Here is a 142,569-nt window from a genome sequence, read left to right on the forward strand (position 1 = left end):
ATGAGGATAGTGGAAGTAATAACGAGGGAAGTGTGAGAGCGGATAAGTGTGATGGAGAGACGGGGAGAGGGCGTCCAGACACATAGACAAGGAGATGTGCACCAGATGATTGTCGAGAAGAGGAGATACAAGATAAACGAGAAGCAGAGAGAAGGAGAGCAGAAGATATGGAGGAAGAGGAGGAAGGAGGACACAACACAGAAGGGGATGGGAGACCAGGGGCAAGGATTTAAAGGGGAACAGATATCGGTGAAGTAACGGGGTACAAGGAGTCAAGTGGCAGAAGAATGAAGAGAAGAAGAAGTTGGGGAAATAAAGGACAGGGAAAAAGAGAAAGAAGAGCAAAAAAGGCACAGACAGCTGGATTGCCATGCAGAAGACACCCACACATTACACACATTAAAGAGGAACTGTTTCTATCACAGCTTTGCCAAGTTCACTTATTGGGGCTCCCCATAGCTTTTTCGTTTGTGAATCAGTGTAAGTGTTCTGGGGATGCTTAAACGTTAAAACGTTCACCCCATGGAAGCTGAAATCAGTGGCAGGCTCTGGCAAAGCCTGCATTATCTGGCCAATTTTCTGTCGGGAACTCCTCTCCCCTCCCTTACAAAGGCTGCCTGAACCAATCAGCAGCAACTTCACAACAGAGGTGAGAAAACATAAGAGGGAGAATAATAATCCAGATCTGGAGAACTATTAATCATTCACACTTCTACCAGTCTGGTTTTTCTTAATGTATCATTAAGACGAGTAAAGAAGACAGCTTCCTTGGATCAGTACAGCTTTCTTCACTCCTTGTCTCCCTGGTTATGCCAATATGAAGTTATACTTTTATGTTACCCTACATTACATATAGAGTAAAATGGGATCTTTTCTTAAAAAGTTAATATGAGAAATGTATATTTTATGTCTTAGTGTTAGTTTAGACGTAAAGTCTTATAGCAACTAAGTATCATCTTACAGCCTTTCGCTTATGCAGGCACCTACTTCCACATATTGGGGACATGTTCTGGGGTAACAGCCACTGCCCAGGCCTTGGTGTCTTGGCCAACAGGTCCTCAGGATGGTCCTTATGTGAGGCCTTCAATGAACTTTAGCTTCTGTTCTCCATCTTTTCTCCTCTAGCTCTCTCTTGTTTCTCCCCAATGCCCTTTTATCATCTCGGATCCTAGTGCCTAGCAGTCTTTCAGTTGCTCCACATTTTCTCATCTGAGCATCCTTCTCGGATGCACTCATTAGAGGCCGGCTGTCTCTTTCTCTCGGCTGAAGCCTCTCTGATGCTATTATGTGATTGGCAGGTAATGGCCATGTGTGGGCGAGGGGTTAATTGAGGTCTGAGCAAGCCCCTAATACTGCGGCTGTTACTGCCTCTCCTCCTCCTCTTTCCATTTAATAAAATTCTTCCATCTGCTTCCCCCTTATTGTGTTACCTCTCTCGGCCAATATTTTCCATTCAGGTTTTGCATAGCAGACTCTGTCATTCTCGCTCCTTCTAATTCCTATCTATCTTCTCTCCTCAAATCTCTGTCTTTTTCTTATATTGTTCATTATTTTCTCTCCGACTCCCACCGTCTTACTCTTCCCTTCTCTCTCTCTTTCTGCTCTCCAGCCTCATTTTCTCTCTTTAAGCCACACTGCGCGGCATGCATAATTTTGACGAAAAAGGTGGAGGACCTTTCCTATATTGGAGTTTGAAATGGCTTAGGGCCAATAAATTCCACAAAACCCATCATCTCTTTCATTCATTTTATTTTTTGCCTTCCAATTCCCCTTTTTTTCCCTTTCTGTCGCTCTTCTTTCCTTTTCATTCCCTGCTCATCTTCTTTCTCAACCTTCTAATGTCCTTCTTTCCAGTATACCGCATTTCCCCCCTCTTCTTGTCTCTCATTACCCCTCCACTGCTATTTAACCCTCCTTTAGGTTAATTTCTAACTATCCACAGATTCTATATGTTTAGGTTCTATACATCAAATGAACCCAAACGTTGGTCTTTACACATTAAAATAAGCAATACGTGCTTTAAAAAGTGAATTTATGTGTAAACCATGGAGGCAGCCATCTTAACTTCCTGAACTCAAGATCTGCATTCTGCTTAATTACTTTCCATTTGTTAAGTTGCTGATTGGTTGGAGCAGAAGGGGGTGGATAAGATAATTGAAGCACAGTAAGCTAGCCTGACCGCCTGGATACTAAATATCCTCAAAACCACTAAAAAGCACCAGCATTATGGCTTTAATAAATTGAAGCTGCACGGTGATGGTTCCCCTTGTTTTACACTCTCTAAAATAACTGTGTTAGTCGGCGACCACCTGTCTCGTGTCCATTTTTCTAATTCCTGTCCTCTGTCCTCTTCACATTCCCTCACAGCCATGATGATTCATCCACTCACTCTCGTCTTTATATCTCCTTTACTCGGGGCCACTCGCTCTATATGACAGCTGCCTGTCTCTCTTCCATCCCATTTCAGCTTGCAAATGGAATTCATGGACTAGGCCCAGAAGCTGACACTCAGTCAGCAGCACCCTCTGCATGGTATTGTACAGAGCCCGGTGGGCACAGCAGGGTTAAGTCAGCATAGTTGCGGCTGTCGGGAGGAATTTACTTCCCTGTGTTTAAACCGAGTGGGACATTTATCACTTCCCGCTCCAAATGGGCTTGTGTCACCGACTGGCAGCTGTAATCTGTCACCAGCCCTGCTCTGCTTGCACAGCCCATCTGTCACTGTCACATATGGACCAGGAGGGACCGCAGCCCAGCGCCCGCCGCTGTCAGGGCATCACCGGGGCTGTGCTACACGTGAACCGCCTGTGCCGCTCTCGTGTCTTCTGTCACCCGGGAGCCGGTGTGTGTCATTTGCCGCTACCTCCGTCTCATTCAACTGGAGTTCTCTCTTCTCGCCCCTTCTGCTTTTCTGCTTCTTGCCCTCCTATCGCTCATCTCATTTGCATTTTTCTAATTTCTCTCCTCGTCGTACGGCTGTCCCTCTAACTTATTCCAGACAGAATGCTTTGCAATTTACCATCTCCCTCCCGCACCTCTGGCTTTGCTCTCTCCATCGCCCTCTGCTCTCACATTTTAATATCCCTTTATTGGCATAACTAATAGGTACAGGGGTTGGCAGACCTGGGCTGGACAGCGTAATCCACTCTCTCCGCCGATATTCTCGGGCACGGATCGGTTATTCTTTTATTATCACAGGTGTGTCACTCGCCTTTCCTTTCTGTGAGTAGAGCTGTGATGTGACATCATGCTCCGTCTATGTTACATCACGATGCCTCACTCCGCCCACGGTTCCTCCACAAAATCGACATTGTTCATACAGGACTAGCGATAAACCAGACCGGCAAGACATGGTTTGGACTTCTGCCACCAGGACTGTCCTCAACTAAATCAGACAATTGGTTAGAATGTATACAAAATGTATACATTGAAGTTGGTGGGAATTCAACTTGAGTATTAGGTGGCACTCAATTACACTCGGATGTCTCGTGGGTTGGTGGTCACCCTTTGAGTGTTAAAGGAAAACCACAATTCTCTCATTATTTCCATCTCTTCTCTCTTATTCAGCTTCTCGGCCCGCTCCCTCTCTTCTTCCTCCTGTGTTTCACCCCATTAATCTCTTCGTGCGCTGCCTCTTCTCAGTAATAAATCTCTTTCTTTTGAAGGCACTATCTCGGAATAACAGGTGATCAGTGACATGACAAGGGCATGGGGGTAAATAGATAAGTTCCCCTTGAATGGTGCAGAGCAAAGATGGGAAGCCCGGCATTCTCCTTCCCTTTGTTGGGACGGAACTCTAATCACCCTCAGCCAGCGGCCTGGCCTTATCAGGTAGCTGGTCTCCTGCTATTCAGAAAGGCATTTTAAAAAGTGAGGTTTAAGAAAAGATTAACAGTGATGAAGAAGTAGTGGAGTGCCAGGCGGGTATTAGGGGCGAAAGAAGGGGTAAGAACCGGGGCATCCACATGTGGCCTCCTCCAATGTATTTATACAGCTGGCTTTTAATGTTATTCGCGTTGGAAAGCGCGTATTGTTTCCGTTTTGGGACAAAATGTGCCTTTTGTGGCAATAGCGCATAATAGCGTTATAAACCAAGGACGGGGTGTTATATTTCCCGACATGTCCAGATAAACTCGTCCTGGAAAAAGTTTGACTTTGTTTAACAAACCTGGAGAGTTTGGCTGAATCCTGAACGTTTCCAGAAGACTGTATAGGAAACACTAACCTAGAAACATGCCAAGGATGATAGGATTTACAGTCCAATCTAAAAAAAAAAAAGGAGGGTGAGTCCCTTTTTAGTACCAAAATCCCTTTTTTTCTCCTCTGATTCTGTTCTCCGATTTCCAGGAGCTCAGAGTGTTTGCGGGGTATGAGGGTATTACAGGGTTCTACAGCCCTAAAAGCCCCCAATAATCACACATGGGAACTCTCTGGGTTTGGCCTGGAGATCTCTGGGAAAAGCGGCGCTCCGGGTCCCGGAAGCGGGGTCCTGACTTGCCCCACTCCCCACCTATTTCTCCAGATTCCTCTTATTGCCAATAGTATGCCAATAATGTGTATAGAAAAAAAGCAGGAAATGGGTTTATAAATTAAATTCTGTTATATTGCATAATACAGTATGTGTAATGCATAACCATCATTTTTTTTGGGGGGGGGCGGTGGCAAGACCTTTTGGTCACCATCTTCCATTGGAGACTTCAGTGGTTTCCTTCGTTGGGAAATGTGCGATATTAGCTCACGAGCCAGGCTGCGTTTCCCTCTCTGTATCAAACATGCCAACCTTGTCTTAAATGTAACGCGAATGACTACTTAATAGTGAAATATCATTGTGCGCAGTATTCCGACGTTCTGTATATGCACATTCACTGTTCTTCCCTCCAATAGTCTGCACTGACATTGAGACGCAAAGGGTTACTGCTATTCTGAATGTGATTTAATTTGAATCCACCCTTTCCATACTTGACCGCTTTCAGCATACTGACTGTGATAGGGTAAAGCTGCCCTCTGCAGCCAATGTGTGGAACTGATGCCTTAAGGTAGTGGGTATTATATATCTATATATCTATGTATACAATATATATATATATATATATATATATATATATATATATATATATATATATATATTGAGCAGAAGTGGACAAAGAAAGAAGATAGAAGAAGAAGAGGCAAGAGAAGAAGCTGAGCTGTGGGAAAAGAGACAGGAACACGGAAGCAGGAGGCGGAGAAGGCAGGGAGACATTGAGAGAATGAGAGCGTGTCAGAGAGGGTGAAAGAGTGAGAGTGAAAAAGCAATGAAATGCAAAGGAAATGATGGGAAATGGGAGTAATTCTGTGTCACTGTCAATGTACGACTCAGTATAAAGTGATGGGAGTTATGCTATACCACTATTTGTGTCTGGCTTGCTACATAATAATAGGAGTCATGCTATCCCACCATCTGTGTCTGGATCACAGTATAATGATAGGAGTTATACTGTACCAACCTCAGTGTCTGGATCACGGTATGATAATAGGAGCCATGCTGTTCCACCAGCTGTGTCTTTATAATGATGGGAGTTGCGGTATATGTCAGCGAGTACCTGTACTGAGGATGTGACATACCAGCACTCACAGTTATTATTTAAATAAATTTTTTGCCTGTTTCCATGCTTTCAAATGAAAAAAAAACAAACATTGTGGGAGTATATCAAACGGGAATCTTAATTAAACCCACATATTGTTAAAATGGCAAAATAGCGGCATGACCTGAGGTATGCAAAACCTCTAGTACTAAAGGGGTAAATATTACGTTAGGCGGGTGACCATTGGAAGAAGCCTATCACGTGTCCAACGTAGAAGAACCTGCCGTGTCTGGATTCACCGGCAGGTGGCTATAAAATGATATAAACACTAGAGTGACATCAGCTGACATCTAATAGTTCTACAATTTATCCCGTTGCGTGGTCGAGACAGAGGAAAACCATTGAAACATAGAATGTGACGGCAGGCAACAACCTTTCACCCCATCTAGACTGCCTCTAATCCTCTTAGAAACCAGCTTCCACAAACATATATGACCCAGACCCGGAAGGGAATATGGGTTGTAGCTCCGATGTTTAGAACTCTATGATGCAGAAGACAGCTAAATGAGGTCTGGATGTGACGTCAGGCGCAGGGGAGGCTCTATACGTGGTATTGGATTTCCCTGGAAGCTGCTTGAGAGGGAGTTGCGGCCTGGAGAGAGGTAATGCCGGCAAGACAGGGGTGTAATATAGAGAGACAGCGCGAGAGAGACTGGAGGGTGTAATACAGAGAGACAGCGCGAGAGAGACTGGAGGGTGTAATACAGAGAGACAGCGCGAGAGAGACTGGAGGGTGTAATACAGAGAGACAGCGCGAGAGAGACTGGAGGGTGTAATACAGAGAGACAGCGCGAGGGAGACTGGCAGAGGTAATGCAGAGAGACAGCGCGAGAGAGACTCTGTGAGGTGTGTATAATACACACACACACACACAGGTGTGTGTAATAGAGAGAGAGAGAGAGAGAGAGAGAGAGAGAGAGAGAGAGAGAGAGAGAGACTGACTGGGAGGTGTGTGTAATAGATAGACAGACAGACAGAGACCGACCACAAGGGAGAAACTAGGAGAAATAATTTAGAGAGACTGGGAGGTGTAATGTAGAGAGTCTGTATAGGAGACACTTGTGTGTGTAATACAGGGATATGACAGGCTGGAGAGCCACAGCATGGGAGAGACTGTTAGGTGTAATAGAGAGAGTTTATGAGAGAGAGGCATGGAGGGGTATGACAGACTGGGGGTGTAATACAGGGATTATATGGGGATTATGCAGAGGGTGAACCATGGGGGTATATTGAGTTTTATACAGAGGCAATGGTGTTGGTTTATTCACCAAAGTGAGCGTTTGCAGGAGAGACGGGGTTCTTCGTATTAACCCCCCCCCCGGTGGGATTCTTCGTATTAACCCCCCCCCCCGGTGGGATTCTTCGTATTAACTCCCCCCGATGTATGTTATACAGGGACGGCTGAGACGTTTGTCTGCGGGTGACAGTTTTTGCCCCTGAGGCTCTGAGAATCTCATGCCTGTGAGACGGCACACGTGTTACATGTATGTGTCCCTTTTAAATGTACTAACTGTTTACATGATGTATCTTTAGGCTGCACTGAGGACCCGGATAGCTGACTGGAAGGGGGTTCTTTCCCCACCCGCGGCGCCATGTACTGCTTACAATGGCTTCTCCCCGTGCTGCTGATCCCCAAGCCCCTGAACCCGGCGCTCTGGTTCAGCCACTCGGTTTTCATGGGCTTCTATCTGCTGAGCTTCTTGCTGGAGAGGAAGCCGTGCACCATCTGCGCCCTGGTCTTCCTCGGCGCCCTCTTCCTCATCTGCTACAGCTGCTGGGGTAACTGCTTCTTGTACCACTGTGGTGCCAACCAGTTGCCCGACTCTGCTCATGACCCCGCCGTCGTGGGCACGTAGACGGACTGAAGAACCACCTGAGGACTGCTTACTGCTGAGTCCCGCGGAATGCTGCTTTCTTTCAGGGAACCGTGCGCCTCCAAGACAAAATGGGGTCAACAAGGACTTTATCTCCAGCTCAGAAGAGAAGACGGTTCTACGGGTTGGCAGCGCATCGGATCCCTGCGGCCACCTTACGTTCCCTGCTTCTCGACAGACTTTGGCACTACCTGGACACAACGGCACCAGTCCGTGGCATGGGGGCTTTTAAATGTCTATCTTGGAGTCGTCTTCTGCCCTTCTTGTTGGTATGTTTATTCTTCTTCGCTTCTCTGCCCCCTCCCATGCAGACGTATAACGGGAGACCCATCGTGACATATTTGTGGGAGCTTCATGCACCTAAGAAGCCCTCCCGCCGCCCGTATTGCTGTCCTCATCTATTACAGAAAGAAAGAGACGCTCCTGGGAAGCGGAGGGTTAAGACTCGGCTGAATGGCCAGTCCCATGGTCTCACGGTAGACGCCAGACCCGGTGATAATCCCAACTTGATTCTTTTATCCTCTGTGTGTTGGAAATAAATCTGAATAAAGCTGTTTGTTATACCAACTAAATTAAGTGCAGTTATTCGTATGATCGTTTGCGTTGATAGGAACCCTGCAGCCTTATGCCAGATTCAGAGCTGGGGTCGGCACCAACGTTACTCATGGTGGACACTTTAATGACGCTCTATGGACTTTCACAAACCTTGTCCAGGACGCTTCACCTCTTCCTCATTCAGTCGTCGCTTTAATTAATGCTGCGCTTAATATCACTTTTTATGACCAGCTCAGAGTTCATAAGTAAGAAGTCAGATGTTTCCCTTCCTCGACAGATAAGACTCCCTGAGGGTGAGATCTCCACACCTTGGTCTCACAGGGTGGAGGAGCTGCACCCCCTGCCCTGTATAACCCCGCAGGTAACAAGGCTACTCTACTGGCGGCCTTTCCCTGTCTGCGAGAAAGTGTGTCAGGAGTCTAATCCCAGTTAAAAGTTCTGAGGTCATCAACCTCTGCAGAATGTGAACCGAACCCACGGAGAGGTTGGGATAAAGTCAGGTAAAGCTTTACAGAGTAGGTGGTACGTTTTCACCTGTTTGGGAATACACTTACACATCGGAAGATAGGTCTATATGCCAAAATACTTAAATATTATTGTATGCACTTTAAACACAATTTATTTTGGTCTGCAGGCTCCTTATTCTAGAGCACTTTGTTACCCTGTGTGCAATACAGTTGTTGGCCACCTGGTGGTGCTACATGACACAAGAATTAGTCAAACACAAGAATTAGTCAAAGAAAAGACAAAAGTCTACCTCTTCTCTTTATTCACCGTACCATTATCTCATTAATATTATTGCTACAGGGATGTAAAGCAGTGGTGCCAGTGTTTTAAGTTTCCATGAACCCCTCCGCCTCTTTACAATTAACCATTTCAGAGGCCAACCTCTGCGTTACCTCTTACTAACGTACATGTACAGACTCCAACGTACAGTGTATCTGGGTCAGCAGTCACAAGCTAAAACTCTGCCCACGCACCCAAGTGGTATGTAACAGTTAAAAAAAAAAATGTACATACATATATTTACACACACACATGTCTATACCCTGGCGTATAGTGTTTAAGACTGGCACAGTGGAGGCATAAATTCAGTACCAATACATACCCGATAACTGAAATAGCAGTGGGTGTCTACAGGCACTGTAAGAGTTAAAACAAAATGGGTTTCGCAATTAACCCGCTGGGTGCAAGGGAAGGTGTGAAAAATACAGTTACGTTACCTTCTCTTCTGCCCCAAATTGGCAATTAAGAGACTCACAATTCCCATCCCTGAGAAAATTTAGGATTAACCTATTTATACTGGCGGGAACCACATGGGGGGGGTGTTCTTTCTTTTTGAGCGTGAGACGATAATCCCAGTTATTCAGATGCATCAAAAAGTAATTTGCCTAAAACAATTTATATTTACAAAAAGTAAATTGAGAAACAAAAATCCCCCCCCCATCATCCATAGTTTAATACACTTGCAAAGGGCCGGCTCTATAAAGGGTTAAGTCACCTACTTATATGAAGATAATGTCATGTCTAGAGATTCTGTGCTTGGGGGAATATTTTGGCAATCGAGAAGGAAATACCTTGATAAGTGAAATCTCGTGCGAATATAATAAAAAATGAAGGGGGGAAATAATCTGAAATCTCTGGTACTTCGCGTGAAATCGTTACGAGAGATAGAAGCGTCATTTCCCCAAACCCTCTCTTCTTTCCTATTGCAAAAAATGTAGGCAGCGAACAAGCCCCCCTCGCTGAGTGGAGGTTAATTGGGTTTGGAAGACAGGAGCAGGGCCCGTGCCCTCATCAAGATGTCTAGTGTTTTGGAAGCCCCACCACCGCTGCTGCTACTAAAGTATAGAAAAGAGGTCATCTGTAAAAATCTGAGAGCGAAAATATTAGTCCTCCCCTAAAAAGGTACAGCTCTCAGAAGATTAGGTCAGGACAGCGAGGACAGGTCTCCTGAGCACTTTATTTACATGTCACTCGGATAGAGAAGTCTCTGGTACAGGGTCTCAAAAGGTGGGCTTCTGCAAGACGTCTGTGTCTGAAGATCAGGGTTACTCGGCTCCTCCGGCGAGAGGGAGCGGATGGCCGGCGGCAGCAGCATCCTCAGTACCAGAATGCAGTAGGCCACATACCTACCCCCATCGTAAAAGGGAAGCCAAAAGAAGACGGTCTACGGAACACAGGAAGCGCACCTCAGAACCCTGAAGGAACGGGCTTGTACCAATAAGTCCAATTAATCATCCTGTGGCAGTTGGGAAGGTGGTCAAAGAAGCGCCTTGCAGCTTAACCGGTTGTCTCCAGATTCCATGCTCTCGTCTACAGGTTGTCTCCAGGTTGGTATTGGGGCTCGGTTGCAGTGAAATAGTCCTCTAAGAAGGCCTGCAAGTATTCAAATGTTGGTCTCTCCTCTGGATCTTTTCTCCAGCACTGGCACATTAGGTCATGCAGGGACTCGGGGCAATCTGGCGGACATGGCATGCGGTACCCACGCTCTACTTGGTCCAGGACTTCACGGTTTACCATTCCTGACAATCATAAAGGAGAGAGAGAAGAACAGGAGACAATTCAGAAAGAATACAGTGGAGACAACCAGGTAACCAGTACAACTATTGAATGGTTATCAGATGCATCCCAGTGCATCATGGGGGTTGTAGTTCATCAATAACCGAAGAGCTACAGGTTGGCCAGCCCCGACCATCATCGTGACGAAGCAGAGAGGTCCGTGACGCGCACTTACCAGGATACGGCACTCTGCCTTTGGTGGTGAGCTCTGTCAGGAGAATCCCAAAGGACCAGACATCTGACTTAATAGTGAATCTCCCATACAGAGCTGCCTCGGGGGCCGTCCATTTTATTGGGAACTTAGCACCTGCAGCAGAAGACAATGACAGTTGGGTATTATATCCTTCAGTAATGATAAACATTGTGCAGATATATAAAGTATGCAAGGTCTCTCCAGAAAGGCATAAAACAAACATGGCAGCTTCTTCCAGGTGAATGGGCTTCTCTGGTTTTCATACCAGGTCTTATGAGCCTCATAGTGAGTTGTAGTCCACCCTTCAAGCAGTGAGTCACGTTACACGTGTGGGCACCTACCTTGCCGGGCCGTGTACTCGTTGTCCTCAATCAGTCGAGCAAGCCCAAAGTCCGCAACTTTACACACCAGGTTCTCTCCAACCAAAATATTTGCTGCCCTGAGATCCCGGTGCACATAATTCATCCTTTCTACGTAAGCCATGCCAGATGCAATCTACAGAGACGGGAAAAGAAGATGTAGGTGACCATGCGCCAAAACCTTTCCAGCCGCTACCTTAAACCGACTCTTCCCTTACTCACCTGGGCGGACATGTCGACCAGTTGCGGAAGCCGAAGGTAACGGCCCATGTCGCCCTTTAGAAAGTCTAGTAGACTGCCTGCATCGGAGAGAGAAATAAGCTTTTGGTCAAGCAGGGAGCTAAGGGAGCTGTCAAGCTGCGATGCGCATGCAGGTGGCGTCTCCTCACCTTTGCTCATATACTCAGTCACAATGTAGATCGGCTCCTCCGATACGACTGCGTACAGCTGAACTAGCTTCTCATGCCGTAATTTCTTCATGACTTGTGCCTCTTGCAGGAAAGCCTCGGGGGACATGGTGCCCGGCTTAAGCGTCTTAATAGCAACCCGAGTGGTCCCATTCCATGTACCTTGAATAAGAGAATATTGGGTTTGGGGACGAGCATCACATAACGAACCTTGTTTTGCATGCATTAAGATGATCAGCGCTGATCCCGGGAGTGAAGGCTCTTACCCATCCACACCTCTCCAAAGCAACCCTGTCCCAGCTTGAGCTCAAGTCGCAGGGAATCTCGTGGAATCTCCCAGGCATCTTTGGACAGTCCCTGAGTCTGAGGCTTCGAGGTGGGACATACGTTGGTCAGGCGGTGGCACAAGCCATCTGCATGCTCTTGAAACAGGAGAAATGGGTTAATCAGGAGAACGCAAACATTCTGCTGTCTCCCTCCTCAGGACTCCAAAAGAAGAACAAGTGGTTTAAACAACAAATCAGCCTCCAAAATCACGAGAATACCAACCTCGTCTCTGGCTTTCTAAAGGACACTCGCTAGTCAGTGGAAGGTCACATTTATCACCAGATAATTCAGGAACATTTAAGGTGACTCTGAAGCATAGGGAATGATATATGGCGCATATATAACCAGGCGAAAGGGGTATTTAATTAGTTCGCTCTATTCCTCATTTATGTAAATGTTCATTCATGTCCCGGGATCCAACTTTCAGCCCAACCAGACTCTAAGAAGCCCGTGATTAGATAACCACCGCCGTCACCCAGAACAATCTACCCAAGTGCCGATCTTCATAACATCAGCTAACAGAGGCGTTGGTAAATTGTCAGATCGCTCCAGCTCATCCAATTTTACAACTCTTAAAATGAGCTATAGAGGAAGTATTAAATAATTGAATTAGAATTTAGAGGCTCTATGACGCAAGCTTCTTATGAAAAAAGACAGTGATGGGGAACGGACAGATGCAAGAGACCGCCTGCCGATCGGACCAGCTACGGCTAATAGGAGCAAGACTCAACCGATCGGAACCACAATTGATCCTAAAAGTATCTGATACTGTAGGGCAGGAGAACTTTAATATGGACTTCCAGCTGATACACAAATACACTTTCCACATCCATCTGCTAACCATAACTGGTGGCAGGCCATCGTTTGTGGGAACTGTAAAAGGGCAGAGGTCCCTGCAGACTGCGCTGGGTCAGAAGTTGGTATGAATGACTAAAGTAGGATCTCCACCTGAATTATCCATTATTCTACTACCTTTGTGCTACAATGGTCGCCCAACATGAGGAGGCATCTACGAGGTCCTGCGAGGTACACCTTACTCTATGGACATCTTACTCGATGGACTCTGTTAGTGGCTCGAGCATTTTGGAGCAGAAGAGCCTTAAAGTCCCACGGGCCGGGGAGCCGTCTCCTTCCCTCGGAGCCGGTTTTCCACGGGTGATGTCACCACAGACCCTGGGCACAAACCCAAAAAAGGAGAGCTCTTCTTCCAGGGAAAAAAGCGTAAGCGTTGACAGATCTGGCAACACTTCTAGATCTGAGACATCATTAAATCACCCGTAGAAGAGTGAATTATAAAACCAATTACAACTCATTTGCACCTTTGGATGCCTCAAAAATGATTTGATATGTACAGATATAGATAGTCAACCTCCCACTCCCTTCTGTCCAATCATCATGCAAGAATTAGGCCTCCAGCTAAAACAATATTCGGTACACGAAGCTCCTCACCGTGACTCACAGCGGCTTACCTTCTAAAGAACGCCGATAGAGGAAGGGAGAGGGGAAAGGAATCTCACGCGTTGTAGGTCTACAGCCTAGGAGAGCCAACGGGTACCTCGGACTCTTCCGAAGCTCAGAGAGGCTTCCGACGGGAAAACATCGAAGGAAGTTAAGAGAAGAACCTCTCAACAGACCTGGAGTCAACCTTATGGAGCCCACCTTACTATGGAACCAGTGGGCTTTCGTAACCTTAGTGTTTTGGTATCCTCGAACCACTTACAGATGTTCTAAATCCTAAAGCCGGTAGAACCTTCCACGTTCCACCCAGAGAGAGATCCCCGGAACTAAAGAGACAGACGACAGACCGACCTCAACATACATCATGAAACCCAAAGAGCCGAGCTGGCCCTGCAGAGGGGAGTCAGAAGGGTCAAAATAGTCAAAAAGCATTCCAGAAATCTCATGAGCTTCCTCAATCGCAGAGAGTAAGCCCCGCTTTCTTAACCAGGGCTTTCCGATTGTGGAACGGAGTCTGTCCGTGATCTGCATTCTGGGAGAATCGCAGTAAATTTCTTTCCTGGCTGCGAAAATCTCCCATCTGGAATTCTGACACACAAAGCAGCTGCAGAGGGAACAAACTAAGCTTTTTGTCTCTCCCTCCCCTCCACCAAGAGAGAACCTTTATGTTTATAGAAAGAGACGCGGCAGAGAAAGAAAGACAGAAACAAACACAGAACAGGACAAAAATAATCAGAGAAGGCTCGATACAGACAGCGCTAAACCGGCCCTGTATCATGTATACTTTATGTAACAAGATTCCCTAAAGGACATTGTTGATTTAAATGAATAATGCCGGGCCGGCTTATCCCTTCAGGCAGGAAAAACTCAATGGGGACTAAAATTCATATTAAAGTCCGAGAGTGAGCTGAGAGGGCGGTGGATAAGTGGAACAGCCTCCCAGTAGAAGTGGCAGAGGTTAATATAGACAGCGAGGGAATATAAACATGCATGGGATAGGCATATGGCTCCTGATGAGACCAATGACTGAATGAGGGGGAACGGCCTCTAGACTGTAAGCTCAGAATTCCCGGCGGCCAGTGGTGGTCTTACTTGGTCCCAACCGACAGACAGACGCGCCAGAGAACAATGGGAAAACCCTTCCTTTGTTCCCTTCAAAAACAACTACCTGGCCCAGAGCACAGGGCACAAGGAGTTTAATTACTGAGCAGCCGCGTACCTTTATGCAAATTACGTCTGGGATTCTAAAGTGGGAGGAGTCACAGGTGCTAGGGGCAGACGATATGGCTCAAATGGGGGGGGAGCTTGTGATCATACAGGCTTGGGGCAGCCAATAGGAAGCTCTCCAGTTGCACTAGAAGAATAACTCCTAAAACACCCAGCCAAATATCGTTTCAGAGTAGTTGCTGAATTCTCCAGTAGCCAGACTAGAAATGTGCCTTATTTTTAAAAACACCACCGGGGGATGTAGTTTAGCAGTAGCCCCACCCCTCCAGCCTATCGACCAATCACACCTGTCCGCATGCCCCACCCATTCCACACCTTTGCCCTCCTACTATTTTGTAACTTGTCACTCAGGGAGCGTTAACCCGTAACCAGGTGATCCCCCCCCAATACAGGGAAAATAACTCATGTGATCCGTTACGGATCCCCTCCACCCCCCCGTGTAACCCCCATGTCACCCCGTGTTACCCCTCCCCCGATCTTACTGCTGTAGTAGGCCACCAGTTGCTGCAGGTTGTTGAACTGCGTGCGGGACGTGATGTAAAAGCCGCCGCTGTCCAGCTTCCGGATCTTGTAATGTTTGACGTTCAAACCGCGGTTCGGATCGTAGTCGGAGACGGACAGGCAGTACGCACCTTAAGGGGACCAGAAAGACTGCATTAGACAGACAGGGATGATTGTGGAAAATGATGGGGTGGAAAAACAGTGCATGAGACGGGTAAAAGGGACATCGCAGTATACATTATAGAGCGCACTGTGTATTAATGTAGTATTAATGCGTTAGAGAGAAGGTTAGGGTGAGCAGAGAGTTCCTTCTTGACATCATACAGGGCAGCAGGTCTTTTGATGCGGCCCCGAAATATGCATTTTCTATAAGCATCCCTAGCCAAAAAAATATATTAAACATGAGACAGGCAGTAAGCATCCCAGAGAGACAGCAACAAGGTGCATTAGACAGAACGAGAGACTGCCGGGGGAAACAAACCAAATCGGGAAAAACGGAAAGACGGAGGCACAATATTAACGATGAGAGAGCTGTAGGCAGAGAGCGCGGGTCTGTCCGCAGGGGCCTGTTTCTGTGGTTAAGTTATTCAGACCGCTGCACTATATACCATCTGCCCCTCCACTGATACAAACGACGCACCGGGGGACAGGGGGTAGAGAAGGCCGCAGGCCGCGAGCAAACACACTGCTTCCAGTTGCTACGGGTAACGGGGAGATTCATCTCACTGACCCACATACTGCGACTCCCCCCTTCCTCATACAAACGGCCCCCTCCTCATGCTGCTAGAAGCGGGCCGGAGAGAAGGAGAGAAAGAGACACTGTTAGGGGGGAGAGGAGGAGGAAAAACGGCCAGGAAGGGAACGTTTCCCGAACGTCTAAATTATTCCTTCCAAAATACCCCCCCCATCTCTCTACATCACACCCCACGATCCACAACCCCGCACCTTCCACGACGCGCTCTCCATCTTCACAGACGGAGGACCATCAGCTCGGCCAGCTACTGAGGCGTTATCTTTCTCACCTTTGGTGGTCTCGCTCTCTCGCACCAGGAACGTCCCCCGGGGGTTCTCTTGGTTCAGCAGCAGCCGCTCCGACTCCCTGCGCGTTATTTTTCCCAAATACCATCTGCAAGCACAGCAACATTTATCTCGTAAAATAAAAAAAACCTGGTCCGAGGGGGGTTACGGGGCGGAGGGAGCCACCGGCTGAATAAGCCAGTATCCGGGATGATGGGGGGGATTGGGGTCTTCACCCCGTTTGTGTGCACTTACTCTTCGGCCTGAATGGAGTCGGAAGGGGCCACGTAGTTGCTTGGGATGTAGCCGGTGTGTCCGGAGCTCAGAGAACGCGCCAGCCACCAGTCCCCTTCCCTGCAGGTCCAAGAGGAGAAGACACTTAACCTCAACATGATCAAACATCAAGGTGATGGGGGCCACAGGTTATGATGCATTTGTCTACCACCGCACGAGCAGGACGGAGGTTTCTACGAGACATACCTGATGTCAGGCCTCCTACGGCACGGCGTGTAAGAAAAAGAGAGGCAGTTTAGAGACGGCAGCAGAACAAAGGGAGACAGGAAGAGCGGAAGCCCCAAAAACCGACAATCTTTACTCGCTTCAGACCAAAGAGATAAACCGTGCGACTCACTAAAGCAACAGAACTCTTTAGGGTAAAATGAGATGTCGCCCCTTAAAGAAGCCCCGCGTTCACTCACGTATTGTTGACGATCTGCAGACGGTCGCCCTTTTTAAAGGACAAGTCTGTTTCCGTGCGAGACTCGTAATCATAAAGGGCCACAAACGTGGTGACTCCACCTGCAAAGAAAGAGACGTGCAAGGGCCGTAAATTTAAATACCCCAGGCGGGGAAACCATGACTTATCTATACAGTCCTTGGTCCTCACCTGACAACGGCCCGGTCCTCTGAGGGGAGGTGATAGTGTCATTATAATTCACCCCTCCAAATGGTGTAAGGTCGCAGTTACCCCCAAATGGCTGCGCAGGGGGGCGGTGGGAATCCAAACTCTTGCTGGGGGTCTGAGAAGCAGAGAGGGAGGTAAACGGGTTGTTGGGGTTCCCCTCGGCTATATCCAGACTTCGGCTCCTGGGTCCCCCCTCTCGCGGCTTGCTCTTGGTGCTGCCCATCTGTCTGACACATAAAAAAACAAGAATTCTTACAATGTCCTACAAATAAAAAAGGGGAACAGTCACCAAACCTGGCAAGCAAGGGGTTAACTGTTTTGTAAACCCCATTTCTGTTCTAGGACTTGACTGGACAGAGTACCCCCTCAACTGAAAACTCCTAAATCTGAAAACCTCCCCACCTTCACACACACACACACACACACACCAGGTGGGGGAGAGTTAATTAAATGTCTTGGAATGTGCAGAGCAGGCAAAGGCATCAGAGGGAGGGAGAGAAAGATGATTACAGACAGGGAGAAAGAGGAGAGAATGATGGGTGAGGGGGACCTGACATTGATTGGGCAGATACCCAGCTGGGAAGGGGCAAGAATGAGGAGAGCGCAAGCAGCGAATAGATCCAGCGAAACGAGGGGAGGTAGAGAGAATGAACGATCCGAGGCAAGAGAATGAGCGATCTGGGGCAAGAGAATGAGCGATCCGGGGCAAGAGAATGAGCGATCCGCACTCCGATTCTATAGCACTCTATTTCTATATTATATACAGTATGTTAGGAGCATAGAAAACATTAACCTTATAGATTTATGAATAACCTATGCCGAGACCAGGGCCCAAGAACACACAATTAGCCTCTTTGTGTCACCGAAAAGACTCTGTGTGACCCAGCGTGTTAAATGTGCCCCTCCAGGCAGCTCAGACCCCCCCGTCCGCTCTCACCCACACAATTCCCTGCCCTCTCCGTCTCTCCCATCCCATTAACACAACGCATGGATGCCACAAAAGCCACAAAAAACAGGAAACGCACAAGGAAATAGTCAATTAGTGGCACCCCAAGGAAAAGGGGGGCATGAATGGAGGGTATGGAGCGAGGCGGCATACGGGTGGAGAGCCCCAGGCAAGGGTCTCAAGAAGGGCGGATGGAAACATCGCAGAGACCGACGAGGGGTATTTAAATACACGACATCACAGAGAGTCCACCAATTACAGAAGGGGGAACATTCCTGACACGTCCGATCTCGCATCTCCTGCTTAACCTCAGGGCCAGGCTGCGGCATCTCCTGCTTAACCTCAGGGTCAGGCTGCGGCATCTCCATACATTCACGGGCGAGAATGAGCGGACGGGTACCCGCAGTCACTGTACATTAAACACATGCATATAACGCACTATTCTACACATCCATAGTCACCGAAGATATGGTCTGAGCTCGCCGGGGGACAAGCGCCGGGGGCAAGAGGAAGGCTGGCATGTGTGATAAGTGCAACAAGGAAGTGGCTGCCGCATAATACACATCCATACTGCTTCAGACGCGCTAGGACTTTAAATCGAGAACTCGTGACACATGGGAACTACGCCGTGTACAAACATGAGTATCCGGATGTGTCAGTTGTTACGCCGGCACTCTGTATCGCAGGGCTTGATTAACTCAGACATGCCACGCGACAGAAAATACCCACCATCCTCAGCCGGTGTGTCTAAGAGTCATGGGAGTTGGCGTTAAATGGCTATATGGTGTACAGCGGCTTCATACGCCGCGAGGACCAGGTGTGATTCATTGGCGCGTTCTATATTTCGGTACTCGGCACCTTTATACAGGTGTCACGCTTGGCATCAGAAGCGGAAGTACACATCACAATGCGGCGGGGCGGAAGCTCTAAGTGTAAGCGTGAGTCAGAGGGTTACGCGCTGCCCCTCCGCCCCGCTGTGTCACCGTACACGTGGGGGCAGCACAGGCATGTTAACCCATTGATTGGCACAGTTTTTCAATGGCATCACACATTGGATAGAATGAAATATATTTATACATATACACACCCACCCATATATACAGTATATACAGTATAGATACGCACACCTATACATACATAAATAGAAGTTTCACACACACACACACCCATAGTGCTTATATTTAACCAAGCAAATAGTACGGCCCTGTTGGTAACTATAATGTATTTTATATAAACAATTGAATTTATAAACACTTCATAAAAGTAACAATAATGCGTTTATAAACACGACTGAAGAACCCTCCGATACCCTCCTACCCAGCAAACACTCCGAGCTCATAGAAAAGAGGGGCAAATAGGGGAAGTCATCTGTCTTTCAGCATAACCAACCCAGCACTCTACACAGCAACCCCCCCTCCAGCGCCGTATACCATAACAACCCCCCCTCCAGCGCCGTATACCATAACAACCCCCCCTCCAGCGCCGTATACCATAACAACCCCCCCTCCAGCGCCGTATACCGCAACAACCCCCCCTCCAGCGCCGTATACCGCAACAACCCCCCCTCCAGCGCCGTATACCGCAACAACCCCCACTCCAGCGCCGTATACTGCAAAACAACCCCCCCTCCAGCGCCGTATACCGCAACAACCCCCCCTCCAGTGACATATATCGCAACAACACCCCCTCCAGCGACGTATATCGCAACACCCCCTCCAGCGACGTATACCGCAACAACCCCCCCTCCAGCGCCGTATACTGCAAAACAACCCCCCCTCCAGCGCCGTATACCGCAACAACACCCCTCCAGTGACATATATCGCAACAACACCCCCTCCAGCGACGTATACCGCAACAACCCCCCCAGCGACGTATACCCCAACAACCCCCCCAGCGACGTATACCGCAACAACCCCCCCAGCGGCGTATACCGCAACAACCCCCCCAGCGACGTATACCGCAACAACCCCCCCAGCGACGTATACCCCAACAACCCCCCCAGCGACGTATACCGCAACAACCCCCCCAGCGACGTATACCGCAACAACCCCCCCAGCGACGTATACCGCAACAACCCCCCCAGCGACGTATACCGCAACAACCCCCCCAGCGACGTATACCGCAACAAACCCCCTCCAGCGCCGTAAACAGCAAGCTAGGTCGGCATAGTTAAAAAAAAAAAACGTGGTTTCATTTCTTTTTGTTCCAAACTGCCCGTCATGTGATATTTTACGTGACTTTACGCTGATCAAACACAACATCAAGCTGCTTCTTTGTGGCAATGGTAAAAAATTCCTCCATAGACTTTCATTAGTCAGAGAGTGATTAAGACTGAGCCATTCTATTGTTTGCCATGCAGCATTATGATAAAGGAGCCAAGGAATTTGTCTAGTAGTTCGGGCTCAGATAACAGAGCGATAACTCACGCAGATAGCTAACACGCGGCTGCCGGAAAACGTGATACACAAACTCGAACAGAAAAAAAAAAAAGCTTCCAATAATCCTATTTATACAGTCCATAACCCAATGAGGGTTTAAGGCGAGTCTATGGGTGACGCTAGAGCCACATAGATGGAGGTCTCCAAGAGCAAAGACCCCCGATGATTTTACAGCTCCCTGGGCCAGCCAAGGAAAGCTAACCGACAATCAGGACTGTCCCACAAGAATCGTAACTGTTGGGAGGTATGCGTATTGTTAGACATGGCTACAACTACAATAGAGTCACTGATCGAGACTGAAACAAGCCCAAGGGGGCAATGACCTCAGTACAACCCCCCCTTCCACACGCAAATACCCCCAAGGAGGCTGCTGTCATAAGGGCACTTTCCATACACCCACTGGCCCTGGCAACCAAAGGCTCGCTCCTAAAAATGCAGCCTAACAGGGGTACCATAACCTCCTTAACTGCTCATGGCTTATAAACCCCAAACGCCATCACACCTAATGCCATCACACCTACACGGACCAACACGGAACCATCACTACCCGCACGCGGATCACAAAATACCCCTTCTCACTGAGATTCACAACAATACTACGGAGAAATTATCCTTTATTACACATGAAAAGACCATGGGGTATATTTACCCAAAGAGGTCTGCTATGACATCATAACGTCACTTTCCAGCTGTCACAGTTTACTAATACGTTGATGAGATAATGGAATATTTATTAATGTCGGGGGGCAAACATGTAGGTGCCCTAACGAAGTACCCCGGTTTCAGTGGTATTGATCTCCAAACACATCCAATCACAGGGGTAGGAAATGCCTGGTAACGGGGGCCGGAGGGCATCCATACACTCAACGTGATCCAACACATGGGGCAAAACAACTCCATTCTCCTGCTCTGGAACCAAACGCATCCTCTGCTATGATGTCACATCTATGGAGTTGACAATCCTGGCCCATTTCTCTTTACTAGACCCATCAGTCACGGCTGAGTGTATGGAGAGCTTGTTTTTACAGGGTGTGATGTCATAGTCACCCCAAAATACAAGGGAGGTTCTACCAGGCCAGATATATTCAGACCCCTTAAATCCAGAGGGACAAAAACAATCCACCTGCCCCAACACCGCCGACGTCCTGAGAAAAGGGGGTCCCAAAACCCACCAGAAGGTCTCGGGTCAGAGAATGGCTGCCAGAAGGTCCAATCGAGTCATCGCCCTAATACAGAACCGGTTAACCTTCACGAATAAAGCTGCCGACCCGGCTCCCCTCCCCCTCCGATCCCCGTCATCTCTCACCCATCGCACCGTTTAGCAGACGTAACCCACCATTAAACGCTTCAGTCTCCGACATCACATATTCACCGTAAAAAGGGGCTTTCGGCCCAAAGTATAGAACGTACAGAACGGGGGTTTTCACAATAACCTCCCTTCAGGGCTCAAAATTCTCCACGTATGTCAGGAATGTATGTAAAAAACACACACGCCGACAGCTGTGCTCACAACGACAATCAATGTCAATATTCCAAAGTATGCACGGAACACACCTTACCCCCAAACCGCGAGCCACGCACTTACCCTCCGCCAACACCAAGGAACAGAACCTGACCCATTCCGCCCCAAGACTCAGATTCTGGAATCACATGCGTGTTTAAATTCCGTCACTGCGTTAACCTCTACCACTTCGGCTGGGCGGCTGTTTCACTTATCTACTACTCTTGGTAAAGTTTAAAAACAAAACAAAGACTAAGGGGTACGTTACACCATTTAATAAATAGTACGGCCCTTTACCTATGTTGTAAACATGAAGCACAGGACAGGCCGAGTGTTTTGGAACGGTCATACGTGTGCGCTAAACACGCTAGGAACACGTAAAGATACGTGTAGGTTTCATCGGGACAGACCTTCCGACTTAAAAGGATTAAAGCTTTAAAATTACAAGCGACGTGACTTCTTCCCGACTTGAAGCGCTCGAGAACGCAGATGCGTAGAACGCGGCGGCTGCAAGAAATCTAGAACCGGGAATTCTAGAGCGTTTTGGCCCCCCCATTCAGTTCTATTTCGTCCCCGACGCGTTCCTGTTTCACGCTCTCTCATCACCAACGCGCTCACCAGGATTAATACTCAGAGGCTAGAATGGAGCGTGTTAACCCATTGTTGTCTGCTTCTAGTAATGATTTACAGCTCGGGACGGACGACGCGTTAGCGGGAGAGACGTGAAGTTTGGAGAGAGGCAGGCAGGCAGGCCAGAACACGCCTGGAACAGAGATAGGAAGAGGTGTGGGGGGGGGGGTTAAATATTTTGGCCTACATAATATGGACAAAGTTTACAAAACTGGAACAAGAGACGCAGGAGCTGACATTTTAGCAGCGGTTAACTCTTCGCTGGCAGATAAAGAGAGTCCACAATAATTTGGATTTACAGTTGTGGTGACAGAAAGTTTGCTCTCAAAAGGTGCAAGTGTGTGTGTGTGTGTGTGTGTGTGTGTGTGTGTGTGTGTGTATATTAGAGAGAGTGAGAGGGCGAGAGAGAGAGATGCACAGAGAGGGCTAGCGAGATACATACACACAGAAGGGGGGGCACACACACACACACAGAAGGGGGGGCACACACACACACACAGAAGGGGGGGCACACACACACACACAGAAGGGGGGGCACACACACACACACAGAAGGGGGGGCACACACACACACACAGAAGGGGGGCACACACACACACAGAAGGGGGGCACACACACACACACACAGAAGGGGGGCACACACACACACACACAGAAGGGGGGCACACACACACACACAGAAGGGGGGCACACACACACACACAGAAGGGGGGGCACACACACACACAAGGGGGGGCACACACACACACAAGGGGGGGCACACACACACACAAGGGGGGGCGCACACACACAAGGGGGGGCACACACACACACAAGGGGGGGCGCACACACACACAAGGGGGGGCGCACACACACACAAGGGGGGGCGCACACACACACAAGGGGGGGCGCACACACAGTAATCCCTTAATCTGTAAAATGGGGTGATGCCCAGATCCACCATACAAAGTAACCCCTCCCATCACACTCAGACCACGGGCAGTAATGGGGGCCTACATTCCACTACCTCGCTAAAATACCCCCCCGCATGCCCCGATTCACGGAGACTGCCCTGGTACCAGCACTCACCTTGTTCTAACCCCCAAGGGGATACTTCTAGGCTTCCGTCTCTCTTGGGACCCCCCTCACATAGAGGGGGGGTTCTAGGCGTATTTGGGGTTTCAGCCTGTGAGCAGGACCTGCTTCTCACCATGCGAGGTACCCCTAACGCCCCCCAGGCCGGGAAGTTTGTGCTCTCCTTGGATTGAGGTTCACGCCCGGCCGGCACAGCTCCCTCCTCCCCTCCGCCTGCGTGCAGCCATCCCCGGGGGCGGGCACTGTCTGTACACCACAGTGTGTCACTCAACCGACTTGCCCCTCCCACTCCCCTTCACTCAAACTATATCTCCTCCCATATTGTCTACCAGTCGGCTAGGTTTCCAGCTACCCGCCGCTCAAAATGTGCGCCACGCCCCGTCAATGGTGACTCCGATGGCCTCACACTCCTTGTCACTCATCTAGTTGAGCCCGCCTACTCTATAATAAAACCTGTCAATCCAGCTGTGTGCCCCTCCCACAGTCCCTCAGTGTGTCTGTATCTCCCCGTCACTCACATTCTCTGCCCTACCCCTCCTGTATCTATTTGCAGCCCACCCTGCCCGACCCTTAAGCCAAATATTACCCTGGAATGTAACTGCCCCTGGGCCTTCCTATTGCCCTTATTTGCCAACTATCTGTCAATCTGTTCATTCCACACGCCACTCATTCAAAATCCCTCCTCCACGGGCGTTACTCACCCTACTCCCCCTCCCCTAAGTCATTCAGTTATGTTGCCCCCTCTCCTACTTGCCCCTCTAGTATAGTGTATTTACCCATTATATGCCCCTCATTGTGCCCCAGAGCTGCACTCTCTCCCCCTTTCCCACCCCCAGAACCAGTCAGTAACTCCCCTCCCTTGTCTCCATCCCCTCCTCCCATAGACCCCCCTATCTCTTCTTTATGTTGTACTGCCCCTCCCTCACATGCACCCCCCATCACTCTCCTCCCTTTCTTCCCCTCCCCCCTTTCCCTATCTGAGCCTCGCTTTCCTTTTCTCTCCTTCTTTCATTCTTCCCCAGTGAATAGGAGTCTTGATTCAGTGAAGGAATGAGCCATCCTTCCGTGCGCAAAGAATGACACACAAAGACACATTCATCTATACACGTATATGATATCCAAGAACCTCTACGCCACATGAGTCTCTTTATAACATGCATTCAAATAAATGGCATAGATTTTTATACTAAAATTCTGATTTTTGCATTTGTTCATTATGTACCACTATGTAGCCCTCTTTTCTCTCCTCGAAGCGGTACATATTGAGATCCCCAACTCTCATCATACTCAGCCTATGCCTGTGCCAGTGCGTCTGCCTGTTCCTTGATGTCACGAGAGGACATGAGAAGGATTGAGTCAGACCTCTCTACTTCACAGACTAGTAAACCACAGACGATGCTGTCACGCTGTACATCCCCTAAAGCTGCAGCCGACTGCCAGCCGACGACTACCTGGTGTGACTCTCCGATTCCTGAATTAAAGGGCACCTGCCATAAAAAGATGCCTTCTGCTCTGTACCGGGGGGGGGGGCTTTCCGTCCTCACGACGGGGTGGCGATGGTGTGCGTAGATGAAATGTGGTTTGCTGAGGCTTTCGGATGCCAGCTGTAGAATACCCAGAATGCACCATGCATGATGTATAGGTAAGGTCAGGTAACACGTCGAGCTATTCCGTGCGTGGTAACTGCTCAGGAAGTGGCATCGTTCTGGATGCATAACCCGCCCCGTGTGGTTTTTAGAGGCAGAATGTTCCCAAATTCTGGAGAACACTGGAGAAACATGGATATACAAGAAGAATCCTCTGTTACCAGGGCCGTCACTTTGATGGGGCAAGAGGGACAGCTGCCCCAGGCTGAGGGGCACCCACCTTCCATCTCCTTCTGCCTCCAGAAGCAGATATGATGTCAGCGCAGAGTGGTCCCCCCCAAGAACCCTAGTTATAGCTCTAGAACCTTACATTGGTTGCATAAGATCTAGAGCACCTGGGGGTGGACAGGACGCTTACAAATGTAGACAATGAATTGAACGGTCACAAAAATAGTGGTTCCGGTCTTTACATCATCAAAGACATGTCAGCTGCTGCACCTCATGATCAGACAAAGGAACCATAAAGGCCGAGGACCTTTTAGAACAAGTTATAGAGACAAAGAGCGGGTGGTGGGGAAACTTCAAAAGGAGCTCACATTTTCCTCGTATATACGTAATTAGGTAGATGAAGGTGAAACCCACACCTAGACGTAGGTATACGGGGTCACCATCATCAACAGAGCCTCCCAGGCCCCAGCCAACACACAATAACCTGGACATCTGCAAACGCCGAGGAGGTGGTCAGCGTCCACACATCACCGTATCAGCAAACGATTCACCCTGGGGGTCCACCAATTGCCAAAGTTGGGTACTTTATCTAAGACGTTGTGGGGTCAGTTTGCTGACAGATATCTGGAGGCCGCTGTGTGTCCATCACACGGTGCTCGGGAAGAATGACGAGACCTGCGTTTCGTTTCTCTGTTCTTGGAAATCTATTTTGCGATTGTTGCATTCACATTTTCCCTGCCTGCTAAGTGCTTGTCTGAACACGCAGAGTCCTCCGCGTTATTTTCCAGTGCATTGCCTGAAACTGGAGACCGGCAGACAGCCCTGCATCGTAATTCTACTTTCCGCTCTTCAAGGTCTTCTTCTAACCCCATAGAACAGTTCCTTGGTGTTAGGGAACGTGCGTAGACCTCCTCTAATAGGCACTTCGATATATTATGAAGACCGGCCATGGACAACAGTTTAAGAATCTCTAAATGTTGGCCCTTTCTGCGGAAAAAACATGAGACCAGCAGTAACACGAGACATATCTTCACTCATAGATGCCTGTCACTGGTTTTCCATTCCAGGGTTGAGTGGTGCGAAACAGGGGAGGGCCGGCACCTTTTGGCCTGTGGGACAGCTAAAGCCGAGTGGCCCCATCGGCCTCTTGTCCCCCTATTGTAACTCACATACGCATTGGTGCAGATATTTACACACAAGCTCACATTTACACATACTTACACTAAAACACTTACACATACACATTCATGCTAACACACAAACACTCATCCACACACCCTAACTCTAAAAACATACAATCACCCGTACAGGCATACTCCCTCGTCCCTTAGCCTCTCACTGACCCTCTTGCCCCATTTGCAGCTTTTCTACCTGGCTGCACTCACGATACGTCCAAACAATAGGAGGTTGAGTGGGTGCGGGAATGTATTTATTAACGGTGTTTCTCCCACCGCCTGGCGACCACTATACAACGTATTTACATGGTTTTACATGTGTCATCTCTGGACCATTTTAACAACATTTAGACCACTCGGTTACCTCTCGGTAAGCATACAGCTGATTACCGTACAGTCAAGTGGAAAGCTTTTAGGGTAGTTAGACGGTACGAAACCTGAATTTTACCACTTCTGCGTCTCAGACACACGCAAACCATGATTAACCTTTTCAGCGCCATTAACCCTCTGCCTGGAAAACCGCAGTAATTAACCTGTTCCCTAGTAATCAGCCTATCAACTCATACATGGATAGTCCTGGACAGTGGATATTATTTATACATCCTTAATAATTACAGGGCAGACCCTTTCCTGCAAGGAATACATCAGGGGCGTCCAACGTGCGGCCCTCCAGCTGCTGCAGGACTACATCTCCCATAATGCTCTTTCAGCTAAGGGGCTGGCTGAGGAGTATGGGAGATGTAGTCCTGCAGCAACTGGAGGGCCGCACGTTGGACGCCCCTGGAATACATAAACTAAGGACCTCAATGCTTACAGCTTCTCGTATTAAAACATGATGTTCCGTTACACATAGTGCCTCTCACTCACACATACACATTCATGCTTACACACAAACACTTATCCACACATCCAATTTTGCCATTTTTTTATGTTATACTTTGGGAGCCTTAGTAGATTACGATTGAGGTCTGGTGAAGATTAGTGGGATTTCGTACAGTCACATGGTCCTTCTTAATGCGCCCCATGCTTGACCTTTCGGTGTTTTACCCATACAATGAATCATATTTGTTGTGGATTAAAAAAAAAATCCCCAAAACATGGGATTCCACCGCAGCGGCCAACCTCAAACATACATTACAGAATACCCCGATTGTATATTTTACAATAATGAGGTTCCTAAAATACATTTAATAAACGATCAATGGACTGACCTGGAACTCTTTATAATAAGGAATAAAATTAATTTCCTTCTCTATAACGAGAGATAAAGGTTATAAGATCATATTTACGCGCATGACATATACAACAATATCAGCACCCGTAGTGATAAATGTAAATAATAAATCAAAGACAGAGATGCGACAGCTACATTTGAAATTAAATCACAACAACTGAGGTCGATGGCAGAGAATAGGGGGCCGAGTCACATACACTTTATTTGGGAGACAATCTGATTGTGAATTAATTTGTAAATTAAATTGTATCATTGATGAAGAATATATATATTTATATATAATTTTTATATTTACACTGATTTACCTATATATATTTATCATTATATTTATACTGATTTAGATATATATATATATTTATACTGATTTAGATATATATATATATTTATACTGATTTAGATATTTATTATATTTATACTGATTTATAGATATAAAACAGCACAAAATAAATGTGATATTTAAATTAACTGTCTATATAAACTCTATGTATTACACACATGAGGCATTCAATGCACTGAATAAAAAGATACAAACACATTTTATTACAGTTTAATAATTTTATATAATGTACAAATTGTAAAATAATAATTAAAAAAAAAAAACAAAGCAAAGAAAACCAAAACAATTTGGTGTGTTGTGTAGTATATGTGCACACAGATAAAATTGAGTGTTGAGTCTGCAGGAAGGGGCTTGGGATAAGTACCCAGCCCTTGTGAGGCGGCGGGGGGCTTCTGTCGATCCCCTATATCACCGCTTCTTCTTTGTCTCTTTCTTTTGTTTCTTCCCAGGCGCTGCTGCTGGTATTTTGGGTTTCCTTGACACCTCTGAGCTTTTCGGTTCTGGCTCATGTTCCTGGAAGAAGGAAATACAGAACGGTTCAGTTCCAAAGTCTATTTTTGGAGGAATGACACATCCCTTCCCAATAAGGTAGCTGAGATACCGGCACACGATCGGCTGAATAAACACACTTATTCCATAGAAAAGCAGATCCCCGACCTACGGAACGATATTTCTCACCGTGTCGTGTCCTTTGCTTCCGGGGAAAATAATGGCCAGCACGCAGATCAGCTGGAAGATGGCACCACAGAAGAGTCCATAGCGAAGGAGGGTCTCAAAGAGACCTGCTTCTGGGATCTCTGGAGGTGAAAGGTCAAGCGGTTCTGGCATGGCGCAGGAGGGACCGGACCTGGGAGAAGGTGCGCAAATCACCACACGTAAGCGGTTAATAAAGAAAAACAATTCTTCGGTACAAACGACTTGAGTAATTGCTTGTTAATGATGCTGAACACAAAAGTCAACACAGACAGAAAGCGCTCAGGAAAAAGCAGTAATTATAGAAACACAAAAACATGTCTGACGGCAGATCAGACCCATTCAGCCCCGTCGAGTCTGTCTGATCTCCTGCTGCAAAGACCTTAATCAGTCTTAGATTCCGGAGCCGTACGCCTGTCCCATGCATGTTTAAATCCCGTGTTAGCGTCTACTACTTATGCTGGGAGGCTGCTCCATTTATCTACTACCCTCTCGGTAAAGTAAAACTTTACCGACATTGCTTATCCTGCAAACCATTCACTATATATATATATAGCAGCCGTCAGCCCCTGATATATCCCGATCTTTTAGTGTATGTTTGTTATGTAACTGCCTATTGAAATTGTACAGCGCTGCGCTTAATTAATAAATAAATATATATATATATATATATATATATATACATACACACATACATAGGTATATAGACATTCCCTAATTACTTTGATACAGGCCTTATGCCCCCTTAGTTAATAAGAGCCCCTCCATGTCAGGGGTAGTTGGTTTGGGTATATAAGTAGGAAGGGATTCGTGGATGCTGGGGCTATAGTAGGGGTTAATAAAACGGGTGTTGGGAAGCCAGGCAGTGGGTAACCATGGAGACCGCAATCAATATGAAGTGATACAGTGTATGGGGTGCAGGCTGGTACTCACGGGGTCAAACCGGTTGGCAATAAAAATATACTGTTATCATAAACTTACAGACAATGGGCATCCAGAGTTCCAAACCGGAAGGCGTTCTATCTACAGACCGGACGTGACGCACCCCTGCTGTCACAGACGTAGCAACCACTCACGCTTACACGGTTGTTATGGAGCGTCTGAGCGCTAGTAACGAGACTAAACTCTGCAGAAATGTCTCTGTTGATAATCAGGGTCCTGTCCAAATGGCTACGTCTGCCCGAAAACAAATATTGATTAAGGTTCCGCCATAATGGTTCCTGTAATAAATACGTGGCCATGCCGTTGTGTTGTGTCTCTTGTGTATAACGCTCGATGCAGTTCGCTTCCAATTCTATGAATTACATACTTTGGACGGTATGGAAAAAAGTAACCCTTTCACTTCCTGACACTAACATTGGAATATCTGCTAAATGGTGAAAAATCATCAAGTTTCACATCAGTAGACATAGGTTGGAATTGAAAATGTTTGTATAGTAAGATATGAATAATAACTGATTCAGTTGTTTTCTAAATAACCAAGATATCATTAAAAACATAGAGTAACACAGAATATTGTGCATAATATTATTATATAAAATATATCTGAATTATTCTTATTTTTTGGTCACCATTGGCATCAAAGTCAGTCTGTGCTGAGCCAGACCACAAAGATCACAGTGGATTCATTTATATCCCCGGATGATATTTATCTATATTTTCTATATATTTTCTGTTATATTAAACAAATCATTCTAATTGGATAATCAAGTTTGGGATCAGGCCAGGGCTGGCTACCTGGCACACCAGGAAAATGCCCCGCGGACTGCTACCCGCCTCACCCCATACGCACCCGATCGGATGCTGCGCGGCCACCGGCTGGATATACCTGGCCACGAGCCATGTGAGCATAAAACCATACCCAATGCTACCCATGTTATACAGCGCTGCGGAATATGATGGCGCTATATAGCTCAATACATAATAGTAACTCCTGCTCTTTATGATGCCCGCTCCCCCTACCAGCCTAACCCCCAATTCTAAGCACATCCGCATCTCAAGTAGGTGAGTCAAGAGTTAACATGCAATTTAATGAATTGGTTGTTGTCGTTGTACAGCGCCGCAGAACATGATGGCGCTATATAAAACAATTAATAATAATAAAAATAATAATAATAAATAATTCTCAGAGCTTAATGTTGTTTTTTTACCCATTTGGGCGGTATTGTGAGGCGCCGGCCAGCAGAGGGGGCTGTAGAGCTGCTCACAGCATGCTGGTGTTTATTGAATGGGGTTCATGCCCCTCTTCTAATATCATATAATACTGCAGCGCCCCTCACCCCCATCAGACACAAACTAAATGTATCCCTGCGAGCCAACCCCAAAATGCCAGCTTAATCTCATTTTATCTCGTTTTACGTTTAAACTTCTCGAATAATAGTTTTGGTTGATTTATTTTGAGAGAGGAGAACAAGTCCTTTCCAAGGGGTCATAGTAACTAGTGGGTCAGACGCTTAGATGTAATGTAAAGGAAGTTATACTTCACTGAGAGGGTGGTAGATAACCGGAACAGTCTCCCAGCAGAAGTGGTAGAGGTTAATACAGTGAGGGAATGTAAACATGCATGGGGTAGGCGTATGGGAATCTAAGATGAGGCTGACGGCCGATTAAGGTTTGAGTCTTTACAGCAGGAGAAACGGGCCGAATGGGGCCGATCTGCCATCAGATTCTATGTTTCTGCATATGTGGTTGGAGAGGCTGTCACTGATTTAACCCTCTCCAGCGCTGCTGGTTTTTTTATACCCAGATATTCCTCTCCTTGCCAGATATATATCTCTGCGAGAGACACCGAGTGCATCCATCCTCGCCTTCTGGCCGCCAGTCCTGCATTCTTCCAATACTTTCACGTTCTGGAAACTTTATATTCGATTAGAACAATGGCGCAATACACCACCTCTGCCCGGCTCCCAAACAAGCTGGGGCATCGCAGGACTCTTTAATCCTCCCGTGAGAGGCCATGGAGGGTATGGAGAGCTTGTACATGTTTAATCCAGCCAGTGTAGCTGCCAACAGCCCTGAATACGCCAGAACAGTCCTGATAATGTGAGCACAATATCCAGTGTTATCCCACGTCATATATTATTATTATTATTACAACTTTGTGTTTGGGTGCAGGATAGTTGGTAGGTATGAAGGAATGCGTTCTTCATACTGCTGTGCAATACTTGACTATTGCAACGCCTCTAACCAAACACAATATTGGCCGAGGGTGATGGGGTTTATGGTGGGAGGTTGATGATATCCAGCTTGCAACACTCTAATCTTAACCCCAAAATACTCGAACATTGCTCGTACAATGACACTTATACAAAATATATGCATATACACTGATAATATATGTGTCACACAGCTTTTCAGTGTCTCTCTGTCCCTTTTTCCTCCCCTGATGCCCCTCTTTTCTTGGAGCTCAGAGTGTTTGCTGGGTATAAGGGGATCAGAGGGTTCTACGGCCATAAAAGTAACAATAATGTGTATAGAGACAGCAGGGAATGTTTATAAATTAACAGCGTAAACAGATACACCGATACAAATAAACAAATACAAAGAAGACGACAAATTCAGTGACATAAATCTTTATTAATAGGTCACACAGTCACATATTAAGCCCTGCCCTTGGCCACGCCTCTAACCACACCCCTGATCGGCCTGTCTAGTCCACCTCTTTATTCTGCTGTAAAGACTCAGACCCCTATCAGTCGTCGGTCTCGTCTTAGATTCAGGAGCCGTATGCCTGCCCCATGCGTGTTTACAGTTCCTCGCTATATTAGCCTCTATCGTTTCTGCTGGGAGGCTGTTCCACCTATCTACCACCCTCTCAGCAAAGTAAAACTTCTTGGCATGAAACCTAAAATAAGCGTCAATCATCTAAACGCGCTCTCGTTGAAAGGGTTGACCCTACTTTAGCGATATTCTAAATAACATTACTGTACGAGCTCGCAGGCGGATAATGCATCGTAACGCGGATTGTTTTATATACATCCGGTCTTAACGCAATATTTTATTCATTAAATATACTCGGCGCTGTACAAGGATGTGGGGTGCGGCTACACAACGAGCGATGGACTACCCTGTATAACAGTGCTGAGTATCTGCGCAGGCTGAACGTACTGTGCTGTAATCCCGATCCCTCGCCGTCACTTACAGATCTGTCCGAGATGTGTGTGCAAGTGGATAATTACCCCCCATATACGTCACCCCCTCCCTTTCTCCCGTCTCCAGTCCCCCAGCACCGGGGGTATATAAGGATGGGAGTTTTTATCTAAGAAAATCTAAAACATATATCTCCCGCTGGCTGCCGCTGCACGTACCCAAGGAGAGGAGGCGACCGTGACCCCCAAAATCCTCATCCTAGAGGAGAGCAGAGGACGAGGAGGGACAAGAGGATCCGTTAACCCCGACACTGTAAGTAACTCTGACCGGGGTCACATATTCTAGAGACGAATCTTTCATACCCCGCTTTGATTTAATGACATCTGAGCATCCCAGCGGCTGCCCTTCTCGCTGCTTTATCACAGATCAAACCTCCTGCTTGAATACAGGTGACTTCATTCGGAAAACCATTACCTTCTGAGATGTTAAGGTTTTCAATAGAATCTTAGTGACGGCCTAATGAAGGGTTAATATTTAAAGGGTCTTAGGCTAGCGCATTTCGAAATGCAGCCCACCGCCCGTCTCATGAATGTGCCCCAGAGCTGGTCCTCCAGCTGCTTTTGAACCACAATATAGTCCCATCCCGACCAACCCAAGGACGAGCGCTAACAACTGGAACTGCAACCCAAAAACAGCCGGCGGGGTGAATGGAAGGTGGGTTGAACTTGGGGTATGTTTTATTCATTGCATTATTACTGTAGAGGGGTGTACGACGAGGCTTAAGAAGTAAGAGATGACCTAACGAGGTCCTCTCCTCCGCTGAGATGGTCGGACGCTGACACAAATGTCTTCCGTTACAGGACGATGCACCTGTTCCTTTACCTGGTGCTGTTTCAGGTCGGATGGGGTGTTCGGTGCAACGTGCTGTACCCGGATTTCAACAGGTATGTTTTCTACCCCTCCCCCGGGGCGCAGCGGAGCTCCCCCCGCACTCGGCCAGATACGTGGTGGCTTTAGAAAGATGGAAAGGTGGCGGAAGAGAATGTTCTTTTGTGAAAGGAGGTTCATCGATGACAAATAATAAAAAGTTAGCACAGGTATATATATATATATATATGGGTTAGTGAATAGATGTAGGAGTTATGGAGAACAGGGTGCATCGGGTCAAATGCAGGCCATCGGTCACCGGTGACATGGAAGCCCGAGCCAGAAGATAGACTTGTGTCTGAGGAACAGCCAGGATGGTCTAACGCTCCTGCGCTGCACGTGTTAATACATTGTATTTTCTCGGCGTAGTTACAATGTAACCCGTCTCTTCGGCGAGATGCTATGCGTGCGCCGTCTCGAGTGGGGTCGCCGTGACCCTGCTTTGAAGATCCGCACCTCTTCCTCCTTCTTCAGAGCTCCATCTTCCCAACCAAACCCCCGAAAGCCTTTCATCTTTGTAGCGAGTAATACGAGAAATGACAGCAATCATTTAAAGAAAAAGGGGGGGGGTTGTACGGAGCAACGGGAGAAGTTAAATCGAGAGGTTTTATGGAGTCATTGGAAGCTCTGCTTCCAGATGCAACGTGAAAAAAAAATGGAGAAGTCAAGAGGGCCTATAGAGCGGTCAAAAAACATGAGAGAGGGGGTTATACGGGCACGGCCGGGGGCAGGGCTGGCAACAATCCACGTCGGGGCAAGTGGTCCTACAAGAAGCAACCCCAAATACACTTCATGGATAAGAGACACAGATAAGGGACGGTATATGAGAAAGAGCCCAGTGTGAGATGCTCCTCACACTCCACGTTATCATCAGGAACTAAAACTCACAAGAGGTTCAGGTAGTGGCCCAAAAGCCGACAGGGGGCAGTTTATTCCCTATACCCTTTACCTGGATCGCGCAATAAGACAGTTATTGCCCTGCACAGCTCTCTTGGCACCTTCTATGTGTAAGAAGAACATGTCCTTCTGAGATGCTTTCTAGGTCTGACAGATCTTCTCCCGCAGGCTTAAGGCATGAAAGAGATAGGGTTTCCCTAAATCCTCTGATCCCCTTTACAGGGGTATGGAAAGCTAGCGAGTTTTAAGGGGGTCCCAGCTGATCGCGGGGATCAAGATGTTGCATAGTCTTGGTTTTTGGGAACGGAGAAAGGTTAGATATCAAGTTTACGAGGCTAGATGAAAGAAGCACTTCCCCGTTCCTCATAGAACACAACAAAGTAATAAAACGAGCTGTCGCATGAAGCTTTTACTTTATCGTTGGATCTAGATTGTTACTTCTAGGGCGTGCGTCACCATTCCGTGTGTTTTGTTTACTTGCAGTTATAAGCAAAACCCTAAACCCATCAGAGAGCTCCGTTTCCAGACCGTGGCCGGGGGTCCCGTGCAGAGTAATGACTGGTCAATGGACGAGCAGGAAGGCGACTTTGTGAGAGGGCTTTCTGAAAACAGGTGGGTTTCACAGCCGCAATCGCTAATTTCCGACGTTCTCACGCTACGCCGGGGCATGCCGACGCGCATGAGGACAGAGCGCCACACAATAATCACCCGCCATGGCTATACGATACAGTGAAATCTACCCCTTGTCTAGGATGGAGAGACACGTGGATGCCATATTTACCAACACGTACAGAAAGTTCCTGGGACAGATCTCGGCAAGGCGCTACTTACAAAACATGATGGGAAAACGGTTGGGGTGAGTAGGAGTCGGCGGGGACCCTAGAAAGTGCATCTATTGGGGGGAAACATTGTGACCCCAAACATGCGGATGATCTTCAGTCATACACGGGGTTTATGGCTCATCCCGCATGCAGCTGCACACATGAGCTCTAACTATTGGGGTATTTACAACACATGCATGAAAAGTGACGCGGGCCATACGTTCGGGGAGGAAAGTTCTTGGCCGTCGGCTCTAAATATACATTTTCTCTGCTCCCAGGCAAGAAGGTCTGGATGGGAAAGGACAAGAACCAGGCGACAACGACAGGACACTCAGGGACGCCTTACTGGCAGCCCTGAGGGACAGGTGAGCTTTTGTTCAGTCATTTTTAGGGTTCCCTACCATGTTTTTGTGCCTGGTATTTCCCATCGATAAGCCTAAGAGGTAATCTACGCGGCTGAACCAGAACTACAGGCGAACACAAAACCATTCATTTAACAACGGAGGGCGAGACGGACGATCCCTACCTCTAGGGAGTAATAAGCGTATAGAGTAATGGAGTCAGGCATTCTGATGGGAGTTCTGAGTTTTATTCCTCTGAGCTCAGGCTGGGCGGGTAAATCAATAAAAGAATACCCATCGGTACTCTGATACCCGTGTACCCGGTTACAATACTTTGTGTCTTTGCAGTGACGTTCCAGAAAGGAGAGAAGAGCAGCCTCAGTATTACCGGCTGTGACTGCGTCTCCCCTGTCTGAAGCGATAAAAGGGGAGCCGTACATTCTAGAAGAACCATTACGACCGCGCCGCTTGATTCTCCTGGCACCAGAAGCTGCTGCAAGAACGAACGCTGGTGGGGAAAGTAATGCCCCCCCCCCCCGATTGCTTGGCGCTGATAACTTATTCAGGAAGGCAAACCAGGGGCTTTAAGATACTTTCTGCTGTGTTTGGAAATTCCATTTATGCATTCTATTCAACGTCCATCCGTGTGCCATCAAATGGTTAATGTGTATATATATATATATATATACACACGAGATCTGCATTTGAAATAAAACATTTTACTGAACTCAGTGGGGTTCGGAACTTTTCCTTGTACGGAGTAGCTTAGCGTTCATAGCCTAGGAACAGGCAATACGGCACAAGCTATTAACCCATTGTATGGCTTAAAAAACGCAGCTCACCAATTGCTTTACATTAGCCCCTTACGGCAACGTCTGTCATGTCACCTAAACCCCCTCACGTACCCGTCAGTACTGCCCATTCGTATCAGATGAGCAGCGACCAATTGGACATCCATAACATATGAAAAAAAGAATCATCTAGTAAAATTTCTATTTTTTAAGTAATTTCCAAGCCCATTTTAAGTCGTTGATGCATTTAAAATAATAAATAAAAAAAACACGATTCCCTCTCACCTTCCACTTTATTGTCAGCGGTAAAAACATACCAATTCACAGATTCCGTGTCCAAAAATCCCCCCCCCCTGCCAGCCCACAATGAAAATGAGTCCTACATCCCCCCCCACCCCCCCCCGGCAATGTTCAAGGTTTCTTTGGAGATCTGCTCTCCGGTCATCGAGTGGCTCGCCACCTCCCCGAGCTCGATAGAATACGTCCGTGTAAATTGGCCATGATTAATTTCATAATGGCTTTGCCCGAGAGATGCAGTCACTGGTCGATCAGTGCGGGGAAAAATAAAATCGGGGGATGAAAAAAAAAAATATAGAAAATAAAAAAAAAATTAACAAAAACAGACTGCAGTTTGAACTTGTACAAATGTTTGAGTGAATGCTTCTTCATAATTCCTCTCCATCTTGGTCTAGACTCATTTTTCCGACCTGGCAATGAGAAGAGACGCTTAGCTTCATATAACAAGGAAACGGTTAAATGGCCAGCCCCAGGCTTATCACACGCGTTCACACTTATAAATCCCGCTTTTTACAGAAAGCCACAGAACTGACACTCATTTGGGGTTACGACGACACAATGTTATTAGTGAGATGCGTGAAAAAAAAGTTTCTGTGATAAAACAGGCATGTTGAGAAAAAAACAATCTTTCTAAAAAAAATAATAAAAAATAAGGTTTGGGTTCTATTATCCCAAGCTACCCTGCAGATTGAAATGAATTGCGTGAGGAATAAGGGATTTAAACTGTACGACGTACAGATTCGTCATGCCCGTCTGCAACTTGATACGCATTTGCAGTTAATTCCTAGTGGTGCCCAGGAGAGGATACATTGAATGGGTTACTGGAAGGGTTAATGCGTGCGACTGCCCAACTCAGACCACTGACAGGGTTATCGCGTTCAGCCGCAACCAGCACAGGAAGCAAGACAAGGACATCTATTAGTGATGGAACCCTGCGTCGCATCGTGTAATACGCTCCTCTCACTCGCCGGCTGGTTAACGCAACGTAACCTTCAAGATCGTTGTGTCTTGTCTCCTGTGATGTTTACGGATAAAGACTTAAATGGTGGATGAGGAACACGGCAGGCATGTGGACGGTGGAGCAAAGCATGCATGTTTTGGACGCTGGGGATGGTGATGGCAAGAGGCAGGTTTGAAAAGGCAGCCTTACTTTACACCACACGCTCCAAGATTACCGAAGCGTTCTATACTTTGCCAACCTACTGCTCTGCTCAGCCGCAGTCCTGAGTGGGAGAGGTGAGAGAGAGAGAGAGAGAGAGAGAGAGAGAGAGAGAAGCGAGGGGCAGAAGGTGAGAAGAAGGCATAGAAGATCGGAGGGAGAAAGAGGTCAGTACACGCACACGCCACCGGAAAATAATTGCATAGAAACCCGAGCGTTGTAAGAGAAGTAGCTGACAAACACTTGTTTTGCCATAATAATAATCCAGGAACAGAGGAAAGGTCCTAAAACATCACACTATAGAAGCAGGAACCGGCGTATACAGCTTAATCAACATAATTACTCGAGCAAAAGCCAAAGTACGATAACCGAGGGCAAACTGCCTGTGAGAAATTCTTCCCAAACCCCTTTAACGCCAATGAAGTTCTGCAAACCGACTGCAGGATAAAGGATTTCTCTCTGGATGGCAAGGAGCTGTTGGGCAGCGAGACATAAGCGGCTAGAGAATGCCATTTATCCCACGCGGCAAAGTTACTTGTTTTACCTTTTGACTGCTTTGTGAGCGAGCATTCGGTTCCCCGCCAGGAAGGTGATGGAGCCCAAAATAGCCAAGTACTTCAAAGTCTGAAACATGTCCAACTGCGTCCAATACACATACATCAGGCCTAGCATGGCTGCGGAAAACAGGGAATGGAAAATGTGAGACTTTGCAACAAATCCCGCTTCTCGTTACGTGCCAGGATCGGAAAAGTCATCGAAATTATGACAACCTGGGCCAAAACAGTAACAAGGAAAATAATGACATTCTGCAAAATTGCACTGGAAGCCTATTAAATATCTTATTTTATATCACGCTGCATGCAATCGCAGGTCTGGATTAAGATTAGTGACTCTCGAAGGTCAAGCAGGTCAATGTGTGTCATTTTGCTGCAGCTACAATGGGGTAAATTCGGAGGTTTGTGCCGTTCTAGGCTGCGCGCTGGTGCAGAAGGAGAGCACGGGGCGTACCTGCATGTCCCAAGTGGAAAATGATGGTGCTGGGAGAGAAGCTGATGTTTGAGATGTTCACGCCAACCTTTATCCACTGCAGACAGAAAGAGCAAATAAAATAACGGAAATATATAACTTGCGTCCAGCGTACGTGCCTTTGGTGCAAGGATCTCATAAAGCAGGGTAATTAAACAGACGTTTGCTATTTGTGTTGGAAGGGTTGCCGTCTCCAACACACAGTAACCAATGACTGATTTAGAGCAAACATACAATTGCATTCCCTCTACTTCTAGTCAGATGCTGGTGGGTTAAATGTTTTGGTGAATGATAAGGTTTGACAGGGGGCCGGTGCGGAGGCAAAATTAGTGATACCCTTTACTATATTACTCACAATGATGAAGAGCAGCAGCAGAGGGGCCACGACCAATGCAGTGAAGGTGTTCGACACGACAGTGGGGGGTCTCTTTTCAGGCTCCCTAAATAAGTGCTGGGGAAAAAACAAAAGAGCGTTATTATAAATTCATCTGGATTGTTGTAAGGGCTTCAGCTCCTTGGCACTAGTATCAGTGGTGTATTCTGACCGAGGCATATGGAGACAGGGTCCCGGGTGGCGGCAACCCCGCTGCCGAATAAGAGGGAGCCAGTTTGCCTTCTTGAGGGGTTAAACCTCCTTGAACCGCGACCAATCAATGGGCTCAAGGGGAGATGACTGAACTCCCCTATCGACCTATTAACACTATGGAAGACTGTGTTGTATTGAGCAGGTATAATGATGATGTGAGTTGTAATGTGCCTGCGTATGATCTGTTACTAAGCTGGGACCTGATGAGCCAGGCATGAACAGGACTTTTGTTTTCATTAATAGGGGAATCCCCTTGAATTTGGGTGGTGTTTAGAAATCATCTATAAGCACTTGTGTTGTTATACCCCATGTTGTTACCTGTATGTCTGGTTTGGGGGTAAACAGGTTCTTGGACTGGACTGGACTTGGTGAGTCCTCCTCAGGGAATTTAATAACCACATCAGCCTGGAAAAGAACATAATAAGGGATTAGCAACAAGGCTCCATTCTATAAGAATCCATGACAACTCCAACAAACATAAATGCATGCAGTCATTTAGAAGTACATACAACATTCCACAGGATGGGGTTCTCCAGGGTGGCATCTCCTACAATCAGGTAGAGCGTGTACGTTCCAGATGCAGAGTCAAACTCTGACTTTCTTTCAGACGGGTCAAGTTCAAACCTGTAGGTGTTCTTGGAGTCCGGCTCAGCCACAAAGACAACTTCCTGGCCGGTCTTCTGGTTGTGGAGTCGGACAAAGGTCTAAAAGAACGGTGGGGACGGAAATCAGTAAAGCCGACGTAACAGAACCAAACAAAACATGCACTTAATAAAGCCGTGCATGTTATCCAGAAGCTGCCGCTGGGCACTTCTGATGCTGTAGCCAGCTAAAGGTTAAAATACAGAGGCACGATTTAGGTGTATTTAGTACCTGGTGTGGTGTGAGGGAAGCCCCAGTGTTCACATCTGTGAGCTGGAAGGACAGGGCAAAGTTCTGGTGGCTATCAGCAGTGAAGGAGCCTTTGGATTTGGATGGAAACACGACTCTGCGGAAAGAAATGTCTCTCAATCTCTAGCACCTGTTGAAGGCTCGCTTAATCTCCCGCATGGGGCTTGTGTTCTTACCTAACAGTCTTCGGAGACATGCTCTGGTCTTTGTCTACAACGGAGAGGTCAACGTTTCCGATTCCAACTTCTGTAGACACTTTAACCTTGAGCTGTGACATGAAAACGTGGAGTGAAGAGAACAGTTCCAGTAACCACCCTCAGACTACTCAGACGCAGGCCAATATTATTGTAAACCAAAGCCGTAAGACTACATAGGATGTAGAATTATAGAAGAAATAAAACAAATATTTGTTGTGCACTGTGTTCACACATTATCACAAAACCCCACAAAAAACTAGGGTCCACTTTCAGAGAATATTTCCTGCAGCAGAGACCCCCTACGGGTTTACATGATTTCACTCAACTCGTCCATGTGCTAACTCATTCCTACAGCTGTCATCTCAAGAGGCTGCAAAATAGGAGACACAAGGGGCCGCTGCATCCTCTCTGCACCCCTCCAATTACATAGTGACAACCCAAGTGGATCATTAGGAGAATTAGGCCCGCACACTTCAAACACTGTGAGGTTTGGAAAGCTCTCTAGATGGTATTCGGAAGGACAATCACAATGACTGACTAGACTGATTAAAATACACTTTTGCAGAGACATAATAATCTCTACCTATTATTAGACTACAACTCCCAGCATGCTAAGTGTTACATAAGGTATACGGCCAACACTGGCAAGCCCAGGGTAAAACGCCACTCACATCCACTTGGCTTGCCATGTAGCGGCTGTCTCCCTCCACACTGATTGAGAAGTCGTAATAGCCGCTGGCTGGCTTGGCATCCATAAAGTTCAGCTCAAAAGAATCCCTGTGGAGGAGGAATAATAATAATAATAATTATAAGAAAGGTTTACTGAAGAGAGCCCCAAAAATGCATACAGGTAGTTGGGATGAGTCAGGAAAACGAGCGCCGACGTGACATCATGGTTTAAGCCTCTAGTATTACATTTAATGAGGTGGGCTGTTATATCGTCCCCATGCAAACCTGAAACTGATTGACAGAGGTGGCTTAGTGGTCAGAGACAGACTAGACAAAGGTAATGTAGGCCGGCGGGTCTCAGAGTTCGTTGTACAATAAATAGCAGAGAATGAGACTCACAGCCATTGTTCCTCTGCAAGCTAAGGCACAGGGTGTAGTGACAGCGCACAGCCTAAGTCACTCCATTAATACAATACACAAACCCTTGAGATATCCATATGCAGTCTTACCCAGATGAAGAGAATGGCGCTTGTTGAAGGACTGTGGCTTTGGTGCTGGAAGATTTGGCATGAATGACCTTAACTTTGGCTTCGGTCAGGGGCTGAGAGAGGACATTGGTGACCAGCAACTGCAGATAAACGCAAGGGTTAGAGCAAAGTCTTGATGATAAGCAACAACCTTATGTTACACCAAACGGTAACCAAGGGTATTCCGTAAAAATAATTTAAAAGATCATAAGGAAATGGTCTACACACAAGAGATATGCATATCTCCAAGTTATGAGAGGTATTACATCTCACGTGTTCACCAAAACACCTCCCATCCTCGATAGTCTGCCCCATTCAATAAGAAAATGAACTGAAAACAACCTTAACTGGCTAAAGATTGGAGACATTTGTCAAAGACATCACTGTAGGGAGTGTAAAGTGGGCCCCAAATAAATCGCGTCGTATTTGCTGTCCATTGGCCTGATCATTTCTGCCAAAAAGAGTTTGGACGCTTACCCGCAGGAGAGGCTGTTTATGGGACACAGAGGCTGGGCCATCGGGCACCACAATAAGTGGGATATGGTAACGGTTGTGGGAAAGTGCGGAGGCTGCCAGAGCCACGCTGAAGGCTTCTGAGAGGGAGTCAAAGTTCTTCCTGCTGAAGATGGCATTCATCAGCTGGACGATCTGGTCCTAAAAAGGTGGAAAGAATCAATGTGAAGAGCGAGAAGAGAAAGAGTCTGATGGATACAGCTTGAAGATAAATGCAAAAAAAACTATTGTCCCAGGCTGCGCAAGCAATGGACAGAAGATAAGGAAATACGACCCAAAAGCCAGCCTCAAAGAGAGCACATTTTGCCTGGCCATACCTGTCCAATTTCAGTTTAGCAAACAGACCTAGAGATTAACCAGCTCTACTCACCTCTTTTAGGGCTGGCTCCACACCAACGTGGTCAGAGAGTTGGTATGTAGCAGCCACAAACAAAGCGGTTGCTTCCAGACCTTCCTCGAACTGCAGGTACTGACCGCCCAAGTCATCGAGACGTGCTACCAGATCCTGCGAGAGAAATCAGAGAGTTCATTCTCCATGCAAGAAAATGGACGCTTACAATCGACTGTCGGTGTTGGCAGGGTAAGGATGTAGAGGGAGGCGATTCCATGAATGGGGTTAAACTGCTTTCAGATGCTTTGAGGGTGGTAAAGCCTCCCAGCAGAAGTGGCAGAGGCCAATAAAGTGAGGGTATTTAAACAGACATGTGATGTTTAGAATGTGAGCACATATAATTTAATAGTCAGATTTAAGGTGTACGTACCAAAAAAGCCAATATACCGAGGGGTTCAAGATAACCAGACAGAAGGACCAAAACACTATAACTAGGCCCTAAAGACTACAGTGAGAAACGTATAGCAGAGGTTGAAGACAAAGCGATATGCATGTGTTTTGTTTAATGAAATCTATATACCTCTATCTCCTCGACGATGCCACGGAGGTCTGCTTGCTGGGACAGAAATGAAGCGGTAAGGAGGGCTTCGATGGTTCTGTAGAGAGAAGGTACAAGATGGTGAGTTCCTGGCAGCGGAGGGGTTATCGTGCGATTCGGAGAACGTGGTAAGTGGGACGGGCACAGCACACGCCGATTATTGTCACTTTATAGCGCCATTATCCTGCATTGTCATGCATATGAGAGCCCTCATCTTTACAGGCGCCCCCTGAAAGGGCAGTACGCACCTTTTTACGTGGGAAGGATCTCACCTTGAGAGGTAAATCATCCTATGTTCAGCTGACAGTGTGATTTCCATAATAATGCAAAAGGCTCTCCTGGGGGTGGCGGTGGGGGACACCTCAAGCTGAGACAGAATGACAGACCTGTCCACATCTGAGTAACGCAAGTAAAAGATTTCTGGGCATGACGGTTTTCCGCTGTCACTTGGGATACCGCCATTATCACTACAATGAGCGTTTTAAAGCGCATCTTGTAAATTGCATCTGCATTCCTACTTGGAACTAAACACGTTGTTTAGCTGCCCTATTTATATGGAGATTAGTGGTATTCATTACACGCACAAAGCAACCTCACGCAGAAAGAGATGGAGATTAACTTTTTATTGCCTCCAGCCCCGTAGGACGATACACAGAGCCACATCGTGGAAATATTCTTACGCCGGTCCTGGGGGAGGCTTGTGACACTTCTTGGGAAGAACAGAACTCTCTATTCCTACCCTACAAGTCGTTTGCTTGCCGAGCACAAGCAGCTCAATTAAATTGGTTAAGTGTATTAATTGACTTGAGTTCAACCGAGGACATGGAGAATTACTGCCGGCGAGTCCGACACCTGTATATGTTCATATATTTCTAATCTTCCTGATATCGGGCTTTTCAAAGGGCCAAAGAATGGCTGAGAATTCTGGGGATTTGGCAACTTTACGCAGGTAGTCTGTCCGCTTTCTTTGCTCGTAACGCACGCGTCCGTCTCAGCGCCAGGTTATCTGAATAATATAAGTGAGCGAGCAATCAAGGAGGAAATTACTATAAGTGGCTGCGCTACACGGGTCACGCGTTTGACAGGCTTCTCGCTGACTACTAAATTGTCAACTTAAAAGGCGCATTATCGCAGATTATTTCATGGGCGCCCTAAGGAAGAACCATTTCGTTTGTCTAGAACAGGGACAGGAAAAAAACAGCCATCATCGCTTAGGACTGTCACGTCACCTGCGGGTCCAGGTAAACGCACAGCCATGAAACGTTTTATTTAAAGCAATAAGCTGCATTTTAATTAGACGGCGCACCCAGCGTACGTTGGACCAAGCACCGCTAATAAATAAAACCCATGGGGGAAGCCAGCAAATAATTTACATCTGTTATAAGGGGTATTTTAAGAAATAAACAAGGTATGACCCCAACCAAAGGGATTTACCAAATCATTTTATATTACCTTTTGTTTCGAGTGTTAACCAATAGCCTGCATTTTCTCCCCACATTTTGTGCTTACTGTACTCGTGGCTTTCATTGCAATCCATACATTATAAGCACAGCATTCAGTACCGCAACTATTCTGCACACTCATAAGATCCAAAACCCTCCTGATATTAACTTTATGCATTTTTACACGTAACGCCTCAAAACCTCTATGTTAGTCTGACGTCCGGGCATCCAAAGAGCCAGGACACCTCCTACCATAATAAAAGTTGGCATTTCGGGTTACCATTAGCAAAGTCCAGGCATTCTGTACAAAAAAAGTATATATAAAAAACATTGCTATGTTTTCCAGTCATTTCTGAGGCCGGGTGACCATCATCCCACTCAACAGGAACATATGAAACATCTGCCCCATTGACTGACATGCATCTGTCCAGAGTGATATAAGATCACTGAAAGAATACTCAGACTTACGCCAGGACATTCTCCTCCTTGCTGAGTCTGGTGGTGAGGGCACTGACGACTTCTTGCGAGGCCAGGGGAAGGCCAAAGCCAGCGAGGGCTCCCACGGCATGGTATATTTGTGTGACCGACGAGTCCTCGCTCACAGCTCCAAGCAGCAAGTCCCTGGTTTCATTGGAGATTACCACCTGTAGGAACAGATATGTTAGATTAACAAGCCTCCCCCACCATTTTTACAATGAACTAAATGTGCTGGGAATAAATACTCTTAGTGGGACACAAATGAGATCAGTAACATACTAATGACATCATCTAACACCAGTCTCGTCAGTCTCGCTTACCTCACACTTGGATAAGGCCTGTCTAGATTGAGCAGCATAGAAGAGGGAATCCACGCTACTATAATCCACGTTGGAGCGGACAAAGTCACACGCAGCCTGCATAGAAAGGAAAGTAATCAGTTACTGAAAATCTTAGCCCAAAGAGGCAGCAGGAGGGAAGACAAAAGTTACAGATTTTCAAGCAATAAATGGCTTGATGGCGATTAATTGTAATATAGAGAACTGGTTACCACCAGAACTAAACTAAAAAACATACAAGTAAACAAGAGACCATATATGATGTGACAGCTCTCAGCCTGAGGTCACCACCTTCTCTGGGCGCGTGGGAATCTGTCCTTAATTTGGTGTATTAGAGGCACTTTAATTCACAGGGGATTTGGATTTCCGAGTCCCCTCTCTGTCCTGTTTTTTTTTCTGTTCGCTTCCTAGATGAGAATTGTTATTTATCGGAATTGGCTCAATTTGCCATCTCAAACTTAAGAGGTTCACCAGCAAGTGGAACTCGATGGACTTCAATGGTAAGCCTGTCCATCGCAGCCAGATACAAGAGGAGCTCCCAGTCTCAGCTGCCATGAGCTCCTTCTTAAACTCAGCTGCTGGGTCCGGCCACCACAAAAGAACACGTAAATTAAGATTAATCCCACAAGAGTTTAGGATCTTCCCAAGTTTTATTGTATTTTAGCACTTCCCATTAAATAGGTTTAATGTATATACAGCCCTGCCAATGAAAACACAAAGCACCGCTCCATCTAGTGGAAAGTCTTGCAGTAGGAAACGATAGAGCGGTCTGCAAGCAAGGAGAACGTTTGCATGGGAAATAAGCCTTTTATTTTTAAACTAGCTTTGCGAACCCACCTGTTCATCCGGCAAATTGGCACCAAGCTGCTGAAACCCTACGATGTAGTAGTACGCAGACTGCAGGTCGGATACAGGCTTCCCCAGGGCTTCTTTCAGTCTCTCCACGTCGTCTCGGCTCAGGTAATGGCTGGGGGACAGGGCTTGGGTGCTTGCCAATAGCGCGAGGGCCCAGATGAAAACGAAACGTGGAACTAAAACAAAATAAATAGGATTAGGGAAAGAATAGGACCAAGGAGAACCTATCTCATTCTTCTAATAGGTTCGCAGAGTTATATCTACAGGCTGAACAGAAGTGATGGGTTGCAGGCATTAGATCTATTAAGCACAAGGCTTTATTCTATGATTGGAGGTTATATATATATATATATATATATTTTTTTTTTGTCTGTACGCTCAATAAAGTTACACTGCCCTGTGGATGCACGAAAAGCACTCCTATTGATTTCAATGGGAGCATTTTCCTGCCACCGATTGGCTGCTTCAAACCACGGATGGCCAGTAGGTCTGCGGCTACTACACCAGTTAAGTGGTTTATTCATGTTTTTCCCCTTATTGTAAAGAATGGAGCTTAAAGTATTCATAAAGTACTTTAATATGCATTTGGTTTACTGGGGCTGTCCCTTTAAACGGCCAATACCGCCAGCATGCACTTTAATGCATATGACGGCTTAACCTCCCTTTACGTTAATGGTTATTAATGGCATTCGGCCAGGAATCACAAAACACCATAAGATGCGTTCTTTGTGAGGCTGCACGGAGCATTACTCCAGAAACAGAAGTTTCATCTTTATTGGAGATGGAAAGCATTCAGTCTCGTTTTCCTTCTCACCTTCCTGCTTCTCCTGTAGCACATGTGCAGCGGCATACACGGGAGCTGCGACCGTCATGCATGTCAGGAACTACCGTGTGCGTGTGTAAGTATCTAGCTGACCGCTACAGGGGAAAAATGTTGGGGGATGACCAGAAGATCCTAACGTAGCGCATGCGGCGCCCTTTGCTGCACACATCATGAACGGTTACTAAAAATATTTTTGGGACTGGGATAGACGTTTCGTTTCTGTCGCTGCTTTAGGATCAGCCTCTTCTGCTGAGAGTCCGCCACCCCCTTGGTGATTCGTCATTTTCTACTTTTACACCCCGAAAGATTCCATTGTAGTTCTGCATTGTTTTAAATACACTTCTCTTCTGCATGGCATCAATCAACTTTATTTAAACATCTTGCTGGTGTCAGTAGCGGCTGATCATATACGATACATAGAATTTGCCGGCAAATCGGACGCGTCCGGCCCATCTAGTTGCCCGGTTTCCTGCTGTTAAGACTCAGACCTTAATCAGTCGTTGGTCTCGTCTTAGATTCAGCAGCCATACACCATCCCATGGATGTTTATATTCCTTCACAGTAACCTCTACCACTTCTGTAAAGTAAATCTTCCCGGTAATATCATATTTGGAAGGAAGCATACAATGGCACATAGGTCTATAGGGATGGCAGAAAGTGGCATACCCTGGGATACAGTAGATTATGACTAACTCCATGTTGCAGGGCCAGGCCTGCTGGAAGAGTCAGAATACATTAATATGGAAGGAGGGAGTGACAACCCTTGAAGGACAGGGTCACTATACTGTGACAGGGCTCCTGGGGCAGTAGACACCGCCGGGCCCCACTGGCTCTGAGGGGGTAACACTGTCATACCCTGACAGGAGGTGCTGAAAGGCCTTAAGAGCAGATGCAGACAATGACAGGCGGCAAGCTTTATTAACACACAGCAGGTACCCCCAGCCTGTCCACGGCTCTCAGCAGGCCCAAGGACCCCACGGCTCCATTCATTACCCCCCGAAAAACCCCAATCAATACTCACCCGCCGCCATGTTGCTATATCCCACCCCTTGCAACGTCACTGACACACACCGGCTAACACTTCCGGCGCGACCAAGACGGACACGCGGAGTAGGCGGGATTAGGGTACAACCAAATACAAATTTGGGGGCACGCAGGATTTAAGCAACTCGGAAACACATTGCCTCGCTAAATATCACCATTTCAGGCTTTAGGTGGATATCGCGAACTCCAGCGACAAAAGGAAAGGAAGCAACGCGCACAGAGGACCGTGCTCTGATGTTTCCTCCCCACAGTATGCTACACATGGATCAGTCCAAGTAAGGGCGGGAACGTGGCGAGCATGTGTCCGTGTCTGATTGGACTGATCAGCTGCCTTTCAAAGCAAGAGGCAGAGCTAAGTCAGAACGAAGGGGATCGTCAGAGAGGAAGTAACCATTCACGTGCCGGACAGGATTGAGGGCGGGTCTGTATGAGTTGTGAAGTCACTCTGTACAACTAATGATGTCATGCAATTAATACAGGATTTATGACGTGCTGTTAACCCATAGCTCTCTGTGTATTTCAGGATCATTTACTAACCCAGTAGAGGTATAGAGAGGTTGACTACATTCTAACGTCAGAAGCCTAGTAGGCAGTGCATGCAAACCAGGTAATTAAGTACTTTGCAGTAATATGGAAAGTCGGCAGGACCAGGAATTCTTTCAGAACCTGTATCTGATTAAAAAAATACACTGAAATGAATAGGTATAGCGCCATCATATTCCGCAGCGCTGTCAAATACAAGTGTAACATCAATAACATTCTGGGTTGCGCCAGAACTCGCTGATGATGTCATTCTCTTACATCATTACTTTCTTTTCATTGCTGCTATTATTATTATTATATAAAACGGCATCATGTTCTGTAGCGTTGTACAATGGGTAGACAGGAGATAGCAAGTAGTATATGGATTATGAAGACCGATCCCTAATAAGGGGCAGGAAGCACCACGCTGGCCCTGTATACTGTATAGTTAAATCAGTAAGATCTCTTCAAAGTCTCTTAAGTCACCCAAGTCTTTTCTTCTGTAGGCTTTGACATGGCGGCGTCTCACACGGAGGTAGAAGGAGCCATCGTGACCGTAGTAAGATGCTTCTTTGAACACGCTAAAGCAGAGGGCAGACGGGAAACGCTGAGCTTTGCAGAGTTCACCACGCTGGTCACCAAAGAACTCCCGCACCTGATGAAGGACGCGTGTCTGGAGGAAAAGATGAAGGAGCTCGATATCGACAAGGACAACGAGCTGAAGTTTAATGAGTACTGGCGGCTGCTGGGAGAACTGGCTAAAGGGGTTAAGGAAGATGTCAAGGGCAAAAAGTAACGAGACGATCCATAACACCCACTTTTTACTAGCATCGGGGAAAAGCAGCCACCGGGAATTTGCATTAAAAAACTAAAAATCCTTGGGAGATGAATAAAAACTGCATTTCAATCAGAATAATATATTTATATTGTCTATATATTTATTTTCTTTGCATGATTTCTGTTGTACGTAACCCTCCAGCCTAAAGCTCTACATCTATCCGTATTCTCTATCTAAAAGGGTCCACGATACCTGCATTGTGGATCCCCCCCTGGTGCGACCACCGTCCCTGTCATTTATAGACCACACAGAGGTCCCAATCCAAATGAAATGGTTCTCTGAGATATGTTCATAGTTTTGCATATGTTATGTTACGTGGCAGAAACAAGCAGTTCAAGTGTTAATGAAATACTGCAACATGGCTGAGGCTCTTGAGAGTTGTGGTCCATGGATAGTTGGGGAGCCGTACTCCGGCATTTCAACAATATCATACGAAGGTGCAACAGAATAAAGCATGTAAGCAATTCCTCAAAGCTTGCACTTTTAGTCTAGCAAATAATAAATAATAATAATAATAATATAATTAGTGTAAGAGAATAAAACTGTCGAGATGTGTTTTAGAAATAGTAGCACCCATCTTAAATGTCTGTTCCCGGGATTTCTTTGGTTATTCCTCCCACTAAGTCCTCTGCCGTTCTGAATGATACCTCTTTTGGCTCAAGCAGTCTTTGTAAAGTTCAGGTGAGGGCATGTGAGGTGAGTTAAGGACAGGAAACCAATTGTTAAAATTGTTTTACCATTTCACGAACCTCTTGGTTTTAAAACAAAATTTCAAGCGATTACGCAGATGAACCAACACAGCGCAAGCAATAGGTAGATTTAACAAACGCTGTGTTGTGTTGAGGGAGATAGTTAGATGTCCAGCAGAGGGCGCCCTCTGCTATGGGATCCAACCACACGTCACTATGGATGGTGTTCCATGTGCTCTGATGATTGCATTTGCTTTATGAATTTCATGCACCGTGAGTGTTACTAAAACCCAAGGTGCTGCCTGTATTACCCCTCATACCAACATCATACCCCTGCCTGCGCATTAGGAAAGTATATTGTAGCGCAGTAGCCAAAAGCAACAGGCAATTAGCCAAAGACTGAAGATGACCTGCTTGATTTACTGCCCCCCCAGACTGAGTTACGTGTCCCATGCCTTGTAATTACCCCCCCTCCCTCTGCATACAGTTCCCCCAAGGGGGCTCATGTACCTTAAGTGGCATTTATTACACTTGTAAGGCTATGGTATCCGTTTTTACAGTTATTTCGCCTACAATATTCAGATACGTACTCAACAGCAACAAAAATATTTCGACGTAGACTGATGTTTCAACGCCATTGGGGGGGCATTTAAGACCAATGTTACTTTGTTTTTATTTCAAGTAAACACGTGGATTGCGCAACTACCCAAAATGCTAATTTTGTTTAAAAAACTATATATATTAAAAAATAAAGTTTACATTTTTTAAAATTTGTTTTCTTTACATGAAGCTACATTATTCATATTTTCTTAATTATCTATAGTGGCCGTTTGAGAACGTTTTTCAAACTTTGTACATCTGTGTCTCTTTTTTTTTTTCTACTTTCCTGTTCCGTACACTCCTTTTTCCTTTCTCACTTATTCCTCCCCCTCTTTTTTCTTTCATTTTTTTTCCTCCAAATTATTTTTTTTCCTTCTCTCTTTCTACCCTATCCCCCCCCCCCTTACTGCGGGGTAGTTTTGTCCCTCCCCTTAGAAATGAATGTTACCTTTCTATGTGAACATGTGTTGCGCATGTGTTCTATATGCAGTAATGTAGATTATGCTCCGGCCAAGCACTCTGCATTTACGCGCTCTGTATGAGTTTGAGCATCTGTCCATTTTGTTTCCATTTTCAATCTCAGGTTTCATGAAATTCCTCCCCATTTTCATTAGTGACCCCCCCAATAATCACCCAGTATCTGTATTCGCCTCTTCTCTTCCAATATTTTCTTCCCTCCCCTTGTCTCCCTCTCCCTTCTCTCCAATTATTATTCCCCCCACCTTCTCTCGCTGTCTCCGCAGGACACACAGGAATTTCATCTCCCCCTGCGCAGATGCAATCTCTTGATAGCCTCAAATTTTCATTCCCCAGAGCCTCAAATTAACCAAAAAAACATAAACCAGAGTCCCTCACCCCCCCATTACCCTTACCTCCCTCTTCCCCTATATACATGGATACTTCACCTCCCCCCGACTCCCTTTTCACGCTAACGCTGCATTCTTGTGACCGACAGCTGAAAAATGTTAAAATGTAAAATACAGAGCTGGAGCCCCCCCTTATTCTCCACGAAACCCATCAGCCCCCTTAGTATCTCCCCCACAACCTAACCTCAGCTCTATAGAAATGTGCACGTATACGTCTGAAATTCATACACACGTGTGCTCTCGTGTACAGATGGATATATGTATGTGTATATATGCATGTTGCGTTTCGCATGTCCTCTTCCTGCACATTGCTAATTCCGTATGTTGCATGTGCTGCACCTCAGTTATATATATATATCAAGCTGCTGCGCAGGTACGCCGGTCACGCGAGCAGAGGCCGTCGCAGACCACGGCACACCTGCACACATGGAGCAGCTCTCCGCATCCCGTGACACACGCTCTGATGCGCAGCCAACACTTTAATGGAAACCAGCGAAGCCAGGAGAAATTTACAGCTCCCAGGACGGAGCTCACCTCCATTCTCACTCTGACTTCCTGTTCTCCACATCCCCCCTCGTCCCTCCCTCACTCCCTCTCCCCATCCCCTCTAAATCCATGGCTAACCCAACATTTAAATCTATTTCTCTCATTTTTTTTGCCCTGTCCTTTCTCAGATCCACTTTTTCTTTCTCTGTAAATCCCTCTTCTCTTCTCTCTATCTGACCCTCCGTTCCTCTTTTATTTCTGTCATTGTCTGCTTTCTGTCTTTCTGTCTCTCGCTTCAATGACTTTTCTTGTAATGGTTTCTTGGGGGGGGGGTGTGTACTAATCTGTAATAAACTGGACACTTCTTACTCAACAGTAAAAGCATCTCAGTTCCCTGAGTGGAATTGTAGTAAAAGCCCATAACCTAGCCACTCTTGAGCGTTTCTTCCCAGAATCTTACTGTATAACTTCTAAGCTCTCCATGCTCCTAGTGCATGAGTTTGAGTAGAAGGCACCTCCTGCTTCTCCTGATAATGATGACAATGGCTATAGCGTGTTGATCATCTGCGATCTTAGTGGCCATTACCAAACCCTCCACTACATAACACGTCTCCTCCACAAGTAGTCATCGTTAACTTCCCACCCTTCAATGTTATTGTCCAGACACCAAGTAATTATCCAGGCTCTTGGAATGTTTCATTGATGTTTCCACGAGCTAATGATGACGTTATCAGTAGATGATACATTTCACCTGATGGATACGCTGAATATATGGGGGACCTGGTCACTTCTCCAAGATGTTTGGTATCTGATCTGAAAGGAACCCACCGTTTCCTATACCTGGACCGCAGGCTGACAACGCTACATACTCACCCAATCTGGCGCTATCGTGTCAGATCCCAGTGGCTGGATATTCCTGGTGCGATGCTTTTGTTGCCTTTCTACCTCTTGTTGATGATCGGATGATATAGTGCACCATGCATCCTCGCTAACAAAGAACGCATATCAAACACCATGTAATATACATTCATTAAACATGTAGGGAAAAAGGGAGAAAGATCTGAGAAGGTAACAGTTTTCTGTTGAGCTCAATGTCAAGAGGTGCCTGGCGAAGCCATCATTTTATGCTGTAAAAATAACAAAGTGCCAATAAGATGATCTCATTTAATACCCAAATCCAATTAAATCCAATATCATTTTGCTCTTAAAGGGATGTTTCATTATACAGACCAAACCAGAAGAGGACATGAGTCAAGATGAGAGGAAAGGAGGTTTTAGATGAAGCAAGTAGACGGGGACCTTTCCATATAGAGAGGTGAAGTTATGGAATGTATAATCAAGGGAAGCCGCGATGAAAGATACAGTGGAGAATGTTAAGAAAGAATTGAACTTTTTGTTGTTTGGCAAAAGGGGCACGTATCCTGTTATACGAATGTAATTTGATTAAAGCTTTTGATCCAGGGAGTAATTTTACTGCCATTGTCGGGTCAGGAAGGCATTTGGCTCCTTCAATGAGCTTTTTGTTTTGCGTTTTTTTTGGATCAACATGCGGAGGAAATGGAAGTGGCTGAATATGATGAATTTGGTTCTTTTGTTTTCCTTTCCAACATCGCCAAGTAGGCAGTTGAGCCTGGTGATATATATATAACTTCCATACAATTCTGTAAACTATCTGTGTAGGGATTCTGAAGATGACCCTAAACATAGCATATTTATTGTTCTCGTGCATTGGTGAACATGTGGTCCGGTTGTTATCTTCAGCTTGGCTCATTTGATTTGAAGAATATAAAAAAAAAAATGTTCTTCCTCCTTAATCAAATCCCTCTGTCCCAGATCAACCAGCAACTTTTCCGTCAGCCTCCACATACCCCCTTCTCTCTGATCCCGCTCCAAGAAGAATCTCATAATAAACCATGCTACGGTCTGTCCGGCCTAGACCTGAGGCATGATCTCCAACGCTCAGCTGTCTTAGCATCAGCAGTTCATCCAGACAGCTTATGCGTACAAGAGTACTCCCTTGATCAAGGATGATCCAGTTCCCTAGACTACAATATCCCCTGCAAACTCTTCCTGTCTGTCCTAGAACCAGAGATGTTAGATTTAAGAACAGGTTGCCAAAGTCTTTACTGGGGATAGACAAAAAACCCTATATGACCTTCAGAAACTGGATTACGAAGTTTGAGTGTTCTGGAATTCAAAACTTCCACCTTGTCCTCTTACATCGTTACCAGGATATTTCGGTCATAACTATGTACTAAAGTGGTTGTACTTCTACACTTATCATCTCAGACCTTTTCTGGCCTCTTCTTTGGACTACCTCCGAAGCATGGCGGAAGCCATCAATGTTTGGAGTACAAAGCAAAGCCTCCATATTTCTTTCCATCAGTAGATGTCGGATGACTACCATACACTTATGACCTATGAAGGTCTTCTGAACAAAGTCTGTCCGGTCACCTTGGATCTTCTCTATTACCAGCATATTGAGAATCACTTCTGACTACCGTTCTTCCTCAATGCTGCATACGTGGCTAGTTCTGTTGATGGACCCATGTTCCCAGGAACCACTGAGGACCTTTGACACCTTCCAACACAAACAAAAAATGTACCAGGTTCCTACATGAATTTCGCATATAGAGTTCCAAATAACCTTTATTTTTATACTTTTCACACATTTAAGAACGTTTTTAAAAAAACTGAAGCACTCTACGTGAAACACAGTTTTATTTCATTGCCTAATGGAGTTCCTCCAACCCAAAAAATTCCACTTCCACCAAAAGATTATGGTCTTCTCTGTGGGTGATCTCTCGTATGCCGCCGGCTAACACCAATTATTTCTCTAAAAACAAAAATCTATATTATCACCAGCTTACATGGCCTCCTGGAAACCAGTCCCCTCTCTTCGGTATGGTATACCACCCATTATAAGTGTTATAAAACACAGACTGACTTTGGCATTTGTGAGTCATCTGGCCATATAGCGTATTCTAACATCTTCATCACCACGATCCTCTCGTATTCAGACCATAGTCTGATCCACCCGTCCTACCGCAGAAAGGAAGGCCAGGTTTCAAAGGCAATATCGGTCCCTGCCTATATTTACACATTTAGTAAGTATTTAGTAGAGTGTAAGCTCTATGGGATGCAGCCACATACACTAAAACACGTAACCCACTCATTGAGTACAGTAGCATATCATAGCGGATAATCAGTACCCCTCTGTGCCTCAAGCTCCCATTAGCGGAGTCATGCTAATTACACCGTACACATGCCTGTAATGTTGATTTTAAAACGGAAATACCATTAATTACGAAAAACAATGTTTTCCTGTAGTTTAAAATATATATACTCCCACAGCCGGGGCAGGGGGGGGGGTGCCTGATTGAAATGCTATGTAAATATTTTTTAAAGATATTTTGGGTAAGTATTTCACAACCTACCCATTTTAGCAATTAGAGCCACCGCATAATGGAAAATGTCAAAGCGCGCAGCATTTAGTGTACCGATCCCTTTTTTTTTTTGGTATCACTCAACATTGGGAGCGCCCTTGGGTTTTATCTGCCGGGGAGAGATTTCCATGATAAATAATTAGTGGTATTTTAAGAGAATTCATATTATTTCAGCTCCCTTCAAATAAAAAAGACATATTCTCAGTAACTTCTTCTAGGGCATGATCTGGACATGCCCGTGAAAGTCTAAGTAAATTCGGTGCTCGTCTGGAAACCTGCTCTGTTTTCTTTATTCTGTATGTTTAATTTATCCTCGCTCCTTTAACGACTCTTTGAAATCTGGTGGGTAATTGTGAGAAGGGGGTACACTGTACTCTTTTGAGGCTGCCAGACCTCCCTTTAATCTCAAGCATGAAGACCACGTGAACGAGACCCACACAACCCTCTCTCTGTTCTTTGACCGACTTATGACATCACACACAAACACAAACATGAAATTTGAATCTGAATTTAATACATTCCTTATGCACAACTAGAAAAGTTACTTAAATCATGCAAACTCGTTGTGTCTATGTGACATCAACACTGAGTGTGTTAGTACACAGAGACCCCCCATCACCACCTCTTCTAAAAAGATAGTATGGAACTTCAGTATCCACAACGGGATATCTATGAAGTTTTAGATGGGCTTATTTCTAAACGTTAGCCAGTAAAACAAAATCTAAGCACTATTGCTCCTTTATCCATGGAAACATTCAGAGAACCCGTGGCCCGGCCAAGCTACACATCCTAACAGGACCTTTGCCCAAATTCCTCACTCCTAACCAATTTTCAGCTACCCGTGCTAACCCCTTAGAGAAAGCTTGTTCTATAAATAAACGTTGAGCCAAATAAGTACACTCAATATTTACCGTGGGGCAGATGTGCGAAAATGTCAACACTTTGGATAGCTGTGAAGTTGGCTTTTTGAGGCAGCCGGATAAATTCAGCCAAATTATGGTTGAACTTTGCAGAATCTCAAATAAATTCCACAGTCCTCCCATGGCTTACACGGGAACCTTTAACTATTCATTAACAAGTGACAAGCTGTCTTGGCCCCAATTGACTCAATGGCCATGGAGATGGTCTACAGTGGCTTAACTATAAAGGGTGAAGGACCCTTGACCACAAATGGTCTAGGAGATCATGCAGTTTAAGTTCATACTTCAGTAAAGTTAGGCAAGGAAGCAAAAAAGGAACATCCTGTAGTATTTGAGACATAGAACTTCTTGCTCCTCCAGCTAGGCCACCAGTGAACTTTTGTTTGGATCATACCACCTTAGAGGGGAGGGGGGGGGGGGTTGCAATTTTGTTTTGTGACACGACATGCCCTGTTGCATACTTCTGCCCTTGATAATGTAAGTAATCAATCCAGTATGCATTGCATTGGTGGGATTGCATAATAAAAATCATCATTTCCAAGAAATGCCATCCTAAAACTATTAGGTTTGGCTCCCGGTGGTAGATATGTAGGCCCGTGGTTATTATGGTTTCAATTATTTCATGATGGGGAAAAAAATGCATTCTAATGAAAAATAGGATAATTCACTTGAGACAAAAGTTGCTTCCAAATATCCCAAATGTAAACGTTTAAAAAAAATCGGAAATGCAAAGTATTTTCACATTTGTTGCAAATGGCAAATCGTCGGATGTTTCTGAACCGTAAAAAATTTCTTTAGAGTATTTTGACTGTGGTTTAAAAAAAAAGCCATGACGTCTTTCTTTCATTAAACCCTGGGATTTAAATTATGGACATTACAATTTAGGACAGCAGACGTGCATTTTGATTTTATATGGCAGGGGTGGTGGCTGGTTGTGGCAGAGGGCCAGACAGACGTAAGGCCTAGCGGTGCGGATACCTGTGGTCCGGGAGGAGGAGGTAAGGGGCAAGTGTGCCAAGCCAAGGGAGGCAGCAAACCATCCCTAACGAGGAGCGCTACCACTAAACAAAGGAGGCAGCTGAAGGAACGTGGGAATCCTTCAAGTTCTAGACCTTCGTTGAAGTGTGATACATTCACATATGGCCACATAAAAAAAATTCAAGTCACAAAAGCTTTTAGGACCTCGGAGGTCCATTCCTCAGATTGAATACCTGAGTAGAGGCTTCTTCCTCGAGTGGAATGCCATTACGTTTTGAGGAGGTGACTTCTGATGACATATGTTTTATATCTTTGCCAATAAAAGGTATCGACTTGGACCAAAGACTCCATCTTCTCATGGGCCGATACGCCTGATCTTGTTCTTGATGACATACATATTAAAGTGCCTCTGCCCTCCTATAATAAATGTTCCACTGGGACATTTGGTAAAGATGATATCTTAATTGGCTAACTGACGTATAATGGATTGCAAGGTTTAGAGACTACCTAGGTCTCTTCTTCAGGCCTAAAGAAGAGACCTAGATAGGTTGGAGAGCTTCAAATCCATTATACATCAGTAAGCCAATAAAGGTATCATCTTTACCAAGTTGACTTTCTCTCTTGCCATGGCTGACCTGCTCCAACTCCGGCTCTGCAGTAACCTTGGGTTGGCATTGATCTCCTGCATCAAACCTTTTCCAACCAAGTGACCATGACATTTCTTTAGCACGTACCCGCTAATAACCGTTTCCTACATTAATCACATCAAACAAGTTCTCCTCAAAAAAGCCCCCAACGATACACCTGTCCCAACGTTTTCCTACGCCAAAGAACCTCTTTTCTGGTTATGAAGAAAAAAATTATAACGACCCGTGACACATTAAATGAAGAGTTTTTGGAGCAATCGCCTTTGAAACCATGGAATGTTCTTACCAGATTTACCGCTTCGCACCAGAATTGATTTTTTTTAAATAAATATGTTATATTGTTTAATCTGAAAGGCTCTCTCAATAGCGGCTGGCATAAGTTAATTGCTATATATCTTAAATTCTCTAACGTCGTCTTTCTGGCTCCTACATTTTATGAACGTCTTTCAGCCCCTAGATGTCTCAATTATTCTCCATATTTATCGTTTTTCATCACCTCGTCTCTTAACATCCCCGATATCTATATATTAAACTCCGTGAAAGGAAAACATTCCGCCTGCTGCATTCTAACCATCTTACCTTCGGGCCAAAATTATAAATAAACACTGTCTTAAGTTCATGTGTTAACTGCCAAGTAGCAGAGAAAATATGCGTTCATGGGAATCCTGGAAAGAATGCTGGCCATAAATATGAAAAGGGATGAATAAATCAATTAATACAGACCACTTTAGGAAATCGTGTATCTGCACATCTCCTTCCAGGCTAACAGGAACTCATTTTATCATTTAACTTAATTAAATAATGACAAACCTTCTCTCAACCTTCTCACACGGAATCTTGGAGGACACAGTGGTCATCCCACCAGCCTTCGTGTCATCACACGCCGGCAGGATGAGCATGTTGCACCACTTGTGGTGCCACAAAAACAACGTTAGGGCTAAAAAAAAAGTGGTTAAGGTCAAAATGTGACCCCTGTGAACTTGTGAGTGTTGATTCATGTAGAGAATGGTCAAGATTGGTCAATGAATCAGTTGGGTATTCCATGAATTAAAGACAAGGTTCTCTTGAGCTCAGCAGGATCCTTCAACATCTTGGACTTTGTCCAGAGTTGCGCGTATCATGAACTGCTGGGCTCGTCTGAACTTGGTGGATGTTCTCCATCTCCGAGTTTGGAGCAAATTCTCACCATACTCAGTTGGAAGCCTAGGTTCCTGAAGTCAGAGGTGTAGCTTGTGAGGTTAAATCTGGTTAAATGTTTCCATATGGAGGAAAGGTGCAATAGATATATTTAAAACTGGAGTTAAATCATAAATATCATTTATAATTAAGATGTTTCCTTTATTAGATATGACTACGGATTGAGTTTGTGGGACTTTTGTCTTTTACTGTGTTTTGGCACAAAGTGACCCCCGATACGCCCCTCAGGCGTTGAGCGTTCAGAAGGAATGTCTGGGTCCCCCCTAAATGCGTCCAGCGCTCATTGGGATGTTTTAAAGAATGTGACCTGTGAGAGCCGACAACACAATATCTGTAGACAAAACACTACAGCTCACCTCCCGAGGAATCCAGACAATGGGACAGGCATCTGAGAACTGCAAAGAGAGCTTAACCATCAGCTTATCCTTAATCCCAATATAATACAGATCCACGCCGCTCTGCGTATAATACAGATACACCGCTCTGCGTATAATACAGATACACGGCGCTCCACGTATAATACAGATACACCGCTCTGCGTATAATACAGATACACCGCTCTGCGTATAATACAGATACACCGCTCTGCGTATAATACAGATACACCGCTCTGCGTATAATACAGATACACCGCTCTGCGTATAATACAGATACACCGCTCTGCATATAATACAGATACACCGCTATGCATATAATACAGATACACCGCTCTGCATATAATACAGATACACCGCTCTGCGTATAATACAGATACACCGCTCTGCGTATAATACAGATACACACCGCTCCACGTATAATACAGATACACGCCGCTCTGCGTATAATACAGATACACGCCGCTCTGCGTATAATACAGATACACACCGCTCCGCGTATAATACAGATCCACGCCGCTCTGCGTATAATACAGATACACCGCTCTGCGTATAATACAGATACACGGCGCTCCACGTATAATACAGATACACCGCTCTGCGTATAATACAGATACACCGCTCTGCGTATAATACAGATACACCGCTCTGCGTATAATACAGATACACCGCTCTGCGTATAATACAGATACACCGCTCTGCATATAATACAGATACACCGCTCTGCATATAATACAGATACACCGCTCTGCATATAATACAGATACACCGCTCTGCATATAATACAGATACACCGCTCTGCGTATAATACAGATACACCGCTCTGCGTATAATACAGATACACACCGCTCCGCGTATAATACAGATACACGCCGCTCTGCGTATAATACAGATACACGCCGCTCTGCGTATAATACAGATACACACCGCTCCGCGTATAATACAGATACACGCCGCTCTGCGTATAATACAGATACACGCCGCTCTGCGTATAATACAGATACACACCGCTCCGCGTATAATACAGATACACGCCGCTCCGCGTATAATACAGATACACCGCTCTGCGTATAATACAGATACACCGCTCTGCGTATAATACAGATACACACCGCTCTGCGTATAATACAGATACACCGCTCTGCGTATAATACAGATACACACCGCTCCGCGTATAATACAGATACACGCCGCTCTGCGTATAATACAGATACACGCCGCTCCGCGTATAATACAGATACACCGCTCTGCGTATAATACAGATACACCGCTCTGCGTATAATACAGATACACCGCTCTGCGTATAATGCAGATACACCGCTCTGCGTATAATACAGATACACCGCTCTGCGTATAATACAGATACTCGCCGCTCTGCGTATAATACAGACACACGCCGCTCTTTTTATATCCACCTGTGTATGAGAGAATGTGTTATACGGGGGATTCATGTTTTTTTATTATTTGGTGACATAAAACTTGCGGGTTGGACAGGAAATGACTTTCACTTTCTGTTCATTTCTGGAGGCTGAGGAGGATTTAAAGATCTGAGAGGAATTTCTGAAATGATGCAAGCGAAAACATAGAGCGGGGGAGAGAGTGAGCGCGGCAGGTGGAGAGACCCCAGTGCAGGAGGGGAGAGAGAGAGAGAAGAGAACTAGAACTACTCCTGTTCTGCTTATCCAACCCCTGGCTGAGACTTATAATAATACACTAACATTAAGATATCAGATTTTGATGCACAACTGTAGTACCGGTATATCGCTAAATGGTCTCCGTAGGATATTTATATACACATCATGCCTCCCAACTGTCCCGTCCTATCCAGTCCTGATTTCGCTACTCTATCGCGCTGTCCTGTTGAGCTCTACAAGTTGAGTGTCCAGTAGAAGGTACACAAAATGCTTGTATTGACCTTCGTGCAGACCTCCATGATACCCCATCAAATCACAACGTTCTGTCTGAGGTTGCATGGACCTCCACCGTATAGACGGGCTGGTTTCAGAAGAGATTTTGGGTCTCTCCAACAGTATCATTGAGACCCAATAGGGCGACTTTACCCTAGTAAATTGTCCTAGGAGCTCCACCCCATCTGGCACCACTGCTGGTGACCCTTGGCAATAGGTTGGGATGAACCCTTCCAATTTAGACACATAATGACTCAGAAGCGGAACAACAAACCATTCACAAAATATGCGATGGAGCCATTGACTGTTCCGGCTTTGTTAACTTGTGTTCAAATAATGTTTCTTTTTTTTTTTTCTTGCGGTAACTGGTAGGAGACCAGCAGAGACCTGGAACAGACTTCCAACAGTAGCTAAATCACTACAGTGCAGGACGTGACCCAGAGACCCCGAACAATCACTGAAGGTGTAGATAGGATTATTGAGAAGGCAACTTAGAGCTAACCGGTCTTGTGCAGAAGCTTAGCTATAGGTCCCGAGTCAGTTATTACAATGGGTCTCATTCTGTGGTTAAGCACCTTAAAGAGACTTTTACAAATTAATGAAAATAAGCACAAGCATCTATAGGACCTGGTTTTAATTATTGTTTATTTTAGCACAAGGTCGGGCAACAAAATAATATACCAACAGTACATTAGCTGATGCACTAATACGGGAGAGTCTGTAAATATTTTGGGCTGTTTTGGGTAGAGGTCAAGAAGCTTTTTAGGCTTCATTCTGCTAGTTGGCTTCTGGCGCGGTATCATTCCGTCACGCTTTCCCTTGCATATGGTCAGTTATTTGGATGCAATCCCAGTCACAAGGTCACAGGACAGCCAGGGCTTTCAAGGTTGCCCACACGTGTTCCTCAACCCAGCTAACCTAAAAACAGCAACTTTCTCCAACATTAAAACATTAATAAGATGGTTGGAAGTTTTCTATGTTCTAGGAAGATCCAGGGTATTTTCTCATTCTGAGTTTTTTTGGTAATGCCTTTGGAATCTTCCATGTCTGCACTGACTCTGGGGCTGTGGTTGACGGAGATCTTCTTCTTGCCTCGTTAGCAGAAAACCCCACACTTTTTAAGATGGCCCTAGACCATTTTACGTGGCCTGTCTTTGACTCTGCTTCCTTCTTTTCCTTGTGCTATCTTGACACTGACGTGTGAACGGATGGCTTCTTTATAGTCTCCCAGTATTCAGTGAGGAGGCTGAGCCAAAATGATGAATTATCTCATGCTGCTTCCAGGTATCAGTCAAAAAAGCTCGACCCTTACGTCTGCTTTGACTTAAAAGCTTATGGAAAATTGATTTATTAAAAAGGAAAAAAAAACCTTTTTTCAAGGGATAACTAATAAAAGCACTTTCTTTACCACCATGATACATTGAGGAATCTAAAGTAACGTTCAACACCGAAGACTTCTTCTAATCTAAAATACTTGAAAGGGTCTATCAAAGTTTGTAGGTTGATTTTAGATACAGTCCCTTGTGATAAGAAGTCCTCCTAAGACATGGACACCTCTAGATGAGAACCTATATGGTCTCTTGAGACACCTACCCCTGATCCGTGCTAAGTGATGGCTTGATCATTTCCAGATGTGGGCTACTGTACATAGGCTACCGAAAGTTGAAAAGTGTAAAACATATGTCCTGTTTGGAAAGATCGGTAAACAACGACATCTGAAACCATCTGGAGTAAGCAGAAGAAGGTAGTCATTATCTAAGTAGCTATGCATGATGACATCTACATTTCGTTGGGAAATTAATGGCAACAGGTTAATAAATGGCTTAAGCAGATGTTTGGGCTCACATTTGGTTTTGGGGCCCCATCCTGGAATTCAGCATAATCCTCGCTATACGCGGTCTACCCACCCGCCCAGCTCATAGACCCTTCATCCTTTGCACAGTCTACAGTCCGGGGTGAGCAAAGGGGAACAGTTCATCAGCTCTGCGCAGGCTTTTTTTGGCAGAGAGCCGTCATTCTGGTGTAAATAGTTTTGAAAAGTGGTCTTGTGCTGTGGAACAATCTGCCGGTTCTTTTGTTCATTGCCACGGCGATAAGACGGTTTTCAAACTTTGCACCTACATTCATACATAAAGCTCGATGTAGAGCGTGGGTGGCATTAAGGTGTTCTAGTTATATACTCAATGGAGATAAAAGGATTGATAAGAATGAAAATAGCTGTGCTCCGTATAGAACGCCATACAAAAGCTATACTATTCCTAGAAGTGATTGGAATAAGCGTGTTATTCGGTGCAATCAACATAAGAAGATTCGGCTGTTTAAGTAGGATAAAGCTAAACCATTAACAAGCAGGGCTGCCAGCCAGTTATTCGGTGTTACGATGGCCGTGGCAATCTGTCCATGGTAGGTGCCCTGAAGAAACGGAGCGGTGCGACCACCAATCACCCGGACACGAGGGAAGAACAAAAAACAAAGAACGGCCACAGTGATTGGTATTTGCATTCTGGCCAAGACTACAAAGGCCAGAACCCGGAGTTGTATTTCCATGACAACTGGGTGGCTACAAGTTTCGAACCTGTCAACTTCATAAATTAATACTCTCCCAACTTCATTGCTTGCAGCAAGAAAACCCTCAACCGTTTCTGGTGGAAAGGGCCACCCCACCGATATTTGCCTGGGTTTCTGTATGGAGAACATGAAAGTGGTACAAGTAAAATCCTGTAAAATTTGGATGCAGTTATGTGGGGTGGGATGTTGTATTATTCTATATGTGACTCCTGTCTTTGTAACAGTTTATGAATTACAAGTTTTTTTACATGCTTTCTGAACTTTGTGATTCTGAGGTCTTTCTACAAAGTTTCAAGTTGCGTTGAGTTGACTCGAGCTGCCCGGCTTAACTGATTTGGCTGAAATTGAAAATTAAAACAACTTCTCTGTTCCCTAAATTGAGATTGATTGCCAACGCAATAAAATTAAGACTTCAAATTCACTTTGAACTGTTGTGAATAGCACAGCAACCGGTCTATTCACAAAAAATCTTTTTTTCCAAGAAGCTCAAAGTATCTTGTGCTTCTCCTCATCATATGAAGAAAAGTGGACACACTGGATCCCCAGTCTTCCACCCCAGGTTGGGGATAGCAGATCCTTTCTTCCCTCCCTGGCCAAAGCCTAATGGAGGACCATACCTTCTAGGTCCACCTCCAAAAGGAGGAAGCACCAAAGCTCCAAAGTCCAAGATGCACCCCCAAAGAAACAAGTCTACTGATTATTGGTGGCTGGAGGTGGCACAACCTTAAAAGCCATTTGGCATTACTGCCTCTCGCCCGGCTACCTTACCCTAACACTATTTGATAATAGCTTTCAAGAGTAACCTCATAGATGTACGTCTACGGGTAGAGTTTATGAAGAACTGTTCGTGGGATCATGGGAAATAAAGTTTACTTTGGATGATATTCCAGCCTACGGCTTAAATTGTTTGTCAAAGCTGAAAAATATAAAAATGAATAAATTAAAATTGTGACACCCAGTCAGTTATAATGGGCCAGGTAGATCCGTAGCATAAATATTGGTAACATAAATATTGTAGTATGACATCACTACTACTCGGGATTAATGGACATACATGAAAATGAAATATAACTCTAGACCACTATATACAAACCACTATTTATGATCTTCTGTTGGAATTTAATATTTCAATATATTTTTTTCTGCCTTCTCGTGCCTATTTTTATTCTTTTATTTCCCCTCTTGGGTCCTTCACGTTTAATTTTGCTTTCTTTTTTCCACTCTGCTTGATGTCTGGCTTCGTTTTCTTTCCTCCGCTTCCCCCTTCTCTCTGTTCCACTTGTTTCTCCTTCCCCATGTCCTCGCCACTATTTTTTATCCCCCCCCCTTTCTTTTTTCCTCTCTCCTTTTTTCCTTTTGGATCAGGGTTCCGCATACCCGTAATTTAAGTGAGATAATAAAAAGATCCTTTGTTCTTCTAGTGACTGCCGGGGACCTGTGGGATTTAGGGGTGGAGGAGGAAGTTGGCCCCCATCTGGGCAGGATCCCAGACCTCTGTATATTTATTTATGTTTAATATTTTCTGTGAGTGGAGGGGGTGATTGGCTCACATACCTTTATTATGTATGACATAGTGACAGTGTATTCATGGTGACTGCCACCATATATATATATATAGTGTAAATCTGACCTGCTTACTGAATGTATATTGTATATGCACCCAGGTGTCCATATACATGTATGCTATCTATAGGGACTATAGGGACGCTGTAAATGCATGTGCTATAGATGGATGGCCGATTGTATGCTGTGTGAAGCATGTAAGAGTTATGATTTGGCATGAAAAGTAAATTGGCATTATCCTTTTTTTTTGGTTCAAAAGCATCCTCCCAACTGTCCAGATTTGCGCGGGGCAGTCCTGATTTCGCCACTCCATCCCTTTGTCCCACCGAGCTCTACCTCTGTCCTGCTTCCTTTCGGGAGGGAGGTAGAGCTCAATGGGACAATGGGATGTAGGACTGTATTCCAGCGGTAGAAGTATGCAATAGGGTAGAAGTTTGGAGAATGCAATAGGGTAGAAGTTTGAAGGAATGCAATAGGGTAGAAGTTTGGAGGAATGCAATAGGGTAGAAGTTTGAAGGAATGCAATAGGGTAGAAGTTTGAAGGAATGCAATAGGGTAGAAGTTTGGAGGAATGCATTAGGGTAGAAGTTTGGAGGTATGGAATAGGGTAGAAGTTTGGAGGAATGCAATAGGGTAGAAGTTTGGAGATATGCATTAGGGTAGAAGTTTGGAGGTATGCAATAGGGTAGACGTTTGGAGGAATGCAATAGGGTAGAAGTTTGGAGGTATGGAATAGGGTAGAAGTTTGGAGGAATGCAATAGGGTAGAAGTTTGGAGATATGCATTAGGGTAGAAGTTTGGAGGTATGCAATAGGGTAGACGTTTGGAGGAATGCAATAGGGTAGAAGTTTGGAGGAATGCAATAGGGTAGAAGTTTGGAGGTATACATTAGGGTAGAAGTTTGGAGGAATGTATTAGGGTAGAAGCTTGGAGGTATGGAATAGGGTAGAAGTTTGGAGGAATGCAATAGGGTAGAAGTTTGGAGGTATGGAATAGGGTAGAAGTTTGGAGGAATGCAATAGGGTAGAAGTTTGGAGATATGCATTAGGGTAGAAGTTTGGAGGTATGCTATAGGGTAGACGTTTGGAGGAATGCAATAGGGTAGAAGTTTGGAGGAATGCAATAGTGTAGAAGTTTGGAGGTATGCATTAGGGTAGAAGTTTGGAGGTATGCATTAGGGTAGAAGTTAGAAGGTATGCAATAGAGAAATGCATAAAAGCCGTTGTACTACAAGGAATGGGTACATGACTGACGAAGGAGAAGGCTGGCATTGTCGTGTCATATGTTGTTCATGTACATGTCATTGCGTTGTATGGTTAAAAGGGGCTGTTACTCTTTGCCCCGTGTATAAATGTTAGGGGAGGCTGAACTGTGTGTGACTCTATAACGATAGCAGCTGGCTGTGTGAAGCCGTAGCAATGTCCGTCCTGTGAGATCTCTGTGCTACGTATATGATTTATAACATACCGGGGAATCTGATGGGATGTCCATATCTGTGTTATACATGCGCATATCCTCTGCACCTACATATGTTCCCTAGTAGTCTATTTTCTGGCCCAGAGCCTCTCTCACATTCCTGCAGAAAATTATAGTTTGGGGGGAAACATAGGATTCTGATTTCCTTTTGTAAAAGGCCTAGATGGGCCTAGGGGGATGAGCACATAATTAAGGCTGGCAGTGCCCAGATAGCAGAAGCAAGGGGCATCACACATCATCACTCATACTAACCTCTGCACAGCCAGCTACCTCTGACCTGGGCCGACGCTGAGCAAAGAAAATACTGTAGAATATTTTGGGACGGAGAGCGAAAGGGAACAAGAAAGGGTGGAAGTTGGAAGGGAAGAGAGCCCGGGCAAAAAGATGGAGAAATAAGAACGAACCGACGATGAAAATAGAGAGGACAATGCTCGTGAATTGGTCATTGTATGAACTGCATGAGACCCAAACATTGCATGATTACATGCAACATATGGGGTGCCTGCTCACGCACCTCTCCAGGGTAGGTCCCTTTAACCCCCCACCTGCAAGGGGGGTGTTATGATGAGCCTGTGATTCCTGAAAGCTGCCATTGTACACCGCCCCCCCCCTCCTTCGCCCCGTACACGTCCTGAGGATAATAGGATCCATTGTGAAATTAGCGGTGGGAAGGTGGAGGGGGGCTTTACTCGGAGCAGGACGCGGGGGGGGGCCCTGCCCAGGCACGAGCTGGAAGCCCCCATGCAGGGGATACCCAGCAGTGTAGCTTTTACCCTCACCCCTCCCTGTGTCACCAGAGAACTTACACTCTTACCCAATTGCCCCCTGGGAAGGTTAAGTTAATATTATTCGAAGTTAGAATAAATATTCTGTGTATGCGTTTAACTTTCCAGGAGCCAGAGAAAGATTTTTGAGAGAGATCTTAGTGGACGAAGCTCACGGCATAATGCATGACAGTGTTTTCCCACCAGAGACATTCCCCTTCCTTAGGAGCGTTAGAGCGTTAGAGCGTTCGTGCAGCGTCCTCATTAGGCCAATGCCCTTTGTATGGCCAACAGTCTCATAGAATATGTGATATATTATATACCTGATTTAACAGGGTCAGCACCCAGCCAGGGCTTCTCTATGCTATAAGGTCAATATTAGATTATGTCGGACAACTTTACTTCAACTGGAAGTGCCGGCATGAGAGTTTCCATTATTATCCTTTATTTATATAGTGCCAACTATCCCCCAGCACTTCCTACAGTCCCTACACGCAAAGGGTCTGACAAGACAGACTAAGATGCACCGATACATTAATTAATGAGTGCTTGTCCAATACTAAATAGGACGATGTGCTAACTCATGGGACTGACCCTCGAAACCTAAATTATTAGTTACCCCTTTGTTTATGTGCCGGAGCGTGGTGTGCAATGCCGTGGGCAATAGATACATCCATATGGCAATGAAGGGGTTAAACATGCCATTGGAGCACTTTGGTCATGAATTCCCCCTTTTAACCCATTAAACCTGTAACCTCATTTTACTACTCCTTCGCAGAGCTGACACTTCATTGAAGCTGGAGCCCCCGACCGTTTAAGAAATATAAGTTATGGGGTATTTCTGCTGCCGGATGCCGGATCCCGATATTATTACTATTCGAGGTCTGTTTGCCAGAAATATGCAAGCGTTTAGAGGTGTTCCCTGCGCTGTGTAAAAATCTCACCTCGTTCCCAGCTGCGGCGGGATCGGGGTGAGGGGGGGTGCGAGGGGGGGTGCGAGGAGAGGTGCGGATTTGGATTGGGGTTGGTTGGTTGGCGGGGGGGGGGAGCAGTGTCTGGAATTTCTTTTCCAAAATAATGTGGAAAAATTAAAATCCCAGCAATAAAGCCCAGAGCTGAACGGAGCTGAAGGGAATTTAACTCTTTTCCGTCCGCACCGGGAGGAACGTAACATTGGTTTGGACTAAAGGCTCAGCATCAGCTATAGCAATGTTATAGCGTCAAGGGGAACTGGTAGTGCAATCACCATAGCAACCAATGAAATGTTCATCTTATATGATTCTTTATAGATTCGATTGATTTGCAGGCCCTGCTGTGTATTTAGAACGAGTCCACGTGCTCCCAAAATCTGCAGTTAGTGGCGAGTTTGTGGAGTGTGTCAGCTTGTTTATTATTGTTTACATGCGACAATATCACCCATAGGCGACATTCTGAAAGGTATTGTGAGCTAACACTGATGGCTTTCCGAATTAATGCCTTTTCCCTTTCTGCCCCCCCACATCTCCAAGGAAACAGATAATAACGTGTGTGTGTGTGTGGGGGGGGTCCATGCTTCCGCCGGCCACATCCGCCATAAATATTCTACCAGTGTCTTCAGTTCACAGAAACCACTCGCTGGGGGGGGCGCGACATGGGTGTGAAAGGGTTAATGGTTAAAAAAACCAGCCCGCAGACTCACTCGCCGCTCTCCCCTCAAGGCCCAGAGCAACTACACCTGAACCCCAAAGCCGTTCACCCCACCATCCCAAAATGTTATCCACTACCACCACCAAGTTCTATTTAAGGTCTTAAAAATATGTAAGGAGCCTTCAGTCACCCCCTGAACGGCTCAAAGCCTATAAAAAAAACAATTTGATCAAAAAGTTAAACTTTCCAATTGGAAAAATGGTAACGTGATAACTCCGGCTATCCCCTAAAGTTCAAATTTATAGAAAGAAATGAGTAATTGATATTTAATCGAAACGCTCAACAGTAATGGTTACAGGGGACATAGAAAAAGAATACATACAGAACGGTATAAAATAAACAAGGATAAAAACACAGAAAATAATACACTTTTTTAAGTCTCTTGTCAGGATGATGACATAAACCCCCCACAGGGCCATATTTACTAAATTGTGATTTGCGGGTGAGTCGCAGCAAGATTAAACACTTATATGATTTCAAGAACGTGTTTACTGAGATAAATGATTAATTACACACAATTCTCGGCAGATCTGTTAAAATAACAGAAACTTTTAAGTATGGTGAACCCCATAAAGATTCGAGATCAAATATTACATGACTAAGAAATGGGGCAAATGGGGAGATTCTACAAAAACCCCTCTATTCATCTGAACCAGGGAACACATACATTTAAATGGACCCCTTAGCTATCCTATTCATTGAGGTCCACGTAATGGCGGAGTGTGCCTTTGACTATGGCCAGCTTGACCCGACTATCAGACTCTCCTTGGAATCTGGCAACTTAATCAACCCAGCTCTGGAGGAACGTACCTTGGAGAAGGTTCTGTTGAGTTCAGCAGTAGGAGAGATCTGGCAAAATATATGGTTCGAGGTTTTCTGATTGAAAAAAATAGTAAGTATGCGGTATTTAGTGACAAAAGGAGTCATAGTGTCACGATAATAGTAAATAAGGAAAATGGATATAGCTGTATTGGTCCATAAGAAGATGGCGTCATTAGTTGAAGGTGACACCTTTTATGGGCCAACATAGAATATATCACATACGCTTTCATCTAAGCTTTCAGAACCTAAGAGGTTCTCGCACAAGAGCTTTCTCGTTCCTCTTAAGAAGAGACCTCCAAGGTCCCGAAAGCTATGATGTATCTTTTTGATGTTGGCCCAATAAAATGTATCACATTCGATGAAGGACACAACATTCTATCAACATTCTATCTTCCAGACATGGAGCTCTCAAGTATTGTGACAGAGATTAGAGACATTGTCATACTGCTGGAGCCGTGCTGTGTCCTTCAGCTGGTGCCTGAGGAACATATGGCAAAATGAGACGGTTGGAGAGGTCACGAGCAGAATGGAAAGTGTCTGGTTGTTCTCTGTCTCCTGGTGGCAAACCTCAGCTTATAAACAAAAGCATCCAGCGCAAAAAATAACATCCGCGAGACGGACAAGAATAGGCGGATGGAGCTTAAATCAACAGGCGAATGGTCCCACAGACCATGGTCTGTCTGCGTGTCTGGGGGGTCCGTGTGACCGAGAGCACGGCGCGGTGTGATCATTGTCATTATCAGCCTCTTTACACATGGCAGGCAGAGGTGGAAATGCTGCAGTATAGAGCTGGAATGAGTATGACTATACTTTCCATGGTAGAATCAGAGACTTAGTATTACTCCGATGAGCATCATTCTTTTGGACATGGGTAACTTGATGAACCCACATGCCTCAGAATATTTCTTTCTAGCAGCAATGTGCAGTTTTTTGGTTAATTACCCTGCACGTGCTAAGCATGTAACTAAGATGACTTAACATCATAAAGTGCCAAGGGCTTCTTTGGTGCACAAACTCTCTTATATTTTATTATAGGGATTTATTTTCTTGAACTTCTCCGGCCGAAGCTCCAGGGGTATGCTGGACCGGGGAGGTGGAAACACAGTGGGGTCATGTAACGGGAGGTTACAGGACCCCTCCATGAAAGGGAAGCTGCTTGCACGGCGTGCAAGTAGCCAGAACCAAAGCTGCGGCTGTGGGTAAGGTAAGGAGATGAGGGAGGGAATGAGAAGGTAAGGGAGGGTGTAAATATATATGTAAGGGTGTATGTATATGTGTTTTGCGTTCTAGCATGAAAGTGTATGTGTAACTGTGTAAGCATGAGAGTGTGTGTGTGAGCATGAGAGTGCATATGTGTGAGCATGAGAGTGTATATGTAGGTGTGTGTCTGCATGAGTATATAAGTGTATGCTAGTGTAAGTGTGTGTGCATGTGTGCAAGTATAAGTGTGTAAGTTTGTGTGTTACGAGGTTGATGCGACGCACAGATGGGACCACTTTGCTTTACCTGACCCCCAGAAGGTGCCAGCCCTCCCCTGCTAGGCTCTTACACTGCGCCGTCCCGACAGATCTCTAGCTAATTAATCTCACCAGCACTAACTCAATTAGGCCTTCTCACTACAAGCGCCTGATAGCTGGGGGAGTGAGGAGCAGGGGAGTAATTAAATGCTTATTATATAATTCCTAATAGGAGAAAGAGAATGATGGAATGTGAAATATTAAAAGAACTCAGAGAGCCACGGGGACACAACACCCATTCTGCACCAAAGACTCGTGCTCTGCACTGTACAACAAATGTAATAATCATATTAAAGCACGCGCAACACTGTAACAGCATGAAGGGTGACATAGTAGCGGTAAGCTGTATAATAACGTCTAGCCATGTTATAATAAACATAGCAATGTTATGGGGGAGGAATATTACAAACAAGATTAAAATGGTATTTACCCAATTTAAAAACTTTAGAAACTTTGGGGGCTTTTCATATTTTTTAATTGGACTCATATCCCACCCGCTGGATGCCCTCACTTTATATTACGCTATTAGGGATGATTCCAAGAGGAATCCTGAGGCTGATATTCAGTGACTCGGGAAAGGATCACTCACGGGGGCTTAGTAACCTGATCTTTTAATTGTATTCCTCTATTCCATTGCTGAAATCATCGTCTCTCCAGGCATGTTCGGGCTGTAAGAGCAAAGGACGCTCCATTATTACATAATCCCTTCCATGCATGTTTTGTGTGCATTCCTTGCGAAGTCATATTAGCTTTCATTAACAAGCCCCGATTCCTCCATCATCAGAATAAATAATATGTATAATGCCATATTTACCCAACCCCCCATGGGTATGTACATTATTCCTAAGACTCTTCTAAAAAAAATAAAGCTCTTATCATGTAAGATATTTCCATGTTCACATTTTTGCCGGGGATATTTGGCATGTGACACAAAAGCAGGCACTGATACGTCGTTGCCGTAGAACGGAAAATGGCTTCTTAAAAGTCTTGCTTTTATGTGATCAAACTTTTAGGAACAAACAAAAAAAAAGAATAATAAATGATGGATACGCTGACTTATTGGCTTAAGATACCAGGCAGTGCAATTCATGTTTGTGTAATTGGAAGAGATACTTTAATCTACAGATATCGAATAATAAAAATCTCCTTTGACAATGTAATACTCGGGAGATGTTGTAACAATGCAAAATGCCATTACGCAATGTTCTGTACCACGCCTAGCGAAATAAATCCCATATACGAATGCATGCGTATGTCTGTAGGTGCAGCAGATGCTTACCCTTTGAATACTAGGCTTGGTCCACAGAGAAGAACAGCACACAGTACACAATATACAGTTCCATACATTATATCAATGACGGCACAAGGTTAAACCCTGTTTGATGACCGGAAGGTGTTTATGAAATAAAAGCATTTTAGAACACCTTATCCGGCAGTGATTATAACTACGATGTGTGCTCCACGGGGACCATAGTCACTCATCAGATGGACAGGAACCTAACTCATAAACTAAGAGACATGGTGGACCTTCAGAACATACAACATTGGCTCATATATTATATATCTATCTCTCTATATATAATATGCAGTATATACAATGGCTAACAAATGAAGAATTCCATACATAACACACTTCTATACACACACAGAGTAATGGCTGCCTCCAGCTGTTTGACTATAATCCCATCACAAGCAGCTGTGATCATCACAAGGATGGCTGGTGATCAAATCTCCTTGTAGCTGATCACCAGAACTCTGGAGCGTTCATGAATTCCAAATTCCAACACACCTGCTCTTGCCCTTCCATCTGCGAAGCCCCATACACCAGGAAGGAATGTGGCTAAGGACATGGTCAAACTGTACTAATGATGATGAATGTCATAATTTTGAAACAGCTGGAAAGCTGCAGTTGCAGAACAACGTCCCCTCCAGGGACAGATTAAGACCAGTTGTGAACAGACGAGTCCTTCATCCAATTTATTAACACGTATGTACACACAGAGGTATTCCATTATGTATCACGGCTTCATTCATATCCACACTGTGCCCCCCCACCAGGACATCTATCCATTTTGACCTATTGAGAATCTACCCAAGGTCAGATCTGACACTAAATCATTTTTGAAGGGTAATTAAATACGTGAAGTGGCTTCAGCTGGCGAGTAACACAAGATGGACCTTGAATTTTCACTTTTCACAATTAAATAGAAAATGTGCACTAATATGCAGCCAATACCCAAAATCAGATTTCACTCATAGACCGGCAAGAAATAAAAGAGTTGTGTCATGGTATCCTTACCCGTAGGAAGTATGGAGAAGGATATGGCCAAGATGAGGACACCCAGGTTGACTGCCTACCTCAAATGGATTTAAACATGTTGTTACATGTGAATATGCTGCCGTTTATGACCATAACGTGTAGACACAACACACACAAACTGGCACAAAAACTCAACAACACTGTCTCCAACAACCAGAGCCACCAGCACTCCATTCAGCTCATTCATGTTTTAGGATAGAACACCAGAGCACCCAACCTGCCCTTTAAATATTCTTATGGAGAAGTTGTACTATATTCCTATTATATTTAGGGGCCTGAAGTATTTGAATCATTTTTCGAGATTCCATTGATGACAGGCCCCTTTTTGCCTCATTTGTCATACGATTAATGGTATGGTCCTTGGGGACCAATTACACACAAAACCAAATCCATGGACCTAAAGCCGTCTGAGAACCTGTGGTATGGTTGACCCCGGGGGCTCCTTCTGACAGCGCTGAGGACCCCTTCAGATTGTGCTTAAGTCATAATTTAGTGGTACTCATCAGGAATCCAAGCAGCTGCTATTAGCCGTACTTGACAGAAGAAACTTTTGCTGGAAATCTGGACACTCGATAAGCAAAACCTAATCGCTAATCGCTCACTAATGGCTCTTGTCAGGAAAGGATTTCAGAAAAACTACACTTGTATTAATTATGAATAATAGGAGAGTAACGAGCTGGAACGATTGAGTGGAAGACTCCATTGTTCTAATCATTAGCTGGTGCCACCTTCACCTCCAACGTGGTGGTGGGGTGGGGTGGGGTAGGAAAACTACGTCGTTGTATATGTCCCGGGCATTAGTCCAGCACTTAATGTTCACATTAGTTAAAACATATAGAAACAGCGACCACTTACATGTTGCACAAGCAGGAGGATTGTTATTCAAAGTGGCGCGATCATCATTAGTCATGAACACAAAGGGGTTTATTCACTAAGCTAGGAGTTTGCATGTGGACTGCCGTGAGATTCCCATGGAAACAAAGTATTTATCCTTGAGCATAAACCCAGCGCTCTATACATTAATGTAGGCCAATATTGACAACAAAACAGGTTTTATCGGTTTATTTTCCAATAAACTCCCTTTATCTGCAGGCCTGGAGGCCGCCATTGTCGTCAGTCATGTGATATTTGGGGTGAATTTCCTCAAACACCACACTGAGCTGATTCTTTATGGCAATGCTAATGAAGTCCGTTCCTCCATAGACTTTCATTAGTCAGAAGGTCCAGTTTTGGGTAATTAAGACTGATACATTCTATTGTTTACCCTACGCTGTATGATTATGAGTCAGGGTGTATGTAAGTCAGGGCAGGCTGGCCCAGGGGGGGCGAATGCCAACTCTGCCCAGTCCAAACTTGCTCACAAAGGGCTGGTCTGACCTGGATTGGGTCGGTTCACATTAACCCTTCATACCAGTCTTGGTGAAAGGAGGTCTGAAGAACGGAATGCAGGCATCTGGATGCAAAATGTCTCAGTATACTATAAAATACAGATTTACAAGTCAACGGCATATAAACCACCAGACTAAACACACACAGTATATACCTACTAGCTATAGATGCCCGGCTTGTGGCAGATATTGTGTTTCAACCAATTACTCGGTGGGGGTCAGGTTTCATATCTCTGGCGCCCGGGAACCAGGATCATCTACGGTCTACCTGCAAGTTAATATGAGAACTGTAAAAATATCCTTCAGCTACAGTCCTATCGCCGTAAGGAATAAATATTTAATGTTTGCGGCAGAAAGTCTCATAAATAGTAAGTTATGTTATGATCATTATTTAATGTTTTATATAGCGCCATCATATTCCGTAGCGTTGTATTCATGACCACGCTCCAGCGAGTCCCCCTTAAATTGATTTTACGTATTTAATGAAACAATATACATAACTGCAAGAACATTACATATAAGCGATGCGTAAATTGTTGGCGCGATATACAAATAAAAGTTAATAATAATAAAAATAATAATAATAATATAGTTTGCATGCAGAGGGTTATAAGAACACACGGGGGTAATAGTCACCATTAGGGTATTAGGGTATTATAGTAAAAGGCAGTTGTAGTAACCCCGTGAGCTTCCACACCGTTTTCTGTTACACAGCAGTGCGTAACTCCCAGGGAGTAACTTTTACAGCGATGTAACAAAAGATCAGTTATAGTAACACGGAGTAACAATAATATTTACTGGGAAATAACTGTATGCAGATGGGAACAGTAACAGGAGCTTTCAGAGCAAAGTAACCAGGATCACAGGGCTGCGCTAACACGCAGAGAGTACGGAGCGATTTGTAGCATTTTGGGGGTGAAGGAGCAGATTCTCAGTCTAAGGCTGACTCCTTCCTATCCTACACGGCTGTGATCGAATAGAAATCTCCCAAATGGTGATTTTGCTCCCGGTATGTTATGGTTCAAATCCCTGCTTGAATGCAGGTGACTTAATTAAGCGTATCTTTAAACAATGACAAGTGAAGGTTTCCTGTATTAGAGCCATCAGATAGATATAGACTACGAAATATTTAGAATTTTTGTGATCAGTTAAAGTATTTTAGGGATAAATAATTTATTATATAATATTATTATTATAGATTTGATTTTATGGTTATAGAATACAAACTGATATAACAACATGAGAAACAATTAATAACATGCAAAAGATATAGAATATTAGGCATAATGAATAGATAGATGGTAATATAGATATATCTTATAACCATAAGCATATATAATAATAGACACAGGTACACAGTGAGTGGACATATAATATTACATACTGTGTTCTAATATATATTATATATATATATAATATATATATATATACTATTTACAGAGATCATATTGTCAGTCAGATATAGATGAATTCATATAGTCATAAAATAATATTCTGTGAGATATAATACGCGTATAATATAAGAACAAATCATATTTATACAGATGTTAATGCCAAGATGATATATAATAAAATATACTGCCTGGATGTCTGTGCCCTATGACAACATTTACAAATATATATTTATACAATAAGATAACATTTTGAGCTACAAGTGACTGATAATAACTGTATAACAAGAAAGATACAATAATAACATTCTTAAACTGAACTGAAACATTTGATTTCTGACCCTGACATTGAAAATTCAAGGTTAATACACAGACACAATAAACTGGAATTTCACATAATGGATGTTAAGCTGGCATTACTTTGGATTTTATATTTATGTCACCCGTGACCTGACACTTCACTTTGACCCGGTCTTTGTTACCCCTCTATTGTGCATTTTTACCCCCCACCTCACCCTTTTCTCCCCAGACCCCCCCCTCCTGGGTCAGAACTGCGCAGAGAGAAATTCTCGGAGTGTTTTCTATAAGGTGCCTTAATCTCAGGAAATAGCAGGCAGGCTGGGGTAGGGACAAGGAGGAGCCCCCCTCCCCGGTGGAATATTTAAAAGTCTGTAGCAATTCACGTGAAACGATATGAATCTAACCGTGTGAAGACTTATCGTCCTTACTAATCCTCACACACAGTTTATACTTCGTCTGTTCCCATAAACCCCATCTGTTCCACTACTGACCCCACACACTGTTGTGACCCAACCCTGTCCTGCCCTCCATGCCAACTATTCCGTAGCCATCTTTGCATTATTCCCTACAGAAACATAGTATCGATGCAGGGGCGTCACTAGGGTTGGTGTCACCCAGTGCGGTAGCTCATGGTGTCACCCCCCATGGACAAGACAAGACCACATCCCAGGTCAACAGATGGTGGCACTTCAGTTGTCAGCACTGCTATATCCAAGGCCAGCCCTACATATAGGTGTCTAGGGAACTGAGCTGGTGGAGGCACCACAGCCTGGGATGAGCTTTGGCCATAACTGTCCCCTATCCCACATACAAGACATTATCATTGCATTTCCATCATTCCTAGTGGTCTCCAACTATTCCATCACACACACTTCACCATTCTTCAAATTTGACCTGTACTCCTGAAGCCCACCCAGCCGATCCAGCGAGAATAACCCACACCTTCAACACAAAAGTGTAGACCAGCACCAAAAGCCATGGCGTGATTCCTCGCTACAACAAACATTGATCAGCCCAAAACCTTCATCTTTTTTCTTTGTGTTTCCCTTTTCGGTATCATATTCTATATATGGCAGCCTTCTTCTGGCCATAACCCATATAACGAGTCCTCGGATACATTAAATATGCTGACCCCACACAAACACAGCTTTGTTACTCTCACTTCATCATTCCCTGCCCCATTCTTGTTACCTATGTGGTAATGGGTTGGGTGGGCTTGTTCTGGGAATCCGGTACCACGTCTGTTTGTTCAGGTGATGGAGCAGAAGGTGACACTTTGTGGCCATTGCGAGACAGACGTCTATGTTTGGTGACATTAATATGTGGAATTCCGTGTCTGTCCCCTGTATATCAGCTCAGCACACACCATGAGGTCATCTTGTCTGGACGTCATGTATGTTATGGTGAATAAGGGTTTGTGCAAAGTAGGGTGTCCAGGAGCTGCCCCCAGAACCTGTGCCGGGCAGAATGTACTTGGAACTGGTCAACAGGTGGCACAGAAATAAGAGGGGCCAAGAGACAAATGAATGAGGTCACAAGATGAACAAAAAGAATGAATAAAGTCAGGATGGAATGTTATCTAGAAAAAAATGGACCAAGAATAATCGGACACATCTACAAGTTTACTAAAAACGCAATAAAACGTAGAACAATCTGTAGAAGCTTCTCTTTAGTGAGATGCCTTCTAACGACTTCAAATGGGGTTCTTCTATTTTTGTTATTCTGTGTCCTATTGGATAGTTTTTTTGATTTAGTTCACAGTGAATTGCTTTTTATTCACTAAGACTGGAATTATCCCAGTGATTACCGTATCGATATTAGGAGTAGTTAAAGCTAATTCCTTTTATTGGGCCGATTTAGAAAAAGATGTAAAGTTGCGTAAACTTTCAGGAACTCAGAGGTCTCTTCTTAAGTTGAAATTTCCATCTGAAGAAGAGACCTCTGAGGTCCCTAAAGCGAATGCAACTTCACATCTTTTTCTAAGTTTCCCCAGTAAAACGAATGAACTAACTAACTAACTAACTACATCTCTGTTCAGTTTGCATATTGGGGAGAACTTCAAATCTCACTCTGTCGTTAGTATAAAACGGCAACCTCTGTGTCTGAGAGTTGTGGGAGTTATAGTCCGCCACTAGCTGATAGGCAGGGATGAATTCTATTGGCCATTCATCACATTGAAACCTAGAAAACCTAGAACTCCATACGGGAGCGAAAAAACCAAAATCCGTCTTTTAACTCGTCAGTCTTGTGTGTGTATGTATTAAACATGTGTTATGCGTGCTGGTTGTGTCCTTACGCATGCCGAGGTATGGGGACAGCGTGTGACACGCGGTGCCAGTCTGATCTCATGTTGCTGTTGGCAAAGTTAACGGAGCTCCAGGAAAAAGCAGAGAGAGGGGGCACGGTATTCTAATCTCGCTGACTCCTCCTACCCTCCACCCAAATTTCCCCCTCCCCTCCAGCAGGTCTGGGGTATAGAGGGAGCTGTGAGGAGCTGACAGGGACAGAGGGACAAGGGGGGAGAGAGAGAGAGAGCTACAGAGCGAGAGAAAGTGAGAGGCATCGAGAGACTGACCCGAAAAACACAGGAGAGTTGGCCATATAGAAAAAGTACTAATAATTAAGAGGTAGAGAAATAATAGCTGTTATTAGAGAGAATTCTAGGAAGAAAGTGAGAGAGGGAGAAAAAAAAAAAAGAGAGAACGGAGAAATGGAAAGAGAGTCAGGTTGAGCCAGACACGATCACGCAGCGACACAGGGACAGCGGCAACTTCCAACGCCGCCGACACCAGCCGGAGGGCGACGGGAAAGTGATGCAGCGGAGAACAAACACCCAATACAGTGAGCGCTTCTCCTACCAGCTATCACAATACTGAGCGCACCACCAAGAGAGACCCCCAGGGGCTTGCGGATTAAAGGAGACCCCTCTGGAGTGTGCCGGGGATAAGTGGATAGGAGACGACCCCATTGAAGGGCAGCACGAAGTCAAAAGTTGAAGAAGAGACTCTAACTCGCTTAGAAGAAGCAACAGAGCGGGGCAGTAACAGAGTCTCCAGCCCAGTGACTTATCCTCGCTATTACCCCCTTTTATTTCAGCATGGCGGGGGGCTTCTATATGCTCCTGTTTATGGTCTCCCTACTTTCCTGGCTTGGGGGGCTTCATTGGTCGGTCGATGCCAAAGGCACCTATTTCCCCCCTCCAGCCACAGGAAGGTTTATCCACAATTTGTACACGTCCGGTTCTCACCCCCAAATCCAGCATCACGGCAAACCCGCTGGAAAGCACAGGTAAGGGGGGGGCATCTTCTATAGCGGGGCTATTACCTGAGATGCAGGTACGGAATTTAATTTGTGTGGCGGGAGCGTTTCCACTAATCAGAGGTGCCGTGGGTAACGAGGTAACGAGCGTGTGGAAAATACTCAATACTAAACGGGGTGTAGTTACCATAGCAACCAGCGACATGTTTCTGTTGAATGCTCCGCTATTATTACTTTGCATTAGAATTGCGCTTTACACATAACCCTCTTGTGTTTGGCGTGAATGCGCAGATACTCCGTATAACTATATTTTGCGATATATATTCTGTCTGCGTCGATTGCCTTAGACGGCCCTTTACTTCATTTCTCTTTACGGCTCTCTTCCCTCCAAACTTTGATCCCCTGATATTTTCCCTCCACTACTCCATTGCCCGCCAACCTCTTACCCCTAAATCTTCTTCGCCCAGGAATTACTGCATGTACGTCGTTGAAAAGAACATAACGTGCACTCTGCAGGATGGGAACGAACCGTATATCAAGGCCGAGTATATGAAATGTGCCTGGGGGCCGAAGTGTCCAGGAACCGTCATGTAAGTAACATTTAGCGGGTTTTAGTAACAAGCAACATCTTCTTACTACTTACCTGCAGAGCAGTCATCCACTCACCTGCAGAGCAGTCATCCACTCACCTGCAGAGCAGTCATCCACTCACCCGCAGAGCCGCCATCCCCTCACCTGCAGAGCAGCCATCCACTTACCTGCAGAGCAGCCACTCACTTACTTACAGAACAGCCATCCGCTTACTTACAGAGCAGCCACCCATTTACTTGCAGAGCAGCCACTCACTTACTTACAGAGCAGCCATCAGCTTACCTGCAGAGCAGCCATCCACTCACCGCAGAGCAGCCATCCACTCACCGCAGAGCAGCCATCCACTCACCTGCAGAGCAGCCATCCACTCACCTGCAGAGCAGCCATCCACTCACCCGCAGAGCAGCCATCCACTCACCCGCAGAGCAGCCATCCACTCACCCGCAGAGCAGCCATCCACTTACTTACACAGCAGCCACTCACTTACTTACAGAGCAGCCATCTACTTACCTGCACAGATAATTTGCCGAGCGACTCCATCTGGCAGAGCCGTGCCAAAAATCATGCAGATCATTAGCATCGCAACAGTAACCTGCAAGGCATAAAATGAACAGCCTTCAGCTTAAATTACCTCCAGAACATCTCACGTCAACGAGCATTCTGGAACTAAAACGAATCTGCCGAGGCGGCGTTGGAAGGGTTGTTGGCCAATGTGGCATTAGACAGTGTTTTTAAGGCTAGCTATTTTTTGTGATGAGGTTCTCCATCATGGCTGGCAGACCCAACACAGCACCGAATGTAAAGCTAGAAGTTCTTGGGGGGTCTAATTCCTGCACTTACTTTCTGTTTAAAGGTACAGAACATTCTTCCGACCCAAGTACAAGGTTGGCTACAAGGTCGTGACTGAGCTGCAGTGGCGCTGCTGTCCGGGACATTCGGGGGACTCGTGCCAAGATGGATCCATCCCTCAGCCTGGCCTAATGCCACCCTACGTGGGTCCCAAAGCAGCCCCATCGCAGAAGCTTTTCCCTCCTCCAAAGAGCCCCCCAACTTACTCCAAGCTGCAGTCGGAGACTCTTCCCAACATCCCTTCACAGCCCAAGAAAACGGGATATGGTGAGTACCCGGCCACCTCTTACAATAACGTTACCAGCTTGGGCTGCAAGTAGAAGAAATTCAATAGCGGTCTGGAAGCTGGACCTGGCAGCGGATCCGTTCTCCACAATCATGTTTCTCTTTAATATTTTGGACAATGTAGCGGCGATCAAGTAGCGCGTCCAGGTTCCAGCACAAACTACCGGTAAATGCAGAGGCAGCTATTATTTTTTTCCCCAAGACCCATCCAACACAGCATTATTTCACACCCCATCAGGGAAAATGATCTGTCACTTTATTCTTCCTTTACGAGTTTTAAAAGCAGACAAAAAAGACTTTAAAGTCCTTTCTGATGCTATGGCAACAAACCTCTCGTGTCACACAACTACTGGCTACATTTAGGGGCACATTGCAACTTTAATTGTCTGTAATGATTTCCGATTTAACTCTCAACTAAAAGCCATTCTAGACGGCGACTGCTAAAAAAAAAGGCTAAATTAAAATTAAAAAACACAACTTTGAATCTCTCCAATGGAATGCGTAGATTATTAGCATTATTTAAATATATTATATTACATTTATTTATATAGCGCCCGCAGATTCCGCAGCGCTGTTACTAAATGCAAATTTCTATGTACATTCCAGACCATAAAAATCTCGAATCCGCTAGCCATACAGTATAAAAACACGCCATAGAAAGCAACACAAAACACCCAGCACACGGGCAGACATGTACACTAGTGGCAATTTAACTCTTTCAACACGAAAGGTAGCAGAACAACGACAACCCACTATGCTACTCCTAAGCTATTACTTTCACTGCTGGCTTTAATGAGCTTCTGCTGTGGCAACAACTATTTTTTTAATTTATTTCTTTTTTAGACATGCAGCGGTTTAGATGTTTTATATTTTGTTCCATCTGAGATTGACGGTATGATCTTTGCACTCATTTATTATTATTGTAACACATCATATTATGTGTTACTCCGTGGACTCCGGTTCACAGTCAGTGGGGTCTATGTGCCAACCACTAACTAGTTAACTAATTTGCATTCTTTTCCTATTTCTGTTAGCTAAAAGTATGTTTCTACGCCTGTTCTTTGCTTGAGAGGTTTTGCCAGGTAGCTCAGGGACTATTGCTTAAACGCAACGCTCATGGTGTTCTGCCAGCGTCTGGCTGGATAGAAGCTGGCTGAGGTTCCTGGGAGTGATTCAAGTACACTTTCAGAGTTATTGGCTACCCCTGGTTAATACTGAACACCCCCCATCTATAAACAAAATAATTAATTTATTTGAATTTAAATAAAAGGATATTCAAGTTTAAAGTGAAAAAAAACCCAACATTCCAAATTAGAACGGAGCAGTTTCCTTGGTATTTACGAGATGATTTTTGCTTCCTGTTCAGTTAAAGGATTGTTTTTTAACTTTCTTTCATCAAAATACTAATAGATTTTACAGTGCTCTGGAAGGTGTTTTTGCATTTTAGAACACGGTGCGTTCCACTCCACTTACCCAGCGCCAATAACTAAATTTGGTGGCAGCCAGTGGCAAGGCCAGCATTATCTCATGTTTTTCACTTTCTGAATATTTCTCTTACCCCACTTCTTATCAAAGGTTACCTAAAACATGAACAACGATCAGCCTCTTAATGATAAGACTAGATAAAACGTCAAAGGAATAGTCATGGAGAACAGGAAATTGGTCTAATTAGGATTTGACGAAAGCGACAGATCAGCTTAAAGCATTTTAGACCAAAGGTGTCCAAACCTAAGCACCATCTGGCCATGACCACATACAACCCTACCTAAACACATCCATACCCGTGCATCAGTCGTTATGATCCCAGATTGATTTATGGCTTTTATTTCACATCTACAACCTTACCTCACTTTGCCCCATCTTGATGAACTGTTTTAATTGTCCTTCGTGTTGTCTCATGTTTGTAACCTTTTTCTTTCCCCCAATAGGTCGAAAGTTGCCTCCCATGTTTGGAGAACGTTTGGACCGCGTTGAAGAAGAGGTCCGTCAGTTATCTCAGTCCTATGAGAACCTTCAGGGAGTGGTGAGCGGCCTTGGGGATTCTCTCCGTCTTGCCATCCAGGAGGACACCAACAAAATGATTGGCTCGCTGGTGAGCGCACCCAGTTCTTCTTCCCAAGCATCTGTTGGATTTGGGGTGATACCAGATGCTGTTGCCGAAGCTCCCCATATATCTGGGGATCTGTCAGGTCGTGTGGCAGAAGTCAGCGAGATGCTACGTTCTAAAGCAGAATTATTGGAGGAGGTAAATGGGATGGTTATGGGGCATGAGGCGCAACTGCAACACTTACTGGAAGCAGCAAGACCTTCACCGCTCACCTCCACTGAACTTCTGGAGCAGTTTCTAGAGAGCAAGTTGGCAGAGTCTCGTGCTCAGATCCTGGATGGACTGGAAGCCAGATTGCTTAAGATCCAAGGAACTTGTGATGCCAAGATACAGGCAGTGCAGAAGGAATGCCATGATGCAGAAAGAGCAGCAGGGCAGAGAATGCAGCAAGAAATGGATGGACGTGAAGTACAGTTGAAGAAGGAAATATCTGAATTGGATGCCAAAATTCAGGGGCTCATTGCACCTGAGGGCTGTTGTGGGCGTCTGGAGTCTCTTACCAAACGGGTGGAAGAACTAGAACATGCAATGCGCCAACTGACTGAGGAGCAGCGTACCCTCAGCCAAAGATTGGACATGGAGTTGACAAGGCTTGTGTTTGAACCTCAGGTTGGTGTGAGATTTGAGGAGGTGGAAGCCAGACTTAACCTCACCGAGGAAGGTGTCAGGAGATGCTGCCAAGAGGGAAGTGAGAAAGGCCATCTACTCGCGGAAATGGATGGGGTAAGAGCCTCTGTGGATGACAAAGTAAGACTACTGGAGGAAAGACTTCTCACCGTTGTGGGAGAACTTAGCAATGCCACAAACCCACTAGCTGTCGATGGAGCTGTAATGCCCCTGCTGGAAGCCCAGCTTAGCGGGTTGAGGAGGGAGGGTTTGGAAGGCTTGGCAGGCATGGAGAACCGGTTAACAGCTGTGGAGGAACTGTGCGCTGCTGGGTGTTCAGTACCTGGTGGAGATTCCTTTTTGGAAATCCATAGTGAGCTTGCAAAGCATCAAGAGGAGGACAAAGATCTCCGTTCTCGAATAGGCCGCCTTAATAATACGGTGTCCGATATCAAGAAGTACCTTCAGAGGCAGCACGAAGATGCCCTTCAAGGTGAGATCACCCTGTTGCAGGTTAACCTACGGAGTGTGGGGCGATCTTTGCACGGCCTGGAAGAGACGGTAACCAGGTTTGCAGATACCGTGGTCCAGGTGAATTCAACAGCAGAAGAGCGTGGGAACCGGCTGACTGAAGAGCTGAATTCCGTTCAAGGACAGGTCGATGGGCAAAGCTCTCAAATCCGCTCCAGCCGGGCACAGCTGCTTGGACTGCGAGGAGACATGGAAAGGATGAAGGCACGTCTTGCGGGGCAGATTGGCAACTGTCAGCAGCTGGCCCGGGATGTGAAGGGGGAGGTAGACAAATTTGAACAACGGGTAATTCAGGTGGAAAGCACTTGTGGAGGACAGGAGGTAAATGTGGTTAGTTATTTGGATCATGTCAATAGCACATTGGCATCACATGAGCACGATCTGGCTGCCCTTAGGCACGAGCTGATCAAAATTAACCAGGAAACATCAAGCCTTCCATCGCCGCCAACCACTCGAGCTACCACTGGAAGGAAAAAATACGAATGAGAGACTTTATGACTTGGGGAGAAAGGCTACGGGAAGCAATATGGGCCAATGTGGCGGCAATAAACCCCAACAAGCCTCAGTGGGGGCATGCAGGAGGATACATAACAAATATAGGACTTTATTTGGTTCTGGGGCAGCTATATTACTAACACTACCCTGTGCAAGGCCCTGGGGGCAGAATCTAAGATGGCGGGGAACACACAGGGAGACATTTGGTGCTCGGGCATTATTAATGTACTATGGGGAGGGGGGGTCTGATGACTTTCTGTAAAAATGTCCTGTTTATTTTGTTTGGTGCGCTGCAGGTGATCGGTTACTGTCTCATCCCGGTGTATATCTGAAAATGACCATGCCCTGTGATGCTTTATTATTAACTATTTGAACTCTTTTCAGTCTGCTAGCGGTTCCTTCATGAGGACCGGGATGTAAAGCCCAACCATAGGTTGCCATCACTGGTCTGTATGCTGATGAGATTCTAGTATGGGATTTTACAATATTATGTTATTTATTTAAGTTTGTTTGGGTCAAAACAAATATTAAAAAGTATACTTGGTTTACCAAAAACACACATACAAAAATAGTGTTTTTTTCTCCCCCCATTCTTGTGAAATTCCAGGTTCGCTATATAGTCCACCACGTACGACAAGTAAAATAAAGTACACCTATGCTACTATGAATATGTTTAAATACGTGAAGCAGAGACATGCATGTTCGATGATGCTTATCCAAAGGACTGTCTGAGCATCATGGGAGATTAAAGATGTCACCCCGTCACAGTCAACATTAAATTAAACTTATAGAGCGCCAGCAGATTCCGTAGAGCTATTACAATCGTATTTGTGACGTCCGAAGTTTGTTCAACGTACTACAGTGTGATGGCCCCCAAGCGTTAATATAGTATGCATTCATATCGTCGCACAGTGCACAGAAAATCTGCTTTTCTACATTTTTTGTACAACAGGTACCGACGCGTTTCTTTTCCCCTATCTGGTCCTACTGTAGAGCGTAAGTTTTTAATTGTTACAAAGGCGCCACCTGCTGGAACCTGGTGGCATTACATTACTCCTAATTAATTCTCTTATGTAAATAATAAGTCATCGTTTCTCTAAAAAGGATGAATGCCTTTTACACGTTGTGCTCGCTGATCCAAGTTCATGTTTAAAAGGCTAACTGATCGTTGGAAAACCCTTTTTTTGCAATTATGTTACAGACAGAAATTTCATTGTTTTCCATGAAAACAGCTAAGTGACCCTAAACTTTTGAATGGTAATATACTTGGAACATATTCATATTTTGCACGATATTTTGGCAGAATCCCTTTTCTTTTTTTATAGAAAAAAGTTAATGATAAAAAATCTTTCATTAGTCGTTCTTGATGATTAAACTGTAGCCTTGAATTCGTTACACATCGTTAGCGTCGGCGAACTAGTAATTCATTCACCGAGAGGTGGTTCTTTTTGAAACAAGGATGCAGAAGCAGAATGACTTATATGTACAGCATACAAGTCAAACACAAGCCAGGACGAGAACGTTCATTCCGTGTGTTTTTATTCTTTTTTTTTTCACTTAAAGTTTCACATTATTTTTGAATATAAACTGTTGAGGACAACAGCAAAATGAAGGTTTTGTTTTTGCATTTTGATTGTTAATGATCCGGATTGATGCGTTGCAGTTCTTTTGATTCAACTAGAAATTAAAATATTTTGATGGATAGAAATAAACTGATAGTTTTCCAGATATTTGTATCAGGCAAGAAGCGTGTGTTTTGGATGTCTGTGTATTAGGAGGAGGGGAAAGGTAGGTGTCCTGATGTCTGTGTATTAGGAGGAGGGGAAAGGTAGGTGTCCTGATGTCTGTGTATTAGGAGGAGGGGAGAGGTAGGTGTCCTGATGTCTGTGTATTAGGAGGGGGGGAGAGGTAGGTGTTCTGGTGTCTGTGTATTAGGAGGAGGGGAGAGGTAGGTGTCCTGATGTATGTGTATTAGGAGGAGGGGAGAGGTAGGTGTCCGGATGTCTGTGTATTAGGAGGAGGGGAGAGGTAGGTGTCCTGATGTCTGTGTTTTAGGAGGAGGGGAGAGGTAGGTGTCCTGATGTCTGTGTTTTAGGAGGAGGGGAGAGGTAGGTGTCCTGATGTCTGTGTATTAGGAGGAGAGGTAGGTGTCCTGATGTCTGTGTATTAGGAGGAGGGGGGTTGGTGTCCTGATGTCTGTGTATTAGGAGGAGGGGGGCTGGTGTCCCGATGTCTGTGTATTAGGAGGAGGGGTAGGTGTCCTGATGTCTGTGTATTAGGAGGAGGGGGGGTAGGTGTCCCGATGTCTGTGTATTAGGAGGAGGGGGGGTAGGTGTCCCGACGTCTGTGTATTAGGAGGAGGTGGGACGTATGTGCTTTAGATTTCTGTGTATTTGGTAAGAGGACGGTTGATGTCTCAGGACCTCTGCTTCCAGGGCTAGACTTGCGATCACGAAGCGGCCCTGTCACCTGACGGCTATGTTCTTTATGCTCACGTAGTGCGTGGTCGGGCATGTCCCGTCTCTGATCGCATGCTACAGCACCTGATCTGCCTCTGGAGTGGCTGGCCGGGTGACTATGGGGCTCCGACAGCAAGTGGCCCACCTTATATTTGCCTGGTGGGCCAGTCCGGGCCAGTCTGCATCAGCGGTAGTCTCACTGGCCAGAGAATTGCTAGGAGATCTGTGATAATTCCTCTTCGCTGACACTGGCCACAGCGTCCCTCCAAAAGGAGAATTGACCGAATTCCGAAGACAGCATCGCTGACCCCGCAGATGAGGACAGAGGGGGAAACATGACGTTCACCAACTCACACAGAGCAGAGTACCTAACGGGAGACACGCGGGGGATAGGAATTATACGGTTAAAATAGATAACTGGGAGGAAGAATGGGTTTTAAAGTCTTAGTTTGTCTTTTCATAATCAACTCTCCTAGCAAACTGGATTCATTTATTCAGATCATTAACTAATTAGCACTCGATAAAGGGCAGGATCACAGCAGAACCTCCCTATAGCACGGCATAAAAACTCACGAGGACTTGAAGCTGGAGTTCATCTCCTGGGCCAGTTCTCCCTTTGGATTCACGGTGAAGATTCGCGATTCGGGTACTCCGACCTCCTTATAGGCCACAACGTCCTGCAACGGAAAATTAGAGTCCCATTCTTTCATTTTTGTTAAAAAAAGAATTGCACCAAAATATAAATACATGTCCTCTGTAACCTCCCTATATAATGAAAGAGCCCCGCTCTGACCGGTGGTGGCTCAACGTGTCTCTTACCAGGAGTTTATTACGGGGTCCATAAGAACAGTCTGAAAACCCAAATCTTTGCACTGGCTTATCATATTTGCCCCACGATTACTAAGGGAGAGCAAACCTCTATGGTGACCTCTGCAGAATTTGAGCGGTCATAGGTTTGGTACACCTTGGAAGGTATTATGAGGCCTATGGTATGAGTAACCCACTCACTTACATTATGCCTGTTTCCAAAGGCAGCGTAAAAAGGCTGGGGGTCCGGGAAGAGCTGACGGATGTCGGAGAGGCACGAAATCTTAAAATGTTCCGGAGTCTTCAGGATAACCTCCCTGGAAGATACCACCAGGAGTCGGTGAGAGAGTCGCAGGATAAAGCATACAGCGAATGGATGCACACACCACAACCAACCTGTGCAGGGCAGTAAAAAGACTGCTGGGAGACAGTAAGAGGGGTCCCGGGGGCAAAGAACAGCCCCCTTCACTTATTCTCTGTAGAAAGTTCTTGGTGAGTTCAGCCAGACCCACAGAGCGTGCAGAACAATACACGAAGTTATAGCCATTCCTGGGGAAACACGAATTTGGTCAACGCAAAGGTGGAAAAGCGTGTCACACATCTACAAGGGGACTCAAGGAGAGGGATCCATGAGGACAGAGAAGACACGTAGAAGTAGAGAGGTATCGAGTCTCTAGCGATGTCAAATCAGAACGATATGTAAAAATCGTCACCGGTCCTTATGTATAAACGAAGCTGGATGGCGCTAGTACTGGGCTGTGGGACTAACCTATGGATGGCGTGGTACAGCTGGACAATTCCCTGTTGAGTCCAGTCCTTTCCAATCTGCGGTAAAATGTGGCCAAGAGTGTCAGACCTTAACGGGGGAAAATGTGTGAGTCATGGAGCATATGAGAAATAGAAACAACAACAAAAAAAAAAAAAAAGAGAAACGCGTGGGCAGGTCAATTCAAGATATAGGCAGAAGCCTGACACGACAAAATCAACAGGGGGTTGCAGCGAGGGAATTAGATGCCGAGAGGAACAGCACATGCGGTATATGGATCCCGAATATAAGGATTTTCTAAAAACATATTCTTTCACATCTACTAAAACCCATCACTTCCATTATTCATGGCCATCCCAAAGTTTTTTTGTAGTCCAAAGTAGAATCTATGAGCACAATGGCTACAGGATCTATAAGAGCGTTTTCCAATTACGTGTGTTAATTACTTGGTTACTGTTCACTTACCGGGTGACTGTGCCGTCGATGTCGCTCACGATGATGCGGTCGTTACTGTCCCACAGGTAGACCTCCGCACGAGTACGACACGTCCCCTGAAACTTTGTACAGACGCTGAACACAACCTCGTTAGCTCCATTCCGCAGGTTCAAGCGTTTCTTGCCGGGGGGGGGGTGAAGAGACAATTAGAGGTTGAAGGCAAAAGATACATTTGGTGGTGATTTGCTACAGAAAATGGAATTGGAATCCACGGCAAAAAAAAGATGAAATAACAGCAAAGACTAAAAACATATGTTGTATTACGCAAGGGATAAAGGAAAGAATCACTGAAAATCTAGTACAGCGAAAGCAGAACCAATCAAAAGGTAATGTTCTCCCTACCAATCAGAAAACAATAGAATAGTGAAATAGGGTCATAAAAGCATGATAAAGAGGTAACCAATGAGAACACACTCGGAATGTTCTCTCTCTTACTATTTGCTCTGACGTCAGACGTAGGGATCTCTGATACTGGGGGCGCTGGGCTGTTGTAAAGAGGGCTTCTGATTGCTCTTCTTCCTTCTCCGCCAAGCTGAAGAGATACAGTGAAAAAAAAGGAACAATGCTAAATAACCGAGGGGGGGGGAGTTAGAAGGCAGAAAAATGTGGAAAGGAGAAAGGAAAAGTATTTAGAAAGACAAAAAAAAAACTCATAAATCCTCACCTATGTTGGCTGGAATCTTCATTCTGTTCCTCGTTGGGTTTGGACACTTGCTGTGTGAGTGGGGAGTGATGAAGAGAGTGGGGTGACTGCCAGTGGAAGTAGGAGTGGGAAATAATGAATGCGGTGGTATAGGCGGTAGGGAAATCAGAGAGAAAGGAGGTGGCCATATGGAGAATTGAGGAGCAAGCAAGAGGATCTAAACCTAAGTGTACAATCCATGTCAAAGCGGTCTTTTGATGTCTTTGAGAGCTGAGCTGATTATCAAGCAAAGACGGTGATTTGTGATTGAGAAGCCGGGTAGGATGGGGTAATTAAGCTTCAGTAAGCGATGCCTGATCAGGACGCAACTAGGTGGCATTTAGGACAAATTTTGTGCCCCTCGGTCTCTATTTTTGCCAAACTGAGGGTATGAATGGCTCCTGGGGCACAGCTACGGAGAGTACAGGAAAGGCCGCAACCGTAGAACCCAGGACCTCATCATAATGGCATTCAACACGTCTTCCATAATGATGCTAATTACATTCATATACAGAAATATAAAGCTTAACATTCTCACCGGTTGTTCGGGGAGATTTCTTCTGCGCCAGGAGAACCACCAACCACGTGACCTTGGAGGCATCTTTTGTTGTGAAAGTTGATCAATGGCCCCCTAAGATGGCAAAGATAATTCAGTATGTAAAAATGGCAGACGGAGATTTGAAGAATACCCACCATAGGAAGTGATGTTACCTGGGGCAGCTCTCGGTTGAAGACTTGCATACACAGAATGATAGGGGCAGCAGCCGCCCAGTTGTAGAACCTAAACATAGACGTGTAGACAGAGATGTAAGCAGAGATAGGGACATTGATACAATAAAAGGAAAAAGAACCGGTGATAAAGGAAACACGACAGGGAGGCTACTGCAGTGGATTTGGTTGTCCAGGGTCCACTGTCCACTTCCCCCATCCAAAACACTTTACCTATAAGCAGTACTTCAGTATAAGAGGGAAAAAAATGGCAATACCAGTAATTATAATAATAACAACAAGGAAAGGTTGATAGGAGTAGCATGAAATGAAAGGAGGAAGACACAGAGAGATATAGGTGAGGAAAGAAAGGAAGTCCAAGGATGAAAACGTAAGAATTCCAGAAGTGTTCTGTCTCACTTGTCTTCAATCCGCACCACCAGCCTGGGGTCTTCTATGAGTGAAGGATTTTGACAGAATTCAAAGTATGATATCTGGTGTTTCAGGAAGATTTCTGTGTTTGGAGAGGAAGAGGACATTGCTTAGTGAGAGGTACAAAAGTGACTGGCGCAGCTACAAGACACAAAGGGACAAGAGGAAAGTTCAACAGAAGACAATCAAGAGCTTTTACCACGCGCTTTGGATTCCAAAAATCTTAGTGGCAACCCCACCGCTTAGCTCTTCAACATAGTTACCCATAGCAATGTCCCAGCTGTCTGTGAGGCCACCACAAAGCGACAAGGCCATAGAATCCTTCTGCTGGGATTCCAAGGTGTCCAAGTGTTCATCCAACGCTTGTTGGGAGACATTCTGCTTGTTCGGAGGTGCTGGTGGTGGATGGGGGTCACTGTAGGGGCAAAAGCTGGGTGAACGTCAGTCGATTTAGATGCATGGATCTAATATGTATGTGCATTCTTAATGTTCCTACTGACCTGTTAGGGAAGTAGAGAGACACTTCCTGAGATTCTGGGGATAGAACTTCTTCAGGTGCTGGATTCGGAGGTCCAGTGGAAAGTTCTGATTGTGCTGGTGATGAGAGGCAGGTGAAAAAACGCCAAGGGAAGCAACAGCAAAATAAAGAAAATGAAAACAAGGGTGGGATCATGTGAAATTTAAAGTAAAAAGACGATGGGTGACATTTTATATTGTTGTTCTGCAACTGAAATCTTATGGGATCATCCGCTATACATTGAGTTTGCACGTCTGTGACATTTTTACATTTTATTCTTATTTGTTATACTAATCATTATAAATCACAGATAAGAGGTATGACATAGATCTACTCACTCTCCACCAATAGCTGGCCCCTTTGGTCGAACATCTCAGGTAGGTCAGGTGGATCTGCCAGAGCTTTGTTAACCTGTGAAACGCAGTTTTCTTGCCCCTTCGTGGGAAGTGGATCCCTTTGTTCCAGGAGTTGTGAAGAACGGATCAGAGGGGATTCCTTGTTGGTGGGGCTGGGGGGTGCAGACTGTGACATCTGCGGTGTCAATTCCGACCGGCTCAGCTGCAGAAGCAAATAATTAAGATGAAACAGGGAAACAAGGGCTGGAGGAACTACACATAGGCGTGGAAGATCTTTATTTTCACCTGTGGGAATCGCCCCCAGTCCCATTCCATGCTCTGTTCAGTAAAAGGTGAATTTGGGGGTCTCAGTTCCAGTTCAGAGTCACTTTTCGGTGATGGTGACCGACTGAAGGCATGCGGAGAGAGAGAGGTCAGAAGACCTTAAAAATTGCAAGCTATAGTGTCATCAATTCGTACATACTATATATATATATATTTACATACATACATACACACACACAATCACAGTCTCTGTGATCCCACCTTGGCATTTTACCTTAGGTGTTGAATTGGGAGCTCCTCGTCAGAGCAGGCAAAAAAATCTGTAGACTGAGATGGCGACAATTGTTCTGGGACATCACAGAATGAGAAATACATGGAATCGCTGTCATGGGATGGGAGATAAACAAATATCAAACTTCAGCGTGGCATAAAGTGGCAACACAGTTCACTCCAAAGAAAACATTTACAGACTTAGATTATTGTATTTGTCCCCTCGAAGGCAAGCAAAATCTATTTAACCCATGGAAACTTTGCCCATAAAAATGGGTAAAACTGTTCATGGCTCCAAGAAAGCTCAAATCAAGCCCTAGATCCACCTCTGTTTGGGTTAAACTACATGCAGTAACACTCTTCTTCACCTAAATGAATCTTGCCCCCTTGTAAAAGCATCCTCAGAGTAATTGAGAGAGATATACCCCTAACACCCCACTATTACATGGCTGTTACATTGTCCCACCCCCTAAAGGAAGGAAATGCCACCTACCCATTGACACATCTCTAATTCACACACACAGAATATCAACCCTATTCTCAATACACCAAATATACATATTACTAATAATATCTCACCGAGCAGAAAATAAATTGTTCTGGTCCTCCTCATGGGTCCCAGACGAGCGTTCTTCACTTATCCTCCTTGCCCTCTGTACCCATCGCTGCCTCTTTGTAGGGGTGTCTGAGGACGAGGGGAGGGCGTGGGGGTCCGCAGGAGGCATTGGAGGGTCAAAGACTGATGTTTGGTGAAGTTGGGGAGATTTCTGGAGAAGGGGAGAGCAGGTGGTAGATGGAGGGATGGCTTCTGAGCACTGTAACACAACGAGAAGAGTTCATTCACCTCCTTCTATGTAAAGTCTTTCATTGACTTATCAGTCCCCGCTATTCCTTCTATGATAGGGGTGTCAAACTCCAGGCCTCGAGGGTGACTTTAAACAATCCAGAAGTTTTGGATAAGTCTGCCCAAGTACAAACAGCGCAAGCCGTGTTTGGAATAAGGAATCCAAAAATCTTGGTCTGTCTGAAGCCTTCAAAACCTTGCTAGTTGAACATGACTAAGTATACCCTCTAGACAATGAGATGCCACCCAGATACCACCCAACTCCGCAACATTTCCTATGATTCCCTTTAAACCTCCGTCCCCTGCACTTACCTCGTTAGTTTCCATCTCTTGCAGGAAAAAAGCTTCTCCATTCTCTCCAAGCCTCATCTGTAGGTCCACCGGCTCCCCATTCACTTCAATATCCACCTGGAGAGAGTGTTATCTGCAGTCAGTACATCCAAGATGTGAGACCAACCGAACAGGATACATGGGGAAGCTCTGCCTGGTTCCATTACCCGGTGCCCCTCGCCGGCATGATTAGAGCAACTAAGAAGTGGACACAATAATCGTGTTGCTCCCCTACAATAACTTATACTTAAACTGAAGACGCTTACCCCCATTTCGGCAGAGTGGAGAATTCCCAGTTTGCCAAAGCGCACGTGGAATGGAGAAGATCGGAAAGACCCGTCTGGTTGTCTAATAACCACCACATCAATGGAGCCGGAGAGAGTGGCTGGATTCACCCCGTTATACAGGTCCCTCACACGGCCTAGGACGGAGCCCGCTAACTGCCCGACGTAATTCATTCTCTGCACGGGAAAGAGAGAGAAGGAGATCAAGAGAGTGAAAGAGAGAGTGTGAGAAAGAAGGAGAGAAGACATAAGATCGGTCCACTTTTACTGCAATAATCAACTTGGTCATTCACGCGTGGCTGAAATACTGTTGTCAACAAGTACAGGAGATCACAGTAGAGAGGAAGCCTTTCCCCATCCTACCTCATTCATTGCCACATACCGTATATTATATTATTATCGTTATGCTCCAGGCATAGCCAGCTAGCTTTCCACCTGTAGAGAAACGATTATTTCCATGAAACCCAGTCTAGAAATCAACAGATTCATTTATATTTGACATAGATGAGATCTTTCCTTCATTGGTGGCTCGAGCGATCTTCCCCCTTATTATTGTAATTCAGGAATAAACCGATGACGATACAGCTTCTTGTTGGAAAAGGTCTGTAACAGGGCAACGTACCACTAGAAAGCTGATACTATGGGTGCTTGGTTGGAAAGGATTGAGAACAGCCTGAGACATCTGCATCTGACTAACAAATTGTGGAATAAGCTATCAGGTGTCTGGAGCCTGGGTCGTGTCCCAGCCCGTGAGATCCACGTCCCAGCTGGTAACATCCTTTATTTAGATCTAAGAAACATTGCGGCTCCGTTGAAACGCAACCAGGAGGAATCACCCCGTTCACCTTTAACGCAGCCTGAAACGCTGGAGGATCAACAAGTGTCTTCTGTTTACATTTCTTTGTTTCTCCAACATTCCGCTAAGAAAATGTATTCTGGTTTGACATTCTGTAAACATCAGCGTGCCTGTCCCTGTATCTCTAGACAGTCTCTAACACAAGACTAACTGACCACTAGGAGAAGGCTTTCATCTGCCATGAGCTACCCCCTTCTTTCCTATCTCCTCTTCCTTGTACATATTAAAATATGGAGTTTTCACAACCTAAAGTGGGTAAAAGGAACAGTTGTGTCCTTATGATGGAAGTGTAGGCTTCATTAGATGCAGGTATGTTTGTGGCTTGAGTGGCTTATCTTGTGGAGAGAGAGAGAGTAGAACTTTGCAGCAGCCAGGCCCGGCCATCGGTCACACTGGGCAAATGGTCGGTAGGCTGTTGGCTAACAGCGTTCCAGACTCTCCCGATCTGCTGCTCTATAGATTGGGCAGACTGGGTGCTGCTGTTTGCAACGGCTGGCTGAATATCCACGGCCGCATGCTGCGTGGTCATAAAAACAGCTATCGTATGTTTTAATGTGCATATAACAGCAGGAGTACCCCTTTAAATCAGTGAGTTTTCTTTAAAGTATCCTCACCAATTAAACTATACATTACATAGGCCCTACTTGCTGGAAAAATGTTCCAGTGTTACCTATTATAATAAATGACTTGAGAGAGTTAAAAACCCCAACTCTCCTTCAAGCTCTTCTGTAAGCTCTCCCGTTTAGTGAATACATACAGTAACATTGCACTACTGTCATCTAGTGGTAGAACTAGTGATTAAAAAAAGCTACGATCATGTGCTTATATGCTGCAAAGGGATACATTCTGCAAAAATGAATGAATGAATGAATAAATGAATGAACGAATGATTGAATAAAAACAAAACACTGATTGCTCAACTTTAGTTCTACCTATGACTTTTTGAGCTTGATTATTTTTACATCAGAACCCAAAAGACTTAAGACACCGAAGGGTCCCATGATGATGCTTATCATCGATCTAATGAATGGTGCCCTCGGGAATACAGAATGACAATGAGACGTCTAAAGAAGTTGATGTTAATGCATCATTGGGTTTATGCTGAGGTTTGAGCTCTGGGCATTGGTACATGATGGTCATCAGGGCCATACTAGGGATAACTAAGCAGCCCTTGGCACTTTAAGACTAGCGACCCCCAAAAGTCATACACGCCGCCACCAGCTGGAAATGTTTATACTCAGGCAACGTGTGGCTGGGTGTATTTAGTCTGTGGCCACATTCTGCAGGCCCAATCTGCCTCTAGTATTTACTCAGTATGGGTAACAATTGGGCTCTACTAGCCATCGGTCCGCCGGGCATCTGACCAGAGTGCCACATGGCCAGTCTGGGCCTGAAGGCTACTCAGGTGTGCTGGTGAATGGCTGAAACACACTGGTTTGTAAATAAGTCTGTTAAAAGTTAAAGGTCATCCTTGAAAGGGCCAGGGTGGCCCTTTCAAAATGCATAGTGAAGTCAGCGAGTTAAATGGTAAGCTTTCCTGCCAAATCCTGGTTTACTGAACTCCCGACATCAAAGTGAAGTCAACATGTTTTTGTGCAAATCATAAAATAATAGCAATTAACAAATCAAATTGTAACTGGAGTCTAATGTCAGCACAAAGGAGTTGCAAATTATTGCAAATATCATTCAAAATGACATTAAAATGCAAATCGTATGCAGCAAAACAGATGCCATAATATTTAACTTCCAAATGACATCCAGTTTAAAAATAACGCACGACAAACAATTCAGACAAACAATAACACGCAACATATGATCAAATAGCACCCCTTTCTATTGTGTATATATATAAACCAGCCACAGCATTATGACCACCTGCCTAATATTGTGTAGGTCCCCCTTTTGCCGCCAAAGCAGCCCTGACCCGTTGAGGCACGGACTCCGCTAGACCTCTGAAGATGCTGTGCTGTGGTATCCGGCAACAAGACGTTATCAGCAGATCCTTTTGGTCCTGTAAGAGTCTCAAAGGATTATAGGCATTTGTGTTCTGCACAGAGACTACAACACCTATAATGTCAAGTAGAGATCATGTGATATACCAGCAGCCAATCAGTGTTGGAGACCTGTTCAGCCTAGGGTGACCACATTTTATTTCTGCAATTCAGGGACACACTATAAAGAGTAATAATAATAATATCATATACATACTGATTCACATGGGCACACAGTCACGTACCCATAAAATGCCTTTTATATTATTAAGAAGCCTTGGGAACCATGTTGATTTCAGATTTAATAATATATTTATATAGTATACAGCACATACAGTCATTACCAGAAAAATTAACCCCTCTATTGTCAGACATGAGCAGTTTCCAAGAATTAACCCCTCTATTACATTACACACACAGACACATAGACAGACAAACACAGTCACAGAATTCTCATTCTGACATTGAGGCTGCCCAGGACCCGTTGTCACCCTAGTTCTGCCTTATTTTTAGGAGGAACTTGGTGCTTCTGAATTTATGAACGCCACTACAAGGGCATGAAGTCTGCCATGAAGAAGATAAAGTGTAGCGAATGTATATCTTTCTGTCTCTTGTTTGTAGTCACCTATAGATTTATATGTTTCTATTTCTGGTAATTGCATTGACTTTTGAGTTACATTACAGTATATGGGTACCTTTCGCAACATCGCCACCTGCTGTACAGCGGTCTGAACACTAGAGGGAGCTGTAATCTGGTAATCGTTGAGACCTTTAACACCCAAGGATCTGGCTGTGAATGTTAGCATTGAGCTAAGATCTCTGCCCAAATAAATGGACATTTAGTTTGTGTACTAATCTTATCTGTGCTGTTTCATTGACCTCTACTCCAAAATTCCTAACATTCCTATTATCTAATTATTGTCCATCCTGTCTGGTTGGGACTGTCCTCTTAAAACCACTTTCATGGCGATGACGCTGCATATGATACAACCTCATCACTGCATTAACCTGTCCTGATAATCTGCAGTCAGGGGGTCCCTGTACATTAGATACAAACCCAGCGCTGCCTGAGCCGGTCCTGATAATCTGCAGTCAGGGGATCCCTGTACATTAGATATGAACCCCGCGCTGTCTGAGCCGGTCCTGATAATCTGCAGTCAGGGGGTCTCTGTACATTAAATACAAACCCAGCGCTGTCTGAGCCAGTCCTGATTCATTAGTCACGATCTCTTTGTCCTATTAAGAACTTTAGAAGCTGGAATACACCCATGGGTGCAGATATTCTTTGCATTCATGAGATACTGGAATACACCCATGGGTGCAGATATTCTTTGCATACATGAGATACCCCCCTCGGTTAATCATTAAGCGTTAGACAAACAATGCTGGCGAATCGCATGGTCCAGGGTGGAAATAACTAAAGTGAATGCACCCTAAAAGCTCGCCGCCACACCCCAAGTCCCCACAACACTGCAGGCTTACCTTGAAGCGATCCCTGATACTCTGCCCTGTCAGCACCTTCCTGGGTCCCACCCTTTACCTTTTGCTGGTGATCTCACCTGGGTCACTCCCACTCCACTCAATACCGGAAGGGATTCTCGGAGACGCAGGTAAGGGGCTGGGGGCATAGAACAAAAACATTCACGTATTTCAGGCAGGTTGAGTTTGGGAATGTTGGCCACCTAACGGGCGTTCCCTCTAAGGTGACCGATCCAGCAGGGGAAACGCTTATAGAAAGAGTCTGCCTTTCCTGTATACATCAGTCAGTAATTCCCATTATATCCCGGCACACACCCATTAATGTATGTTCCTCTATACATCCCCCAGAATGCACTTAGATCTACTATAATTGCTTCTATTTACTAAGGTGCATGGGGTGTTGTTGATCCATGGGTGCTTTTATTTACTACTGTTTATGTTTACAGCTATATTCTATATAGGTGCTTACTGCGCATAGATTGTGTTATGGAGACCTCGTTGTGTACTGGTCTGAGATCGCAAAGTTATTGATACATAAAGGGGTTTAAAAAACTACAGGAGGGGGGTTTATTTTCAAAAGAGGTCATTATCGAAAACTAGATGGCCAGGAAGCTCTAAGTAGTGGTAGATAAGTGGAGCAGCATCCCAGCACAAGTGGTAGACGCTAATACAATGGGGGGGAATGAGAAATGCAAGGGATAGGCATGAAGATATCCTGAATTATATACGAGACCGAGGACTGATTACGGTTTGAATCTTTACAGCGGACTAGACGGGCAGAAGGGGTCCGATCTGCCGTCAGATTCCTGATCGCTCTGTACCGCCTTATAGAGTAGTGTCCTCCATGGGTGCGTCTGATTACTTCTACACACACGTCCCCCTGCGCCCTCATACAGCTGTGCTCACCCCTCTCCCCATCTTACACACACACATGCTAACACTACACACACACACACTAACACTACACACACACACTAACACTACACACACACTAACACTTCACACAACCAGCAACCCCTTATAAGGCTTGTGGTCCCTGGTCCCTGGGGTGTACAGCCTTGTATAGAGGGATCCCTGTACACTGTCAGGCAGAGGGGCCGACCGCTATATAAGGCAGAATGTGGTGTGTTTGGGTTTTGATCTGTGTCTCCCACCGTTTCCTCGTCCTCCTCAAATTCCTTTTCCTTCTATGGCCAAATCCCAAGCGGGAGGGAAGGCTGGAGGCTGGGGGGGAGCCGTCCCCTATTGGCTGCTCTCCTCCTCTGATTTTAGGACCCTGGGAAGGTTCACGCAGACTCTCCCTGTGTCTTGAGAGGCAAAGGAGATCTCCGAAGTCCACCTTTACTCCTGAGCAGGTAAGAGGGTCGGCGGCTTCACCCACTTCTTCCGCTCCACACGCCAGCCGCTCTCCCCTATCTATCCTGAGCCTCGCACGCTGGGCGATCTTTAAACTTTCTGCATGTTCTTTTTTTTCATAAATACCTTGAATGCTTTTAAATTTTCTTAACCGTCTCACTGCCGAGGGGTTAAACAGCACAATTTAGTTAGCGTACCCCCCATACTTTACCAGATGCTATCTTATTAGCTCTTGAGGAGTTGGCGATACCTTTTAGTGGTCCGCATATTAAAATTGCATAACCTTTCAAGACCTCAAAGGTCCCCCTGAAGAAGGAACCCCTGAGGTCTCACTAAACGGTATCGGACTTCCAATGGTCCTCCCATTCTGTAAGACACGGTAATTCTAACTTCAATTCTAATCATAAATGAACATGTATTTGATGCGCCTTGGAATTAGAACACAGCCTCGGACCTGCGCCATTGGAATATTATTATTATTATTATTATTATCTTGTATTTACGCAGCGTTTAATATAAATACAGACTTTACAATTATAATATTTATCTCCAGGAATTAGACCCACAACCCACATATCTCTAAACTACACTGGAATGTTAAGGACTTTGCCTTAAATGATACAAAGTTGCACTGAAGACAGCATATTATTATTATTATTATTATTATTATTATTATTATTATTATTAAGAATATTGTTTTATTCTGTATTATTATTATTATTAATATTATTATTATTGTTATTTTAAATTAAGTATTGTGACGCCTACAATTATCTATTCAGTCGTCGATCAGCTTCAATTATTGTAGCATTCTTGTGATCGGGCAGGTGTTGGCTAGGGATCATGAGAGTTGTAGTTCAAGGGTTGGGGGTCTAATGGTTTACCATGGATCCTTGAAAAGACTGAATGGAGGAAGCCCTGCTAGCGTGACACCAACCATGTTATATCACAGGGAATCATCACGTTTACGCCTACATGACCATTGGAACATGTGTGTAAAACGCGTTGGTCTGTGTAAATTATATCTCTTGGGGTCGTTAGAGACTTGCCTGGGGAAACGCAAACGTATAAAAGTGATTTTTTTGTAAAAGTCACAGAATTTTCACACTGTACCGTTCGCGCATGAGGATGCCGTGCTGTCAGTGCTTCAATTGGTGTGTGTCCAGACAGTATACGGTATGCTGTTAGCAGGGTTGAAATAGAGTAGAACGTGCATTTTTTATCTTAAGTTGTTTATGGCTGTTTGTTGGAGAATGGCCTTTAGCTGGGAAGGTCTGGTTTAGGAGATTAGTATTGTCTCTCTCGCATGCCTCCCAACTGTCCTGCTTTGCATAGAACAGTCCTGATTTTGCCACCTTATCCTGCTGTCTTGGCGAGCTCTGCTTCTGTCTTCAGGGAAGGGCCGCTTCTCCAGCAGAGTTGGCACCACAGGAGTTACAGTCACAGGGCTGTATGTTGCACGGACGTGTTACAAAGGCATAGCAAACTTTGTCCCGTGTCCATAAAACATTTTATTGTATAGTTAACCCAATACGTTACCCGCTGTCCCGATTTTCAGTGTCAGGTGCATAATGTGCGTGCGCAGTAGCGTCTACCTCTTAGGCTCCGGCGATTACTCAACATATAGGACTTAACTTCAGAATCACCCTTTAAAAAATATATCCCCTTTACATTAACCATGCATTATGCAGGGCCAATGCAGTCCATCTTACAGGGCCCTTCATAATGTATAGTTAATGCTGTGGTTCACTGTTTAGTGAATAAACCCCTGCAGTATACGTTGAAGCGATCTGGCCCCCATCTCTTTGGAAATGTCATATTGTTCCCTAAATAGCATCGCCGAGCAGCTGTTCCCTGTGACTAATATGGAAATATTCAGAACTTTGAGCCTCGCGAGAAGCAAAACAGATCTGAATCTGGTCATTCCTATTACTGACAGGCAGCCAGATCTACTCTACTGCCACGCTTGTGAGATGACCAACACGTGTAACGTGCTGCCCCCTGCAGTATGCCGGAGGTAAAACCTTGTGGCGGGGAATCCACTATACATCCCACTTACTGCAGGGGGCAGCACTTTACATGGACTGGTCAGCTATATGAGAATCAAATGAATGCCCTGGAATAATGGCCAGTGTGGTCACCCAACTTATATTGTGCACAGATACACATTCTCACGCCTCTTTCATACTTCTCTTGCACGCCCATTGCATTTCTCTTGCACGCTCATTCTTCCACTCTTCTCTGTTGCATTCATTCACCCACTTTCCAGCCGATAGAAATCCTGTGGCTGCACCAAGCTGTGCAGACAAAATAATTAAAAATCTCTCATTCATACACATTAAATCTCTTCTTTTTTATTGGTGAAACACCATTTTCTGTGTATTATATGATGAGCTGCAGTTTAGTGAGAGAACCAAGACTTCATTTACAAAATATTTCCATAGGGGGAACAGCCTTCCAGTAGAAGGGGTAGAGGTTAATAAAGCAGTTTAAACATGAAGTGGATAGACATACGGCTCAATCAAGGATGAGACCGAGGAGTCTTTACAGCAGGAAGAATGGGCAGACTAGATGGGGCCGAATGAGTCTGATCCGCCGTCACATTCTGTGTTCAACTATCCACTCCAGAATCTCACGTTCCTGCTCGCTTATTATCATCTTTTATTTATATAGCACCAACAATTCCTGCAGCACTTCTTACAGTCCCTACATTCAAAGGGTCCGACAAAACTAGAACTGACAGGCTAAGACAAACAGATCCATTACGGGGAAAAACAGCCCGAGACTTCGTCCGTCTGCCTCCAGCAACTTCAGATTCCTAAACAACGTTATTTAACATGTTTGAGAAATCCTAAATATCTGGCGATCTGCAGCCTCCGAAAGCAGAGACGGACGCCGTTTATTATTTCAAATATTTACATCCACCTCCTGCGTGATATAGCATTTAAAGGGAAAGTCCCGCTTCTCTAGCAATTTAGAGAATTGCTTTAACGTAGATAACGGGAACTTCCTGTAAAACCTGATATTGATACTCTTTTATTGACAAACATTCACGCTCTGTGCCTTTCGCACCCACTTGCATCCCGTTAGACACGCTAACACCTAGGTGAGAAATGAATTTACGCGCAGTTGCGCCCATTTAGGTTATATGTAGCGTCATTGCAGATTCCTGGGAATTTTATCCTCTTTCGATCAGAATTGCGACATTTATACTGAAATTAACCCATTTTATTGGCTTCTGGATTGTAATTTCTGATTATGCTGATCAACGACCATAAGGTGGTAATTACTAATTAGAAACAGATCCCCAACGCTGAAGCATGACTTGGCCAAAGTACTAATTGCGAGCAATCAACAGGAACATTGCCTTGGTTTCCATGGTGATTGCTTCCCTTTATCACCTTGCCACACAATTGATCTGGATACATGTAGCCCTTTCTTTAGTCTTCTGAGGAGCTACGTGCATGTGTAGGAGAACTCAGCTGAGATAACACTGAATCTCTTGGCTGGCTTGTTAATGATCTATTTTGAAGAGTTTCATACAAGTGGACATCAGATGTCCGAAAAAGGCCAAGACTTAGTATTTTACTCGGACAGTGATGGGTTCGTGGTGAATCCACCATTATAAAAGTATAGGATGGTTCAAGCATTATCTTATGGAACCTTAGCTGGTCTAATACTTTAATACTTACTATTTTCAATCAAGTTGTTGGGCTTGTAGAATCATTGTGTAATAAGCTGGTTTCTCCTCTTTCCAAACCGTCTGCTCTTCTACAGATCCCCCAACAACCGCCACCATGTCCAGCAAGAAGACCAAGGCAAAGACCACCAAGAAACGTCCTCAGAGGGCGACATCCAATGTGTTCGCCATGTTTGACCAGTCTCAGATTCAGGAGTTTAAAGAGGCCTTCAACATGATTGACCAAAACAGGGACGGATTCATCGACAAGGAGGATCTGCATGATATGCTGGCTTCTATGGGTAAGAACAGAGCTACATTGAGTAGAAAACACATTAATAAGGGTCAATCCACGCAAGGTTCTCTTGGAAGAAGGGCTTAGCTCAGCCAACATAAGGCATAGTGCAGTTATGTTCTTGGTAGATCACCACCAAGAACCCTCATCAATCATACTCTACACTATACAGGGCCAACCAACTCGTCTCGCAGGAAAGTTTATTGTGTAGGTCCAGTTCTAAGGAAGGATTTTCAAACACTAAACCTTTAGAATGCATAAGGATATCTTCTACAAAACAAGGCACATCATGTCTGACAAATGAGACAAGTTTTATTCTGGGTCCTCCAGGTAAGAACCCTTCTGACGAGTACTTGGAAGGGATGATGAGCGAGGCTCCCGGCCCTATTAACTTCACCATGTTCTTAACCATGTTTGGAGAGAAACTGAACGGAACAGACCCTGAGGATGTGATCAGGAACGCATTTGCCTGCTTCGACGAAGAGTGCACAGGTATGAAACATTTCAGAATGTGGAACGCAAGTGGGTAATAGAATCTAGGGAAATACAGACCTCAGAATCTTGGGTTTTAGACAAACTTAGGTTCCACTGGGAATTTGTTTGCATTCACTACTTTAAACGGTTTCATTCTGGACTCCATTCCTGTCTTGCTTTCCACCGTCTTCCTCTCCTTGCCCACTCTTCCATCAAACCTGCCTGTTTTCTCGCAAATGAAGGTTTCATCAATGAAGACCACTTGAGGGAGCTTCTCACTACGATGGGAGACCGATTCACAGACGAAGAGGTGGACGAGATGTACAGAGAGGCCCCCATCGACAAGAAGGGCAACTTCAATTACGTGGAATTCACCCGCATCCTGAAACACGGAGCCAAGGATAAGGACGACTAGAATGTTTATGGGGAATGTGAAGGATGGTGGAGTCTTACGGCGGCAAAACGTGGAAGTAATTGTGATGGGAACAGAAGCACGTTCCTTCCGTGTTTTGCATCTGAAGGCTAAAGGCTTGATAGCAAAAGAAATCCCACCAAAACAGTAGGGGCCATATTTAAAACACTCAAAATGATGAGGTTATGGTATGTTAGAGGGAAGCGTCCAATCACAATCCAACACAAGGGTCTTCTGATACACTTTTAACAAGCGCCATCAGAGCTAAGAAGATGCGTGAAGAGGTCCATACTGGCTAATCACACATATATATACCCCACACACAAGGTCTCAATAACTTTACTTGGGGTGGGGGGCTGTAGTGTTGGTGCCTACAGCTAGGTATAGAAGTCCAGCCTCGACGATTTGCCTCTTTGTTAAAGTAATAATTCCTCTGACCTCAGCTCCTTAGATGTGAAAAGTCTTAATAATATATAAACATGAATAAATAAATTTACTATGGAAATGTGTGTGAAAGTAAATAAGGTGTAAAACTATTTTTTTTTGAGTCTCTGACATATGTTTTCCACATTTAATATTTCTTCTGTCCCCAAGATTGCATAATTTACACTTTTTCCACCCAGTGAATTGTATTTCCAACTGGAGTGGCAAATCAGGTGAGTATCGGGCGCAGATGGCCAGTGGCCCTACTGCCCCAAACAACCTCGACGGACATTAATGCTGGGGAGGAGATCATATACATTGAAGTGCATGTAAGGAATTGCGTGTACCTTTAAATTTCTCGGTAGAGGGATGGAACAGTCTCCCAGCAGAAGTGGTAGAGACCAAAGACTGATTAAGGTTCGAGACTTTACCGAAGAAAAAACGGGAAGACTAAATGGGACAAATGGGTCTGATCTGCCACCAGACTCCATATTTCTATGGAAGTAGGTATCGCTCTATGCATTGGTCCTCATAGATCCAATATTCCTACTTTAATGCGCTTCTATCCCTAATGCAGTTCTAAAACTGACCACTAGGGGGAGTTAAAAGCAACAAAGGATGGGCCAATTGTTCCGATGAGCAGAACATTCCTTTGGTCGCTATTGTGATGTCACCACATTTAACTTTGCACCAGAATCATTTTTTATAGCCTTTATTATTGTTTATTGGTTTATATAGCGCCATCATATTCCGCAGAGCTGTATATATTTATCTCCATAGCATATGCACAAAAAAAAACATTGTTTGGACCAAATAATGATAAAAAGTGTCTAAAAAGTGATTCTAATGCAAGGTTTTAAAAGTGGTCTTATCACCATAGAAACAAAAGGAAACAGGCAGCTGCGAGATTTTATAGATTGCTATGGTGATAACACAAACTTTGCACTTTTTTTGTATACCTTGGTGGGATGAGGGGTAAACCTGAATGTCAGGAAGGAGGAACGGTTTCGCCCTGTTAATGGAATGGGTTAATAATCAGCATGTTAATTTAATCAGCGAACCTCTTCAAGGGGGGTGAGGAATGCAAAGAGGTAGCGATTGTCTTTCCAAATCTCTGCCATCTCCATTCAAAAGGGTGGTGGCTACAGACAAAATGTGTGAATGTCCATCCTTAGTCATCCAGGTACTAAACGGTGGGGGAGGGGAAGCTGTTTGGATCTAAACTGCTCCAAATGCTAATATTAAGCTATACATTGCATGAGGACCTATCTTCAGTATGGCCCCCCTCTGAGCCAGGTTCCAGTTTAGGACAACCTGGCAAACACTATAGATGAAGGACAACCTAACTATTGATTTCTGTGTTCTCCGTGTGAATGAGACGTTAGTGCATATGGGACATCGGCGACCAAGCAAGGGGCCTAAGCTTAAAGAACAATGAGTGACTAGAGTGGAAAATCACCCCAACCTATCAGCACATAATTAACCTAAACACATATATGTACATAAACACGCAGAGACTGGTGATTACAAAGTGGCCCCATCGTCGCAGTTGCCTGCCAGCCGGTGTGCCAGATGGCCAGTATGGGCATGCATTGATAGATAAAACAGACATTTGTAAGCACATTAAGGATTATCAATAAAGGGCAAAGATCGAAATGTGGAGTAGTCACCATGGAAACCAATATTTTCTGGTTGATTGCTCCAATTTTTGCACCACTTGTCTTATTATGACCCCGTGATATTTGCCATGTTCTCTACTCTCAAATATCTCCTTCTTCCTGTGTAACAGTCTCCAAATCTCCTGCCCCCAGCCCCCTCTTCCTTTCCTGCCTATTTCCCCATCTACCTCGCTTCCATCCAGTCCATCCCTATTCTGCCCCCCCCCTCACCCCAGTGGTTTATCTGTCCTCCTTCATCCTAACCAGAAACTGTTCCCATTTGATCTTGAATTAAACGATTTTGGGGCTATGGCTTTATATTTGTTCCGTGATAAGCTTGGGTTTGCTACTGCGTTTAGAGGTCATCATCAGAACCGACATCGCACCTAATGCTGAGGCCAAACGTTTATTTCAAGAGATACTACAGATTCCAAAACCCAGTAGAGATCCTTCATGAACCCAGCAGCTGCACGTTCTGCCGATTATTATATTATTGTTTTATATAGCTCCATCGTATTCTGTAGAGCTGTACAATGTACCATTAGATAAGGTTGATACCTTTTATTGGAACACCATAAAAAAGTTATGTTACAGAAGCTTTTAGGACTTTAGGGGTCTCTCTTTATTCCCACTGAAGAAGGGACTTCTCGGGTCCTGCAAGCTTATATGGCTTGGCATCAGTGGTTTGTTGCAGTAAATATTAAAAGTAGGTAGCAAAGGCTCATCCATTTATACACAGGCTGATTGCTGGAAAATAAGCTCCTGCGTCCTTCTGGTTGCTGAATGAACCCATTCAGAGAGATGAACCGGGTTAGAGGATCCAGAATGGTTGGCTAGTTTCAGGTTTGAACTCAGTGGCATCCTATCCATGCCAACAAAACTAAAGCCTATTTAACGTGTTTGGGGCAGATGCCAGAAGAAAAGAGGAAGACAGGAACACCATACCAACATGCAACCAGGGCTGACCTTCGGCAGGGTCACCCCAGTCGGAGAAACTGGCTTTTACAGACAACCTGGTAACTTAGGGTACATCGGTGTCTTTTCCTGGAACCCATGTAGAAATTCACATGGGCTCCTCACCATCCTTCAGGCCTTGGTGTGTCTGGGACATCAGTGAAGAAGTGTGGTGCCTACAAGTACTCAGATGAGAGATGACCTTAAACTGGCTGAAGTAGCACCCTTGTGTCATAAAATAGGCAGAACAGAGGCCGAGGACAGCAGGTCCTGGGAGAGAACGTCACGTTGGTTGCCCCTTTGGGTAATAAGGCTCTGTGGTGCAACCCTGCTCAATGGGCTGGTTATAAGGGCAATATTGGATCTCTCCAATCGGCCTACTTACACCATGTCCTGAGCCATAAGATATCATACCCCAGCTCGCCAACCCAACAGAAAAACTCCCCCAGAAGTTTTTTCATGAGTCCAAAAAGAAAAGTTTGTGAAAAGTGGCAAAGAGAAGTCAAAAGGAGCAGAGATGAATGGCCATTGTGGGGGGGGGGTGGTCACAAAATGTAGCCAGTGGCTACAGGAAGTTCTGTGCCTGGATGGCAGATAGGATGTTATCATCCCCAGTGTCAGATTTCACATGCACTCTGCACCAAGGGCCAGCATATAATGGGAGTGGGGGCCGGGCGAGAATGTGTTTGTCAAAGGAATTTTTGAGTCTTGATCCTCTAACTGGTGTAAACAGGTCAGCCAAGGGGGTGGAGGGGCAAATGATTACCCCTAAGGGGGGGAGGAAAATGCCTTAACTCCTGTAATTCCAGAGTGTAGCAATTACAAGAAGCCCTTTTTCCCCTAAAATAATGGTAATTAAAAAAAAAAAAAAACATCTGTAGTATGATGTAGGCACAATTTTGGCCACAGATAACAGAATTTCAGTTATATGAAAAACATATGTTTTATTGTATATCACGCATTCTAAAAGTAACTATAGTTTATGTTTTGGGGTTTCGGTCATCACAAAAATCAGCAATGGTCAAGGTTTGCCTTCATTGCAAATCGCCATGAACTACATTTGTGCTGCATCTTCCCAAAAAATGTTCTGCGTATCCTGAATAAATAATTATCTTTTTTAAATGAAGAAAAATATAGGAATATATTATGCATGTATGTTAAATGTATTTTATTATGGGAAACATGGTCCTTAATAATCATTTATAGAAATATATATATATATTTTATTACAGTTCAATGCATGTATCAGGCATGTCATTGGCTGGTCTCATCCTGTATGTACAAAGGGATGTTCCCGACCCAGATAAGTTTGTTCCTCCCCAGCACCATACAGCACAGGGGGCTCTTCCCATTCACACCACTCAAACCCATTTAATTAACCTTAATGACATGCAGAATGTCCCACTTTTAAGTCAATCAAGTGACAGAAACCTGAGCTCCCATCACACTCAGCCAATCAGGACCTTTTTTTTCAAATCTTGCCCCTCCCATGTCACATTGGATAGGAGGGGGCTTTTATCTGTCAGACTTTGGCAGCTATTTCAAGTAATTTGGTGTTATTTTGGGGTTTTCAGTTAAAACATCCCAGACACAAATCTTCTCACCTGCAGACAGGTAATCGGGATACAGCTACCCCCTGCAAAGGTCAAATGGACCCCAAGGCTGGCCAAGTTGAAGGTATGTTATACCAATGACCATGTGGTGTGGGATGGAAGTATAAGAGATAACACATAATGAGGGGAGAGTAATTTACCGTTGGTGGTCTCAATAGTTTCTGCACCCCTCATTACTCCTAGCCAACCATAAGTAAGCATTTGTAGAGCACAGGTATGTATTGGTGGTATAAATAGAGAATCTCTCTATATTGGTAGTCTAGACACAATTACTCTGGGAAGGGCAGGGACTATATTGAGTATATAAAAGCCACATGAGTTTTCTGTAACGAATTCTCAAGAAACTAAAGCAGTTATTTGGGAAAACTGCCTGATTGACTGACTGTCCCTTTAATTTTTTTTTTGGGGGGGATGCGGTCCCTTTAAACACTCTCAAAGTTTAGTTTCTGAAGTGACAGCTGGGGAGTGGGGAGAGAAGAGGGGTTCAGGGAGCTCCAGTTTGTCACTGAAGGTAAATGTGTGTCTTAGAGGGGGTGGGGGTGGAGAATTTGGGGGTACACTTACCCACCCCTCTTCTCACCCCAAGAGCTGACTATCTTCATACATGGATGCTGTCAGTAAGTAGACCATGGCTTTGTATGTTGATAGAGAAATCATGGAGAGGGGGGAGTGCGTTTGGGAAGTGTGATCCGCACGTAGCCACTGCCATCCCATGTGCTCCGCTTGTGTCTTTGTTTCAGAAATATACATTTACCCGAAATCCCTTCATTCTCACTTTTCCATTCTTTCCTCCCCCACAATCACACAATTGTCTAAAGCTGCAATTTTCTGCTACAATTCAGAATTTTGTTTTTAAAAAAAATTTAACTTAAATGTGCACATTTTAACCCTTGAATGTAACTGCATTTTAATTTGTACAAAAAATGTAAAAAAAAAATATATATTTTTTTAAAAACTTAAACGTATATAAAATATAAGTTGAATGTAATGGATAGGGGTTATTTTTCTTGCATTTAACATGTTCTGGGAGATTGATCATGTAGCCAAATGGGCAAGGAGTGAAGATCTTGCACGTACACAGCCTTCCTCCTCCCATCAGTGTTTCTTTAAGATGGGGAGGGGGGACCATTTGCTGTTGAATTGTTGGAATGGAGATGTTTTAGAGGGAGAAGCCATTTATTTGCATTCCAAAAGTTAAAGGGCTGGGGGGGGGGTTTGTTCCCCTTCTTAGTGTCTAAATAGCATTATTCTGGATTAGTGATAGCTTTAGCTTTGTTGTCAGTAATTAGGCAGAGTGTTTATTATGCTGTTAGTAATATTTGTTATACTGTAACTAACTGATAGTTTTCTGAACATCATTGTTACATTGAAACAAATGTCACTGGGGGTGGGGGTTATACTAGAACTGGTCACTTTTTAATTGTATTTATTACTGATATCAGATTAGAAATACATTTTGTAAAGAATTGGTTTTTTTTAGCATTTGCAGTTTTTGCATAATATAATGCATATTAGCAATTTGAATAATAGAATAGCTCGGTCTTAATTACTACATTACTGTAAACACCACTGGGGTGTTTTTTCACCTTTTTTTTCTACCTTTTTAAAAGCTGTGTGTGTATAATATATATATATATATATATATATATATATATATATATATATATATATATATATATATATATATATATATATATATATATATATATATATATTGGTTTTGTAATTATTATTCTATACCTCTGGCAATAGTTGAAGCATCACTTCCAAGTTACCTTTGCCGTTAGCACATTGTGTTTTGAGGTCCACCCCTTTAAACAAATCCAATCCAATACAAAACAATAAAAATAACAGATATGAGTAGTTTAAATACCGTAGATCGGCCATGTTCTTTCATGAAACAATCCATTTAAGGTCATTTCATGGTCACTGATTGCATGGAAATGATAGGTTCTAACAATTTATACCCCCATCTTTGTAGAACATCTCTACTTGAAGTGCCATAAAAGTTTTCCAGACAAAAATGGCAAAAGGAAACGACGTGGAAACCTCCCTAAAAAGTCTGTGAACATCCTGCGGGACTGGCTGTCTAACCATCGTCTAAGCGCCTACCCAACCGATGAGGAGAAACGACATCTGGCCAAGGAGACCAATCTCACCATGCTACAGGTGAGAACGTTAAGCTCTTTGTGTATTATGCATGTCCGCCTTAAAAGGGACAACAAGGCCAATTCTTTGACGTGTCTGTTCCTTAACACTCCACCTCTTGGACCCACCACCTTCGAGTTTGTTCTACTCGAAAAGAGTGCCCCCTAGTGCCTGTGCACTTGCATGCATAATATAGTGTTTGACCACTAAAAGCAATGATGCTCAATTATCCCTCCTGTTTAAAGACGCATTAAACTTGATGTAAGTAAGCCTTCACTCATTTTACATGTTCTGGAGGATGGCAGTGCATGTCAAATAACCAGTTTCTATCTCTTTCTGTCTTTTGTAGATCTGTAACTGGTTCATTAATGCCCGTCGACGGATCTTACCTGAAATGCTCATGACTCAAGGGATAAACCCTAACTTGCTTGGCTTTGGCCGTAAAGGAACGAAGAAGAGAAGCCCACCACCATCTCCAGCGTCTAGAGTTCTGGTTACAGCTTCTCTGCCCACCACAATAGTTTCGGCCGTCCCTCTGGTGTATTCCATGTCTCAGCCTTTTCCCGCGTTAGCCACGCTCAGTTCTGATCTGCTGTTGCAGCGCGTCATACCGACCATCAAGGCGGAAGAGGGTGGTCAGTCGGTGCTGCTATCTCAACATGTCAGAAACTCTACAAGCGAGGTTCAAATCACGCCAGCCAAGCCTCTTTCCCACCAAATCCTCTTTAATCCAGAAGAAAAAGTAAGTAAGTTGCATATCTTGGCTCACGTGGCCTCCCAGTGTATGGAAGAGATGAAATCAGAGGAGGCTAAAAGGGAGGCTGCCAGCTCTGCGCTCAGCTCTCTTTACAACACAGAGTCCTCTCCTTCCAAATAACCCAACTTTTAGGTGTCTCCTATTCCTAACTTTCACCGAGTTACGTGGACAATTTGTGGACCTCCTTCTTTGGTTATGGATCATTTAGATCAGATGCTATGACGAAAGATGACCTAAATGTGGCCTCCACCCAGCGTTCTTGAAAACTGTGACCTGAAGACGGTAATATTAGGCTGGACGGAGCGTGAGGTTTTAAAGGAGGCACATACCGGTCAAAAATATCCAGTATTTGTTTACATGAAAAGACATTTACCTGCCCTTTGCCCGCATTGCTTGGCATGAGTAGAAGAAATAACCCAAATGGCATTTGTGACATGAAGCACCTTGGGACACTATTGGTGGGTTTGCCCAATTTTTGACTATTTCGGGGTGAAATAGAGTTCTCTGGAAGGACGCAGACCCGCCATTTGCACTTTATAGGCCTAGACGGCCAAACTTACACAGGAATACAGGGAGTACTGGGTACTATGGTTTCAGAGATGGTAAAACTGGCACAAAAGCCACCCTGATGTACTCGGTATCACTTTATACTGCTGCCTTGTTTATTACCCGTGGATGAATCGAGCTCCCTTATACACACTGTTTACATTGCTCTCTGAGCCCTTCAAATGTACTCATTATAAAATGACATCATAACACGGGCAGTCCGAGCGGCCGGATCGCTGCCCGATGTGACACGGATATTATGAATTAGAATTTAGAGCTTCTTGTTTGAGGACACGGTCCTACCATGCGGCCGATGGATGGGGCAATACCTTCCTAAATCACCATCCTTGCTGAATTCTACAGCCTGTGTTCGGATGACTCTCGGTGGGGTGTATTCGCTAAGAGGTGCGCTGTCAGGAGAGTTGTGGTTTCATGGCTACTACTAGCCGGTAGAACGTCTGAGCTGGCCTTGTATCATTCATATTTGACTATACATCATACAGGGCCAGCCAACTCTTTCTTGCAGCAGAAGCTCCCTGAGATTGTCTCATCATAATGAAGTCAAGGAGCACATGCACACCTCTCCTAGAAACCCCCCTTTAGTGAATAGATGAAATGTAAATATGAGATAATATGGAGTTCGGGAGCTTTGTGTACATGCAGGATCTTTGTTTAGTGGGGATTTAATGATTTTCGCTGAAGATGTTATTAAGCCATTTGAGGCCACTTGCCGAGAAGCTCAACACGTAAGACCCTGACAGTATAGAAACATATAGGGGTTATCTACGATGAAACGGCCTGTTTGTACAAAATTTCACGGGACATTATAGACGCCGTTCTGACAAAATGCGACAAACTCCAGAATAGATTATCTGGAACTTCTCTTCCTGGCTGGGAGACAATTCTCTTTTTTTAGTCCTAACACACATTTCCTAACAAAATGTGCAACAAAGATGAGGGTCCCCCTTCCTGTTAGCAGGAAACTTGCACATTAAGCTCGGACGGACAGTTTACATGAATATTTTCTAACAATTAATGATTTTTTTTTTGTAACCTTGTTGTATGTCTGTTTTTATACAAACTATTTTTTTCCATTTAATCTTAGAGCTTCGCTCAGAAAATGCATTTTTTTAAAAAGGGACATTTTGGTCTCAGAAATGTACCTTTTTTTTTATTGGTCTAAAGCAGAATATTTTTTAATATTTAGACAAAGTAATTTTATTTTTTCTATTTCCCTATGAACGGTACATACAAACTTTTTTTTTTAACTGTGTGGATTGCAATTACTTGGAAAGATTTGTAATAAAAATGTGAACATGGAATTGTGATCCATTTTTTTTTCTAATGGAAATGATAATAAGAATTAGTTAGAAAAAGTGTATATTTTGAAAACTTTAGGAAATCACTCTTCCTACACCCCAAATAACATCCCTGTTAACAGGTAGTGGTACTGGAGGCCTGCTTTAGAAGCTACCTGGGATAGACTATATAGCAGGAAACCATTAAAAATTTAGACAGCGGACCTTAAGTTCTTTCCAAAAAATACAATCTTCAGGATATCATTCTACACCCCAAATAACAACATTGCTCACAGGTCATAGTTGCAACTACAGCACCACTTCCCAGCAGCTGGTGGTCCAACAAGAAAGCATGAAGATCTCTGAACATCACCTAGGTCTTCAACTACTGCCAACCAACCTGCATGTTACTACGATTCAGAGGGCCATATATTAATGCTGATAAACATGTAGCTGTTACTAGACCAATGCTTCACAAGGAGGTAAAGGGTAGATTTTTTACTGTAGGGGTCCACAACTTCATCTAAGAGTAAGAAAGATTATAACAACAGCACTGTGGCCTCCTAGCGCATGATGGATACTCTGCAGCCCTGTATATAAAACCTTGCAGAGTAAAGAACTAGTTTGGTTACATCTGCAGTTATAACCAATGTGAATGATCTCTTTATGAATTAACCTGCAATGAAGGTTTAAAAACAACGAAATATAAAGTTGGTAATTAAGATCCTCACGTTAATATACTATATTACAATATACTACAAATACTACAACTACAAATGTGCTGTCCAACTAAACAAAAACATTAATTACACATTTAAGAAGCTTTGTTCGGTTTCTCACACAAGAACCGATCACTGTGCATGTGAAAACTACAGAGTCGTTACAGAATATATTTCAAATATGTCTTTCAAACAGTCTGGGATCTGATCCTTTAGTTTTAGGAGTACCAAAAAAATGTATCAAGACATCGGTGTCCTAATGTGATCAAGAACATTATTATCACTTATCTTCTGGAGGGTTTCTTTTTACCTAGATATCCAATGTATCTGCTGGTATAAATATCCCTTACTTTCAATCCTAAAACACCGACTACTGCATTACAGTCTTTTCCGTTATGAAAGCTTTGCTGTAGCTCAGTGGCAGTTTTTAAAACAAATGTATGTTACCTTTAACTGATTTGGAACACAATGAGAATAAACTGAACGAAAGGCGGTGAATATGTTTGTTATTGAATAGTTTTAATATGTAACAACCTAAAAACATTATGCAAAAACCAGCTACATTTATAGAAATTAACAATCCTGAAATAAATAAAACCGCAGAAGGGAGAAAACGCTACCCATGCTCTGTATCTGGGAAACCACCTGCAAGCACTCCTATTGTGACCTCATAGATCCCATAGTGAATTATGACATCATCCTGGCAGCAAGCAGGTTGGTTGCACAGCATTCTATCTTCAGTGCAGTTGGGCGCTCGACACTTTCAGGCTGCTATTTCTTTAGTGAACTTGAAGTGTGGTTACCAACTACGTCAACAGCTACCAGAGAAGAAAAACTCACCAGTCATTATGGCAGAGTGTTGTCTCTTCTCAGGACTAAGGTGGATTTTAAAGAAGTGCTGCCCCAGAAAACTACTCAAATATTTCAACAGGCTCAAAAAGACTTCCGATATCGTTCCAACACATAGCACAGGAGATGAAAACAGCGAGCTCTTGACAGACAGAACCTTTCTGCTGAAGCGAAAGAAAGAAGGTAGCAGTACAGAAAACAGAATGAGACTGAGGAAAAGGAGGAGATGTACTGCTAACCAGAGAGAGCAAAAACGCCTGTATATCAGGAAAAAGGAGACAACAAAGCGCAGAAGAACCAGCACAGGCAGCTATGAACATGAGCGGAAGAGGCATAGAAATAACGAGAGCCATGATCTGGGGCAGCAGGTGAAACCAACAGCAGATGCACACCTGGGGGAGTACAGGAGCAGGAGGATGAAGGTTCCCAGGAAAAGGCGCAGAAGTGAGGAGGACTGCAGCCTGACCGCAAAACGATTCAGGAACCTTCTCCCCATGTCGGTGTCCTGCTTAAGGTTTCATTTTCAACTGGGACAAGGGAGCTTTGGAAAGGTCATGTTGGCCTCAGTTCCTTCCAAGGATTCTTTAATAGCGGTAAAAATGATACGCAAGAGATCTATGAAGTCTCTGCACATCATGAGAGAGAGGAGGATTCTGGAGGTAGCCAGGAACAGCCCGTTTCTATGCCACGGGTATGCAGCTTTCCAGACAGAGACCTGTGTGTTCCTCGCCATGGAGTTTATGGCTGGAGGAACCTTGGAGTCTTATATGGATAGCGTTGGCTACATGACAGAGAACACAGCCGCATTCTACTCTGCAGAGCTGGTCTGTGGCATCCAATTCCTCCATTCCCAGGGCATCATTCATAGAGATCTGAAGCCGCAGAATATGCTACTTGACCGTGAGGGCCATGTCAAGATCAGTGATTTTGGTCTTGCTGTAGAAGGTGTTTTTGGAAGTACAGTGAGAGGACATTGTGGAACACGTCTCTACATGGCCCCAGAAATATATCTAAAGCAGCAGTATGGTGTTGCTGTCGACTGGTGGTCCTTCGGGGTTATTCTCTTCCGCATGCTTAACGGAACTTTTCCCTTCTTCACCGGCTACTGCAAGAAGGCAACTGTCCATTCTATTATCAATGGCAGGCCCAAATACACCAAGGCATTAAGCCAAGAAGCTGTGGATATACTGACTTGTCTGTTAAAGAAAGATCCTCAGCTTCGCCTCTGGATGACCGAATACATCAGGGAGCATCCGTTCTTTGACAGCATAAATTGGGAAGACATAGAGAGCCGGAGAATGCCGCCACCATACCAGAAGGCTGAAAGACCCAATCGCCGCTTCAAGAACATCCAGCCCATACCACCAGTTTTGGAGATCACAGAGGACATTGCCTCTCCATCTAGTAAACAGAGCCTGTCTGAAACCTCCTCTTTATTTAGTGATCAGAGCCCGGCCGGCGCGTCCTCTTCATCGAGTGACCAGAGCCTGTTCGGCTTCTCCTTTGTGACTCCAGACTGGATGTTTTGAAGATTTTGTCAGAGCGATTCTCAAGACTTTCCACATTTGTTGTCTCCAAGAAAGTCAAAAATAAAAATAACCCCCCCCCCTAATTTTGGTTATAGTTTCCTTCCTGTTGTACAGTTACATGGTGCATATGACCTCACAATGCAGGCTCAGCCTGACATCATATGTTATGACCTTTCTTATGTGCAGATTGAAATGTCCCAAATACAACTGAATTTTAAATATTCTTCTTGTATCCAGGAATTAATATTAAATCTTATGATATGTGATTTTTAAACGCTTCTTCTGGCAAAGGTAACCAGATTTTTTAAATTAAATTAAAATTTAATCCAGGGACATTTTTTCTTCAAACTATAAATGCAGTGTATTTGGTATGTGAAGTGATGGTATAATATATACTTTATTTCTCACATTTTGTCCTTGAAATTAAAACGCACTTCTTAGAATCTTTTGGGCAGGGCCGGATGCTGAGGAATTTGGTGGCTTTTTATAGAAATAAATAAAATAGACAGAATCTTAACTCCTCGGCATCTATGTATACCGGATAAAGATGACACCAGTGCTCGGCAGATAATATAGGATAGAATTTTATGTGATGGGATTGGGAGTAATCAGTACACACAAAAAAGTCATCATCACAGGTCATAGCTGCAACCAGAGCACCACTTCCCAGCAGCTGGTGGCGTCTCCAGCTTTCATATTTAGGGGGGGCACATGGGAGGCCAGGGACCAAAGTAGGGGGGCCAATTATAAAACGGGACATATAATATATATTTATATATATATATATATATATGCGTTAGACATGCATTTTTAACTACATCATATGTACTTATCTCTTTGGTGATTGAAATATGATTTTAAAATAACAGCTGAACTTGCAGTTATTTTTCATTCTTTAATATTAGCCCCTGCTGCCAATATATAGAAATATTACACCCTGCTTCCGATATATATTAATATTAGCCCCTGCTGCGGATATATATTATTATTAGCCCCCCGCTGCGGATATATACTTATATTATACCCTGCTGCCGATATATATTAATATTAGACCCTGCTGCCAATATATATATAAATATTAAACCCTGCTGCCAATATATATAAATATTAAACCCTGCTGCCAAAACATATATACATATTTGCCCCTGCCGCCAATAAAAATATAAATATTTGCCCCTGCTGCCAATATATATATATATATATGTATATATATAAATATTAGACCCTGTTGCCAATATATTTTATAGTGAAAAAATTGGACCCTACCCAAGCATTTCCTTGGGCCCCGCTCAATGCTCCCTTGCATGCAATCACTCCCTCCGCTACCACACCAAAAAAATATATTTGCCTCACTTACTGCAGATCAGGGGAAGACAGTGAGAGTCAGTCCTTCTGACTGCACCATGACATTGAGAGGTCCTCTCCCCTGTAATCATCCCTTTGTCCCCTCATTCACTAAACCATTCCGCTCTTTTACTTACACCCTGTAGTTCAGGTATAGATCAAATAAACAACACAGCAGAATAAGAAATACAAACCCTGTATTTGCAGGTATACATAAATAATGTATGGAAGCATAGCATAGCAGATACAGATCAACAGAATGACACACAAACCCAGCTATGCAGGTACAGATCAACTGGAAATCACATAACAACTAAGCATTAACAGTAAAGATAAAACCCCCTAAATTACAGCATAGCTCACAGGATGCAGCTCACCAGCCCTGGTGTCCACACTGCCCACATAGAACCCGACCAGCACCAAGATAACATTAACAAATTACAGTCGAGAGTGAGCCAACTTTGTCCCCAAACAGCCCAGCGTGAGCCAATTTTGTCCCCAAACAGCCCGCCCTGACACCAGTACAGGCTCTGCAACACCGACACCCAAACACACACACCAGGACAGGCTCTGCCACACAGACACCCAAACACACACACCAGGACAGGCTCTGCCACACAGATACCAGGACAGGCACTGCCACGCTGACAGCCAGACACACACACCAGGACAGGCTCTGCCACACCGACACCCAGACACACACACCAGTACAGGCTCTGCCACACCGACACCCAAACACACACACACACACACACCAGGACAGGCTCTGCCACACAGACAGCCATACACACACACCAGAACAGGCTCTGCCAAATCAACACCCACACACACACACACCAGGACAGGCTCTGCCACACCGACACCCAAACACACACACACACACACACACCAGGACAGGGTCTGCCACACAGACAGCCAAACACACACACACCAGGACAGGTTCTGCCACACCTACCCCCAAACACACACACACCAGGGCAGGCTCTGCCACACAGACAGCCATACACACACACCAGAACAGGCCCTGCCAAATCAACACCCACACAAACACACACCAGGACAGGCTCTGCCACACCGACACCCAAACACACACACACACACACACACACCAGGACAAGCTCTGCCACACAGACAGCCAAACACATACACACCAGGACAGGTTCTGCCACACCTACCTCCAAACACACACACACCAGGACAAGCTCTGCCACACTGACACCCAAACACACACACACACACACACACACCAGGACAGGCTCTGCCACACAGACAGCCAAACACGCACACACCAAGAAAGGTCTTGCCACACCTACCCCCAATCACATCCAAAATGCTTTCCACACTGGTTTGCTGTTTGTTTGTTTTTCCCCCATGTGGATTTGTGCCCCCAGCCAGCCCCCTTTGTACATTATGCCCCTTGTGTATTGCCCCATGTGGATTTGTGCCCCCAGCCAGCCCCCTTTGTACATTATGCCCCAACACCCTTGTGTATTGATTTATGTGATGTCCCCAGCCAGCCCCCCTCCCTTGTGTATTGATGCCCCCCTTTGCATTGTTAATGACCCATGTATATTGAACCCAGCCACCCACCCCCCACCTTTGTGTATTGATTTATGTGGTGCCCCAACCACCCTGTTGTGTACCCCCTAGCCACCCCCATTTTGTATTTAATTGTTGTCCCAATGCAGCCCCCCCCTTTGAATGTGGCTCCACTTCCTCCTATTACCCCAACTTTTTTATTTTTTTTAATACTTACGTTTTGCAACGAAGGTGACTCTGTATCTAGTACCGTATTTGCTCGATTATAAGACGAGGTTTTTTTCAGAGCAAATGCTCTGAAAAATACCCCTCGTCTTATAATCGGGGTCGTCTTCTAATCAGACCTCAAATAGAGGTCTGATTAGGAGACTAAGATCCAGATCCCCCGCACCGCTGCAGGGGACCTGGATCCTCCTGTCGTCGCCCCCCCCCCCCAATTTAACGCCCCCCCCACACACACACACTTACCGGTGCTTCCGGAGGTGAAGTTGGCAGCGGGGGTTTGTATGCGTCCGTCGCAAATACCTTCCCCGACTGTCAGAGATAAGAGTTCCCCGCACCGGTGCGGGGAACTCTGATCTCTGACAGCCGGGGAAGGTATTTGCGACGGACGCATACAAACCCCCGCTGCCAACTCCACCTCCTTCCGGCTGCCGCGGAATGAGACGTCAACCCGCTGCCCCGGCAATACAGCAGGAAATTGGAAGCACCGGTAAGTAAGTAAGTAAGTGTGTGTGTGTGTGTGTGTGTGTGTGTGTGTGTAGGGCATTTCTGGAATGCCTTATACCCCTATATGCCACTCTGGCACTTAGGGGGTTAAAAGGCATATTATGGGGCAGAGTGGCATATAGGGAGGTATAAGGCATTTCAGGATGCAGAGTGGCGTTAAGGGGGCATTTAATAGTGCACTCTGCCTCCTGAAATGCCTTATACCTCCCTATATGCCACTCTGCCCCATAATATGCCTTTTAACCCCCTAAATGCCAGAGTGGCATATAGGGGTATAAGGCATTTCTGGAGGCAGAGTGCTCTATATAATGCCTTTTAACTCCCTTAATGCCACTCTGCCTCCTGGAATGCCTTATACCTCCCTATATGCCACTCTGCCCCATAATATGCATTTTAACCCCCTAAATGCCAGAATGGGATATAGGGGTATAAGGCATTTCTGGAGGCAGAGTGGCACATAGGGGGTCAAAAGGCATACCATGGGGCACAGTGGCATATAGAGGGTTAAAAGGCATATCATGGGCCACAGTGCCATATTGGTGTGGCAAGCCTGGGGGCAGATGTGCGTAACTGGGGGACAGGTTGGAAAATAAAAAAAATAGTTTACATGAATTAACATTTACTGGTAAAACTTTTTTCCTTTAGGGTCGTCTTATATTCAGGCTTTTTCTTTTTTTCCTAAGTTAATATTCAGATTTTGGGGGGTCGTCTTATAATCAGGGTCGTCTTATAATCGAGCAAATACGGTATACTGTCCTCCAACGTGCTCTTCTACCTGTCACGAGGAACTGTTCCTTGTGACTCCGCCCCCTTGAGCGGCCATCACATTGACGATGTGACGTGCCGCTCAAGGGGGCGGAGTCACACAGAACAGGACACTGGGCGGCACTGTGCAGGCACGCTGGCTGCTTAATGATTTTAAAGCGGCCAGCGTGTCTAACCGCCGCTTTAAGACTCGCAGCCACATCGGCTGCAATGGTGTGCCGGCATTAAATGGGCGGCTGCGCGGCCGTTTAATGTACTGCCTCCGCGTCTTAAAAAAAAAAATAAAAAAAAATAAAAAAGGCGGCGTTTCAATTGGGGGGGCACACGGGGGGGCACAGCATGCTGTAGGGGGGGCCATGGCCCCCTCTGGCCCCCCCCTGCCGACGCCACTGCCCAGCAGCTGGTGGTCCAACAAGAAAGCATGAAGATCTCTGAACATCACCTAGGTCTTCAACTACTGCCAACCAACCTGCATGTTGCTACGACTCAGAGGGCCATATATTAATGCTGATAAACATGTAGCTGTTACTAGACCAATGCTTCACAAGGAGGTAAAGGGTACATTTTTTACTGTAGGGGTCCACAACTGCATCTAAGAGTAAGAAAGCTTACAACAACAGCACTGTGGCCTCCTAGCGCATGATGGATACTCTGCAGCCCTGTATATAAAACCTTGCAGAGTAAAGAACTAGTTTGGTTACATCTGTAGTTATAACCAATGTGAATGATCTCTTTATGAATTAACCTGCAATGAAGGTTTAAAAACAACGAAATATAAAGTTGGTAATTAAGATCCTCACATTAATATACTATATTACAATATACTACAAATACTACAACTACAAATGCGCTGTCCAACTAAACAAAAACATTAATTACACATTTAAGAAGCTTTGTTCGGTTTCTCACACAAGAACCGATCACTGTCCATGTGAAAACTACAGAGTCGTTACAGAATATATTTCAAATATGTCTTTCAAACAGTCTGGGATCTGATCCTTTAGTTTTAGGAGTACCAAAAAAATGTATCAAGACATCGGTGTCCTAATGTGATCAAGAACATTATTATCACTTATCTTCTGGAGGGTTTCTTTTTACCCAGATATCCAATGTATCTGCTGGTATAAATATCCCTTACTTTCAATCCTAAAACACCAACTACTGCATTACAGTCTTTTCCGTTATGAAAGCTTTGCTGTAGCTCAGTGGCAGTTTTTAAACCAAATGTATGTTACCTTTAACTGATTTGGAACACAATGAGAATAAACTGAACGAAAGGCGGTGAATATGTTTGCTATTGAATAGTTTTAATATGTAACAACCTAAAAACATTATGCAAAAACCAGCTACATTTATAGAAATTAACAATCCTGAAATAAATAAAACCGCAGAAGGGAGAAAACGCTACCCATGCTCTGTATCTGGGAAACCACCTGCAAGCACTCCTATTGTGACCTCATAGATCCCATAGTGAATTATGACATCATCCTGGCAGCAAGCAGGTTGGTTGCACAGCATTCTATCTTCAGTGCAGTTGGGCGCTCGACACTTTCAGGCTGCTATTTCTTTAGTGAACTTGAAGTGTGGTTACCAACTACGTCAACAGCTACCAGAGAAGAAAAACTCACCAGTCATTATGGCATTATGGTGTTGTCTCTTCTCAGGACTAAGGTGGATTTTAAAGAAGTGCTGCCCCAGAAAACTACTCAAATATTTCAACAGGCTCAAAAAGACTTCCGATATCGTTCCAACACATAGCACAGGAGATGAAAACAGCGAGCTCTTGACAGACAGAACCTTTCTGCTGAAGCGAAAGAAAGAAGGTAGCAGTACAGAAAACAGAATGAGACTGAGGAAAAGGAGGAGATGTACTGCTAACCAGAGAGAGCAAAAACGCCTGTATATCAGGAAAAAGGAGACAACAAAGTGCAGAAGAACCAGCACAGGCAGCTATGAACATGAGCGGAAGAGGCATAGAAATAACGAGAGCCATGATCTGGGGCAGCAGGTGAAACCAACAGCAGATGCACACCTGGGGGAGTACAGGAGCAGGAGGATGAAGGATCCCAGGAAAAGGCGCAGAAGTGAGGAGGACTGCAGCCTGGCCGCAAAACGATTCAGGAACCTTCTCCCCATGTCGGTGTCCTGCTTAAGGTTTCATTTTCAACTGGGACAAGGGAGCTTTGGAAAGGTCATGTTGGCCTCAGTTCCTTCCAAGGATTCTTTAATAGCGGTAAAAATGATACGCAAGAGATCTATGAAGTCTCTGCACATCATGAGAGAGAGGAGGATTCTGGAGGTAGCCAGGAACAGCCCGTTTCTATGCCACGGGTATGCAGCTTTCCAGACAGAGACCTGTGTGTTCCTCGCCATGGAGTTTATGGCTGGAGGAACCTTGGAGTCTTATATGGACAGTGTTGGCTACATGGCACAGAACACAGCCGCATTCTACTCTGCAGAGCTGGTCTGTGGCATCCAATTCCTCCATTCCCAGGGCATCATTCATAGAGATCTGAAGCCGCAGAATATCCTACTTGACCGTGAGGGCCATGTCAAGATCGGTGATTTTGGTCTTGCTGTAGAAGGTGTTTTTGGAAGTACAGTGAGAGGACATTGTGGAACACGTCTCTACATGGCCCCAGAAATATATCTAAAGCAGCAGTATGGTGTTGCTGTCGACTGGTGGTCCTTCGGGGTTATTCTCTTCCGCATGCTTAACGGAACTTTTCCCTTCTTCACCGGCTACTGCAAGAAGGCAACTGTCCATTCTATTATCAATGGCAGGCCCAAATACACCAAGGCATTAAGCGAAGAAGCTGTGGATATACTGACTTGTCTGTTAAAGAAAGATCCTCAGCTTCGCCTCTGGATGACCGAATACATCAGGGAGCATCCGTTCTTTGACAGCATAAATTGGGAAGACATAGAGAGCCGGAGAATGCCGCCACCATACCAGAAGGCTGAAAGACCCAATCGCCGCTTCAAGAACATCCAACCCATACCACCAGTTTTGGAGATCACAGAGGACATTGCCTCTCCATCTAGTAAACAGAGCCTGTCTGAAACCTCCTCTTTATTTAGTGATCAGAGCCCGGCCGGCGCGTCCTCTTCATCGAGTGACCAGAGCCTGTTCGGCTTCTCTTTTGTGACTCCAGACTGGATGTTTTGAAGATTTTGTCAGAGCGATTCTCAAGACTTTCCACATTTGTTGTCTCCAAGAAAGTCAAAAATAAAAATACCCCCCCCCCTAATTTTGGTTATAGTTTCCTTCCTGTTGTACAGTTACATGGTGCATATGACCTCACAATGCAGGCTCAGCCTGACATCATATGTTATGACCTTTCTTATGTGCAGATTGAAATGTCCCAAATACAACTGAATTTTAAATATTCTTCTTGTATCCAGGAATTAATATTAAATCTTATGATATATCATTTTCAAAGGCTTCTTCTGGCAAAGGTAACCAGATTTTTTAAATTAAATTAAAATTTAATCCAGGGACATTTTTTCTTCAAACTATAAATGCAGTGTATGTGAAGTGATGGTATAATATATACTTTATTTCTCACATTTTGTCCTTGAAATTAAAACGCACTTCTTAGAATCTTTTGGGCAGGGCCGGATGCTGAGGAATTTGGTGGCTTTTTTTATGGAAATAAATAAAATAGACAGAATCTTAACTCCTCGGCATCTATGTGTACCGGATAAAGATGACACCGGTGCTCGGCAGATAATATAGGATAGAATTTTATGTGATGGGATTGGGAGTAATCAGTACACACAAAAAAGTCATCATCACAGGTCATAGCTGCAACCAGAGCACCACTTCCCAGCAGCTGGTGGTCCAACAAGAAAGCATGAAGATCTCTGAACATCACCTAGGTCTTCAACTACTGCCAACCAACCAATATATTAATGCTGATAAACATGTAGCTGTTACTAGACCAATGCTTCACAAGGAGGTAAAGGGTAGATTTTTTACTGTGGGGGTCCACAACTGCATCTAAGAGTAAGAAAGCTTACAACAACAGCACTGTGGCCTCCTAGTGCATGATGGATACTCTGCAGCCCTTGACTGCTTAAACCAAGACCACAGGGCCTAATATGGCACAAAACCCCATCCCACCCAAGAAATACACAACACAACATTGTGGGTAAGGGCGTTGGCCACAGCTTTATTAACGTCATGAACCAGCACATCATAACCATACATAAACATAACCATCCTGCCAGCTGTCGTGTTACCGACGGGCAGATAACCCAAAACTTTACCAAGAGCTCTCGTTCTAGGTACCGTCAGCCTCCACAGAACTCGTCTCCCCAAGCCTTCTCCATCCACTGGATATTCCACATAAAAGGTGCTGGCCGAGACTTCCCGCCACCGCAGCCAACTCAGGCTTGCCTGAGCTATGGCTGCGCCCCCACCAAGGCCAGCGCCTTTTCGATTCCGGACTGCAAACCCAGATTAAAAATATCGAGGCCAATGTCATTTAAATGTACCCCGTCATGCCGAACTAAATCCTTGTTATCGCCCTCTAACTCACGATGCCGTATAGCCACACCGCCCAGGGAGGTAACAAAGCGAGACACGGCAACATTCAGTTTTCTGCGACATTTTTCCAAGGATCTAGCACCCGCTCCAAGTGACCAAACAGGTCGAGGAACAACTTCCGACCAGATTAAAATAACACGTTTAAAAAGGGCAAAACAGCGTGAAAGATCCCCTTTGATACGGTAAATGAGATCGATAGTACGAACCGAGCCTAAATCATTGCCCCCCGCGTGCATGACCAAAATAATAGAAGACGGGACAAACCTACTTAATGAACAAAACTCCGGATACATCTGAACCCAGCGCAGGCCACGAATACCACGCCAACGAATTCTGACCTTGTTGTACGGAAAACCCAAGTTCCTGCCATATACCCGCCGCTCCGCCCGACGAGACGCCCAGTAGATAAAGGAGTGACCCAGTATCCAGACCAGTGGAGGCGATGAACCTGAAAGAACAATTATAGCAACTGAGGACGAATGTATAAGCGAAACCTCTTGGATTTCCAACGACCCAAGCGTTGAATGTCAGATGCAGGGACCCCGGCCCTAGCGGCCTCAGTGGCGGCCCCAATCCTAAAAGAGTGAGGGGAGAAGTAAAGTGGGCACACACCACAACGAAGTAAGCAGGAACGAAAAACTTTAGAAAACTGAAATCTCGTCAAGGACGAGCCAGATGAATGAATTAGGAAGGAGACCCAACCAGACGGACGAATAGCAGAAAAAGAACGAATAAGTCTAACAGGGCACCAGTCCAAATCGGTAGCACAAATACTGACCATAGCACCACGACCCACCTGGTCAGTCTTGGACCGCCGGATAAACACCTGAACCAACCCGGGCCGAAAAACAACATCCTGAGCAGTAAGAGGGGAAATGGAACCGGCCCTAGGAGCCACAACCTCACCAACACGCAATGCACCATAAAAGGATAAGGAGAAAGCCACGCGAAACAGAAGTGTTTCATACCTGTCAAAACAGATTTGAGACAGGACATCCAAAATGCGATGCAACAGAGCAAAGGAAACCGGGCGCCTCCTATCAGGAACCATATGTTTCTTCCAACCCTTAACAATTTTGGAAGCAACAGATTTAGAACCCAGCTCCTGCCAGCCCATCAACTTAAACAGAAAGGACAGGGCTGTCATATTCCGCTCCGCTGTGGAACCAGAAGCACCACTATCCCTTAAGCCTGACAAATACAACAACGTTACCCGACTCCGGAAATCCTCAGACCTAAGATCACCCTCGACTTCAGCCAGAGAAAGCCAGGCTCTCCACACCCGAATGTAGGCTCTCCATGTACTCGATGATAACGAATTCCGGAGCAACGTCACTAGGTTGGAGATGCGAAGCTCCATAAAGAGTGTGGAAAAGGCAGACCCGTAGCTGCAGCCTCCGGCGCGGCCTCCTTGAAGCGCTGAAACTGAAGGCGAGATAATGCGTCAGCAATTACATTTGCCTCCCCGGGAACATGTCGTGCCCGAACCCAGATGTTAAACTCCAAGCAACGCAGGACTAAGTGTCTCAACAAGGCCAAGACAGGAGGGGAATGAGAGGTTGAACGATTAATGACATGAACAACACCCATATTGTCGGTACGAAAGACGACCCGCTTACCAGTCAGTATTGGACCCCATAGCTCCACTGAAACCACGATTGGGAAGAGCTCCAAGAATACTAGATTGCGACACAAGTCAGACCCCAACCAATCATCAGGCCAAGGCTGAGAACACCATTCACCTTGAAAATATGCACCCATCCCTACCGAACTAGACGAATCTGTAAACAACTCAAGGTCAACATTAGAACATTCGGCCTGCTGCCAGCAGGTATGACCATTGTACTTTTGGAGAAAGGTCACCCATACTTCAAGATCAGCGTGAATGGATCGCGTGATTCTAACAAAATGAGAGGGAACTCGAACGCCAGCCGTAGCTAAAGACAATCTTCTAGAGAAAGCACGCCCCATCGGCATAACCCGACAAGCAAAAGCCAACAGCCCTAACAAAGACTGAACCTGCTTGAGCTGAACCTTCTTGGAACACCGAACCCTATCAAGCTGCTGAGACAAAGACATCAACTTAGCCTGAGGAAGACGGAATACCATGGTGGAAGAATCAATTTCGATTCCTAAAAAAGACAAGCATGCAACCGGACCCACCGTTTTTTCCTCAGACAAAGGAACACCAAATTCACCAGAAATCTTCCGAAAAACTTTCAACAAAAGGGAACAGCATTCAGAATTAGCAGGGCCAACAAACAAAAAATCATCAAGATAATGAAGGTGGAGAGACCAGATACTTGAATCACCACCCACTCCAGAAAGGAAGAAAACGATTCAAAGTAACTACAAGAAATCACGCAGCCCATGGGCAAGCACATATCAACATAATAAAACCCCCTAAAAAAGCAGCCTAGCAAATGAAAGCAGTCGGGATGAATAGGGAGAAGGCGGAACGCCGACTCAATATCAGCCTTAGCCAACAAACAGTTGGGCCCCGCCATCCGAACCAACTCCAATGCCCTATCAAACGAAGTATAATGAACCCGGCTCTCCTCAGGAGAAATGCCATCATTGACGGAATAACCTAAAGGATATGAGAGATGATGGATCATCCTGAAGCTGCCAGGCTCCTTCTTAGGGACCAGACCTAGTGGGGATACCCTCAGATTGTGAAAAGGGGGGGAAGAAAAGGGGCCCGCCATACGGCCACAATCTACCTCTTTCTGCAATTTAGCTGCAACCAAATCCTCATTTAATGACACTGATTTAAGATTATCCGCCATGGAAGGAGAATCTGAATATGAAAAAGGAATCCAGAACCCTCTACTAAAACCATCCGTGAGCAACAAGGTCTCACGTCTATTGGTGTACTGCTTTAGCCAGTGTAGCATCTTTTGAACGCTCACTGGCGTCCTCGCCCCGGCTGGCATCCTCCTTCCCTCCAGACCTGGTTCCACCAGGTCGGTTCTTCCTAAAACATTTAACTGCAGGGTGCGGTCCTCCACAATGGGAGCACTCGTGGCGGAAACGGCAGGAGCTGTACCACCTGCAATGACTCTCATTGTAGAGCCAGCAAACACCCTTTTTTGCACCTGCCGCCGCTCCAGGGGCTGATGCGGCGACCCCCCCATGAAAGGGCAGGGGTCTGTTTGGTGTCATCAATAATAACCACAGATTGCCGTCCTGCATATCAAAACGCATACCAGGACGGACAGCCATCTTCTGACGAAACTGCTGATCGTATTTAAACCAACACTGACCACCATAGGTTTTATAAGCACCCCAGATAAGATCTAGATAAGCAAATAATGATGGACCTTTGTCAGAAAAGCGCTCGCATAGTATGCTGGCAAAAACCGAAAAACCTTGAAGCCAATTACCAAACGTACGTGGAATTTGTTTTCCTTTTTCGGAATCACTCTGCTCTGACCTCCGTGGCCTATCCACGGTCTCCTTGTCCGCCGGGACCAATGACAACACATCAACAAATTCTAACCTACAAATCTTCTCTCGAACCTCTGAAGATACATGCATGCTTAACGGCGCAACCTCACACAAATTAGGCACAGCCGGCAGAGAGGAAGAACCCATAGCAGAAGCTACCTGAGACCTCCCAACATTGGGGAAGGGGTCAGCTGTAGCAGCCCCAGTATCACCAAGTCTACCCAGTAAGTCTTTGAGGACCCTTGCCAGGTCAGCCCCAGAACCCTCCCTCAAATGCTGTGTGTCCCGTAAACCCCCAACCTCTGTGCCCCAGGCCATCTGGCCCAAGCACTCACCATCAATGCTGACAGCAGGTGGAAGATTTGGTGGAAGATCGTCGAATCCGGATAACATGGATCGGCTCCCTGACGAGGTCGACGCTGGAGAGTCCTCACGCAGGCTTCTGGCTGCATTCCGGTCCCGAGTCGCAGCAGGAGCAGGGTAATCGCGAGAGGCTGCCGCAGGAGCCTGCCTCCCCCCTTCTCGAGGAGTCGCCGCGCTGACGTCACTCACCCGTCGCCCGGCCGACACGCGATTGTGCCGCCGCTGCCGTCCACGCGCAGAAACCGCCGATGCTGCAGTCACCGTCCCTCTCCGTCGGCTGGATGGCGAGCGAGGGCTTCGGCTACGCTCACCAGACGGTCCGGCTTCGCTCCCATCATCCGGATCAGCTACTGCGGCGGGGGAAGGTGGAGACGCCTCCTGCCGCTGCTCGAGTCGCGATGACAGAGTGTCAGAAATGACTGAAACCCTGCTCAGGTAAGCCCACCCTTATTCCCCAAAGAACATTATAGCAACAATGTTGCTACCCACACCTGTGTCCGGACCATGAACTACTGACCCCGGTCAAAGGGCCAGCAGTCATGTTCCCCCTTCCTAACCGTCCAGGGGGGCCCCTGTATATAAAACCTTGCAGAGTAAAGAACTAGTTTGGTTACATCTGCAGTTATAACCAATGTGAATAATCTCTTTATGAATTAACCTGCAATGAAGGTTTAAAAACAAAGAAATATAAATTGGTAATTAAGATCCTCACGTTAATATACTATATTACAATATACTACAAATACTACAACTACAAATGCGCTGTCCAACTAAACAAAAACATTAATTACACATTTAAGAAGCTTTGTTTGGTTTCTCACACAAGAACCGATCACTGTGCATGTGAAAACTACAGAGTCGTTACAGAATATATTTCAAATATGTCTTTCAAACAGTCTGGGATCTGATCCTTTAGTTTTAGGAGTACCAAAAAATGTATCAAGACATCGGTGTCCTAATGTGGTCAAGAACATTATTATCACTTATCTTCTGGAGGGTTTCTTTTTACCTAGATATCCAATGTATCTGCTGGTATAAATATCCCTTACTTTCAATCCTAAAACACCGACTACTGCATTACAGTCTTTTCCGTTATGAAAGCTTTGCTGTAGCTCAGTGGCAGTTTTTAAAACAAATGTATGTTACCTTTAACTGATTTGGAACACAATGAGAATAAACTGAACGAAAGGCGGTGAATATGTTTGCTATTGAATAGTTTTATTATGTAACAGCCTAAAAACATTATGCAAAAACCAGCTACATTTATAGAAATTAACAATCCTGAAATAAATAAAACCGCAGAAGGGAGAAAACGCTACCCATGCTCTGTATCTGGGAAACCACCTGCAAGCACTCCTATTGTGACCTCATAGATCCCACAGTGAATTATGACATCATCCTGGCAGCAAGCAGGTTGGTTGCACAGCATTCTATCTTCAGTGCAGTTGGGCGCTCGACACTTTCAGGCTGCTATTTCTTTAGTGAACTTGAAGTGTGGTTACCAACTACGTCAACAGCTACCAGAGAAGAAAAACTCACCAGTCATTATGGCATTATGGTGTTGTCTCTTCTCAGGACTAAGGTGGATTTTAAAGATGTGCTGCCCCAGAAAACTACTCAAATATTTCAACTGGCTCAAAAAGACTTCCGATATCGTTCCAACACATAGCACAGGAGATGAAAACAGCGAGCTCTTGACAGACAGAACCTTTCTGCTGAAGCGAAAGAAAGAAGGTAGCAGTACAGAAAACAGAATGAGACTGAGGAAAAGGAGGAGATGTACTGCTAACCAGAGAGAGCAAAAACGCCTGTATATCAGGAAAAAGGAGACAACAAAGTGCAGAAGAACCAGCACAGGCAGCTATGAACATGAGCGGAAGAGGCATAGAAATAACGAGAGCCATGATCTGGGGCAGCAGGTGAAACCAACAGCAGATGCACACCTGGGGGAGTACAGGAGCAGGAGGATGAAGGTTCCCAGGAAAAGGCGCAGAAGTGAGGAGGACTGCAGCCTGGCCGCAAAACGATTCAGGAACCTTCTCCCCATGTCGGTGTCCTGCTTAAGGTTTCATTTTCAACTGGGACAAGGGAGCTTTGGAAAGGTCATGTTGGCCTCAGTTCCTTCCAAGGATTCTTTAATGGCGGTAAAAATGATACGCAAGAGATCTATGAAGTCTCTGCACATCATGAGAGAGAGGAGGATTCTGGAGGTAGCCAGGAACAGCCCGTTTCTATGCCACGGGTATGCAGCTTTCCAGACAGAGACCTGTGTGTTCCTCGCCATGGAGTTTATGGCTGGAGGAACCTTGGAGTCTTATATGGACAGTGTTGGCTACATGACAGAGAACACAGCCGCATTCTACTCTGCAGAGCTGGTCTGTGGCATCCAATTCCTCCATTCCCAGGGCATCATTCATAGAGATCTGAAGCCGCAGAATATCCTACTTGACCGTGAGGGCCATGTCAAGATCAGTGATTTTGGTCTTGCTGTAGAAGGTGTTTTTGGAAGTACAGTGAGAGGACATTGTGGAACACGTCTCTACATGGCCCCAGAAATATATCTAAAGCAGCAGTATGGTGTTGCTGTCGACTGGTGGTCCTTCGGGGTTATTCTCTTCCGCATGCTTAACGGAACTTTTCCCTTCTTCACTGGCTACTGCAAGAAGGCAACTGTCCATTCTATTATCAATGGCAGGCCCAAATACACCAAGGCATTAAGCGAAGAAGCTGTGGATATACTGACTTGTCTGTTAAAGAAAGATCCTCAGCTCCGCCTCTGGATGACCGAATACATCAGGGAGCATCCGTTCTTTGACAGCATAAATTGGGAAGACATAGAGAGGCGGAGAATGCCACCACCATACCAGAAGGCTGAAAGACCCAATCGCCGCTTCAAGAACATCCAACCCATACCACCAGTTTTGGAGATCACAGAGGACATTGCCTCTCCATCTAGTAAACAGAGCCTGTCTGAAACCTCCTCTTTATTTAGTGATCAGAGCCCGGCCGGCGCGTCCTCTTCATCGAGTGACCAGAGCCTGTTCGGCTTCTCCTTTGTGACTCCAGACTGGATGTTTTGAAGATTTTGTCAGAGCGATTCTCAAGACTTTCCACATTTGTTGTCTCCAAGAAAGTCAAAAATAAAATTACCCCCCCCCCTAAATTTTGGTTCTAGTTTCCTTCCTGTTGTACAGTTACATGGTGCATATAATCCTCACAATGCAGGTTCAGCCTGACATCATATGTTGTGACCTCACACAGTGATTTCTTATGTGCAGATTGAAATGTCCCAAATTTCTTCTTGTATCCAGTAATTAATATTAAATCTTATGATATATGATTTTTAAAGGCTTCTTCTGGCAAAGGTAACCAGATTTTTTAAAATAAATGAAAATGTAATCCTGGGACATATTTTCTTCAAACTATAAATGCAGTGTATTTGGTATGTGAAGTGATGGTATAATATATACTTTATTTCTCACATTTTGTCCTTGAAATTGAAACGCACTTCTTATAATCTTTTGGGCAGGGCCGGATGCTGAGGAATCTTAACTCCTCGGCATCTATGTGTACCGGATAAAGATGACAACGGTGCTTGGCAGATAATATAGGATAGAATTTTATGTGATGGGATTGGGAGTAATCAGTACACAGAAAAAAAGTCATCATACACGGGACGCCTGAAGCCACAATTTAGTGCCATCCTTTTTGATAAAATATGCAGATTGAAATAGATAAATAACACAAAACCTTTACTTTTCCTCTCACTCATTCAGGACGGCTTTTTATCTCTAAATAATAAGTAAAAACGAAATAGTTCAATTTATTCCTACAGTAAGTAACCAAATACACAACCAAATATACAACCAGGACAGGCTCTGCCACACCGACACCCAAACTAGGGTGTTCACATTTCCTAACTGCCATTCAGGGACAGTTACTTTGACGGATGCATTGCATCAAAGTTATGCTCGGGACTGCCGAAAACATATTTGCCAGCGCATTTTCAGTATTTACGCAACTAGGAACAAAACAGCTAAACAGAGCCAACCTGGTCCCCAAACAGGGCCAAAACAGCTAAATGGTGCCAACCTGGTCCCCAAACAGGGCCAAAACAGCTAAATGGTGCCATGTTGCTTTCCAAACAGCTAAGTACCATCTTTACACCCCCGCAGCTAAGCAGTGCCATCTTTAACCCAGTGCTATCTTGATCCCCAAATAGCTAAACAATGTTATTTTTGTCACCTTTGTCCCCAGCTTCTTATAGCCATCTTTGTCACTAAACATGGGACTATGGGAAGCTGTTTAGTGACAAAGATGCTTATGGGAAACTGGGGCCAGCTCCTTTAGTCCCAAGTTTAGTCAATAAACAGCTTCCCATAGTCAGCTTTGTCACTAAACAGCTTCCCAAAGTCCCATGTTTAGTAATGGCTATCCTATAGCCATTTTTGTCACTATCTTTGTAACTACCTTTGTCCCGAGCCTCTTGTTGCCAACCCTATCACCAGTTTATCAACTCACCTGACTGAAGACTGCGCTTGATCCCTTCAGCCCTCCATGCGCCCTGACACCTTGCTGGGTTCCCGCCGCCAAACAGACTCCACCCACAAAAATCATTAAGCGGGGGCTGGCGCCGCCCAGGAAAGTGTTTTTTTTTCATTGAAGACCAACTTGGCTCTTCTGAGCGTAGTTTAATCAAGATGGGTTGACCACCCAATACAAAATATAAAGACCATATTGTAATTGATTTCCCTTTAATGGGTTAATAGTCCCAATGTCATTGTTACAAATGTACCTATTTAGTTGAGGCAAGCAGATGTAATAACGGTAATATGAAAGAGATTAGACCTCCCAGGGATCCTGGAAGTCATCAAATCGCCATGGGACTTTCATATCCTATTGACCTTGAGTGTTAGTAAAGTGCAGTGAAAACTCTCCACGGTCTGGTTATCCAGACACTCTCTTTTCGGTTTTCTCTTACATTCAGATAAATCCTTACCTGTATCAGCTTTTGTCCGATCAGGTCTTTATACAGTCCATCAGGTCTTTTTGCAACCACCGTGCTATGCACTACCTTTCCAGAAGGTCTTTTTTAATCATTAAAGGTTCCTCATGCTGTTCCATAAACTGCTATTTTCTTCCAGCCTTCATAACGCTGCATACATCAATCTATAAAGGTTCTTGGTATCCCCAACATGCGCAGGTGTCCTCCATCAGCACATGATACTCAAAATTAAAGGCACTTATTGATCCACCTGGTCCCCCTCCCAAACTCTACCCAAACCTATACCGATTTACTTTTGCTTAGTTCTAAAGCTTCTTATAACCCTTCCTTATATGAAGGTCGACCGTAAAATAATCCATCATATAAGACACGGTATTTTTATTGAATGATTTGCTGTATATATTTCAATTAGAATTAAATACGATATGTTTGCTCCAAATAGCCCTTATACTTCCTCCATGGGGGGCGGCTTTATAATAAAACGGAGACATTTATAGAAAAAAAAATGTATACTGTGGGCTGAATTGACAAGCACTACTGCCTTGTAGGACGTATTTTGATGTATCCCAGTTTAAATAGGGATGTATAAGCCATCTCTACCGCAGTAGCTCAATGGAGCTCTATATGACACTAAAAATATACATTTATTTCCTCCTTTATGATACCATATTGCCTTCCCTGTAACATCCGACATGATATTAACATCACCAGTAACCACGCATAATTATAATTTAATTAATAATCATTATAATTCTCAAATTCCGTCGGCCAGTCTAAGGTTATTTGTCCTCACTGGAGTTCATTATCTACACATTGTGCAGGGCAGCTCTGCCCTTCTTGTAGAATGATCAGGGTTGGTCCTTCGTAATGCAGCTCTTTTGTTACAAAAGCCCTTTTCATCTGATACGCGCCAATGGACCCACTTCTAGAGAATAATAGTACATGTTCTGTTCTAGCCGAGTCTAGCTTACAATGAAGATCTGGGATCTTATATGTTCAAAATATGTTGGCTTGGTCTGAGAACATACATAACCCCGCTATGGGGCCATATTCATTTTGGTTATGTCACCACTGACATTCCATAAGGTACATTCTAGAGTTGCGAAGTTTTTGGTTGAATGTTGTTGGAAATCACCCCTAGGTACCACTGTTGCTTTGATAGCTGATGAACCATCCATGGTTGTGAAGCAAACTGACACTGTCTTCTAGATGAACCCTAAATAACCATGGTTTCAAGATATAGGATGATGGAAACTCCAATATATTCTAGTCAAGGCCAACTAGGCTTAGTGTGGTTGGCGTGGGAGCAGATGGCCCTCTTGAGCAATTGGGCTCCATGATAGGCCTCAGCCTAAAAGGCTGGTTGGGTAGAAGCTGTTTTGTATCACTTGGTGAATTTACACTACAGTTTCTAGTTCTTTGTGTGCAGAATATGACTTCATAAAATGGCGTTCTAGAGGTAATCACCTTGGCAAGGTAAACGCAAGATGAAGGCTACAGGTGCTGCTTTGAGGTCATTGCCCCCTACTTAATTTATGTTGCCCTGATCTACTGTCTTATGGCATAGACTCCTGCTGGCCTTGTTGACATATTACATACAAGAATTAGGAGGCCTACTAGTTATAGTTGGTACCATTTGCAGAAGATGACAGAGTGTGATAGCATTTGACACCACTAATGGAAGTAGGGAATCGTCCACACGTGGACAATGTTGAAAAGTGTGTGCATTGATCAGAAATACATCTCATTTCTCTACCTGCTCGAAACATGTTCCTTGGCCGAGTGTCCCAGGTGAAATATAACCCAACGGTTCCAGTTTATTCACCGGTATCAATGCAACTGATTCCATGGACCAGGCTCTATTGCTGTTTATTGGGTGCGTCCCTAGGAATAGATTTTTTTTTTCTCCAAAACTCATCAAAACATCCGATTTTTCTGATTTTTCAGCTGTGTGTGTGTGTGTATATATATATATATATATATATATATATATATATATATAATATATATATTGGTTTTGTATGAATTATTCCATACCTCTGGCAATAGTTGAAGCATCACTTCCAAGTTACCTTTGCCGTTAGCACATTGTGTTTTGAGGTCCACCCCTTTAACAAATCCAATCCAATACAAAACAATAAAAATAACAGATATGAGTAGTTTAAATACCGTAGATCGGCCATGTTCTTTCATGAAACAATCCATTTAAGGTCATTTAATGGTCACTGATTGCATGGAAATGATAGGTTCTAACATTTTATACCCCCATCTTTGTAGAACATCTCTACTTGAAGTGCCATAAAAGCTTTCCAGACAAAAATGGCAAAAGGAAACGACGTGGAAACCTCCCTAAAAAGTCTGTGAACATCCTGCGGGACTGGCTGTCTAACCATCGTCTAAGCGCCTACCCAACCGAGGAGGAGAAACGACATCTGGCCAAGGAGACCAATCTCACCATGCTACAGGTGAGAACGTTCAGCTCTTTGTGTATTATGCATGTCCACCTTAAAAGGGGCAATAAGGCCGATTCTTTGACGTGTCTGTTCCTCAACACTCCACCTCTTGGACCCACCACCTTCGAGTTTGTTCTACTCGAAAAGAGTGCCCCCTAGTGCCTGTGCACTTGCATGCATAATACAGTGTTTGACCACTAAAAGTAAGCCTGAAGTAAGCCTTCACTCATTTTACATGTTCTGGAGGATGGCAGTGCATGTCAAATAACCAGTTTCTATCTCTTTCTGTCTTTTGTAGATCTGTAACTGGTTCATTAATGCCCGCCGATGGATCTTACCCGAAATGCTCATGACTCAAGGGATAAACCCTAACTTGCTTGGCTTTGGCCGTAAAGGAACGAAGAAGACAAGCCCACCACCATCTCCAGCGTCTAGAGTTCTGGTTACAGCTTCTCTGCCCACCACAATAGTTTCGGCCGTCCCTCTGGTGTATTCCATGTCTCAGCCTTTTCCCGCGTTAGCCACGCTCAGTTCTGATCTGCTGTTGCAGCGCGTCATACCGACCATCAAGGCGGAAGAGGGTGGTCAGTCGGTGCTGCTATCTCAACATGTCAGAAACTCTACAAGCGAGGTTCAAATCATGCAACCCAAGCCTCTTTCCCACCAAATCCTCTTTAATCCAGAAGAAAAAGTTAGTAAATTGCATATCTTGGCTCACGTGGCCTCCCAGTGTATGGAAGAGATGAAATCAGAGGAGGCTAAAAGGGAGGCTGCCAGCTCTGCGCTCAGCTCTCTTTACAACACAGAGTCCTCTCCTTCCAAATAACCCAACTTTTAGGTGTCTCCTAACTTTCACCGAGTTACATGGACAATTTGTGGACCTCCTTCTTTGGTTATGGATCATTTAGATCAGATGCTACGGCGAAAGATGACCTAAATGCGGCCTCCACCCAGCGTTCTTGAAAACTGTGACCTAAAGACGGTAATATTAGGCTGGACGGAGCGTGAGGTTTTAAAGGAGGCACATACCGGTCAAAAATATCCAGTATTTGTTTACATGAAAAGACATTTACCTGCCCTTTGCCTGCATTGCTTGGCATTAGTAGAAGAAATAACCCAAATGGCATTTGTGACATGAAGCACCTTGGGACACTATTGGTGGGTTTGTTCAATTTTTGACTATTTCGACTATTTTGACTTACACAGGAATACAGGGAGTACTGGGTACTATGGTTTCAGAGATGGTAAAACTGGCACAAAAGCCACCCTGATGTACTCGGTATCACTTTATACTGCTGCCTTGTTTATTACCCGTGGATGAATCGAGCTCCCTTATACACACTGTTTACATTGCTCTCTGAGCCCTTCAAACGTACTCATTATAAAATGACATCATAACACGGGCAGTTCGATCGGCCGGATCGCTGCCCGATATGACACGGATATTATGAATTAGAATTTAGAGCTTCTTGTTTGAGGACACGGTCCTACCATGCGGCCGATGGATGGAGCAATACCTTCCTAAATCACCATCCTTGCTGAATTCTACAGCCAGTGTTCGGATGACTCTCGGTGGGGTGTATTCACTAAGAGGTGCGCTGTCAGGAGAGTTGTGGTTTCATGGCTACTACTAGCCGGTAGAACGTCTTGTATCATTCATATTTGACTATACATCGTACAGGGCCAGCCAACTCTTTCTTGCAGCAGAAGCTCCCTGAGACTTGCTCTTCATAATGAAGTCAAGGAGCACACACACCTCTCCTACAAACCCCCCTTTAGTGAATAGATGAAATGTAAATATGAGATCATATGGAGTTCGGGAGCTTTGTGTACATGCAGGATCTTTGTTTAGTGGGGATTTAATGATTTTCCCTGAAGATGTTATTAAGCCATTTGAGGTCACTTGCCGAGAAGCTCAACACGTAAGACCCTGACGGTATAGAAACATATAGGGGTTATCTACGATGAAACAGCCTGATTCTACAGTTTTTCACGGGACATTATAGACGCCGTTCTGACAAAATGTGACAAACTCCAGAATAGATTATCTGGAGCTTCTCTTCCTGGCTGGGAGACAATTCTTTTTTTTTAGTCCTAACACACATTTCCTAACAAAATGTGCAACAAAGATGAGGGTCCCCCGTCCTGTTAGCAGGAAACTTGCACATTAAGCTCGGACGGACAGTTTACATGAATATTTCCTAACAATTAATGATTTTTTTTTTGTAACCTTGTTGTATGTCTGTTTTTATACAAACTATTTTTTTTTTCCATTTAATCTTAGAGCTTCGCTCAGAAAATGCATTTTTTTAAAAAGGGACATTTTGGTCTCAGAAATGTACCTTTTTTTTATTGGTCTAAAGCAGAATATTTTTTAATATTTAGACAAAGTAATTTTTTTTTTCTATTTCCCTATGAACGGTACATACAAACTTTTTATAACTGTGTGGATTGCAATTACTTGGAAGGATTTGTAATAAAAATGTGAACATGGAATTGAGATCCATTTTTTTTTCTAATGGAAATGATAATAAGAATTAGCTAGAAAAAGTTTCCAGGCCACTGGTGTCACTACCGAGGTCCTGGAGGCAAAGGTCCGCTGCGACCCCTTCTTCCTGTTCCTCGTATAAAAGTGTTTAGGATGGGTGTGTGTGTGTGTGTGTGTGTGTGTATGAGCATGCATGTGTACTTGCGTGTGTACTCTGTGTGTGTGTGTGTGTGTGTGTGTGAAAAATTTAAAAAACACACAAAAACTTTAGGAGATCATTCTTCCTACACCCCAAATCACGTCCCAGTTAAAAGGACTGATATTGGATGCTTGCTTTGGACGCTAGCTTGGAAAACTGATTTAGCAGAAAACCCTAAAAAATTTAGACACACAAAAGCTTTAGGAAATCACTCTTCCTACACCCCAAATAACATCCCTGATAAAAGGTAGAGGTACTGGAGGCCTGCTTTAGAAGCTACCTGGGACAGACTATATAGCAGGAAACCATTAAAAATTTAGACCGCGGACCTTAAGTTCTTACCAAAAAATACAATCTTCAGGATATCATTCTACACCCCAAATAACAACATTGCTCACAGGTCATAGTTGCAACTACAGCACCACTTCCCAGCAGCTGGTGGTCCAACAAGAAAGCATGAAGATCTCTGAACATCACCTAGGTCTTCAACTACTGCCAACCAACCTGCATGTTGCTACGATTCAGGGGGCCATATATTAATGCTGATAAACATGTAGCTGTTACTAGACCAATGCTTCACAAGGAGGTAAAGGGTAGATTTTTTACTGTAGGGGTCCACAACTTCATCTAAGAGTAAGAAAGATTATAACAACAGCACTGTGGCCTCCTAGTGCATGATGGATACTCTGCAGACCTGTATATAAAACCTTGCAGAGTAAAGAACTAGTTTGGTTACATCTGCAGTTATAACCAATGTGAATGATCTCTTTATGAATTAACCTACAATTAAAGAATAAAAACAAACAAAGAAATAGAAAGTTGGTAATTTCCACTTAAGATCCTCGCGTTAATATACTATATTCATTTTTTATAATGCAACTTTTTTAACATATTGACATTTTAGAATGGTCTGTATGGTAAAGACCTTAAATGTGCTGTCCCACTACACAAAAACA

The 142,569-nt window shown here is 44.7% G+C and overlaps 11 protein-coding genes across 17 annotated transcripts; 7 read left to right on the forward strand and 4 right to left on the reverse strand.

The window, feature by feature from the left end:
* Nucleotides 1-7,145: 7,145 nt before the first annotated feature.
* Nucleotides 7,146-8,070, forward strand: BLCAP (BLCAP apoptosis inducing factor). The gene has a single exon (XM_053453223.1). It carries the CDS (start codon nt 7,217-7,219, stop codon nt 7,478-7,480), a length of 264 nt encoding a protein of 87 aa, XP_053309198.1. The 5' UTR covers nt 7,146-7,216; the 3' UTR covers nt 7,481-8,070.
* Nucleotides 8,071-9,973: 1,903 nt separating this feature from the next.
* Nucleotides 9,974-23,805, reverse strand: SRC (SRC proto-oncogene, non-receptor tyrosine kinase). Of its 3 annotated transcripts, none has more exons than XM_053453730.1 (13): nt 23,592-23,805; nt 16,991-17,231; nt 16,803-16,902; nt 16,585-16,599; nt 16,360-16,458; nt 16,110-16,213; nt 15,069-15,218; nt 11,841-11,996; nt 11,557-11,736; nt 11,390-11,466; nt 11,150-11,303; nt 10,791-10,922; nt 9,974-10,578 (listed from the first exon to the last, which is right to left on the reverse strand). In XM_053453730.1, exons 2-13 carry the CDS (start codon nt 17,229-17,231, stop codon nt 10,370-10,372), a joined length of 1,617 nt encoding a protein of 538 aa, XP_053309705.1. In that variant the 5' UTR covers nt 23,592-23,805; the 3' UTR covers nt 9,974-10,369. The 3 variants fall into 3 exon arrangements, with proteins under 3 accessions (XP_053309705.1, XP_053309704.1, XP_053309706.1); XM_053453729.1 differs by having other exon boundaries at nt 16,991-17,235; XM_053453731.1 differs by lacking the exon at nt 16,585-16,599 and having other exon boundaries at nt 16,991-17,235.
* A 4,680-nt stretch (nt 23,806-28,485) lies between these two features.
* Nucleotides 28,486-29,958, reverse strand: MANBAL (mannosidase beta like). Its single transcript, XM_053453466.1, has 3 exons — nt 29,832-29,958; nt 28,836-29,004; nt 28,486-28,670 (listed from the first exon to the last, which is right to left on the reverse strand). Exons 2-3 carry the CDS (start codon nt 28,983-28,985, stop codon nt 28,566-28,568), a joined length of 255 nt encoding a protein of 84 aa, XP_053309441.1. The 5' UTR covers nt 28,986-29,004; nt 29,832-29,958; the 3' UTR covers nt 28,486-28,565.
* Nucleotides 29,959-33,134: 3,176 nt separating this feature from the next.
* Nucleotides 33,135-36,626, forward strand: GHRH (growth hormone releasing hormone). The gene is made up of 6 exons (XM_053453737.1): nt 33,135-33,251; nt 33,800-33,883; nt 35,247-35,375; nt 35,515-35,619; nt 35,863-35,949; nt 36,274-36,626. The coding sequence occupies exons 2-6, from the start codon at nt 33,804-33,806 to the stop codon at nt 36,320-36,322; spliced, it is 450 nt and encodes a 149-aa protein (XP_053309712.1). The 5' UTR covers nt 33,135-33,251; nt 33,800-33,803; the 3' UTR covers nt 36,323-36,626.
* A 364-nt stretch (nt 36,627-36,990) lies between these two features.
* Nucleotides 36,991-48,579, reverse strand: RPN2 (ribophorin II). 2 transcript variants are annotated; one of them, XM_053453835.1, is made up of 18 exons: nt 48,467-48,579; nt 46,605-46,798; nt 45,750-45,845; nt 45,421-45,596; nt 43,493-43,568; nt 42,952-43,086; nt 42,546-42,722; nt 42,051-42,169; nt 41,544-41,649; nt 40,852-40,943; nt 40,658-40,772; nt 40,294-40,488; nt 40,103-40,189; nt 39,554-39,649; nt 39,181-39,256; nt 38,717-38,846; nt 38,164-38,236; nt 36,991-37,423 (listed from the first exon to the last, which is right to left on the reverse strand). In XM_053453835.1, the coding sequence occupies exons 1-17, from the start codon at nt 48,474-48,476 to the stop codon at nt 38,185-38,187; spliced, it is 1,932 nt and encodes a 643-aa protein (XP_053309810.1). In that variant the 5' UTR covers nt 48,477-48,579; the 3' UTR covers nt 36,991-37,423; nt 38,164-38,184. The 2 variants fall into 2 exon arrangements, with proteins under 2 accessions (XP_053309810.1, XP_053309811.1); XM_053453836.1 differs by lacking the exon at nt 38,164-38,236.
* Nucleotides 48,580-48,830: 251 nt separating this feature from the next.
* On the forward strand, nt 48,831-49,929 carry LOC128471356 (protein S100-A13-like). 2 transcript variants are annotated; one of them, XM_053453280.1, is made up of 3 exons: nt 48,831-48,910; nt 49,013-49,096; nt 49,518-49,929. In XM_053453280.1, exon 3 carries the CDS (start codon nt 49,526-49,528, stop codon nt 49,805-49,807), a length of 282 nt encoding a protein of 93 aa, XP_053309255.1. In that variant the 5' UTR covers nt 48,831-48,910; nt 49,013-49,096; nt 49,518-49,525; the 3' UTR covers nt 49,808-49,929. The 2 variants fall into 2 exon arrangements, with proteins under 2 accessions (XP_053309255.1, XP_053309256.1); XM_053453281.1 differs by lacking the exon at nt 49,013-49,096 and having other exon boundaries at nt 48,833-48,910.
* Nucleotides 49,930-80,223: 30,294 nt separating this feature from the next.
* Nucleotides 80,224-87,031, forward strand: EMILIN3 (elastin microfibril interfacer 3). Its single transcript, XM_053454174.1, has 4 exons — nt 80,224-81,042; nt 81,480-81,602; nt 82,457-82,719; nt 84,666-87,031. Exons 1-4 carry the CDS (start codon nt 80,852-80,854, stop codon nt 86,465-86,467), a joined length of 2,379 nt encoding a protein of 792 aa, XP_053310149.1. The 5' UTR covers nt 80,224-80,851; the 3' UTR covers nt 86,468-87,031.
* Nucleotides 87,032-89,133: 2,102 nt separating this feature from the next.
* On the reverse strand, nt 89,134-95,876 carry LPIN3 (lipin 3). Of its 2 annotated transcripts, none has more exons than XM_053454176.1 (19): nt 95,673-95,876; nt 95,389-95,484; nt 94,812-95,047; nt 94,237-94,344; nt 93,984-94,086; nt 93,681-93,900; nt 93,326-93,419; nt 93,089-93,240; nt 92,814-92,907; nt 92,397-92,466; nt 92,224-92,316; nt 91,668-91,753; nt 91,439-91,535; nt 90,974-91,122; nt 90,512-90,598; nt 90,139-90,291; nt 89,948-90,059; nt 89,509-89,612; nt 89,134-89,303 (listed from the first exon to the last, which is right to left on the reverse strand). In XM_053454176.1, exons 1-19 carry the CDS (start codon nt 95,862-95,864, stop codon nt 89,150-89,152), a joined length of 2,400 nt encoding a protein of 799 aa, XP_053310151.1. In that variant the 5' UTR covers nt 95,865-95,876; the 3' UTR covers nt 89,134-89,149. The 2 variants fall into 2 exon arrangements, with proteins under 2 accessions (XP_053310151.1, XP_053310150.1); XM_053454175.1 differs by having other exon boundaries at nt 91,668-91,717; nt 95,673-95,864.
* Nucleotides 95,877-99,992: 4,116 nt separating this feature from the next.
* MYL9 (myosin light chain 9) lies at nt 99,993-106,737 on the forward strand. Of its 2 annotated transcripts, none has more exons than XM_053454177.1 (4): nt 99,993-100,147; nt 105,150-105,353; nt 105,677-105,838; nt 106,063-106,737. In XM_053454177.1, the coding sequence occupies exons 2-4, from the start codon at nt 105,170-105,172 to the stop codon at nt 106,233-106,235; spliced, it is 519 nt and encodes a 172-aa protein (XP_053310152.1). In that variant the 5' UTR covers nt 99,993-100,147; nt 105,150-105,169; the 3' UTR covers nt 106,236-106,737. The 2 variants fall into 2 exon arrangements, with proteins under 2 accessions (XP_053310152.1, XP_053310153.1); XM_053454178.1 differs by lacking the exon at nt 99,993-100,147 and adding an exon at nt 101,283-101,371.
* Nucleotides 106,738-110,916: 4,179 nt separating this feature from the next.
* LOC128470983 (homeobox protein TGIF2-like) lies at nt 110,917-113,905 on the forward strand. The gene is made up of 3 exons (XM_053452827.1): nt 110,917-110,944; nt 112,862-113,049; nt 113,378-113,905. Exons 1-3 carry the CDS (start codon nt 110,917-110,919, stop codon nt 113,903-113,905), a joined length of 744 nt encoding a protein of 247 aa, XP_053308802.1.
* A 24,055-nt stretch (nt 113,906-137,960) lies between these two features.
* Nucleotides 137,961-139,752, forward strand: LOC128470984 (homeobox protein TGIF2-like). The gene is made up of 3 exons (XM_053452828.1): nt 137,961-137,973; nt 138,751-138,938; nt 139,225-139,752. The coding sequence occupies exons 1-3, from the start codon at nt 137,961-137,963 to the stop codon at nt 139,750-139,752; spliced, it is 729 nt and encodes a 242-aa protein (XP_053308803.1).
* The last annotated feature ends 2,817 nt before the right edge of the window (nt 139,753-142,569 follow it).

The sequence above is a fragment of the Spea bombifrons genome, chromosome 13 (genome assembly GCF_027358695.1).
Source record: "Spea bombifrons isolate aSpeBom1 chromosome 13, aSpeBom1.2.pri, whole genome shotgun sequence".
Lineage (NCBI taxonomy): Eukaryota > Metazoa > Chordata > Amphibia > Anura > Pelobatidae > Spea > Spea bombifrons.

Excerpts from the sequence above, each read along its gene's own strand:
- BLCAP (XM_053453223.1), top strand. The coding sequence starts at position 7,217 with ATGTACTGCTTACAATGGCTTCTCCCCGTGCTGCTGATCCCCAAGCCC.
- SRC (XM_053453730.1), bottom strand. The coding sequence starts at position 17,231 with ATGGGCAGCACCAAGAGCAAGCCGCGAGAGGGGGGACCCAGGAGCCGA. Across the intron at positions 11,737-11,840 it reads CTTTGGAGAGGTGTGGATGG|GTACATGGAATGGGACCACT; the intron begins GTAAGAGCCTTC and ends CTCTTATTCAAG. Across the intron at positions 10,579-10,790 it reads AGGCAGAGTGCCGTATCCTG|GAATGGTAAACCGTGAAGTC; the intron begins GTAAGTGCGCGT and ends TATGATTGTCAG.
- MANBAL (XM_053453466.1), bottom strand. The coding sequence starts at position 28,985 with ATGCCAGAACCGCTTGACCTTTCACCTCCAGAGATCCCAGAAGCAGGT. Across the intron at positions 28,671-28,835 it reads GAAGCAAAGGACACGACACG|GAACATGAGCCAGAACCGAA; the intron begins GTGAGAAATATC and ends TCCTTCTTCCAG.
- GHRH (XM_053453737.1), top strand. The coding sequence starts at position 33,804 with ATGCACCTGTTCCTTTACCTGGTGCTGTTTCAGGTCGGATGGGGTGTT. Across the intron at positions 35,376-35,514 it reads AGAGGGCTTTCTGAAAACAG|GATGGAGAGACACGTGGATG; the intron begins GTGGGTTTCACA and ends CCCCTTGTCTAG. Across the intron at positions 35,620-35,862 it reads ATGATGGGAAAACGGTTGGG|GCAAGAAGGTCTGGATGGGA; the intron begins GTGAGTAGGAGT and ends CTCTGCTCCCAG.
- RPN2 (XM_053453835.1), bottom strand. Across the intron at positions 45,846-46,604 it reads CCAATTTGCCGGATGAACAG|GCTGCGTGTGACTTTGTCCG; the intron begins GTGGGTTCGCAA and ends CTTTCTATGCAG. Across the intron at positions 42,723-42,951 it reads TGGAGCCAGCCCTAAAAGAG|GACCAGATCGTCCAGCTGAT; the intron begins GTGAGTAGAGCT and ends CCACCTTTTTAG.
- LOC128471356 (XM_053453280.1), top strand. The coding sequence starts at position 49,526 with ATGGCGGCGTCTCACACGGAGGTAGAAGGAGCCATCGTGACCGTAGTA.
- EMILIN3 (XM_053454174.1), top strand. The coding sequence starts at position 80,852 with ATGGCGGGGGGCTTCTATATGCTCCTGTTTATGGTCTCCCTACTTTCC. Across the intron at positions 81,043-81,479 it reads AAACCCGCTGGAAAGCACAG|GAATTACTGCATGTACGTCG; the intron begins GTAAGGGGGGGG and ends TTCTTCGCCCAG. Across the intron at positions 81,603-82,456 it reads AAGTGTCCAGGAACCGTCAT|GTACAGAACATTCTTCCGAC; the intron begins GTAAGTAACATT and ends TTCTGTTTAAAG.
- LPIN3 (XM_053454176.1), bottom strand. The coding sequence starts at position 95,864 with ATGAATTACGTCGGGCAGTTAGCGGGCTCCGTCCTAGGCCGTGTGAGG. Across the intron at positions 93,901-93,983 it reads ACTGGGGGCGATTCCCACAG|CTGAGCCGGTCGGAATTGAC; the intron begins GTGAAAATAAAG and ends TTGCTTCTGCAG. Across the intron at positions 92,908-93,088 it reads CAGCTGGGACATTGCTATGG|AAATCTTCCTGAAACACCAG; the intron begins GTAACTATGTTG and ends CTCCAAACACAG.
- MYL9 (XM_053454177.1), top strand. The coding sequence starts at position 105,170 with ATGTCCAGCAAGAAGACCAAGGCAAAGACCACCAAGAAACGTCCTCAG. Across the intron at positions 105,354-105,676 it reads TGATATGCTGGCTTCTATGG|GTAAGAACCCTTCTGACGAG; the intron begins GTAAGAACAGAG and ends TGGGTCCTCCAG. Across the intron at positions 105,839-106,062 it reads CTTCGACGAAGAGTGCACAG|GTTTCATCAATGAAGACCAC; the intron begins GTATGAAACATT and ends TCGCAAATGAAG.
- LOC128470983 (XM_053452827.1), top strand. The coding sequence starts at position 110,917 with ATGGACCCCAAGGCTGGCCAAGTTGAAG. Across the intron at positions 110,945-112,861 it reads CAAGGCTGGCCAAGTTGAAG|AACATCTCTACTTGAAGTGC; the intron begins GTATGTTATACC and ends CCATCTTTGTAG. Across the intron at positions 113,050-113,377 it reads CCAATCTCACCATGCTACAG|ATCTGTAACTGGTTCATTAA; the intron begins GTGAGAACGTTA and ends TGTCTTTTGTAG.
- LOC128470984 (XM_053452828.1), top strand. Across the intron at positions 138,939-139,224 it reads CCAATCTCACCATGCTACAG|ATCTGTAACTGGTTCATTAA; the intron begins GTGAGAACGTTC and ends TGTCTTTTGTAG.